The 116,985-nt window shown below is 34.2% G+C and overlaps 6 protein-coding genes across 6 annotated transcripts; 3 read left to right on the top strand and 3 right to left on the bottom strand.

Annotated features, from left to right (window-relative positions):
• The first annotated feature begins 19,873 nt into the window (after positions 1-19,873).
• On the top strand, positions 19,874-39,225 carry LOC123664605 (aquaporin AQPAe.a). Its single transcript, XM_045599125.1, has 7 exons — positions 19,874-19,892; positions 27,225-27,299; positions 29,018-29,142; positions 30,321-30,590; positions 34,189-34,353; positions 37,877-38,002; positions 39,043-39,225. Exons 1-7 carry the CDS (start codon positions 19,874-19,876, stop codon positions 39,079-39,081), a joined length of 819 nt encoding a protein of 272 aa, XP_045455081.1. The 3' UTR covers positions 39,082-39,225.
• Positions 39,226-42,673: 3,448 nt separating this feature from the next.
• Positions 42,674-52,701, bottom strand: LOC123664598 (exostosin-3). The gene is made up of 10 exons (XM_045599117.1): positions 52,582-52,701; positions 51,328-51,453; positions 50,411-50,922; positions 50,022-50,327; positions 48,945-49,956; positions 47,748-47,950; positions 46,748-46,849; positions 45,725-45,899; positions 44,892-44,996; positions 42,674-43,983 (listed from the first exon to the last, which is right to left on the bottom strand). Exons 1-10 carry the CDS (start codon positions 52,699-52,701, stop codon positions 43,879-43,881), a joined length of 2,766 nt encoding a protein of 921 aa, XP_045455073.1. The 3' UTR covers positions 42,674-43,878.
• A 3,676-nt stretch (positions 52,702-56,377) lies between these two features.
• On the bottom strand, positions 56,378-62,764 carry LOC123659435. Its single transcript, XM_045594652.1, has 4 exons — positions 62,690-62,764; positions 61,752-61,873; positions 57,730-59,505; positions 56,378-56,937 (listed from the first exon to the last, which is right to left on the bottom strand). The coding sequence occupies exons 2-4, from the start codon at positions 61,864-61,866 to the stop codon at positions 56,378-56,380; spliced, it is 2,451 nt and encodes an 816-aa protein (XP_045450608.1). The 5' UTR covers positions 61,867-61,873; positions 62,690-62,764.
• A 2,937-nt stretch (positions 62,765-65,701) lies between these two features.
• LOC123664570 lies at positions 65,702-80,958 on the top strand. Its single transcript, XM_045599099.1, has 9 exons — positions 65,702-66,148; positions 67,440-67,586; positions 67,782-67,877; positions 76,305-76,421; positions 76,523-76,598; positions 76,706-76,769; positions 77,199-77,315; positions 77,416-77,477; positions 77,556-80,958. The coding sequence occupies exons 1-9, from the start codon at positions 65,862-65,864 to the stop codon at positions 80,643-80,645; spliced, it is 4,056 nt and encodes a 1,351-aa protein (XP_045455055.1). The 5' UTR covers positions 65,702-65,861; the 3' UTR covers positions 80,646-80,958.
• Positions 80,959-86,300: 5,342 nt separating this feature from the next.
• Positions 86,301-88,844, bottom strand: LOC123664527 (decapping and exoribonuclease protein-like). The gene is made up of 4 exons (XM_045599066.1): positions 88,271-88,844; positions 87,917-88,178; positions 87,277-87,415; positions 86,301-86,642 (listed from the first exon to the last, which is right to left on the bottom strand). Exons 1-4 carry the CDS (start codon positions 88,758-88,760, stop codon positions 86,376-86,378), a joined length of 1,158 nt encoding a protein of 385 aa, XP_045455022.1. The 5' UTR covers positions 88,761-88,844; the 3' UTR covers positions 86,301-86,375.
• A 1,882-nt stretch (positions 88,845-90,726) lies between these two features.
• LOC123664516 lies at positions 90,727-97,249 on the top strand. Its single transcript, XM_045599057.1, has 8 exons — positions 90,727-90,768; positions 91,517-91,637; positions 91,967-92,714; positions 93,004-93,215; positions 94,316-94,425; positions 95,155-95,361; positions 96,597-96,823; positions 96,897-97,249. Exons 1-8 carry the CDS (start codon positions 90,742-90,744, stop codon positions 97,120-97,122), a joined length of 1,878 nt encoding a protein of 625 aa, XP_045455013.1. The 5' UTR covers positions 90,727-90,741; the 3' UTR covers positions 97,123-97,249.
• Positions 97,250-116,985: the final 19,736 nt, after the last annotated feature.

Raw genomic sequence — 116,985 nt, 5'->3', positions numbered from 1 at the left:
ACTTGACTATTTTTTCGTCGACCTACGTTGTATTATACCGCATAACTTTTTACTGGGTGTACCGATTTTGATGATTTTTAATTTAATCGAAAGCTGATGTTTATCGTGTGGTCATATTTAAATTTTATCGAGATCTGATTACAACTTTTTGAGTAATCTTTGATAACGCGTATTTACTTCACTATATTTTCGTCTCCCTACGTTGTATTACTTGTCGATGTAATTGAAGTCGGTTTTTTTTTCGTTTGCCAGTAAACACAATTATTATTATTAATTCTTGTAGCGTCTTAGGGTGTAGATTTATGGTATTTTATAGGCATGTGAAAATGATACAAACTAAAAAATATATAAAATAACATAAAGCGTTCTATAGCATTTGCATAGGTACGCTTTTAGTTTCTAGCCATAAACTGACCGACAGACTGTTGACGTGATATCTTCTAAAAAAAATATAAAACTTGTAAGTACAAAGATAAAGCATTAAAATAAACACAAATAACTCTAAACATTTATTAAAATAATTATGATTAAAGCAACTAAAATAGGTACGTTAACTCAGTCTTGTATAAAACAGTCCATAAATAAATATTCAACTATAACCAATGTTAAGTGACTATTAACTTCACCTTAAGTATAAATTAAACTGCTACCCTGACCTTATATAACAAAAAAAAAAAAAAAAAAAAAAGTCAATGAATAAATTACTTATAATAAATTAAACCATTAGATCTAAGCCAGCAAGGCGCCGCCCAGAAAGCGATATGGAAATGCGGACCGGATATCCGGCGATATATTGTAGCCTGCATTATCAACATTTTTACCTTGAACCTACCTTAATTTGCAAAGAAATAGCAGACGTAAAAAATGCGTTCCATTTCTGAATAAATTATGAGCAATTTTCACATTGTATTTATAAAATACTATTGATAAACAATAGTATAAACTATACTCTCAATTTCGAGAGATTGTAGTTTAATAAAAGTTTTTCCTTAACATAAATAGCTTAAGAACTAAGTATCCTGGGGACTATGATAAACATTAAACGGTTACACTAAACATTACCCTGAAGAATCTTTACAAATAAATAAAATTGAAGTATCTGTTTGTAATATCAAAATAACCGCTTTTTACTTAATGCATAGGGATGTATACACGGTACATGTACTTTCGGTTTGTTCCGGCTAATCTCTGAAACGGCTGGACCAATTTTGACGGGACTTTCACTGGCAGATAGGTAGTTGATGTAATAGGGAGCAACTTAGGCTACTTTTATTTTAGAAATTTATTTTTTTTTTATAACTGTAAACCGAACAATATTTTTTTTTAAATTCCATCCGGACAAAGAAGAAGATGAAACCCGAGTTGAAATTACTATAAGTCAAAAAATCAATAAAATTTTCTTAAGTTAGATATTAATTACTACAATTTTAGCAGAGACTCAAAAAAACTGGACACAGGTTATCCAGATGAGAATGTGAGGCTATATAGACAGTCGCAAAAATATATTTTTTAACTGTTTAAATTATTATTATTAGTCATCTTAATAATATAAGTTGCATTAACTTTTCACAAACAACTTCCTGCTGTGCCCTACCTCAGCTATTCTTCGCATTTTTATAATCGGTTCAATATTTTGTGTAGTTATCCATTATAAACAAAATTAAAAAATTATCTTTGTAACATTAATACAAATTGTATAGACAAGTAAGTTTTTTGTGTAACTGCTTCGTTACAAATTTGTTTAAGATAACTCGTCTAGAAACGGTCAACTAAACACAATCGAGCCTGAAAACAATTTTTGCCATACAATTTCCTAACCAACTTTTTACAATTCATGCATGAGTAACCCACAAATACTTACAAGACAGATCACAGTAAACTGCTACGAGTGCGTGGTTCGTGGAACATGATGTTATATTATAATCATAACCTTTGTAGGTGGTTTATATTTCGTGGAAGGCGATATTGTTTAAATAATACTAGCAACGTCACTGTTACTATTACTATAATGTCGGTACGTTGAATGAGAGTAATTTAAGATTGTTATCGTAAAGGTGCCACATTGGAAGAATTGTACGTCGTGTGATATTGACAAAGTAATAAGTTATCGATTTCATTACTGAATAAGGAGAATGGTAAACGCCGCCGTAACGTCGTTTGTTATTACAATGGCGACACGTGGACAGAGTCCTATCGAATATGATGACGGCTCTACCGCTCTGCCATCGCTGCCACCGTCAGATATATTAGTCTTAAAAATGAATAATCGCTAACTTGTCGTAGTTTTAAAACAATATGAATAACTCGTCCCAATATCAATATTTAAATTACAGAATTAAAATAAGCTTCAAAAGCGCTTTCGAATCGTCATTTCACAGATTAAGCAGTTAATAATGAAAAACATACAAACTCATTACTCAGTTACTCACAATACAAAAAAATATTATCAATTTTTTAGTAATTTTGATTAAATGATTTTGCGTTACTTCACTCATGTATATTCTGGAATTGTGTTCTATTACTTTCCTCAATTAACAAGCTCTATAGGTACGATACGTGGATTAGGTATAAAAGATTTAAGCGCATTAAAAATGATCTTAGCTTTATCTAATAATCTTTACCTTTAAAATACTCGTAATAAGTACTTTATTTGCCAACGAAGTAAAGAACCTTACCCCTGTAAAGTTCAAGTGTTTTTGTAAAAATATTTTCTTCTATAACAACGGCACACGGGAAAATAATGTAAATTAATCATAAAATAGTTTTGGACATAAATAGTTTGGATAATATAATTCTTTGTCAAAACGTATAATGGATATTTGGTATAATTTATGTTACTTATCTTTATTTTTGTAACTTCCATTCGCATGACATCATTTAAAAGTGAATATTTTACTTTTATTTCGGTAATTCCTGATAAGTATTTTGTTTATGGAGACTGAGTATTTGTTGGTGTCCGTATTAGTTAAGCTTGTGCTTTCACTAAGTTTGTATCGCCACTTTTCGTACCTATACCGCTTTGAATTTTACACATTTTAATAAGTATTTAATTTTGAGAAAAATACTTAACTAACTTCATTATGTCTATAAAGAAGCGAAAATCAAGTAATGAACATCGTGTATTTAATGAGAAATGTGAACTTGACTATTTTATTTGCATCAATAGTAATAAAATTCAATGTATGATTTGTATGCAAGATTTGTCTGTGAGTAAAGAATATAATGTTAAACTTCATACTACCTTACACGAAGGAAAATATAAAAGACATGTTGTTGAAGCAAGATAAATTTTCGTGGCTGAGTATAAAGAAAAAGCTAACGAAACAGACAAGTTTTTTTTTTTTAAATATAAATAGAGACTGAACAAAGTTTGGCTGCTTATTATCAAGTATATTTGCAATTAGGCAAAACTAAAAAACCATTCAGCGATGGAATTTTATTAAACAAAGCGCAGCTGCCATGGTTCATCGCTTCATGCAGCCGAAATTGGGGGACAAATTTGAATCCGTAGCATTATCTCACCAAACAGTTGTGCGACGAATAAATGATATGGGCGAATATTTTTCGAAAAAAATATGTGAGAACATTATAAAATATGAATATGATTCATTATGTTTGGATGAAAGTACCGATCAGACAGATATCGGTCAATGAATAATTATTAATAGAATTAACGAAGGACCAATAAACGTATTAATAAATGATTAACCTGTATTTTTTTACTAAAAGCTTTTATAGTAAATTTAAGTAGCCCGCGAAGGTATAAAGTTTAGACGTCCCTGTTCTATAATACACGATCATCAAATTGTGCTACTATGAAAATGTGTGTATATATGTACTATAAAATTTGCACATTTAAACCTAAATTACATAACGAATGGTCTAACAATGATTTCTATTTATTGGTGTTTTAGATTTTATTAAAAATTTACCGTTATTATAGCTTTCATGCAAATTTTAGTATAAATGTCATCACCTTATAAGGAAAACATTAATATCGTTAATATTTACCGATTACAAAATAGTGTGAGACATCTGTTGAATTTAGAAATGACACCATGATGTATGTATTAATCAAACATACCAAAAATTTCAATAAATAATACAAGTAACGGAACTCTACCTGATTAAAATTCCACGATACATCTACGAGTAGTACTAATGTAATATTTCAATAATAATTAGTTCTGATCAGAGAACTACTTACAGTTAATATTAATATTAATAAAAATTTGTTCAAAATATACAAAAAACCTTTGTCTTAAGCAGTCAAGGTGGTTAAGCCAGCTCATAACATGCGTCATGCCAAGCTCAGAAAAGCTCGTTGAAATCTAATACGTAACCACAATTAAGTGATCGATACCGCGATAAACTTGATCTGTTGGATTTTTGTATTAGTTAGCAGCGGAAACGCTCGCAACTTATAACTTAGTTTATTTCAGGAAATAATAAATATTCCAACACGTATGATAATGTAGAGCATAGCACCAAATATCTTGCTCACAGTCCGCCTGGGGAAGTACCTCTACCTAAAAATAATTCACAGTCAAATTTTGCGTACACTAACAACTTAGAAGCACGATTTAAACTAAAATTTTATCACTTATAAATTTATTCAGTATTGTAACTCAAAACTACTAATAAAGATTCTGCGATCGTCTCTTTTGATTCAATTAATTAAAATACGTTATACAACATACAATGACATGATCCGTTTAAATAAAATTATATAAATACATATCATTATAATAGTATTTCAATATTCTTAAGATACCGTAGTCTTTTAGCTCACCTTGGCACAAGAAAGGAACCTGTTTAAATTGTATCGTAGACGTCGTCTGCAAAAACATACATACGTAATTATTTACTCGACACGCCTTTGATATGTATATACTTATATAATATAGGTATGAGTTTGCCTGTTTGAACATGCGAATCTGAGCTTCAAGGGACAAACTGGTAACTAAATCTTTTAAATAATAATAATAAATTTAGAAAAGATTTATGTTACGACAAAAAAATTATATATTACAATGTACGTTTCTAATAAACGTAATACTATTAGTGTCCACAAAACAAAACTATTACGCAACATGCAATTAGATTAAGGGAGAAAGTGCGAAGATTTTTGTCAAAAAAAGTAAAAACATTTTTAAAAAATATATTAATTAAATAGGCTAAAATATTTAATATCGAAAGGTATCATTAGCGTTATAAGTAGATGTAATTAATAATTATAATGATAGATTATAAATTAAACAAAAAAAATTTTTTCACTGTAGTCCACGCAAACAAATTTCAGGTAGAGTAAATTAGAACATTAAAAATCACTTTGTAAATAATTATAATCAAATAAGATTTTAATAAGCCTATACCTGCTAAATAAAAAAAATATTACAGATTGAATCTTTAAGATTCTTGTTTCTAGAAATTTTTATAACAACTTATGATTATTTGTTTTTTTTTTACATTGAAAGCGATGAAGGTTTTATATTCATCTTATCCTGCATTGTTTTTTTCTCTTATTAGTAATGATTATCATTCTCGCATTTGTTCGATTGATAACGTAATTATACATTTTTAATACAACTATATCATGGATTTTCGAAAAAAAAAAACAACTAAACGTACCTGTAAGAAAAAATACATTTTACTTAAAATGTGAGATTAAAAATTACTATTTTAAAAGGTAATTTAGAATGTGTGACTACTGAAATAATGCTAAAAAGCATCTTATCTCTATGTGCACCAGACAAACAGTCAGATATGTCACGATAGCTGGCGCTTTGTGCAATTATTTGCCTTTGTTACACACACATCTTAAGATAAAAATTACAAACACGCGTATCTCGGTTATTACGTCCAGCAGTGGACTGCGATGGCTAAGTGAGCGAGTGCATCTCAGCCAGTAGTTCAATATATTACTTTTTTATACGTACATCATTAAAAGGCCTTAAAAAACTAAACTATCCTTTGGGTTCATTAAAGCCTAAGTCAGTAGTGAAACTGAAGCAAAAGAACCCCTCTCCTATTTACTCCAAATATCGTTCACAATCAAGTTGTATAACAATTCGATTCATTTTTTACCCACGAACAAGATAGTTCCATAATTGGTATAGCCACAAAAGTAACAAAAAACATTTCAAGTACTCTATATAGCCCTACTCTTTCTAACCTGCGTCATTCGAGCGAGATATTATAGATTTTTTTTTTCACAAAATTACCGAGTCATCGGGACCCGCAGAGCGTAACTCCCATTTTACCTTCTCGATTCTCGGTATGCAATTACCTCATACGTCAGACCTCGAGCGCGTGATGTGAGACTAATATATTTTCGTCCTCTATTATTCCTCGGGAGAACCAAAAAACGGAGATAATTACATTGCGCCCGAGTAACTTGGTATTTCCACAATCACTTTTTCTCGTTTTGCTGTCCATTGTTTTGACAGCAACCATAAAATTATATTACAGAGAGATTATATAAAAATTATGCTCACGCGATACCTTAGTTAAATTAGAATTAAGAACCTTTATGAGTTTATAAATCATCCTTAGTTATTATCCCAAAACATGATAGGCAGAAAGCACGACTATGTGTTATGAAGACGAAACAAAAAAATCATACATAATGCATACTATACTAGTGCACATTGACGTCAGTTTGACTTACAAATTATTTTGCAATATTTAAAATTATATTTTAGATACAAAAATAGCATCTAACAACAAAATCATGTCATAGCTACATGTCTTGCAGATATTGTGAGTTTACCTTAGCTTAAAGTAGATGAGCTGTAGCTTACCAAAGTACATTTTAATATAAAAAATGGAAATTTATACGATGAGTAATAAACAATTTTTGTACCTACACTTTTGACTATTGAACAAGAAGCTATCAGAGAATATTAAACACCTCTATCGTGGAACATTCGTCAATGAACAAGGACATAAGTGATGCGTGAACGTTTATGAATGTCTGTCTAGATTTTTGACTCCAATTATGAACACAAAAGTGTTGTTTTACATTTGCTTAACAAAAAAAGTTGTAGCGTGCTATATTTTTTTTTTTTTTTTGTATATATTCGCATACGAAATTTTTATAATGGTCATTAACGTTATAATTTAAGATTAAAATCCTGAATATAAAATTTATAAATTTTTGTATAAGGTCATTCTCTTAAAATTAAAATTTCAAAACTAAGAATGAGTATAATAATAACTAGAAATTTGGAAATTATACTAAATACTAGCTGCCCGGACAGACTGCATTCTGTCAAAAGTAATATTTTTAAATTTGTTTTTTTTTTGTAAGTATTAAAACCTTCCGTGGGCCTTAAGGAACACAAAAAAAAATTAACCGGTTTTTATTTATATAGATATAATCGTTACCATCAGGTAAAAATGCTGTTAGTGGCTAAATTTAATAATTCTAGCATTAATCCTAATCCTAGTATATTCTCGGGTGCGATATACGGATTTTTAGTTTTAGCTATTTAGAATCTTATTATTTTATAACTAGATTTTATTAGAATCAAACCATGATATCACAAAAAAACTCATTTTTTTATATTATTTTAAAGCAAAAAAGGTAATGGATATATACTTATGTATATATTTCGTAAGATGAACATGAAAAAGTTTGAAATTGCAATCAATAAAAAAGTTGATTGGTGTGTTGGGTTAGTTCGTGACATTCGGTACCAGTTCCTTGTCAGAGAACGGAGACAAACGTTTTTAATCAAGACATTGCTCAATCTGTAATCACGAAATAAAATATCAAGTAAAGAAAAAAAACAAAAATTAATTTATTCAATAGGTTTCATAAATATTTTTGCATTGTCACATGTTTACAAATTAAAATTATATTTGTCTTTATCAACTAATCATAGTTAAAAGTAAAGCTACAAATTTGGAATGTAGATTCTACAGAATTTTAAGTTTATTTTTAATTTAACCTTTAAAATTATTTTCTGACAATTTTGAAATCGTTTTTGAGATTTTGAATTTAAGACAAGGTATATAACAATCTATTTGATTTCGAAGGAACGTTCAGTTGGTTGACTTACCTGAAAAACGAAGTATACGTTGTAAGCCCTTTTTTCAAGAAATGTTTTTCCACACGTCTTATTAAGTTTATTTTGTGGCGTTGGTGAGGCTAAATCTTAGTCATCATAATTGCTGCAGTCGACAATGATATACAAGGTAATAAACTGCATATAATTATTTAAAAGTCTAGGTTTCAAGTATATATCCTAACCTTCAACTAAACATTGAAATAATAATAACAGTAGTCAGTATATTATTATTATTACTAGCTTGTAATCTGTGCGCGTTTCTACGCTTTTTTTTTTATTTTTTTGTCGTACCAACTCAGAAACCTTTACAGGCACAACCACAAAAATAGTAATAGTATGATGATCTCTCTCTCTTTCTGAATATCATGACATGATAAAATGCATAGTTTACGATTCTATAAAGGACATACAGACAAACATTCTTCATTAATTACTTAAAGAAAAAAAAATATTAACATTACTCATTACATTCTCAACATAGCTTTGAAAACAAAAACTTCAGCGAACCGTCACCTTGAAAAATACTTTCATAATAACAAAAAGCGCGTGCAGAATTCTCCATTAAGGGCGTTTCCATATATTTATGGCTTTTCCGTTTAGCACATTGAAAAACGCAAACACGTGTAAAATATTACAATATTCCAGTAGCTGTCGGGCGCGCCTCCCCGAGGGAAACGGACTATTATTTCATTGCCATTTGTGTCCATTACTTACTGCCCCGATTGACTAAACTTGAAAATTACAGCGATTTGTTAACAGGCTGCCACGAATACTGCTCTGAAGTATTGATAAGATACTATATTAGACATCACATATATATTTAGATATCTTAAGCTTCTATGTCTTAGGCAAGTAGTAATAACACATATTTAGGTGTTTATATATTTATTTATTTATTTATTTTAGGTGTAGTAGTAAATTTTCGACTCGGCAGCATATTGCACACATTAAACTTTTTGTAAACTTATATTGTTTCATACAATTATCATTACGATAAATCTTTGAATTTCTAACACGTTAACTGATTTCAATTTTCTTTAAATAAAGTATAAAATGTATTACATTTTGTTCAACTCTACTGAATTAATTCAAGTGTTAGATAGATAGTAGAACACATCCGGTAAGCACGTAGGTATGTACAATTTTATGTAATTAGGTGAAGACGTCATAAAAGAAAACTTCATAGTCATTATAATATCTATCAATAGCAAAACGACCTTTGTTCATCTGTCATTGATTTCAATTATCCTTTTCGACCGTGCAGGGTAGGTCTTTTTTATAACAATTCAATCAAAGACAGTGATTTTTCATTTTTGCTTAATACGATAATTATATAAATTTTCATTTTGTTTATTTTCCTATTAACCCATTACCTGAAGTAAAAATGTCTCTGTTGTACCCTATAAAGTACTTCTATGTTACAAAATTACAAAAAAGCTGATTTCTCAGTATTTCGTACTGATATAAGCACAAACATCATTCTGTAATAATATATTTCATAAAAAAGCACTCGAAGTACCAGAAGCTTAGAAAGAAATCTATAAAATATGTAAACCTATTTTAAATACTATAGTTCTAGTACATTGATTTTCAAACTAGAGAAACACGCGGTTCTATGTAAATATGGGCTTAAACAATCAAACCTATATTTGCATGGAACGATGGAACATCTAGACTAATTTTCCATTCATTAATAAATAACGATCGCGTGCCGTTATCGCCTGTCATTGTTTACGTATTATTTTTCCATACAATTATTGAAATACAACATTTTTTATGCATGCATAGACATATTTGTTTATAAAAGGTGTCGATGTATTATAATAATCGTTTTCTCGCAACCCGCTCCAAATATGGCTGTAGCAAGATCGCATTAAGGATAATGAAGGTTACATCAAAGTATTACGTCCCTTAGGGCGAGTGTGATTGTGAAATAGCATTGAAATTCCCAATAGCGTTACACACATTTTCATAAATGGTATTAGTGACCTCATTAAACTGTCAATTGAATGTTATGTTATATGAATGTTGATAATTACCAAGGGACACTTTCATTTAACTTTCGTTCAAAGAGTACATAATTATGAATATAATTCGTTTAAAAATTTCACATTCTCCTAGAGAACAAAGGAACTATAATGGTGAAAATGAAATGAATAATTTTGTATCTATTAATAATAATGACCCACCCTCATCAGACTTTTTGTATGGGATGTATTAATTATTATTATTATTATATGTATAATGTATATATGAGTTATTCGTATAATAAAGTAATTTTTAAAAGTAGTTTTAGATAGATAGTTCAATATAACGATATGTAGTTCGCAAAACAATTTATTTCTGTCACCTTACATAATGTGAAGAAATATATATTGCTGAAAAGGGCACCATTGTTATCACAGATTATTAGAAAAGTGATAATTTTATTTGCTTATTCCTATTTACACAGTGCACTGTTAAACTGTTCATTGTTTTTGCTGCACTGTTTATCACATAAATTGTATCTTTTTTTCTGTAAATAAATAAATAAATAAATTTGATGAGAAAAGATACATAAAGAGAATATTCAAAATTTCAAACAACAATATGTCATAGTTTGTTAATCCAAAAGGACAACCTTCTCACACAAACAGGCATATTACAATAATAGCTTTAACATCTCCCTTATCACTCTTTACATAAACCTCCGATATTTGTGTGTATAAGCATGACGCTACCGCAACATCAAAGCGATTATAACATTAATATTTCTTCAAACAGTTTTCTTTTAGATAGCGGTAATCGTGATCATGAAAAATTATAACAATTGACGTCATCTGTCAACTTTTATATCGTTGGAAAAATATGATGAGATGTAATAACACAGCGTCTTGTATCTCGAAAAATTTATAATTATTTAAGATATTTTATTATCTCTCTTATTTAAGATGTCTATGGACCCCTGGTCGGAACGAAGGTCCTTTCGCTTTTTGTTAGACGTTTGCGGTACAGTCATAATTTATACTGTAAAATATCAAGTTAACAGAGTTTAATTGAAAAATTTCTAATAAAATTTATTTATTTCTATTTAACGATTTAATGCAAAGATTAAGAAATAAATAAGTAAGAGGATTTATTTAAAAAACACAGAGCTGTACATGGAATAAATAAATAAAAATACCTAGGATGGATAGATGGAATGGATGGAGGATAATTAAGTTAATAAACAAATAAAAAATAAGGAACTCTAGAAATTTTATTTTATTAATTATTACTTTTTAATATTAAAAATAAAAATTCATTATTTTATTTATTATATACATAGAAAAAGGTTAAGATATATATATATATATATATACATAATCCTCATTTTCAATCACAGTAATCATTGGTTTGGTAAATAAATAATTGTGTTTGCTCGCAAACGAAAAAAAAAACCGACTTCAATTACATCGACGAGTAATATAACGTAGATCGACGAAAAAAAGTCAAGTACCTAACTGCGCGTTATCAAAGATTACTCAAAAAGTAGTGATCAGATCTCAATAAAATTTATATGTGACCACATGATAAACATCAGCTTCGATTAAATTAAAAATTATTAAAATCGGTACACCCAGTAAAAAGTTATTGCGGATTTTCAAGAAGTTCCCTCGATTTCTCTGGGATCCCATCATCAGATCCTGGTTTCCTTATCACGGTACTAAACTTGGGATATCTCCTTTCCAACAAAAAAAGAATTATCAAAATCAGTACATCCAGTAGAAAGTTATGCGGTATAATACAACGTAGGTCGACGAAAAAAGCGTCAAGTAAAAACGCATTATTAGATATAACTCGAAAAGTAGTTGTTAGATCTCAAATAAATTTAAATGGGACCAATTGGCACACACCACCTTTCGATTAAAAGAAAATTTGTCGAAATCGTATGTCCACCCAGTCAAAAGTTCTGATGTAACATACATAAAAAAAAATACAGTCGAATTGAGAACCTCCTCCTTTTTTGGAAGTCAGTTAAATATGACACATATTGCGAACTATATGTAGCAATAAGTGTAGAGAAAAGACTTGTTACACTTTTTCGTCGGAACGGAACCCTTATGGATTCGTCATGTCTGTCTATCTGTCTAGCCGTCCGTCTGTCACAGCCACTTTTTTCCGAAACTATAAGAACTATACTGATGAAACTTGGTAAATAGATGTATTCTGTGAACCGCATTAAGATTTTCACACAAAAATAGAAAAAAGACACCAAATTTTGAGGGTTCCCCATACTTAAAACTGAAACTCGTTTTTTTTTTCATCAAACCCATACGTGTGAGGTATCAGGTTTCTAATATCACTTTTTTCTAAAGCACATAAATAGCACATTAATAAATATACCTATTTATAATAAAAGCTTATAAATATGACATATTATTTTGTTAGTCCGTAACTAATCGTCGCAATAAAAGCTGTAAAGATATAGACAAATAACATAACAAATATTTTTGCTATGAATCATTTCTCATTAAATAAAATGATGTCAAGTGATACGCATTTGTTTGACTAAAACAACAACTCAAAACATGGTAAAGTAAATTTGAGTATATGCTTTTAAAATAAATGTTTATACATAGCAAAGTAACGCCACACAATTATTATTACACCTTGAGATTTATGCATAAATACTAATAAAGGTTTAACAGTAGAAGTGATTTAACTATTGTACCGTATTGACGTCATTGAGGATGCGTTTTATGATATCATTTACTAACTTCCATCGATTATATATAACTTTACATAATCAATACTCATCACTCTTCTTTCAAAAGAATGCTAGAATATATCATAGTTGATATGAATATTGTAAGATAAATATCAAATCGATTTTTACTTGTAAGACTTTTTTTTGCAATTTTTAAAATTACAATATAATACAAATGACTAATATTATTTATTTATTTATTTATATAGGAAGCCAACGTAGTATACAGTGGTTCTATCATTCGTTCATAAACAGAATATCTTACACTATAGGTACACCACACTTACAGGCCAACTCAGCATGCAATACACTTTAAACAGTTGTTTCGAAACTTATACCAACAACAAATATCTGTCTTATGACAAATTAACAACATCAATAAAAGTATAAAACAAACTATTAAAAACAGTATAACAATTAAAAACTTTGCTAAAACAGTAAAAAATATTTAAAAGAAAAAAGTAACAATATGTAGGTATATGTAAAAAAAGATCGGCCATCCAAACTGTAATTATGACGGAGAATATTGATGGAAATAGTAAATTATATCTATAATTTAATAATATAACTTTACCGGCGGTCGTCATCTTTACAATGCAAGCTTGTTTACACAATAATGGTCAGTTTATGCTTAGAGAATTGGCGCGGTAGCTGAATATTTCCATGTTACGATTACGAGCGATCCAAGGACTAGCTGCAACGGTATACAAATCGTAAAGACGTATTACGAGCGGTAACCTGAACTTATGCTGAAACTGAAGGGACAAATTTCAATGTAGAGCGGAGATTGAATGAGGGCGTCAGTTTCATACTCATTGACATTTATTGCTACTGTTTATAGCTAGTGTATGTATAAAATAGCTCTTTTATCACAACACTGTCTGTTAATTACGTACAATTTGTAATTGTCTTAATATATTAATACTGAATTCTACTCAGAGTATGATTACAGCTTTTGATTTTGTTTAATATTAATTAAATTGTGACTTTATTTGCTTTAGACGCTACTTCTTGATGTTAACTATCTAATCTAAATACTAAAAGTAATTTCTTCTTTAATCATTAACTACTAAAGTCCCTTCAAAATAGGACTAGATATTTCAGATACACCTAGAAGTAGAACAGGTAGACTGACAGACACAGAGCAGAAATTTGCTAACTGCTATTCTTTTATGACAAAAAAATTATTACTTTGATATTAACGATTCAATTTTATTTCTTTGTATAAACGATTAAATAAAAGTCACATGTGTTTTGGATAAATTCTTATACAATCTATGATGTTGTCCAACATTAACAGATGTTTAATCTCGGTCGCTAATCAGGTATGAAAGTTAACTTACTATGTTCTATATAATATAATATGATAATGTCTGCAATAACTATTACCCGCTGAAATTTGTGGGTGCACCAAAGGATTCTTGTTTTATTTTCGATATTGTCTGGACAAGATTTGTACAAAGAAAAAAATTGATATGTTCACAAAAAATATGACACTGCAAAGTTCACTGGGTTAGCTAGTACCAATATACTCTATAAAGTCATTCGATACACACTATTTATAATTAGTTTCATACCCGTAAGTCTCGTAATTCTGCTAGTATTACACGATGAGATGAATTATTTATGTAAGTCAAAAATATATAAATTAGACATACTTTGATAACAGTCACATTAGTGGATATTTATTGTTGTTACTTTCCACTTCTTATTGAGTGAGTCAGTCATTTAATAGGCCAATTTACTTTTGGATTCCTGGTTCTTATAGTGTTGTAATGGTGACACGTTTTTTTTATTAATAAAAAAATATTTTTAAAATTATGTATAGGTATGGATGGATGGGTACGACTGGAATATGTTATATAGAGATCTGAAACAATTAAATTAGCTTTATTGAAACCTATTTGCCTAATGTTGCAGATATTATTTTAGGACATCTTGCGGATATAACTGGACTAAACCACGCATCCGTGAATACATATTCATTTTTGTTCCTTCATTAGTAATCACTATTGAACCTACTCGTCGTCACTACTGCCAAATTTTATAGCGCATTAGTAGCATTATGGTCAGGATATCCATTATGTCCCGCGCATAATAAAATAATTTAACTATTCACTTTATGATAACTTTTTTTTTAATAGATAAATATAGTGAAACAGTTAAGTATATATCCTGGATTTTTTGACATTTATTATAATTGATAAACAAACGAATCTAAAAAAAAATAATGTAGGCAAACTAGCTTATGCCTGCATCAACTTGATACTTACTCGTCATTTCAGAAATATGATGAAATACCTATATCTAACGCTATGTTTAAAAAAATCCTCTGACAACACTTTATTAAAATAAAACATATACTTAATAATATTTCTAGCAGTTTCGTGAATTACATGCATGAATACATTATAACTTTTTATATACCGATTTGGACTTCAGAGTCGGTATTTGTTAAGCATTCACTTTGCTGCTCGGATTCATTTAGAGATAAATCCAACATCACATCGAGACAAAATCGAGAAGGTCAACGATCTTTTTTTTTACCCACCACAATCGTTTTTGCTACACCTCTACAATGGTATTGTTCTATGCACAGACTATTATTACGTAATATCCCCGTACAATATCTACACATCTAATATATAAATATCTCGTGTCGCGGTGTTTGTAGTTAAACTCCTCCGAAACGGCTTGACCGATTCTCGTGAAATTTTGTGTGCATATCGGGTAGGTCTGAGAATCGAACAACATCTATTTTTCATTCCTCTAAGTTATAAGGGGGGGTGGGGATTGAGAAGGTCTATAAAATATATGGCAAAACAACGTTTGCGGGGTCAGCTAGTCTAAGTATAAAAATAAATAAAATTAGAGTGTCTGTTTGTAATATTAAAATAACCGCTTTTTACTAAATACACGATACACGGTACATACCACCAACATAACATTGTACCAAAATAACATTTTTTACAATTTTTGTCTATCTGTCTGTCTGTTTGTTCTGGCTATTCTCTGCAACAGCTGGACCTATTTTGGACGAGATTTTTACTGGCAGATACCTAGCTGATGTAATAAGGAGTTATTTAGGCTAATTTTATTATAGAAATTTATTTATTTATTAACTTTGCGAACTTAAAAATAACGTTTTTGTTAAATTCCACGCAAGCGAAGTCGCGGGCACAGCTGGTTTGTTTAAATATTTTAAATTACTATCAAATAATTTATTTATTTCTGGAAACCAAACCTGAAATGGATTATTTAAATAAAAATTAAAAACGTTATCAAAGAAGACAAATGTTAATGTTAGATGTATAGCAAAAAACCAACTTCAATTATATCGACAAGTAATACAACGTAGGTAGACGAAAAAATAGTCAAGTAAATAAGCGTTATCAAAGATTACTCAAAAAGCAATCATCGTCTCGATCAAATTTATTTATTACTAGCGACCTGCCCCAGCTTCGCACGGGTGCAATACTAAATATACTACAGAATGTCTTTATTTATAGTATGAAGCTAGCTTATAGCGTGGTTATTAACATAATAACAACATTCAAACATGCGTCGTTAGATTACACGTTGTTACAGAATGCGTTGAAGAAATAAAGGTTCACTGGTCGTTCCCCGTAGGTGACAGCGTGATAATTTGTAGCCTATATATGTTGACCCGACTTCTTAATAATATTCGTGCCAAATTTGAAGTAAATCCATGCAGTACTTTTTGAGTTTATCCCGGACATACATACAGACAAACAGACAAAAATTCTAAAAACTATATTTTTGGCTTCGGTTTCGATTATAGATCACACCCTAAGTATTCTTTTAAAAAAATATGCAATCTACAGTTTTGACTTTCCTACCATTTTATTATATGTATAGATTATTTTCAGTCAAACGTTCTGAGGTAATACAAATACATAAAAATATACAATCGAATTGATAGATAAATAGCATCTCTAAATACCTTCTAAGTTATAAAAAAATCTCACACCACATACAGTTCATTGATAAAACTAAGCTTTTGAATTTGAAAAAAGGTTGTACATACAACCTTCCTCGATGATCAGGTTAGTGACATAATGTTACAAACATCATATAGAACTAGCAGATCCTAGTGTAATTATTTATCAAATAAAGAAACGAGCTCATTAAAAATATATATTATTAAATTAAAAAAAAAAAATCGCCTCAGAACAAAATCTAAACAAACCATTACAATCATCGATAGAAATATTATCATCATTACCTTGACACCGTCATACATTAATCACAAAGATTTATTCTTTTGTAGTTACGTATTAATATACTCCCTAATCATAATATTTACATTACCGTTTGTACAATATAAGGTGAAATAAAAATCAAGCCTGTTTAAATTATGTTATCGTGATAACCTAGATTTAAAGAAAAAATATTCATATCTACAACTTACGTTTAAATGTTTTTTTTTAATATACAACTAGGTCGCAAATAAACGTATGGCTCACCTGATGGTAAGGAATTACCGTAGCCTATAAATGCCTGCAACACCAGAAGCATCGCAGGTGTATAGCCGACCTTACCCCCAAACCCCTTCAGGAGCTCTGGTTAACTTACCCACCACATGAGCACAACTCTGATTGAAAGCAGTATTATTTAGCTGTGATAAGTTAAGTCGAGGTACTTCAAAGGGCTCAGAGTCAGGGTTGCTCTAGATTTTCATATATCATTTCATATTCATTTCATATTTCCTGCTGTACGCTACCTCAGTAGTTCAGTACCTCAGTTTTTGTTCCAATTTTATATGATTTTAGAAACTATCTTCTTATATAATTTCAAAACTATTCAAGTTAATTCTTTGAATTAGTTCTTTCCGAATCGCTAGTAGCTTCACGTCAATTATAAATATTAGTTTGCGAAAGAATATTGTGTACTCTGTCAAATAACGTCTGTCAATAAATTCAGAAGTGCTTTCGAAGCCTACCCGTACGAATAAAATAACCTGGAAGAAGCAAGCCGACAACCTGTCTGACGATTCAAGACAAGAATTTTTTTATCAGATTCAGTATTACAATGTTTAAAATTGTATTATATCTGTTATTTATATTTAATTTGCTCCTGCACGCGGCATTGCTCTTGTATAAACTCTTTTATTTCACTGTCATAAAGCTAGAGAACGAATCACATATCATAAACGGTAAAGGTAAATATAAATATAATAGGTAAAGTTTAAAGTATAAGTAAAAATACACCGTATAGTAATGTAATAGATACACATTATAATTATATTTTAGTTGTTTTTATTTGCTCGTTTTGATGTAGATTTTTAACTGACTTCCAAAAAAGGAGGAGGTTCTCAATTCGACTGTATTTTTTTTTTTATGTATGTTACATCAGAACTTTTGACCGGGTAGACCGATTTCGACAAATTTGGTTTTAATCGAAAGGTGGTGTGTGCCAATTGGTCCCATTTAAATTTATTTGAGATCTAACAACTACTTTTCGAGTTATATCCAATAATGCGTTTTTACTTGACGCTTTTTTCGTCGACCTACGTTGTATTATACCGCATAACTTTCTACTGGATGTACCGATTTTGATAATTTTTTTTTTGTTGGAAAGGGAATATCCCTAGTTTGGTACCGTGATAAGGAAACCAGGATCTGATGATGGGATCCCAGAGAAATCGAGGGAAACTCTCGAAAATCCGTAATAACTTTTTACTGGGTGTACCGATTTTGATAATTTTTAATTTAATCGAAAGCTGATGTTAATCATGTGGTCACATATAAATTTTATCGAGATCTGATAACTACTTTTTGAGTAATCTTTGATGACGCGTAGTTGCTTGACTATGTTTTCGTCGATCTACGTTGTATTACTTGTCGATGTAATTGAAGTCGGTTTTTTTTTCGTTTGCGAGCAAACACAATTATTACCATTGTAAAAGCTCTCCATATATAATGAATAAAATGCTAAGGTTTCTTATTACAGATGACTACATCTGTAATAAGAAACCTTAGCAAGCTGCAATACGAATAAAAATAAGCGTACAATTTAATAAACAGTCACATCGTTTCCATGTAGTATATAAGTAAATTAAATTCAATTCACGGAAGGAATACACAACACCTCGGTGGCTATTTACACTCATGCTTACCCAAGTGTATAGCTAGTGGTGGCTTGATTAAAATTTTAAACAGAGCTACTGAACTTTTTACCAGTTTATTATTTTATTTATTTATTGTAAGAATCAAAATAAGATGTACTTATTGACAACAACAGCATACTTACAACAGCTTTAAACAAACACAAAATTATGAAATTACTGTTAACTGTCATAAAATTGCCCAATGCTAAGCATCCGAATTATTATTTAGAAATAAATAACGAGAGGCTTATTGTCAATGGTACTACAGGTTTTTTAGGGATAAATTTGCACTCAAAACTTCAGTAGAATTCCCAATTGTCATCCTTGAATGGTAGACTCAGCTCCGCAGTACTCGCACTTATAAAATTTCGGTAACTAACCGACGACGTTGCTACTGGTCGTTTAATATATTTCAGCTTTTTCATTGTGTTATGTCTTACAGTCTAAACATTTTATAATAATTAAATAATTTATATATATTTCATAAATATTTATATAATGTTCACTATTATTATTATCATTATTATATATGTTATATTTCCTTCCATATAGAGTTAATTGTTTTTAAATTATCCTTCCCAGGGGTATTTATAGGTCTAATATGAAAACAAGTATGTTTTTTTTCTTGTGTTTTTCCTTTTATTTTATTTTTTCACGTTTGTTAATTTAAATTTTAAACGGATGGATGGTCGTAATTGGCCCTTTTGATTATATTTCATTCTAGTTTGTTTTATAATTTTTTCTGTGCTGTGTACCATCATATCATATCAAAAATCGACCGTTCCAGCGGGGATCGAACCTGCATCTCCAACTAACCGTGTCGGTGCTCTAGCCAATTAAGGTATGGAACAATGTACCCGCTAGATCGAAAATTTTTGATATGATGATTTTATATCCGGTCTAAGCGACCACTCTCTCACAGTCTGTTACTGTTGGGTAATGCTTGGATATTCGCTGTGTGGCTGTGTCGTAAGAGGCGACTAAGGGATAACACAGTTCCACTACCACCTTGAAACTTAAAAAGCCAACCGATGGCGGGATAGCCATCCAACTGCTAGCTTTGAAATACACAGGCCGAAGACGGGCAGCAGTGTCTTCGGTGCGACAAAGCCAGCCCTACGATTACCAATTCGCTTGCCCAACGTGGTGACTATGGGCAAAACACGTGAGTTACCGCCATTTGTGGCGTGAACTTGTAGAGACCTATGTCCAGCTGTGGACAGTGGAAGAAATGATGATTGTTGGGTAATGCTAAAAATATTGAGACTAAACATTTTTGAATATCATATCAAAAATTGACCGCTCCAGCGGGATTCGAACCCGCGTCTCCGACTGACCGTGTCGGCGCTCTAGCCAATTAAGCTATGGAACGATGTACCCGCTAGAGCGAAATTTTTCGATATGATGATTTTTTTATTTTCGGTTTAAGCGAACCGTGGCGCCGTCTATAGTGAGTTCTTTACAGAGACCCGTAACTATTCAAAGTTTCATATTACAATGAAAATCTTTGACAGGAGACGACACCATGCTATTTTTAATATGTACGATTTTATTTTTGTGTTACCCACACATTAGGAATTCTAAACATTTTTGAATATCATATCAAAAATTGACCGCTCCAGCGGGATTCGAACCCGCGTCTCGTCTCCTGTCAAAGATTTTCATTGTAATATGAAACTTTGAATAGTTACGGATCTCTGTAAAGAACTCACTATAGACGGCGCTACGGTTCGCTTAAACCGAAAATAAAAAAATCATCATATCGAAAAATTTTGCTCTAGCGGGTACATCGTTCCATAGCTTAATTGGCTAGAGCGCCGACACGGTCAGTCGGAGACGCGGGTTCGAATCCCGCTAGAGCGGTCAATTTTTGATATGATATTCAAAAATGTTTAAAATTCCTAATGTGTGGGTAACACAAAAATAAAATCGTACATATTAATATTGAGACTGTATTTGTTTTGATAAAAAAGAATTAATCGCGGCGTTTGTGATCTTGGAGCTCGAGTCTCCCTGCGAGATATTTTTCATAAGTTATACATATTTACAATACCATTATATATGTGGTAATACCGTTTGTTTCCAAAATAAAAGAACATGTATAATTATGTAGGCAACAGAAATCAATAGTAGTTTTCAAATTAAATTAAGTTAAAAAAAAAACAATACAAATAAGAATTAAAAAAAAAGTAATAGCAATATGTATTGGTGTTGTGTTGATGTCCATAATTTTTCAGAAAAATAAATACTGTCAGAAAAATAATTATACCATTCGACGGCTGATTGTTATCATAACATAAACTTTCCATAGAACCTATATTACTTATTACCTATACCTATAACTTTTTAAATATTAGTGTAGTGCTTCCATTTCGTTCATATGTTCTTTACAAATAATTCTATGCGTGTGTGGGCTTTTTTTGTTCGGATCCTAATTATCTTTCTTAATTAAACAAGATCAGCTTGAGTCACTACATAAGTTATTTTACAACCGATTTGACTAGTAACAAACAGATAGACATTTTTTTTCCAAAATTCATAATATCTACTATTAAAATCAATAGGTAATTAATAAAAAGTTTTATTTTTATATGGCAAATAATATAAATATATTTTTGATATGATATATTGATCATCATCATCATTACAGCCTATACAGTCCACTGTTGGACATAGGCCTCCACAAGTTTACACCAAAAATAACGTGAACTCATGTGTATTGCCCATAGTCACCACGCTGGGCAGGCGGGTTGGTGACCGCAGGGCTGGCTTTGTCGCACCGAAGACGATATATTGATATATTGATATGATATATAAAAGTATTTTTGATATGATTATATTTTTGATATGATATTCATAAATGTTTAGAATTCCTAATGTGTGGGTAACACAAAAATAAAAATCGTACATATTAAAAATAGCATAGTGTCGTCTTCTGTCAAAGATTTTCATTGTAATATGAAACTGAAAAGTTACGGGTTTCTGTAAAGAACTCACTATAGACGTCGCGGCGCCACGGTTCGCTTAAGCCGAATATAAAAATTATCATATCAAAAATTTCGAAAAATGTTTAGAATTCCTAATATCTGGGTAACACAAAAATAAAATCGTACATAATATAAAAATATACGTATAATTAATATAATAATTTAAATAAAATGCTAATAACGAACATTATAATTTAAAAACGCTTACCATTATTGTCCCTATAATTCGGAGAATGCTAAGTATTATTTTATTTTACTAAGAATAAACGACTATTAAATAACATCCTCATTAATAAGATTGTTATCAGAAAGTAGTAAAAAGACTGATCGATAATTACTTCTGATAAAAATTTATTACAAAAATATGTCCTTGTCAGGACAATACATCTAATTTCTTTTATGACAATGGAAAAAAATCTAATCACTTTTTGATATCACGTTTACGGCAACTTATCAATGCTATTTGATATTGTAATTATATATTTTTGATGTTCGACACTACAGCGCTGTAAGCTCTTGATTATATATTTACTGTGGATTTCCATTAAAACTTTCTGGAACAATCGATTTGACCTTTTTAACGTGTACACTAACGACAATATCAATACCTATAGAGAAAAATAAATTACCTTTTTCAATTATTTTGCTGTACACTTAATAACTTGATTATTTTCTGTAAAGTCGTTAATAAGACAGCCTATTGAAATTATATTTCTAAATAATACAATATCATAGAATATTATCTAAAATAATGAAACTAATGAAGTTTATTATCTTATTAAATTCTATCAGATTAAATATTTTTTCACATGTCCATAGTAATATTCCGATTTATAATAATTCACACAAATTGTTTAACGCATACCGCCGTCGTGAAATACCTTCACGTATCTTGCTCTGTTGCCTCAAGTTATTATCATACAGGCGACTAACTAAATCTAAATCAAAAGCAAATACTGAATACATGACTTAATACAATGATGTAATTCTTACAAGCCTCATTTAGTAATGCGACAGTTTTTATACACTATCCAAATACGTAAAGGGTACAATAAAAATACCCACAGTTCTTGGCCTAGTAACATTTTTTATTTTTGAAGGTTAATTTATACTGTCGAGGTATAAATATAATTTCCGCTTTCTGCGAAATCGAATTTAAGAGGAAAATACTCGTTTAAATAGGAGGTCGTTAGTGCATAATTGATACTCGGGAAAGGTAAAATGTATGAGTTCAATCGTGTAGGTCACCTAGGGTCCGGTCACGGCTAACCGCGCGAACCTTTTATGAATCCTGATGCACTAAAATATGGATCGTTGCCAATCTTTGCTGCATAAACATTATATTTCAATGGACATGTGTCGTCGATGTTTTTTCAAGAAGCGCTATCTTTAACATTGTTTTAAGAGCCAAGATCTAAGATATATTTACCATATTTGTGCCTTATACAAGGTTCTTTCTTCCAACCGACAAATACATTAAAATATTTTGATAACATAACTCTAGCATAATTTCAAACGTAGTCTTAACGCTCAAGAAAAGAGAAATTAAAGCGTTAAAGCGAGTTTATTTTGATGAATTCGATATACACGCTAATAAACGTGTACAGCCTGATTATGCCAGAACTTCGAAAATGTCCGGAATCACACAAAATTTACCATGAATAGTTGCATACGAAGTATTCGGATAAGTATACCCGCATACCAACCGAACCGTGCTTTTTCCCAGTACTTTCTAATTAAAATAATTTACTTCCGTTTCCAATGGTAGGCTCATTTCCCTATCGCTCGAATAATACTTCACGAATACATTGTTCCTAGGGCTGGCTATTGTTATCGCTATTGTCACATTGTGTAAGCTTACAGCTATGCGTGAAAAAATGTTAAGTGGCGTAAAACTAAAGTTAAAAAAAAACACTAGCACGCATTTCTTTTGGGAATAATTCTTATTTAATTTGATGGTATTCATGAATGTTAAACATTTTAGACCTAAACTGAGGTAGGGCACAGTAGGATGTTTCCTGCTTGGAGTATGGAGCAGCCCGAGTGGGGTAGCACCTCGACCTTACAGAAAATCACAGCTAAATAATACTCCAAGCAGTGTTGTGTTCCTGTTGGTGATGGGGGGAATTGTGGATAGGGTCGGCACGCGCTAACGATGCTTCTGGTGTTGCAGACGTCTATAGGTTACGGCAATCGCTTACCATCAGGTGAGCCCCAAGCCCCAAGCTTATATTACAAGAAACATAAACATAATAGTTCAAAAGTAACTTTTGAAATAAGAAAAAAAACGAATATGTAGACCGTATTTACGTCTACATTATGTACTTATAAGCCTTTTCCAAACGTAAATCGCTCCGTTATATCGAATGAATTGAGCCGGTTTTATGCAATTACGAAATACTGGAACATGCTGTTTTTTTTTAGAAATAACGGTCTTTATCATAACAGTCATCTTGATAAGCTTTAAACATATTCTTGTACTTTTAAAGAACATTATACAAACGTCGAGGAATGATAAGACAATAAATTCAATTTGGCAGTGACTAGGGTTGTAAAGCACACATTGGTCTAGTTACGAAATGAATGATGGCAATTAGGCGACACTTACTCGTAAATTTACACATTGTTCTAGATAAGATAGAGAATGGAATGATGTTAAAATGTGCAAAATCGTATATTTCTCATCAGTTACTTAGTTAAAAATTCTAATCAAAACTAAAATTTCTAGCCCGTAGTAATATTAAGTGTCCTCATTTATTTTGCGTAATATGGCACAAAATAAAGTCAGATACTACTACTATGTACACCCGAGTATTTATTTAGTGGTTTGTTTGTTTTTACGTTGCAAATATATTATTATAACATGAACAAGTATTAGGTAATATAATTGTATTTGCTGGCAAACGAAAAAAAACCGACTTCAATTACATCCCACTACACACCACACTTAGGATATCTCTTTTCCAACAAAAAAAATGATCAAAATCGGTTCAGAAACGACGAAGTTATCCCCGAACATACATAATATATATATATATGTTGCAGTCAAAACTCTTAACCAGTCAAAAGCACTATTGACTAGCAAAATCAGTCAGAAGTACTTTTGACCGTTTGCTTTAGTCAATAATACTTTTGACTAAAATAACAGTTAAAAGTACTTTTGCCCAATGGAGCTGGTTAAAGGTACTTTTGACTAAATGATTCCGTCAAAAGTGGTTTTGACTGGTTGAATCAGTCAAAACTCTTAAAAAGTTAAGGTGGTCGATAAAAATAACGACAAACGCACATATAAACTTTTATATTACTCATTATTAGTGGAGAACGTGCTGATATTAGAACAAATGAGTGACTACGAAAAGGAAGAAGGCTTTTTGCAAAGAATTTTAGCGAGATAGTCATTTCAATGTGATGACAAAAAAAAATTTTAAAAGTTTGCAATGGATGTGGAAGACGCGAAATTTAATGAAAAGGAAACACCATTACAGTACAGTAGACTACAACGCTTTAACACATTGAAGTTTGTGGTATAAAAAAATTAGTTACAAACACAGAACCTGTCAAATATTTTAGCCGGTTGAGGAAATCTACGACATTATTGATGCTGCGCATATTTCTATAGGGCATGGTGGTCGCGATAGACTTAAGAATGAAACGGCAAAAAAGTACACTAATATTACAAAAGAAATGATTAATATATATTTATTAATGTGCGAAGAATGCCAAAAGAAGAAGAGCAAGAAAAGGATGGGTCAGGTTTAGAAACCGACCCTGCACACTGAAATGAACAGCCGCTGCCAAGTCGATCTGACTGACATGCAGTCGCAAGAAGATCGCGGGCATAAATTTATTATGGTTTATTAGGATCACTTGACTAAATTTATTCACATCTAACGAGTTAATAGTGCTTTTAACTGATGCTTTTTTACAGTTAAAACTACTTTTGACGGAGAGCGTCAGTCAAAAGTATTTTTAACCGCGAATTTGCAGTCAAAAGTACTAATAACCAATAATTTTCAGTCAAAACCACTTTTGACCAACTTGTCCAGTCAAAAGTACTTTTGCCTGATTTCGCTAGTCAATAGTACTTTTGACTGGTTAAGAGTTCTGACTGCAACATATATATACGGTCGAATTGAGTAACCTCCTCCTTTTTTAAAGTCGGTAAAAATCCATAAAATTCCTACGTAGGTCGATTTCTTCCAAATAAAACTGAAAATAATTAATAATCAATTTATTAAATTTTATTAATGAATTAATATATAACAAAACTGTATTATTACTTATGAAGTGTCATCCACTATAAACTAAAAGAAAAAATAATGCAGGAACTGAAAAAAGAAAAAAAAATGTATCGAGACCATGAGTTCCAACTAACTAATGATATACCTATGTATTGCCAAAAAATTAGACTCGTCCGACGATGTCCCACAACTTTCAATACTGATAAATTTCAAGTTTTAAGAAACGGCCTTTGCGAACTACCAAAAATCTGTAAAAAAAAATCTTTTCGACTTATTTCTCTATACACTTTATAAGCTATTAAAATATATTGAGGAACAAATTTTAGTCTATGTTTCTATTTTTAACCGACTTCCAAAAAAGGAGGAGGTTCTCAATTCGACTGTATTTTTTTTTTAATGTATGTTACATCAGAACTTTTGACCGGGTGGACCGATTTGGACAATTTTTTTTAAGGTGTGTGTCAATTGGTCCCATTTAAATTTATTTGAGATCTAACAACTACGTTGTATTATACCACATAACTTTTTACTCGATGCACCGATTTTGATAATTATTTTTTCGTTGGAAAATAGATATCCCTTGTTTAGTACCATAATAAGGAAACCAGGATCTGATGATGGAATCCCAGAAGAATAGAGGGAAACTCTCGAAAATCCGCAATAACTTTTTACTGGGCGTACCGATTTTGATAATTTTTTAACCTTTAAACCTTTTTAAACCTTTAATTCAAGTGCATATTATATAACTTTGTGGTATTGTTTTAATGTAGAAACCTTTTTTATGTACTTAGTTGGTATGCCTTTATTAAATAAATAAATAAATAAATTTTTAATTTAATCGAAAGCTGATGTTTATCATGTGGTCACATATAAATTTTATCGAGATCTGATAACTACTTTTTGAGTAATCTTTGATAACGCATAGTTACTTGACTATTTTTTCGTCGACCTACGTTGTATTACTACGATGTAATTGAAGTCGGTTTTTTTTTCGTTTGCGAGCAAACACAATTATCCTACTAAATATTACTTTGCAATATTTCAGAACCATGGGTGAGATAGGCAAAAAGCTCGGTTTGGACGAACTGTCTGGAGGCGCTGCGGGTATCAGCAAAGCATTGCTCGCTGAATTCATTGGTAAATATATATTATATTTCTTATATATCTCTTATATTTCTCTGCCATATGAGTAATACTTTGATTTCACTGTAGAAGCACCAAAGAAAATACCAAATACACAGAACTTTACTTCTTACACCCCAAACTGATGCATAATGAGTACTGTCAAAATATTTTATCTAAAATTCATCATCAAATAGAAAACACTGTTACATTAACTTTCTTCACGAACATCACCTGTAAAATAACTTAATTCCTTTCTTTAATTTTTAAAATTACACATTATAAATATGTAGGTATGTATATTTTTTTCTGAAATTGATTTAGTATAGTAATTTGTGACAACTCAAAAATCATTCATAATGCGTCTTTATGCATTAATAAAAACTAGTAGCCGCCCAGTTGTCGAAAATTGAACATAATATTAATTTAAATTATAAGTTAAACATTATTAAGGTTCTATTGTCAAAGACTTCTATAGTAAAAAACAAAAGAAAGTATACGCATGTTAGTGTATGTAATGTTTTTTTTTTTATTGATTTAATGTATTTTTTATACATAATTAAAAATTGCATTCTGCACTCCTTCTGACACATGAAAATGGTACCATCTCCGTTGTGTACCGAATGCGGCATCATTGAAGATGCAGTTCACATTATGGTGGAATGTGTCCGAAATAAAGATATCAGAATTGATATGCTGCAAATAATTCAAAATTTTAAAGAGCTTGGAGGTTGTAATTCAATTTTAGCGTATCCTCTCTCAGAACCGGCTAAACTATTTTACAAGATTTTATAATCTTTAATTAGTGATGATTTAACATTGGTATGCGACGACGACCTCATTAAATTCTTGTATGTAAATGTATGATGTTCCTATGGAGTGGCGTAGTCCTTATGGTCTAAAACTCCTCAAATATTAGAGAGAAAAAAAAACTATAAGCCTGCGAAATATCATATTCCTCCGTCCGCGCAATTTTCATAATAAGGGGTACAAAGATTTTGCTTCACGTATAATATATAGATTAGCTAACATGCGCGTAATATGTCTCTTGGAAATTAATTACATTATTGCCAAGACTATAGGTATAATTGAAATATTTGTATAAGTATGAAATAATGGGATCGAATGATCAGATTAGCGTATTTTGCCCTTCAAACGCATCATGGCGCAGATCTTTACCTACAAGTTAATTGCATCTTATTTTAATAGACGTGTGGCGAATAACACGAGTCTACATTATAATGGCAAATGTAATTAAAATAGAATGGGATTGTAATCATTTTCATTTACTAGTCAAGTTAAAAGCCACACAATAATTTATAATAAAACCACCATCAAACACCCAACATGTCATCAAAAGTAAGCAAAACATAGACCCTATCCCCTTCGGTGTGTACGTAATACTTGAAAAATTTGGCTACATATAAAATAAATCAATTAATTAATAATCGCTTCACACTCAACTACCCATAGTAGGATGTGAATCACATGTCGAGGATTCGAAAATGTAATACACAACAAAAGACAAAAACACCCCGATTAAGACCAACATCTGTATAGTCACACATTAGTGAATTCGATCGCCGCACATGACAATACATAATTTGTCCTGTGCAGAAATCGAACCCTGTAGATTCCTAACACATCCGGCAATTACTGTAACTTCCCTACAAACGTGTCTTAAACAATGGTACATTTGATAGGAATAACGTAATAAATAATTTCCTACCCAGGTAATTTGCTGCTGAATTTATTCGGTTGCGGAGCATGCATCAACGTGGCACAAGGAGTGGACGCAGCGCCTAACATCGTCCTCGTAGCGCTCGCTTTCGGTCTAGCGGTCTTCGCCATTGTTTCAGTAAGTCCTTTCTCGCTTGTTACCATTTATATTTTGATATCAAATCATTACCTTTTCTTACATTCGTCTTAAAAGCTGTATAATACTGCTAAAATGATTGTTACGACACTCAATTTTATTAATAGAAATCAGGGGCTTAGCTACCTCTGTACATGCATGTCAATTAACATTAACACGAACTCGTGTAAAATATCATTCAACCCCTTGATATTTCCCCAATGTTAAATGAATAAAATATATTCATTGTATAGATAAGCAACTCACTACAATTAATAAATTTGCTATTCAAGTAATAAATTAGTTAGTTTCTACAATAAAAATGTAATAATGTAACACAATTAGGTATTTGACTTACTTATTATTATATTAGTTATTTGACTTGACTAGCCCGTTGGCGCAGTTTGTAGTGACCCTGCTTTATGCTCCGAGGGTTGTGAGTTCGATTCCCACCCCGAGTCTGGGTATAATATAAATATTTATTATATTAATTTTTTAATATAATTAAAATAATAAATATTTATTATATTAATTTTTTAACATTAATATATATATTTATATATGTATTATTTATAAGTATGTTTATCGAAAAAAAAAATGTAGCTATATACCAGTCGGCTGTAACCTATAACACAAGCATTAAGTTGCTTACTTTAGGAACAGACGACTATACGTAGACTAAATTAACCTTGACCATAAATCGTTTTATCTCTAGACAAGATTAGAGACATTTCACTTACAAAATAGCAAAAATTTACTACATAGGTAATTATCATTAGATGCCATAATTTGAGTTTTTATCTTTAACACAACTTCACATAGTGCGGATCTGCAACTAATTGGATTTTATTTAAGTTTACATTATGAAAACACTTTATCGTTTAGTTCATCATGATTTTAATTTCTTTTGTAAAAAAAATATTTACTGTTTACTCTCGTCCCTATACAACTAAATTTAAAGTGTTCATTTATTTAATACACAAAATAATCAAGATTTTCCTTATAAACCCCACACACCTTTGTCGTTTATCTTTTATTATAACCTTGTATACAGATAATTAAATATGTCTGTAAAGTCTCTGTAAAGTCTTATTAGTATGAACTTTTAATTTGTTAACATTACAATCGCTTGCTGTGAAGGCTATAACTTCAATAAAATAATAAAATCACTTGTTCTCCAGGCTATAGGGCATGTATCGGGAGGTCACGTGAACCCAGCAGTGACCGCCGGCATGGCAGCCACTGGTAAAATAAAACCAGTGCGGGGTGTGTTATACGTGATAGCTCAATGTGCGGGAGCGGCCGCTGGTTCCGGCCTACTGAAGGCCTTCACCCCCGACCCTGTCGCGGGAAATCTCGGCATCACAGGACTGGGGAAGAACGTGACGCAGCTACAGGGCTTCGGAATTGAATTCTTCCTTGGATTCGTGCTCGTGTTCGTTGTTTGTGGGGTAAGTGATCTTAGATTTTATGGAAATATTCCATTAGTTTTATTAAGGTAGAATACTGCAGGCAAAATCTGGAGCTTCCCGATTGGGGAAGTACCTCAACTTAACAGTAGTTTACCACTAAATAATACTGCTTTGATATAGTGGTGTGTTCCTGTTGTAAGTAAAGTTGCCAGAACTATCCAGGGTAGAGGCGCAGGTACGGTCTGTAACGGGCCGGCAAAGCTCGCGGTGTTGCAGACATACATAGACTAAGGTATCCGCTTACCATCAGATGGATCGCGTTTTCTACCTTGGTAGTAAAAATAATTCTATGAAGCTCGTTAAAATAGTATATGTATATTTTTTCATCATCAGATTATTAATTATTTTTGTCATGCAACAATTGCCGTTGAAAAAAAAATTATAAAATAGTATTTTCACAGTAGGGTTAAAATAATACGTAATAAAACATTTTCCAACTTAACATTTGTGTGTAAAAACGTTTAATGATACAATATAATGATACAATATAATGATACAATATAATGATACAGTACCGGTTCATGATATAAAAGTGGCCTAGTGTCGACAGTTTAAACCTTATTAGCTTTAATAGCTATTAACTTCATCGAATTACAAACATTTTACTAAATTATAGAAAAATGTATATCGTGTTAAAACCTCATCAGGTATTCGCTTAATAAAGATTGACGTATTGGAAATATTTTTTACCGATATCAATCTTCTATATATAAAACAAAAATAAACCGCCATAAATTCTTCCAAACTTCCGAACGAATACAAAGCAAGGTCTGTATAAAAAAAATAAACTTTAAAAAAATCAATATATTGCATACAAAAAATAAGTCTGTACGAAGTTCGCCAGGTCAGCTATTTGAATATAAAACACAAAACGAGAAATATCTTTATCCATAAAAAGTTACTGTGAATGCAAGGACGCTTCTCCGAATTGGCTTTTTTATAACTGTAATTTAAGCGAAATCGAGTTACGTCGAAACAGTGTTGGACTCGTTGAAGGGGAATAATAACAGGAAAAATATGGTGGTAAAAAAACATCGAGTAAAAAAATGTAACACGAGATTTTGAAATTTGCTGGCCTGCGGTTTTCGTAGAGTAACTATCTATGTACCTTAACATCTATCCCAGCAAATAACAGATTAAAAATTATGTCAGAAAATTTATTTATAACATACTAGCTGAGTTCGTACTGATATACCTATCGTGTTTTTTGTTAATATGTGTATTTAAGAAAAAGATTCGTTATTACGAACATCTTATATAAGTGAATTATCCAGTTTGGTGCAGTCATTAAAAATTTCGCATTATATCTGCAAAATATTAGTTTTATTAATTTTTAAAATACGCTTAGATAATAATTATTATATTATTAGATTGTAGGGTCTACTTTGTTTTTAATTTTCTGTTTTGCCTTTTGATAACCCTACTCTTTTTATTTTAAAATCTCCTCTACCCCAAGGTTGTCTGGAAGAAATCGCTTACCTAGCGATAAGACCGCCTTCGTGCATAATATTGTTTTGCAAATTTTATTTTTAAGGGTGTATGTTATGTTAGCTTGTAATATGCACAATAAAGTATATTTCTTCTTCTTCTTCTAATTACTTAGAAAATAATTAAATATTAATATTTAGGTCACAAACTCTCATAGCTTTAATTGCCTAAAGAAAAATTTACAAAACTTATTAATTAATAAAAATTAGTATACTTAACAAAAATTAACTAAGGAATACAATAATTATTTTCGATTGTATACGAATCTTATTAATTACTGACTTAAGTATATATATATATATTATATATATATAGATATATATATATAAATATAAATATATATATATATATATATATATACTTAAGTCAGTAATTAGTATTTACAAATAGCTTTCAATATATACATTAAATCCGTTATAAATGTTGTATAAATAGGGACCTTCTTACTATTTACGTTAACATTTACAAACCGCGAACGGAATTCGCAAGCGAATACATCACATTTATTTACGTTTAATGATTTAATGACAGTACTGGAATAGGAATGAAACATTAGCTTCCGTGACCGGCGTCATTAGTGAACCGATATAATCTGCGTTAATCTGCGATCATTGAAATATTTAAAACATTGCTTTACGGGCTCACTTCACGGTACTTGTTATATGCGAACGAATCAATTTTTAAAGTATTGACAACTTCTTTTAATTAACAAGACAAATCACTGTTTATTTTTTATATTTTTATAGCTGTGCCCGCGACTTCATCTGCGTAGAATTTAACAAAATAATTATTGTTTAGAAATCTAAAAGAAAAGTAGCCTAAGTTACTCCTTATTACCTCAGCTATCTGCCAGTGAAAGTCCCGTCAAAATCGGTCCTGACTTTTCAGAGATTAGTCGGAACAAACAGACAGACAGATAGACAGAGACAGACAGACAAAAATTATAAAATATGTTATTTTGGTATATGTAGCGTGTATAGGTACATGTATGTACATATATATGAATTTAGTTAAAAGCGGTTATTTTATATTACAAACAAACACTCCAATTTTATTTATTTGTATAGAAGTGATTTAATAAAATATTTAATTTGCTAAGTTAATAAGTCGTTAACGTATTTTAAAGGACTTCATAAGATAATAGATAATTACAAAAAAATAATAATTATGTCAATGATTTTAAAAATCGAACAGTGACGTCATTTTTCTTTTTTCATTACTAATTGAAATATATACGTCATTAACATAGCGCTAAAGTACGTTATAGCTTTGTTCCGTACAACAAAGTTCATTTTACCAGTGCTTTTAAAGCGAGAGAAACCGGTTGTATGGATTTAGTTTTTGTATTACAGAGTTCGTATTCATTCATTGAGGCCTTTGACCCGATACTAAATGATCAACCTTTGCGAATTCTGTTTAGCTTTAGCGTGACAGTGCTGTGACACGAACTAATTTTAGTGATAATTAGCCTGCCATTTTACGTTAATAAGATTTTGCGTAGAATATATTTTACTGTAAAAAAATGTTTTTATTTTACCAAATCAAAGTTACATGGATCAAAATTTTATCAGAGCAAACAGATTTGTTTTAAAATAAATGATATAAGATAGAGTTTATTTTAAAAATAGCATCATCGTTAGGTTTTTTTATAATGCGTAGCAATAATTTCCAAGGTAGTTATTTTCATCATCATCGTCAACTTTTAGTCGTCCAATGCTGAACATAAGCCTCTTCATACATCACCAACGCTCGCGTTCTCACTTTACCATAAGGTCCACAATTATTTCAAGGTCTCTTGCAATTCAGTTAGTGTAACTAAGAACGCCGTCTCAGACTCAAGCATTGACATATACCTGTGATACATGATAGGTGACACTGATTGTCACTTCTCTGTGTACACTTCCCTACCGCTTTTTCACTACGCTGTGTCCTATATGCCCAAAGGTTGTCTGGAAGAGATCGCTACTCTAGCGATAAGACCGCCTTTGTACACTGTTTTTTTATTTGCAATATGTTATTGTGTTGATCGTTGTTGTGTACAATAAAGAGTATCTATCTATCTATATATAAATGTGACTTTGTCTTCTAGGTGTGCGATGCTAACAAACCAGACAGCAAGTCCACCGCTCCGCTTGCTATTGGCCTAACAGTGACTCTAGGTCACTTGCTCGCTGTGGACTACACTGGGTCAGCTATGAACCCAGCTCGCTCCTTCGGCTCCGCACTCGTAGCCAGCAACTGGTCTGACCACTGGGTAAGTACACTCTATAGCTTTTTCCTTATCGGCTCGGATATTGAGCGATGATTTTCAACTGGACTTCTAAATTGTATTGATAAAGATAAAGGTATTGAATGCTTACTAAATACTTTTAAATTTCATTTATTTTTAAATTTTTCTGAACAAAACTATTTTTTGTTAGCGACCCCTGCACGATGCGCAAAACGATCACCACTCTGCACCCGTGTGCTCAATATCGACCTTTAGAACTTCTAACATAAAACGGGATATTTACCATGTTTGTGGTTTGATTGGTTCAGGAATGTATCCGTATGGCACTTGCAATAGTGTCGTAATATCGAAAACTTGAAATAGGTTATTATATTCAAGAAAATATTAACCACGAATTTGGAAATTATCCTATTTTATATATCTATAAAACATAGTTCTAATGACTACGATGTTAAAGAATTTAGCAAATTTTTGTCTATCTAGAATGGCTTAATTAAAGTAAGTCTCAATCTACAAGTATCCATGGGCCCGGCCTCATGTCCACGGCGCACAGTGGTGCCGATTTAATAAAATATGGACATTGATGCATTGAGTTTTTATTTCTTCAAACTTATCTTATTTCAAGTATTTCAGTTACTGTGTAATACAAAAGTAAGGACATATTTTATATAAAAATTCGATTTTTCAACCCGTAATAACTCAAAAATACGCAGAGATAATTAAAAAGTATCTTCGCATGAAATACTCGGAACCACTGGTTTTCTAATATGTGTGATCGTCATCTTGACAACTCTAAAGAATTTCGAGAAATTAACAGAAATGCAATTTCTTTCATACAAAAAAAAAAGTAATTATTTTTTTACCATGAAATAGTCGTGGTAGGATAAATTTTTTTAACTGACTTCGAGGAGGTTCTCAATTCGACTGTATTTTTTTTTTATGTATGTTAGTTACATCAGAACTTTTGACCGGGTAGACCGATTTCGACAAATTTGTGAGTCGAAAGGTTGTGTGTGCCAATTGGTCCCATTTCAATTTATTTGAGATCTAACAACTACTTTTCGAGTTATATCTAATAATGCGTTTTTACTTGACGCTTTTTTCGTCGACCTACGTTGTATTATACCGCATAACTTTCTACTGGATGTACCGATTTTGATAATTCTTTTTTTGTTGGAAAGGGGATATCCCTAGTTTGGTACCATGATAAGGAAACCAGGATCTGATGATGGGATCCCAGATAAATCGAGGGAAACTCTCGAAAATCCGCAACAACTTTTTACTGGGTGTACCGATTTTGATAATTTTTAATTTAATCGAAAGCTGATGTTTATCATGTGGTCACATATAAATTTTATTGAGATCTGATAACTACTTTTTGAGTAATCTTTGATAATGCGTAGTTGCTTGACTATTTTTTCGTCGATCTACGTTGTATTACTTGTCGATGTAATTGAAGTCGGTTTTTTTTTTCGTTTGCGAGCAAACACAATTATGTCTTATCAGTTACCTTAGTGTTAACCATCAGTGAAATTTTCCTCTAGCATCAATGTCCATATTTTTTTAAATCGGGACCACTGTGCGTCGCCGTGGATGGTGCGCCGCGACTTGACAGTTGATATTTCGCAGTTTGTTTAAAAAACAAAATAACAAGAACCGTGTGCGGTGGATATTTAACAAAATAATTTTCAGCCCTTTACATACCTAAATTCAAATTCCATCAAGCCGATGTCACAGAATTTAAACAATATTCAAAAATCTATACAAAAAAAAAAACAAAATTAGAGTCTCTGTTTGTAATATTAAAATTAACTGTCACTAACTGAAATATCAACTGTGGCGCCGTCGCCGTGCCGGCGCCTTGCCATGGACTTGAGGCCGGGACCTTAGGGTTAATAATGTAAATATATATTGATAGGCAACCATAACCACAAGCAATTAAAATTTATCATTGCGATTTTACCCGCATCCAGCTTGTATACTACACTGTTACATTTATGATAAATAAGCCTATAAAGAATAACGTGATGTATTAAAAATTTTGCAAGTCAAACTAAAAAATTACCGCAAAAAATCCTTACTCTACTGTAGACAAACAAGTTCTACTACTTTACTATGTTGTTATTCATATAAAATTATATAATATACCACACTAATATTGTTTATAGGTTGCCTAAAAAAATCTACACTAAAATATCTATGAAATATATTGATTTCCTTTATTAGAAACGTAATAATTAACAATCAACTTATAGTTTTCCATACATTTCTGACTAAACAAATTGTGTAGTGCATGAGTTCTTCATTAGGTATGTACCAGAGTTATCCTTTTAAAATACCATATTATCCTATTAATGCTAATAACATCAATATAAATCAATTTAACTCAAAGATACTGTCACATCTATTATTAACTAAATATATTATGCGTGATCAGACCCGGATTATACCTACGTAAACAAAGGCAAAGCAAGCAACTGTTTGTGTGTAGAAAAATATGACGAATTAATTTCTGTAACAATCTTACTATTCGGAATTTACAAGTATAATTATGACATCATTTATATTCTCCAACATTCTAGACAATCAACTCATTTTTTATAAACTATACCGATTTGATTTGGCGCTTTTGGTATTTTTACTAATTTCTTTCATGTCTCATCTTTGTTAGAATACCAAAACCATCAAAATTTATCACGCAATTGTTACAGATTTGCTCATTAGGTAAGAAGTACTATTCTGTTAAATTCTATAGTATTACTAACGGTGCAACTCGGGTTCACTCGCGTTAATTTGAGGTATAAATTTTTCAAAATTTTGTATAACCTTCTCGGTAAACGGACTACAACACAAAAATATTTTTTCAATTCGAATCAGCAGTACTTGAGATTAGCAAGTTCAAACAAACAAACAATATTAATTTAAAGGGAAGAAAGAACGGATATAGAAAATAAAGATGCATTTAGAATTAATGGCTTTCACTTATAATGTTAAATGTCACGTAAGATGGAGAAGACACGACAGAGATTGTTCGGTGAATAAAAATAAAGATGCCCAACTATTTTTGTCAAGTTTTTAACTGCTAACCGAAACTATCAAAAACAATTATACAATTGCTAAAGCATTGCTTAACAAACAAAATCATTAAACCAATCAAACCAAATGTATTATTTTGCTAAGTTCTACAGTTTTATAAATGAAAATTTCATAGGTAGTTTATCGATATTTATATTGTTAGAAATAAAATCAGCTGTTTCAATATTACTTTATATATTTTATATAGGTAATGTTGTGTTATACGTATACCTTTATCGGTAGTTAGACCTGTTTTCAGAGTGTGAATTTCATACAAAATCCTTCCTGCCAAAGCCTCTAAATTCAACCTTCATTTTTAATAAATATATTTGTAACGTAATACGATTACATAACTTATGCACATTTCATATGATACACTTAGCTCAAAAAGTGTCGTCACCTAAAATTATAGTCTAAATATCGTCAATAAAATGTTTATAAGGTGTAATCTGCATTAATTTCTTTCATTCAGGTGTACTGGGCCGGTCCGGTAGCGGGTGGCGTGGCAGCAGCGCTGCTGTATGTACACGGGTTCTCCGCACCCCCCACTGAAGCGCCCTCCCCCCGCTATCGACCCGTCGCCGGTGACGAAAAGGAGGTAAAGATAATGACCGTCCTTTAGTCTGTCTAATACTATTCACCCAGGGGCGGATACACCGTTGAAGACACGGTGGGCATGCCCACTAACTTCAGCCGAAACATTTACCCATTATTTTCCCTGAGTCGATTATTTAATGTTATATTTAAACTCTATGGCCTCGATTCAGCTAAGACAGTTGTCTCACAATATAAGATTACTAAAATATGACGACATAGATGACTTAACTGTTTTTTTTTTTTAAAAAGCCACATAAAAGTTCCCAAATAAAATAAAGAAATAAAAAAAGCTACCCTTAACGCACAGGTTGAATCAAGTCAGGAGTTTAGGAGGCCGAAAACAACTATAATGAATATCACTCAGACCACACATATCTGTGTAACCTAAACAAGTATTTGTCAGGAGGTCTTACGACCTATCACTTGCTATTCCTGTGATAAACTTCGTAATTATTTATGTAAATAATAATTGTGACACAATTTAAATGGTTGCTATGTGCTCCAATGATAGTAGAAAAAGTTTTTTTTTTCTATGTAATACTATTGTTAGCATGTTCATAATAATATTACATGAATATACTCGTATTATTTTTAAGTATCTACATACGTTTCTTTTTATTAAGATTACGATTATGTTTTTGTATTATGATAAATTATAAGATTTTATAGTTATGTACTCTTTATTGTACAACATGACAATAATAATTTATTAAATACATAGTTGTAAATGATTTCATAAAAACCAGTTTTATTAAATACTATCTAGATACAAGTTGGACTCTCGATTTGATGTAATATGTTTATTTACAAGCGCTCTGGACGTCTAGCTCCAACTGCGTGGACTGTTGAACAAACCGTAAGCCCTTATGACTGTTGTGATATTATTAAAAAGTCACATTTTATACTATAAAACTAGAAAAAATTATTTAACTTTAAATCATTAAAAATGCGCAACACATCGTATGCAAACCACGTATGATATACAATTATACAATAAGTACTAATACGTTTTTTTGTGTATAATTAGTGAAATAATTTCAGTTGAAGCGCCTCGACGGCAAGAACGATGACATGGCCTGAAGACGATCCCCGCGGCGGCGCCTGCGCGCCCCCTCCCCCCTCTCCGTCCCCCGCGACACCCGCCCCGCCGCGCTCGCCCCGCCACTAGACCCGCACTACCGGCGATACGTCTGACACACTCAAGTAATAAACGACTTAACCTACTGATTATACCTTGTTTTCCCATATATCATTTTACTTCATTTATACAGCAATCGACAGAAATGAGTAAAATATTTCTATAATTACATTTATAATCTTAAGACCAAAATAGATATTATGTGTTCAAAATAATTATAAATTCGAACTATGGTACCATTACACAAAAATACGGCGAGTATCATGTATAATTGAAAAAAGTAATGTAGACGTGTCTTATCTGTCTATACCTGAAAATAATTTTAATTATACTCTATATCCTTTTGTATAATTATAGAAATGTATAATTATTTAACTATTAAAAAGTAATCTCGTTCTAGATTAGTAAATCTTTGGCACGTACCGATTTATAAAAATATATTTTTATATGAATTATTTATACAAAAGTATTTTTATTTACGTGCTTTTCGAATTCAATTTTTCAAAGCTGAGAAACATTACTGCCACCTTTATTTCTTAATTGTCATTTATATCCTGTAAACTTAATTGTTTAAAAATTAAAATTTAAAAATTATATTATAATTATTATTAATTAAATTATAATTATTATTTAAAAATTAAAATTTTATACATATATTTGTAAACTTATGATAAATTCGTACAAAAAATTAAAATTCAATTCCAACATACTATCATATAAGGCTTGATATAAAATTGCACAAGAAATATCAAGGAGTATAGGTTTTTTTTTGAGATTCTAATTTATTTAAAGTTATATAATAATCGACATTTAATTTTTTTTTAAATATTATTACTTGGTAGCCATTGTAAATAATTTATGTTTAATCTACAATATGTCTTATATATTGCCTGTGTATGTCAAAACATTTTGAATAAAATATATCTCGTTTTGCACTCGGATGCACTTGGTACACCACCGATGTCATATGTTAATGACTTAAGTATCTTAAAATACTCTTGCATGTTATCATTCGAACACTGCATTGAGATGAATGTGTCAATAAATATTTTCTAGATTAAGATGTAATAAAATATATTTAATAAAAATATTTTACTTACATGTGTTTGCAATTATTTACATCTGTAAATAAAAAAAATGTCAACAAAAAAAACAAGAATTCAGTGTTTGAATTTTTTTAAAGAAGTTTTTTAAAGACTTCCAGAAAGTAATAAAAATTTTAAAGAGTATTTTAATATAATCATTTCAACTGTTGATTTCAAGACTAATAATTGTGTTTGAACTCAAACGAAAAAAAACTGACCCCAATTACATCGACAAGTAATACAACGTAAGTAGACGAAAAAAATTAACAAACGCACCAGTTGTCATAACGATTTTCGAGGGTTTCCCTCGATTGCTCTGGGATTCCATCATCAGATCCAAGTACCCTTATCATGGTACCACACTTAGGATATCTCCTTTCCAACAAAAAAAGAATTATCAATGTTTACGCGAATTTTACTCATTTAATGAAACAACTTTTGGTGAACTCAACTGAGGGTCCTCCCGTGACCATGGTTGCTGTAAAGTATCCGAAACTTCGGGAATCAAAAGTTAATAAACCGCGATAAAATCCGAAAAAAGTTGTTTCATTAAAAGAATTATCAAAATCGGTTCATAAACGACGAAGTTATCTCCGAACATACATAAAAATATATCGGTTAAAAATCCATTCAATTTCAAGGGGAACAAAAAACCAAATACACATTTCAATTTATATTAATATAAAATAATGCACAATAACACAAAAGCATCACTACTATACAGAATTTCTTTGGACATAAAATATCCTTACAAGGACTAATACAAAATAAGACAATAAATGGTTAGTCAGTCTCACATATTCACTAGGCCAATGGTATGAGAATGTTATTATTGGATTCAATAAAAAGAATAGTTACTTATTAACAAATGCGTCAAAGTAATAAAACAATTTAATTGCGCCATTCAAATTTTTCTTTTGGTTTATTGGTAGAAGATCCGAACCTAAGTCGATCTTCACCGAACTGGTAATAGAATAAAACACACTTTATAATAAATTTAGTATATGAGATAATATATTAAAAATGGGTTGCCTAAAAAAATACTGGTCTATTTTTTATTATTTAAAAAAAATAATTGAAAATTGCAAGATCAAGATAATAAGAAATTTTTATCTGTCTTGATAGTATGACATGTAGTAGATTGTGTACGTTCCACTACGCGACCGCAACACCATTTCCATCGTTCCACCTAAGTAAGGCCCGTGGTCATCGCGAGCGATCACTCGATGTCATAGATGACGTCACTGTTTGCGACCACATCGTGCCCACTTCGTCCACAAAATATAGGTGGGCCAACTCGGTTTTCATCAAATCGTGCGTGAATTTAAAAAAACAACTGCCAATGTCAAATTGTGACTATAATCTCTCATTCGATTCGGCAAAAGCGCAACAATAAATTGAATTCAGTTTTACTCCAGTCCATGCGAAATATTTACTCACTACCCGGCTGCATTTTTTCACTATGCTGAATACTGCGAGCACACAGCTGACACCTGACAGCACTCAAATATGCGTTTCACTTATAAAATTCGCTTACAACGCCAGCGGCGTTTTTTACGCTAGTGGAACGGCAATTTCAACGGTCATGGTCAATGACGTTGTGGACCTTTAGTGGAACGCACTCAATGTGCAGCTGTTGGGTTGCCTAAAGTTATAAACAGGTTATTTATGTCGATGCCAGTTATCTTCTACATACCTGGCAACCCAGTAGTTCGTCCAGGTAAATAATAGGCAATCCAACGTCTGCACATTCTATACGTTTCCTACTATCCACTCAGGAATTGTTTTAGGCAAAACATTTTTAATATATTATCTAATATACTAAATTTATTATAAAGTATGTTTCATTCTATTATCAGCTCGGTGAAAATCGACTTAGATTCGGAGCTTAGACCATATTAAACACAAAATAGAACAATAATAAATCACCAAACAAAAAATTACCATTTATAATAAATTTCAATTGAAATTATAAAAAAGTGGTATTTTGCTAAATTTATAGGAAACATGTTAATAAAATGGTAAATAATATTTTTTAATAATTAAAAGTGTAGCGACATCTATCTCGCAACATACGAACTAAGAACTGACGTATCATCGCGATATTAAAGTTATCCGAGCGACTGAAAATACAGGAACCCCGATAACAAACGTCGGGAGGTGGGGGCAGTAGCCCATCAGAACAAATAGAACTAACGTATCCTACATCGCGATATTTAAGTTATCCGAAGATTGAAAATATACACAAGAACCCGACAACAACCGCCGGGGGGTAGTAGCCCACCAGACACAACACCCGTCTGATCGGAGGATCCTCCGTTTTTCGAGGGTGGATAAGGTAATTTACACCCTGTTCCTCTCAACTCCCAAAAATCTTATTACTTCTAGGTGAATGCATTTTGTTCAAATAATAATAATACAAAATTCTTTTCAAAATAAAACCAATGTCAATAATCCACTTATTCACACTTAAGAGAGGATTTTATTCACAAAATTATTAAATATACATGATAGCGTGTATGAAACCTAACCTAGCCTAACATTTATATTTTATATTATACATTACGTGATTTTATTTATTTACACCATACTGTAATTTACATTTTTTACAAATAATGCCAGCATAAAAATATCGTATCTCGTATATCTATAGTTAAAAGACAGCATGCTTGTCACTTTAAATTCATACCAATTTAAACGCTGTGTTAAATTTTAGCATCATAAAATCTCTATGTTATATTTACTTGAAATCCAACATGAAGTTCTAAAAGTTTGCAATTACAGAATAATTGACCTAAATATATACTTTGTCTACATTTTACCCTACAACTAAGACTAGGCGATAGAATATTTTGACAGCAATTGTTTTCAATATTACAAATATTAAATATCTTACAATATAACGAAGCAAATTATTATTAAAAATTAATTAATAATAAAATAAACACAAAGCAATTTCATCTTATTTTAACAATAAGCTTTGGATCATTTTTTTTTTGTGTGGATTATCATTGAATGTTTACTGATTTTTATAATAAAAATGTTATAATTATAACTTACGTTTAAAAAGGATGTATTTTCAGGCATAATCTTAATCGAAGTACGAAATGGAATCAGCAAATAAAAATATGGAAGCAAAAGACACGTTTGTTACTTTGCTTAATTTCTCTGTTTTTCAAACCAACCGATTTGTTCGTCTAGTGGGCCTTTAGAATCTAACTCACCGATTAATGTTTCATTCGACATAACTCGCAAGCAACATTTCGGATACACTTAATTACAATAAGATTTCTTTCAATATCTACGATATCGAAGATATATGATATATGTATATGTACGGTATATGTTTAAGTAAAGCTGTAGATTATATACATAATTTTAATGATCTTTAAGTTCTATTATACAACTATATAATATTATGTAAAACATGTATGTACAATAAAAATCTTTAAAAAAATTCACTCAATATAAAAAAAATTTACAATACGAATTTAGATCTAATATATTTAGTCTGTTAATTATATTATGACTTTACATAAACTTACAAGCAAAGTAAAAATATGTACCTACTCGAGTACTGAATGAAAAGAGAAAAAAATTATACTATTTATAAAAATAATAATTGAACTATTAAGTTTTTGTTATAAAAATTACTTATATAAATTTGAAACACTTCTGTTTGTCGTGAGGTATTCTAGTTTTGAAGAGCACGGAGTCGGCGCGATACTGCGTCGACAATAGAGGCGTGTAACCCATTACCTGTTAGAAACACTTGCATTATAAATTTGTTCATATAACATTAGCTAGCTACAGTATACGGTAAATGTATTAGCAATTAATGTATAAGGCCGCTGCCTCGAATCTTGAGGGCAGTTAGGCGGCGGCGGAGGCGGCGCGGGAGCGGCAGGATGTAATGCGTAGAACCAAACGAACGGCCCTCGGCAGCGGCGTGCGACGAGCGCGGCACTCGTCAAGTGGTGACCGCGCGTCAGCATTGCAGTGTTGTGCAATTTATTTTTCTTATATTATTATTACTATATTCTTATAATATTATATTGCTTATATTATTTTTTCCAAACTTTAAATCGTCCTTGATAGCTTTAAGAATATAGTCAAAAGTTTCTTCACCCATTCTGGTGTAGTTGTAGAATTTTTCGGGACATTGTCTCTGTTCTTCATAATTTCGATAAAACTCGCCTTTTATTTTCCTTGCCCTATAAGTAGAGATTCACTTTTTTTTCCCACAATAAATCGAGCGTTAGGAATCAATTTGAATCAAAAAGATATTTAAGCAAATATCTCGACGACACAACCACGAACACAGCGCTACGCCGCGATAGTGGCACACGACCACGCCAGTCGCCACGCTCCCGCGCCGAGGCCGCCACCGCCCCGCTGCCCGCAAAATTCGATTCAGCGGCCTTATTGTCGGTTCGGACGCGACGAGCATTACTCAACAAATAACAGCAAGTAGTTGTAAATATCATATCACCTAAACTAATTGTATCAAATAATATTACTCCACATGCTTTTCCTACGTGATTTCTACTGAAAACGATTTATGACGTCACAATCAAGTTTTGTGTACATTCGCAGTTATACTACTTAGTTAAAATGAATTTTAATGTTACAGAAAAACATTTTTAGTATAATATTTTAAGACCCACCTGTGAGAAAAATTGTATACATTTATGCCTCTCGTGGAAGTGTGTTTCGTCGGCGGACAACGTCACAGGACAGCCCGGGCAGCGAAACGTCCAGCGTGACGTCACCTAGATTCAGACAAAATAAAATACGTTAAAATATTGCACTAAATCCTTTTAAACATTTCATTTGCTTAAATGTTCTAAAACATGTTCCATAGATTGATAAATTAATTATTATTAACTTGTGTGGCTACGGCAATAAAGAATGTAGCCACCCATATATATATGTATGTATGTTGTATGTATATGTATGTTGTAAGAGGCGACTACGGGATATAACCTTGGAACTTATAAAGCCGACCGATGGCGGGATAACTATCCAACTGCTGGCTTTGAAATACACAGACCATAGACGGGCAGCAGCTTCTTCGGTGCGACAAAGTCAGCCCTTGCGGTCACCAACCCGCCTGCCTAGCGTGGTGACTATGGGCAACACACATAAGTTCATGCTATTTTTAGCGCGAACTTGTGGAGGCTTCTGTCCAGCAGTGGACTGCAATAGGCTGAAGTGATGATGATGAACCATCTCCATGATAGAAGTGAGTGCTTTACCTAGCAGGACGTTTAAATACTGTTCCTAAACAGTACATAGTAGATAAGAGATTTAGTTTTTAAAAAACCTAAAAACATTAAGTGGATGAGTGTGATACAAATATTATATAGCCTATAAACCTTCCTCAGTAAATGGACTATCAACACAAAAAAAATCAGTTTGAGCCCGCAGACTTTTACAAAAAACAGACACTTAACACACAAACAAACTTTTCAACTTTATAATATTAGTATTGTATTACCTTGACCGGCGGCTTGCGAGTGAGATGCGCGACGAGGAAGTTCATGGCGATGTCCTCGCAGTTCATGTACTCGTCCACGTAGTCGCGCACGGCGGCGGGCAGGGCGCGCCAGTACGCCCACAAGTAGTAGCGGTGTACGAACGCCGCGCCCGTTAGCACCATACTCAGCTCACAGCTACACAACGAACACCGATATATACATATTTCTATTTCAATTCTCTTTTTTTTACTACTAGGAAGTTGCCTCCGTTTTTATACGAATAGGTCGGCAAACGAGCGTGGGGACGCCCACCTTGTGGTAAGCGGTTACCATAGCATATAGACACCTGCAACAACTGAACCATTTGCCCACCCTACCCCTGACCCTTTCCAGGAGCTCTGACCACCTTGCTCATCTCACGACCACAATATTTGCGAGAAATGTAATGAATGTAAAATGATATTTTATATTTTCAATCTTTTTTTTTAAACACTCGTCAAAACGTTAGCAGATGTCAAGGCGGCAGATATGACGTCACATCTATGAGATCCTTACAGCATTCAGCAGCACATTACAGTGTTACTGTTTTAAATTATCCATTTAAAATAAAATGAACTTCAAGGTGTATAATTGGCGTGTAGTCCCTAACTGTACAAATACAACATCAATATATTATATTAATAATATAACATTCTCAAAAGTGTTTGATCAGTTTGACCACCAAATTTTACCATCCAAAATCTATTGTTACAGCATTCACGGAAGTCTGACTTGATGAATAAGTTCATGTTAATCCAATCGCAGCTAATAAGTACTAGTCTATATGAATATGAATCAATTTCATTAGTAGCTACATTAGGTGCCCACAAGATTCCAATTTGGGACATTTTTTGTTTCTAGTGTTTACAAAATATTGATGTCCTCTGATCGCTCACAAGTAATTACGTGGCATATACCGATTTCAATTCAATGATCAACCCAATTCTTATACGGTTACTAAACATTTACATGCTTTGAAAGTATTTTTTATAAAATAATCTTACCTGTAGTTTGAATTGTAAAGAAATCCGTTATTAAAATTAAGATCCCAGGCGTGATATCTTCCAGGGAAACCAACTATACGATCGCGATGTTCCCGCCATACTCTGTAAATTATAAATTTAATTACATAAAAGTATACTTAAGAAAAGGAAAATACGAAAGATGAATAATGCTAATAGAATATTCACAAAACAAGTACTGTGACTGTGTTAACAGTGTAGTAGGATTGTCTGTAAAACTAATTTAACACAGTGTATAATATCGTCCTTAGCTAAAATTTGCGTCGCCTAAGTAAGAGAAATCAACACCAAACACATGTCAATAATAATGTTCAGAATTATAAATTCCTTTACAATTTTTTTTTTTTTTTATCTTTTTAACCGACTTCAAAAAAAGGAGGAGGTTACTCAATTCGACCGTGTATATTATATATACCGATTTTGATAATTCTTTTTTTGTTGGAAAGGAGATATCCCTGGGTGGTACCATGATAAGGAAACCAGGATCTGATGATGGAATCCCAAATAAATCGAGGGAAACTCGAAAATCCGCATAACATTTTACTGGGTGTTTCGATTTTGATGATTTTTAATTGAATCGAAATCCGATGTTATCATGAGATCTGATTACAAGTTTTGGAGTAATCTTTGATAATGCGTATTTACTTGACAATTTTTTCGTCTACCTACGTTGTATTACTTGTCGATATAATTGGTCGTTTTTTTTTTCGTTCTGCAATAAACGATCCTTAACGTTCATAAACGACGAAGTTATACCCAAACATACATAAAAATATATATATACGGTCGAACTAAGTAACCACCTTCTTTTTTGAAGTCGGTTAAAAAGAACTTCATTGAAAACTTGAGCCTGATCAAAAACTTATTGCCACTATTCGCAAAAAAAAGTGTTATTACTGTTTGAATCCCTGAAATTTTTACCCACGCCCAAAAACTTTTCTGAATACTGTTAATCGTATAATTTCCAGTGTTGCCAGCCTACCTGAAGGCGAAGACGATTTCATCGTGGCGAAGGTGGGCATCGTCGTCAACACAGAGAACGGCCTCAGTGTCGATGACTTGGTATGGCAAGAAGCGGTTATTGAGCGAGTTACGGGGAGCTCGAACCACAGCAACGGGAGCCCCCGCCTCCGGCCACGCCTGCGTCGCCGAGGGTGGCGACACGCCGTTCCACACCACCACCACCTACCACCAGAGTCACCATTAGTTTACTCAATACTCGCTTTCTGAGCCTTACTAGTAACCACTCTGGTGTAGTGGTGCGTGTACGTGCTTAAACACCAACGGTTCAAGGGTTCGATTTCCACTCGGAATTGTTATTTGTACTTGTACAAATATTTCTTACATGAGATCAAGTTTTAGCTCAATAGTGACAACAACAGAAATTAGAACGAGAATTCGCATCCGTATAAGAAATAGAGGAACTCATATCCAACAAAACGTATGAAGTATGACCATAAAAATAATAGTTTATGCATTACGTTTACACATTGTACTTTTTGACGTTGAATATACCTACCTGCGTTGAGTTAAACAAGTTCTTTTGTTAAGAATTTAGCATCTTTAAGATTAAGAATAATTTTTAGAAAGCTGATTAAATGGTCAATTTTTAATAATAATTTGTAAGCCTTAGGGGACATTAATTACGTGAGCTCAGAATGGGAGGAGGGGTCCAATGAAATCTCACCAAATCTCAATTAAGCCGACCAGAAGGATAATCGAAAATCTCACCTCAACTTCTTATGTATCTTGTCTTCTTTGTTATGTCTTCTTATGTTCCCGATAAAACGAGTAACGATATCAGGTATTTATGACAACAACCGGGATCTATAGCTTAATGTGCTCTCTGAGACACGGTAGGGAGACCCACAAGGACGGACATCCAAACTGGCAAGAAATATTTGGACAAATACAAATATCCATCCCGAGAGGGGATCGAACCCGCAAACCGTCGGTGTTTTAGGCGACTACTCCCACCACTACACCTGAGCGGTTATTATTATACCAGTTGCTTCAGTTACTTTCTGCAAGCTATATTCTTACAATCAAACCAGAAGCAAATATGCCTGCCTATATAGCGATAACTGAAACTATGTCAGTCAAAAACCATACGACGATATTTTAAAAAAGTAGTTCAGGACTTCTTTGCGAAATATATATTAAAGAAAGTAAATTTTACCTTATTTAAATACGGCAAGCCTCTCAATCTCGCCAAAGCTGCTGCAAGTACAGCCTCCCTTTCGTACGTCAAGATTACTATCGTGAACTGTTCTCTTGGGCGATCGCCACCCAGAGCCTCACTAAATTCCTTTCCAGAACCACCGGCTCCGGCGCCAATCGGCCTAAAACCCGCGGCAGAACCCATAAATCTTGCCTCTGAAGTCACCGGCGGATCCCATGGTAACTGAGGGTACAGAACAAATGGTTCGCCCCATTCATTCCACAATTCGTAACCATGTAGTAGAGCTAAAGAATAGTTTCTCCGATATTCTGGACTCGGGTAAGGAGCTTCTAGAGGCCCAAGAGTTTCTTCCGGCTCAGTATCAACGGCGGGAGGTTCCAACTTTGGGGGATAATATGAGTCGTTAAATGCAGGAGTGCCTGTTATAGGCAACGCGGGGCGAGCTGGTATATTTAATCGCATCCGTATTATCGCTAGTAGCGAATCCATACTTGCTTGGACTGAACTCAAATATCGCTCCCACAATACGCGCCCTTGTCTTCGAAATGCCAGTAAATCTGCATCTGATAAAGCTCGTAAAAGAAAATGCAACTCCGTTATGCGAGCCCTAGGCAATAAAATTGCTGCTCTTCGCCAATCAAGCACTTCGCCATATGGCAGCCGGATTCGATCTCCGCCAAGAATTACCGGAATAGCACCCGAGCGTAGTGCCTCGAACAATCTTGCTTGCAAGAGGGCTGTTGTAACGTAATTACTATCAGCGGGAGCAAGTATCAAACCAAATGTTGAATCTCGTAAAATAGATCGTCGGGATCGATCGGTACCACAAAGCGCCCAATCACCAATCGGAAAAACAGCCCGCCTCTCTATGGGTGGATCGCAATCAAACTGCAGGTAAAATACATCTGACGATGGTGCTGATTTTGCAATCTTCTGAAGAGATTCAATTAGGCTTTTGTCATCGTCTATATTGGTTCCCGAAGGCGTTAGCGTTTGAGAACCCTGAAAACTAAACGATGATGATGAATGCATATAAAACCATATTCTTCAAATTCGTTTTTTATTTAATGTTACCTTAATATGTATTTGCGTCTTGCTGGCGCTAAAGGAGCACAATCTGCCCATACATCTCCTCCTGGAGGCCCGAGTGCCGGTGGCATTATGACATCGAAATCAGGGCGAAACTGTTGTAAGGTAAAAGTAGATTGTGCGATCATTGCTCTTCCCGTAGAGGCACTGTGAAATGCATCACCCGATCCGACGGAGAGTTCTCGACGCGCCAGATTAAGTAAAACATGATTACGACCATCGCCGCCCCAATAAGGTAGACTTTTAATAGCAGTCTCGTTCAATAACAGCTTAAAGCTGTCTGTTGTAGAACTAAAAATAATCCAAAGATTTTAATAACGCAAACAAATTTATAAAAGGAGTAGATAAATGTAATAATCCAAATGAATACTTACGAGGGATTTTTATCGAGAGGAAATCCTTCTCCAACAAGGACCAGATAAATGCACGCCTCATTAGGGTTCTGTGTCAAGTGAGAATTATAGCTAAGAGTTTGACGTAAAGTTGTTTTGAGAAAGCCGTCAACCTCAGCTCCAGCGATCGGATTAAAAACATCGGGATCATAAAAATATATGGGGAAACCAGATGTTAAGGAGCATCTTGAATAATCGAAGCAAGAATGCATGCGACAATGCACTTCTGATGCTGGGCTAATGGGACGCAAGATTTGTGGAGGGGTAGAAGGAAGTATTTGTGCAGGGGGAGCAAGTTCCGGGGAATCCCGTCGAATCGCTTCTAACTGCGCTAACCGAGCTTGGTCAGCTGATACACGTAGTCTTTGCAGTTCGGCTGTTGCTCTTGCATACTCAGCTTTAACACTATCTGCTTTAGCACTCGCAGCTGCTGCTTCCCTTTGTAATTTTCCACGTCGCTCTTCTAATTCCCGTAACTCAGTTGATACTGAAGCCTATAATGATTATAATTTTATTGAAGTAAAACTTCTTTATGCGCAGAGTGCTACGAAAATTGTGATCAGGCGAGGCGAACAGAGCAAGAGAGAGAGGTATGAGCACACATTTTTTTCTCTCTTTCTCTCATAGCGAGTTACGTTTCGTATATCTAAGACACAGTGCAGGCCTATTATATTGTATTGTTGTGGGCTCGGTTTTCCGCATTTAGACACAAAGGTGGTCCGTTATGCGTGAAAAGAGCCCTCTGGCTGCCAGAGGGCTGACTAGTTCAGCCAGCCCAATGCAGGCCTATTGCTAAAAAAGTTTTACTTGAGTCGTGTGGTCTAAAACACACTCGTTTTTCATAGACTTTTCATTTATTAATTAGAATGGAAAGATATGAAAAAATCAAATCACATTACCTTTATTCTCAACATCTCTTCAATCCTTATTTTAAGATCGACCATATTTACAGAAGATAAATCTCCAAGCGCCTCCAAGGTGTGTCGCATGTTGTTCGAACCCAATGACATGGATGTGGATTCATACTATAAAAATATAAAACATTTAAAAATATATTATCATACACACTCACGATACAAAATTATTTATTTTTATTTGTCCCATTTGCTAGATTACTTTGTACATTCTTGCCATAAATTGAATTACCAAAAAGTCAGTAGCAGCTCATTTACATTTTGCTAAATTTTATATCAAAAGTTCTCTTGAAAAGCTGTTTATTTTAATTACATAAAGCAAATAAATATTAAATTAAAATATTTTATATTTTAATTTAATATAAAATATTTTAATTGAAAACTCTATGACTCATTCACTCCACGGGCAAAAGGTGAAAATTGTGTGTTATTAGTAGACTATATTAAGCCGATCCTTCTACAGAGAGAAAGAGGCCTAAGCCCAGCGGGATGTTACAGGATGAATTGTAGTAGACTACACCGACTACATCAACCATATGTGATAAACCAGATAAAGCTGGACAAGGGATCAAGCAGTAACTTTGCTCAGAACAAACATACAAAGACAAACCTTATTATCCTAAATACCCACAATCCATTATAAAAAATAGAAAAATTGGTCATCTTATTATTGTTATTTAATAAATAAGTACCAAATGTAACATAATTATCTTCAATTTCAAACAATTACTTTTAATTATATTGTGATATAAAAAAAGATTTATTCACCCACATTGACGACTAAAAGTACCATTAAATCCCTATTTAAATAATTGGTTTATGTCTTAACAAACTGTATACTAGAGCAAAATGGAGGTATGAAAATTATATAAACAATACAAATAAAATAATTGTCATCTTTGTCATAAGCATTAAAGACTACACATTCCAGTAAAAAATATTGTTTTATACAGTATGCTATAATGAAATAACAAAAATACCAGAATAATAATAGACATGCAATATGTTTTCTCTACTAATACATGAATAAAACGAAAGTTAAGTTGTTTATCAATTTGTAAAGTACAATACAAAAACACAAATATAAACTTATATCTTAGAATATATACAAATTTAGTAAAAATAATTGCTCAGCTATGATTAGTATTTTTTAATATAAAAAAAAAGTAAATAAATTTAACAGAAAATAGTCATAATAAAGAATTGTGTTTACCTAAAAGAAATGTTATTATTTCTTACCTTAGACAAATAGTAGTGAGTGATGAGAGGAACCACAAATAATATCACCGATACCGTTAAAATTACTCGAGATAGTTTTAGCTGACCTAACCATTGACAAACTCTTTCGTGTAAAAACATGGTTAATATTAGTACATTAACTGCACTGTATTAAAATATATACATCTTATTTTAATTCGAAATCACTACTTGCTGTAATAGATTGCCATTAATTCAAAAATTATTTATAAAATAACTTATTTAAAGGCAAAGTAAGACTTGTTTGACTTTGTTGACAGACATGAGACAACAAAGACTATGACAGCTAATATATGGCTATGTTCGACTTAACGCCCGCAACGCGTTGAGAACGGCAGCTGAAATGAAATTATCGGTCCACATACGTAAAAACACTGAGGACTTTGTAGGCAAATTTTCTAGGTTGAAAGCATATTTGAGCGCTGTGTGCTCGAAATATGGTGGCATGATAAAAGCATGCAGCTGTAGTGGTTGTGAGTAAATATTTCGTATGGATTGGAGTACATTTTAATTCAACATGGATCCCTGTGAATTTATCGTTACGTTTTTGACAAAACGAATAAGAGACAATGACTCGGAAAGTTCATCAAATTCTAATGACATTCACGATTTGACATTGACAGTTGTTTTTTCGAATTCCGGTCACGTTTTGGCGCAAGCCGACTATGACCCACCAATATTGTGTGGGCGAAATTAATGCGATGTGGTCGTGAATAGTGACGTTATCTATGACGTTAAGCGATCGCTCACAACGACCACGGGCCTTAATGGGTGGAACGATGTTGCAAGTGTTGCGGGCGTTTAGTGGAACGTAGCCAATATGTTTTAAGGGGGTAATAGACGTGCTAGTAAGTTCACGAACTTATGGCTCGACGACCTTTTTCGCTAGTGTGTCACCCTAAGTACGCGTACTTTAAAACCGCCAAGAAAGTTCGTTGGCGATCCGACAAGTTTGAAATTTTGCTCGTAACCCACCTCCGCTCGTGCGTGTGGCAGCTCCGCGAGCCGCGAGCCGCCAATTTTAACCGACTTCCGAAAAATGAAGGAGGTTCTCAATTTGATCCAGAACCTTACAACTTTTGACTGAATGGACCGATTTCCATGATGGTAGTGTGTGTAGTGTAGTCCCATTTAAATTTGATTGCGATCTAATAAGTAGTTTTTGGGTTATATCTAATAATGCGTATTTATTTGACTATTTTTTCGTCTACCTACGATGTGTTACTGGACGATGTAATTGAAGTCGGTTTTTTCGTTTGCAAGCAAACATAATTATGTTTTACTAGTCTGTGGACGCGCAACGTTTGTATTGTAGGTATTTGTAATTTTTGTTACTTTTGATTGTGAAGTTACTCAAAATGAATTATTTCCGAATTTCGTCAAATAACACAAAGCTCCTTATGTCGACGACATCGCAATACAGAATAAGTAAGTTTCACGTGTGTCACCGACGTCGAACCGCGGTCTTAAAAACCGCGTTCTTTAAGTTCGTACGTCTATCACCCCCTTTAGAGTTTTACCAAAAAATATCACTGGATAGGGGACATCTATTAATTACGTGACCTATTTTTCGATCAGTTTAGACCCCTCCCCTCCCTTAGGTGAGTTTTAGTAATATTTGCTTGGACCGTCCCCTTACGTGAGATCGAAGCTGAATATAATATAGATTGACGGGAAATAATAAACTATTCCGGCATACTATAGCTAATTTATTTAAATTAAATAAAATTGAAAGCAAAACTCAATGATTTTATTAGCCATGAAATAAATTTTAGCGGGAAAAATGAATAATTTTTTTAACCTTTGGTAGACTGTAGGGTTGAATTCAACCCCAGCACTCTTGATGATGACTTGATAAGCACGCGCTTCTTGAGACGTACTTTTTTGCTCATAACTTACAATTTTCTATAATTAGAACAAAAACGTTTACAAGGAACTAAACTTTAATTTACTGTATAAAAAGTGTTAAACGTGGTGCAAAGACATGTCGAAAAAATATAGTATTATGATACATTTGATGTTGATTCTACTTATTCTATTTCCCAATAGTATCTTTCTAGCTCTAACAGCAAAAGAAATATTTTGTGATACAGCAAAGTTTCTTTTTACCACGCTTTTATTAGCTTGGATTATTCGTTGTTTATTTTGTACCTATGTATGTTAAATTGCCGTAAACAAAAAGTATATAAAGGTAGCCGTAGTCATTTTTTTGTTTTTTTTTTGGCATCGCAGGGAAACCCATTTACGGGTGATATCCAGGATGCCCGGGTAGGCATTCCTAGACCGTGTCGGCCTCAGCACTTGGGGGTGCAATACCGACCAAAACCCCTGCGGGAGCCTTCAGCCGCATTAATTGGAAGATCTGCAGGCAACAGGATCCCTCCAACGACAGACTGGCCTCAGCGAAAAGGCCAGACTTCTCTTTCGTAGGGACTATCGGCTCACCTCTGAACAATCCCGACGACGCCATGTCTAGCAGGACCGGGTTCCCATCCCGAATCGACCCGGGCACAGGGGCGTTACTGGAAGCGCCTAGCATCGCGGTGCATGTTATGTACGACGTTGCATAAAGTTTCGAAGGACTACCGTATTAATATATTTTAAATGTACAGCATAAAATGTTTGATATTGTTTCTATTTATTTCGCTGACTTTGTGTGCATATTGAATTTTTATCTTGTTCCAGCTTTTTCAGTTGATTTTCTATTAGTTGTTCTTTACGTAGGCGGGTTTTTTTTTTTTTTTTTTTATTATTATTTTATTCACAAACTTTGTTTTTAGATAAATGACTCGCCGTTAGTGCTAAAGCTAAACGATTTTAGGATGAGCCTATTATTCCTAAAATTCAGTTACTTATTTGTTAGTCTTCAAACCCATAAAAACAAACTTAAATCAACCTACAAAATAACCTTACAAGCCTTAGGTCGAAAACAAGTTAAGGTACTTATAAGTACTATAATAATAATATAAAAATACTACATTTTACCAGCGCCTTCGATCACACTGAATTTTTTTTTAATAAATTCGTTCTTTTCTTTTCGTCTTTTCATTTCTACTTTAGGTATTACAGTAAAATCTATAGACACGATACTAACTACCAAATAAAGCACACCGATATCGTTTGATATGTGAATAATGACGAAATGTTAGTGTTTTAAAGTTTAAGCTCAGGGATAGCAATAAATACAAATGATTAAACTTCTAAATGTTTATTATGCCAAACTACAGTAGAATACCTACACATTATGTAAACTTAACATTAAGAGGTATAAAGGCTAAGTAATCATGCAATAGTTTTGTGCTGAGTCTAGCGAATTCGATGGACTTTTCGAGTGAGTTCTTTAATCTTATTGTTAGTGCCATTAGGCATTATAGGACATCCTATAAACTAAATAGGTATATATTTTGCACTGCAATATGTGATTATGTATTGTAACATACTCATTGAGAATAACAAGGAGTCTACGAAATTTCTAATTTTATTCAAATTATTTCATATACAACGTTTATGACGGACTAGTTCAGTACGCGAATTTTTAACTGCAAATCTGAAAATATGTTATTTTCTATACATACCTATATAGTTATTATAAATACAAAAAAATGGTCATATTCGGACATCTTGAATACATAACAATTGTTAGAAAAATATAACAGAAAATAAAAAAATAAAAAACAGAATCTAATGTTTAACATAAAAATTTAGCTGTATTAACGTAATAAAAAATCTTTTACTCACACTTATTATAGGTATAGTTTTTAGTTGTCTCAATAAAAGCTTAAGCTACACTTTTCTGAATGCTTTCTACAATTTCATATCTAAACACATTTTTTCCTCCGTGATGTTCCAGTAAGTGTTTGAATAAAACATTTGAATTAAAAGTGAGGCCACATTTGAAACAATCTTGTCTAAATTTTTTAGCTCTAACAATACCAGAGCATTTATCCAAATGTTCTTTTATTTGTGTATCGTTTATAAAATGGAGACCACAATCGCACTTATAAATCTTCGCCGTTATTTCTGGAACGCTATTATCATCTTTGTCCTTAACACGATCATCTAAACCAGATTTGGAAACCATTAACTCGTCTTCTTGCACATCATGCTTGTTGTTGGTTATTTCGTTATATCCTCCCCTATTTATTCTTTTAGAGCCAAAATCTTTGACTATTATAGTGTCTTTAGTAATATCCGGATCAGTATCATGTAATTTTAAATGACCTTTTATTTTTCCTTCATCAAAAATCAAATCACACAGAGGACATTTAGTTTTTGCAGCATCAATTAGACAATAATGGTGGAACGTATTTCTAAATTCTCTGATACACACTTGACACACTGCACATTTGTAAAAAGTATAATCACAAACCATTCCGCTAAATGTAGATATTAATTTGTTTGTTATTTCATTTTTATTTGTAGCTTTGTTACCAATCAGAACTACTTTTAAAACGTTTTTATTAAAACTGTCCATAGTTTTATGCTTTAATACATGCATATCATACTGTTTTTCTTGCAAAAGTAATCCGCATATGGAGCAATTTTTACAGTTGACCAAATTACATTTATGGTTATTATAAGTATTCTTATCGACAATCACATGGCAATATCTACATTCGAATAAAACGTAGTATTTCGTCTTTGATAGATTTTTATTAATAACTTTATCCTGATCTCGATTAAATACAACAATCCTATATGACTTTAAATTAACTTTGAGGTTGTTATGAATACTTTCATGTTCAATTCGAAATATGTTATTTATAAATGGTATATTGCACACTTTACAATAGAATTTAGCAGAATTTACTTTACAATTGCCTGAATGTTCATAAACAGATTTGCAATCTATAAAAGACTTACATCTATAACACTTGTACATTGTTAATTCATATGGACCATCCTGCATGATTTGCATTTTTACCTTATTCTCATACTTATATATAGATTTTTTTATAATTTTGTTTATTGCATGCTTAGGTAAAGCACCAAAGACATGATCAAGCCATTCATCATTACAAGAATTAAATAATAATACATCAAAATTAAGATACTGAAATCTTTCTTTACAATATGTATCATGTAATTGATGATGATGATCATAGGTCGAAGATATTAAATTAACATTACATATTGCACATTTAGTTGTATCTATTTCTATTTTATTAAGATGGGTATGAGAATGACAATGTTCTACTGCTTCATCATAGAAATTCATTGATACATCACAATTTTTACAAGTATATAAGTGCAGAACTTTATCATCACATTCTGTTTCAGAACCAAGAGGAGATAATGAAGTTTGATCATTATTTGTAATTTCTGTGAGTCTAGAATCCGTATTGCACAACATTATATTATCAGACTTGTTGTTGAGTTCAGTTTGATTTTGTGTATTGTAACTATGGAATGGTTCATGTAATTGCAAAGCTGATTTAGTTAATTTAATGTTACAAACAGAGCATGTTATGGATCTACCCTCATTGCATACATGCAGTATAATTTCATTTTTACAAATAAAATATTTTTCACACAATGTACACTTAGGAAAGTCGAAAACTGGTGTTATTTTTGTTTTAGTTTTTAAATCCAAAATTATAAAGTCTTTCAATTGTATGTTCCTATTTTCGAGGTGTATTATTCTATGTAAATCAACAGTCTCACTGGAAAAGACTAGCCCACAATACTCACAAACATTTTTGGTACCTCGTCTACAATTTGCCTCCAGATGATGTTCAACATTACAATTTCTAGATATATTACATTTACATACATCACAAAAGTATAATTGTGTATACTTTTCCAATGAAGTATTTAAACATTTTTTTTCCTTTATGTCACCCACATTACTACTGTTTTCAGTATCAATCATCGAAGAATGGAAATCATTGCTTGTTTTTAATTCTTCTTTTTGTTGTGATGCTTCCTGATTGTGTTCTGTTACAAAATCCGAAATTCTGTCATCTATTCCAATTTCATCTATATCACAATTAGTTTGATGAGTTAAAGAATTTTCTTCCCCTAAATGTGTCCCATTACATGACTTATTATTTACTTCAACTACAGTAAAGTACTTTGAATAGTTATGTTGTTTTTCATGTAGATTTTTATGCTTTAGTTTGAAAAAAAATTGACAACTCGTGCAATACCAATGTTGTAAGACTTCTGAGTGTTCCAAATGATATCTAGCAGTCTCAGATGTCACAAAGTGTATATTACATTCACTACATTTATACAGAATTGCTTTTAGGGCCATTACTCGAACCTCATTAATACTTTCATTTTTGTTTTTTAACATTTCATTCCTATGTCTTTTACGTAAGTGTCTATTATATGATAAAACATCGTTATAATTTGAATCACAGAACTTACATTTAGAAGAAAATTTAAGATTTTTTGGGTGTTGAATATTTGATTTCTTATTATAGAGTATTTCATATAAGTGGTCTATTAAAGTTTGAATTGATGGAAATATAATATTGCAATGAAAACATGGTTTTCTCAAATTGTTGTCTATCGCTTTTGAGTCATTAATATTGACCATTACATTAATATTACTGCTTTTATTCTGAGATACCCCTTTATTTGAGTAAAAATTAAAGATATTACTGTTTTCTCCATTTTTGGAGTTGTTTTTAAAATTATTTTTTTGAAGACACATATGTTGATGACACAATCTTTCATGATTACACAGATCCTCCTTTTTAGAAAAAAGTATTAAACATTTTTGGCAAAACTTTTGATTACTTGTTAGTTTAGGACTAATATTTTGTAAGGAAACCTTGACGTCATACAAATAATTTTGTTTTGTTTTTCCTATTTGAGATGCGTTGAATTGTCTCCATAATTGCTTGTTTGTTTCACCGCTGTTAACTGTTTCAAAATTTGATATTTCATCTTGAATTTCTGAAAATTACAAAATGGATGAGCATAATCAGCATTTTATCTAATTACTAATAGTTTGACAATAAATGATTTTAAATGGCAGTAATAAAGAAAATATTATACTAAAATCTTGTTTCAAAAATCAATAAAATTTTATTATAATGAAAACTTTTTGGGATTTTTTACATACCTGACAATTTAGATACTTTATAGCTAAAATATTTAAAATTAAAAAAGCAGATAAAATCCGAAAAAGTTGTTTCATTATAATGAGCGAAATTGGCATAAGCATTAGAAAAAAATTAATAAAAATTTGTTTATTGAATATAACAACTAAGAGAAATTTACTGCTTCCATTGCAATTGCAATTTTAAAATTGTGATTGTCTATTCCAGTAATTTTTGAAGTTCTGTTGGATACTTAATTATGGACTGTTATGCAGGTTGTGGATTTTTTTTTATATATATAGACGCGCTTGACTGCGATCTCACCTGATGGTAAATGAAGATGCAGCCTAAGATGGAGCGCGCTTTCCTAGAAGATGCCTATTCACTCTTGACTTAAAGATACCCAAGTTATAGTTAGTTGGAAAAACGGAAGCTGGGCATTTCAAATTTTTACGGTGCGTATTAGAAACGAGGAAGCAAACCGCTTAGTGCGAGATCGTGGGATTTCAACCACGTGGCGGTGCAGATTCATGCGATGCCTTGCGGTTCGGTGGTAGAAGGGTGGTGGCAAAACTAAATTGCTTTGTTCTAGAGCACACTCTCCGAAATATAACCTGTAAAATACCGACAAACAGGCAACCTTGCGCCGATGTTCGAGACTTTTAAGTCAATCCAGGAAAAATCCAAAGAAGGCAAACCAGCGATTCGTCACCGATAAATCTTCTGGCTCGTCGATCCACAGAATCCAAAGCAGCAAGCTGGTACTTGGCAGAGTTATCCCATAAATGCCTGCAGTACCTACTCAATGCACGATCGAACTTGTGCTTGGTACAGAGTAAGAAGCTGTTCCGGTGTGAAGTACTGCCTGACTTTACATACTACTTTAGGATACCAAGTTTCTTACCAGCAGTTTTTGCCTTGGATTCTATGCATTGTCTGAAGTTCAGATTAGACGAGACATTTATGCCTACCAGATCAATACTATCGGTGATCAGTACAGATACACCCGGGAAAGTCGGAGTTATTAAGAATGGACTCCGTTTAGCGGTAAAAAGACACGCTTGCGTTTTGGAAGCATTAAATTTGACATCAATTTGACAATCGGACACTTCTATCAAAGCCAAATTTATGCGCTCGACCAAAGCCTTTCTATGATCAAGAGTTTTGGCCCTACTAGCACGGGGACAGGACATGTATCACTCCGTAACAGTGCTGTCATCCGCGTACCCAAAGATACCGGGCCTGAGGAGGTCACTAATGCGAATCAAGAGGGTTGCAGAGAGAACTGATCCCTGAGGGACACGGGCATTAACCTCCATCAAGTCAGACGAGGAGCCATCTAAGACCACCCGAAATGATCGCCCATTCAGGAAATCTGATATCCAGTCACACAGGCTAGGGGTCATTCCGTAAGCTGAAAGCTTGCTCAATAGGCTCTCATGCCAGACCCGGTCAAATGCCTTCGATACATCAAGTAAGACAGCTAGCGCCTCTCCGTGCTTATCCAAGGCTTCGCCCCAGATGTGTGAGGCGTATACTAAAAAATCCCCCGTGGACCTGTTACGGCGGAAACCGTATTGCTGGTCCAACAGGAGGTCATTCAACTCGAGGTATGCCAGGATCTTATCATTCAGTACACACTCCAAATTTTTACACAGTATGGATGTGGTCGCATCTCATCCCAATCTGCCGACTTATATCGCCACACATGTCTGGTTCCGGTAGGACCGGTATCTAGAGGGTGAAAGTTAGATACGGAAGTGGATAATGCTATTTAAGGGCTGACTGTGTGTATCTTATAAGATTTTGATATATTCTTTTTTACCATTAAATTCCACCATATTTATTACATATTTCTATTCCCAAATATGAATCTAAAAGTTGTAGTTTATTGATTGAGGAGAAACAGTTACTAATGGGCTATTTCACTCATCACACATCCACAACTGGTTAAACCGGGCCTTCGAGTATTAAGTGTTGATATAATTAAACTAACATCAAAGCATTACAGCTACAGTTTCACTTAATATTGAATCTTGTTAGCAAAAATTTAAAAACCATGAATATATTTGATATTGTTACCTATCATTATATACTTACCATCATTATAATCAATGATTTCCTTTTTAAGTTTTGATAGATCTGGAAAAATCTGTTTAATGATAGGATTTTCCAAGACATCATGTTCTTCTATATCTATCATATCGTCTGCCATTTTGTACCTTGATTAACATTGGATTAATAGTAATTTTTTTTCTAATTTAAACACTTAATTAACCCACTGTCGATGAAAATCATCAAAATTCAGTTGTTTATTGAAAGTCTCATATGAACTTTCACTGGAAATTTACTTTTATCTGATTTCAAAAATTTATTGAATTATTGATAAGGATATTTGGACACTAGCGTGACTCCAGCGGTAATTTAGCATGACTAGTGTGACTGGCACTGAGTACAGTTACAAATCTATTATGGTTCTGTTTCCGTAATTAAATCACACTGAATATCCCTAGTATTCTTTAGAAGCTGGAGAAGCGGAATGAGGGCAGCCCCCGCCTACTGTAACAAAACGCAGACACCCGGGCGAGCCCGAGCAGCTAAGGCTGGTCAAAAAAAGCCGAAGCTGCAGAGATGAGTTTTCCAAAGCCCCGGAGACGTCACGGAACAAAATTATGACGACTTTTTTTTCGACAAGTACCAGTCACGCTAGATTACCGCTGGAGACACACTAGTGTCTGAATATCTTCAGCCTTGAATTATATTTTAACTTTTTTTTATTTAAGCTGAAAATGTAACTAAAAAAAACATGGCTGTGTTTTTCTTACATTTTAAATGATTATTATAAACGAATTATTTAAAAAAAGGTTTTCTCATGTATCATCTCATGTTTCTCACTTAAACATTAGTACAAATACGAAAACTAAATATATATTAGTTTGAATAAGACTTTTTCTTGTCTTGTAAAACATTTACTAAGAGAATATGTGAATTTATTAATTTAAGACTTAATATTGAAAATAAAACAATTTTCTGTTTACCTTTTTGTAATCCAAATTTAACACTGGCTTCAAACAAAAATTAAAAGTACTATACTTTATTTTAAATAATGATAATCTTGATATATGTATATAAATACAATATACATCATTGTGTAAATAGTATTAAATTACTATTTTGAGTTGGTAATTTGGTAGTTGGTACAATATTTAGTATTATTTACTTTGTAAAATTGTAAATATTTCTACGACCCACTTCATCCTAGGTTGATACTTAGTGTAAAGTGTTACTAGCTCTCAAAATTATTTACCCCTAATGACAAATACTTCTAACCTCACTCCAAGACCCATCCAAGACCCAAGTACTTGAAAATCCTAATAAAACCATCGTTGTAAAACTAAAAAATATTACAATATATTTATAAATAATACTCTTATTAAATTTATGAATTTCAATTAATAAACACCTGAAATTAAATAGACTTTAATTTTCCTTTCAAGAATCATATTACTTAAAACAAAGAGCAACACGGAGGGAAGTAGCCATGTACAGACGTTCCCCTCTGTCAAGGTATAAGGCCAAATGGCCATATGCATACAATAAAACTAGTTGCAGCCGCACTGATCACTAGACTAAATCTAGTTGCGCGATTGAATCAACGTCCTTCAAAAATGCCAAATTGTTCTGTTTTTTTGCTGCAAAAAAAGATCTGCCACGTCAAATTTACTAAAACATGGCGTTACGTTACCTTTCATACTAAGTATTTTTTAATCACATTATTACTTGTATACTTCTTTTAAACCTTTTTTAAACTTAAATATTACAAATATTATCGGTCGTGTTAACTCGATTTTTTATCCCTTGGGTTACATTACTGGAGTTTTAGTAAGGATCCCTTATATTTTTGAAAATATAGTATAACCTATGTCGCTCAAGGATAGCTTTTCAATGGTGAAATAATTTTTTGAATCGGTCCAGTAGTTTCGGAGCCTATTCAATGCTAAAAAACAAACAATCAAATCTTTACTCTTTATAATCGTTTATTTTACATGAGAATGTTTGAATTGCAGTATATAATAAATTAAGTCTATTTTATAATAACATCTTACCTTTGTATCACTTTAAAAACCTTATTTCCCTAACCGAGTACTTGAATTTATCCATAATGCATATCGAAAGTTGTTACAACCACGGCTGTAAGCAACTTGTCAGTGTAGTTGCGGCGTGTCATTATACTGTAATGACACAGAATGTATCTATGCGTGTGTGAAAAATGTAAGTGTGATTTTAATTTAGTATGTGCCAGTTTCATAGTGACAGACGACTATTTTTGTGTGGGAATTAGATAAAGTGTGCATGTGTGTAATTTCACCCTGTGTGAACTCATGTTTTTGCCCATATTTACCACGCTGGGCAGGCGGGTTTGTGACCGCAGAGCTGGCTTTGTCACACCGAAGACGCTGCTGCCCCTCTTCGGCCTATGTATTTCAAGGCCAGTAGTTGGATGGATCCCGCCATCGATCGGCCTTTTAAGTTCCAAGATGGTACTGGAATTGTGTTATCCCTTAGTCGCCTCTTACGACACCCACGGAAAGAGACGGGGTGGATATATTCTTTGATGCCGTAACCACACAGCTATATTTCATATTATAATTATTAAAATTATATCTTTTATAAATTTTGTCAATTTTCATACAAAAATGGAAGTAAAAATATATCGATAATATATTATCACTTAAATTAAACATTTACCAATTTTGTTTTGAATCATCTACTATTACGAAAATAAAATTTTTGTATTTATACATCCTCCTGGTTCCACGTGCCGGTCCAACGTATGACTACTATTGCGTATACCTTCACACTCTTCTAGTTTCTATACTAATTTCTATACTGTTCACGCAGCTTTAATTAGCATAAATAACGTTCGTACTTGTACGACGAGTACACTTTTGAAAATAAACAAAAGAGCGTATTATCTTTCCTTATCATAATTTCTACATAGAAAAAATATATTAAATATTTATATATTATTATTTGTGTGTAAGCATTTTTTTGTATGTATATTTATATGATAATATATATATTATCATATAAATATTGGGTAATTATGTACATTCCCGACGAGAAATTTATGGGGTTGGGGGGAAAAGGGGGGTTAAAAGGGTGGGTGGGAAGTTAGTGTTGGTTTTTCACCCCCCCGGACAACTATTTTCGTGTAAACCCTGTTGTTACAGAGATATCGTGGATGAAGTTTTGAGGTTCACTTTTTAAATCGGAAAAAATTAACCTACCACCTTTAAGGTTAGAGTAGCGCTGCGGGAAGTGCAGCCCTTCCGCCCTTGCGTGCGAGGGCTGCACTCTCTCCACGCCTCCGGCTTAAAAAAACACTCTAGGGGTAGGGCAGACCAGACACGTGGACAGTGGGGCGCTCGGATTCGGTTTTGGGTATTTTTCGAATTTCTATACCTATATTCTAGCACGCAATGTTACTAATTTTATTAGAATATTATGTCTGACGCGTTATTTTAAAAATGTCTATTTGTCAGTCGTTAAAGGTCAGTTCGTATCGTATTTTAATCTTGCAGTAAAGATCGTTTTTACGTAAATTCGTTCGAAAATAACGCGTGATAGTCGCAGAGCGGAGCATGAGTACACTTCCCGCAGCACCGGAATGAAGGTAGAGTCAGAAATAATAAAAATTTAACCTCCCACAAAAAATCTACCTGTAATGTACATGATACCGAAATATTGTATATATACACATACAGAGACAATATATATATTGTATATATATTGTCTCTGTATGTATATATATATATATATATATATATACATACATACAGAGACCAACAGACAAAAATTCTAACAATCATTGTTTTGCGTGCTATTTACGTTGATAAAGGTCCCAATAATATTTTTTATCAATTATTACATTTATCTTACATGTACAGACAGGGACATTTTTATTATATGTATTGATAATTATAATTTTGTATGTTGTACGCATAATAAATTGTTAAATAAATAAAATCAGGAACATGTTATTTTATATAGAAACCCCTGACTGTTTCCCCCCTTACTCTACCTCACCGCACAGCTGATCAAATGTCAATTGTCAAGAAAATGGAGTTTTGTTACGCATAATAAAATATGATAAATGTTTCAATATGAAATCAAAATACATAATTCTGAAAATCTGTCGGGGTTAGAATGGAAAATTCAACTCCATTTCAACCTTGGACAACTGAAGATAGTTCGAAAAATATTACAACTGAAAGAGAATTAGTGGATGACGCGAAACTTCATCGGGAAAATGTCAATCATCCAAAACATAGGCAAACTGCGTCTTACGATAAAGAAAGTGTCGTCGCTCCTAGTGCCGTTCCTGGACCATCGACTGCCGCTGGTGCCGGTATTAGTCCAGTCGGTGGTAACGTCTCCAAGATGGACTCCAGCAAAATAGCTTCCATGCAGCAAATTGTCGAGAACACTCTCAGGTAATAAAAATTAAACTAATTCTGTGTGATGCTGAACTTATATCTAATCAAGCTGCTTTTCATAACTACTATAATATAGGTTTATATTAGCTAATAATGGTGTTAGATTACATATAAAAAAGAAAAATATATATATATATATCAAAGGTAAACAATGCTCCAATATGCTATATCTATACAAATAAAAATTTGAGTGTCTGTTTGTAATATTAAAATTAGCGCTTTTTAATAAATGCATATGGATGTATACAGGGTACAAATACAAAAAATAACATTTTTACAATTTTTGTCTGGCTGTCTGTCTGTTTGTTTGTTCTGGCTAATCTCTGAAATGGCTGGACCGATTTCGACGGGACTTTCACTGGCAAATAGGTAGTTGATGTAATAGAAAGCAACTTAGGCTACTTTTATTTTAGAAATTTATTTATTTTATAACTGTGAACCGAACAATATTTTTTTTTAATTCCATCCGGACAAAGAAGAAGATGAACCCCGAGTTGAAATTACTATAAGTCAAAAAATCAATAAAATTTTCTTAAGTTAGATATTAATTACTACAATTTTAGCAGAGACTCAAATAAACTGGACACAGGTTATCCAGATGAGAATGTGAGGCTATATAGACAGTCACAAAAATATATTTATTAACTGTTTAAATAATATGAAATTAAATAGTCATCTTAATAATATAAGTTGCATTAACTTTTCAATGTGTTTTATAAATATTTAATTTATTTACCTAATATTAACTCTGGTGTAGTGGTGCGTGTAGTTGCCTAAAACAATGACTGTTTGAGAAGTTGATTCCCGCCCAGGATGGATATTTGTATTTGTTCAAATATTTCTTGCCAGTTTGGTCTATCCTTGTAGGTCTCCCCATTTTGACTGATAGCAATTGTTACTCATAGTAAGGAACATTTCCACCAAGCCGCAGTAGAGCAGTGTGGTGGATTAAATTCCAATCCTTCTTCTACATGGAGAAAGAGATCTATGTCCAGCAGTAGCCCGTTAAAGGCTGAATCATAATATTAAAGTAAAAATCTTTAATATCAAAATACCTAAACAAGTTTTGGTTCAATTAAGCCTGTAAATAACTGTTGTAGTGGAGAAATATATACTTTAGTATTGTGAATTATGAAAAATAATATTTATATTTATAATTTCTAAAGTGATGACTCACAAGTTAAATGATGATCTTTTACTTCTACAAACTAAGAATTTACATTATCTATAAGACAGAAAAGTTTACATAGATATTTTGCATTAATATTTTTTTTTACTACAATTTTAGCCAAGAAGGTCGACAAAGAGTGTCTCAGCTGTTAGAGGCAGTGGAGGCTCTGAGTGGAGCGGAGAGACTTTTGCTTTATCTCCGTCTACCGACTGGTGTACCTCCACATGACCCTCTCAAGCAGCCTATCAATCCTTTAGGATCCAGGTGATTACATTCAAAATACATTTTATATGCAGGTCATCTAAATATGTAATTGCTACTTCATGTTTATTCAATGTACCATTATTATCAATACATAAAGATGGTATCTTATAAGATTATTATAAGTAATATTGCTGTGTCATGCGTGACTTGAACCACATCATATTTTAAAAATAGATTTTCGTTTATTTTTTATAGAGCTGAATTGCAACAAACCGTTACATGGATACAGACACATTTAGAAGTGGATCCTGATGTTTCATTGCCTAAACAGGATGTTTATGATGAATACATGTGAGTATTTTATATCATATTGAACTCAACACATAAAGACCTTAGAGTCTGTAAATATCTCTTAAGTTATCTATCTCTCTCCCCCATTCTGAGCTCACGTAATAATGGATGTACCATTATGTGACAAAGGCCAGTCTCGTGAAATAGATGATATGTAACTTAATTCACCAGATTGCTTCACTGATAATAATTTAACTACAATTAATATTTAACAGTCATTATCAATTGATTACAATAAAAGCGGGAACGATACATACCGTCAGAGGAAGACCTTATTAGATAAACGAGGAGGAGACAACTAGCCTGTTTCACATACTTTCCTAGCTACAAACAGAACCTCCTACCACGGCGTTATTAGAAGTTTTGTACTACTATACCTGATCCGTATATGAGCTATCTATCTTATTATATCTTTAATTTTTTATAGTAACCACTAATATAGAATTGTTAATTATTGCTCATTCATGTGAGTTCTTTAAATACCTAATAAGAAATGGTATTTGGAAAGCAAATAAATCTTAATCTATTGTAGAATAGATTTCAGTTTTACTGTATTATTGCGGGTTCGGATTGTCTGAGTTTACACTTATATTTATTTATATATGTTTTATTTCTGTCTATTTATCAAATAAAATATTATTTAGCTATAACAGTTGGCTGTTACCTGTAGCACCAAACATTAAGTTTCTTACTGTAGGATCAGACGACTGTGTGTGTATGTTATAATAATATATTAAAAGTCATTACAAAACCATATGAAATACTAATAATCAAGTCAATGAAATATATATATCTTATTACATACAATCAAATTTAGTCAAAATTTGTAAATTTTCGAAAATTGAATATAAAGGTATAAATGGTTTATATCATGCTTTTATCACTGAAGATACTGTGTTCATGCAATCTGACGTAACTCAATGTCATTACTATTTTTATCTGTTTTTTATTATTTCCCTAATAAGGGCTAGGCTACAAAAAAAACTGCCAAAAAGGAATCAAACATCTGTTATCATATTAATTTACTGTGAGTAGATTAGATTAAAATAATGACTTGTGATATGTTGGTGGCCAATAATAGAGAATAAAATGTTGATTTGTGTAGATAACGATTAATAAAAAATAATTTCATAACTTCAGCGAAAATAAAATATTTTTAGTAAATTTATTGCATTTATTATAGGTACACATTTTGTGTTATCAAAAAAAGAACCGTAACAATTTATTGTCTGATTATTATTATTATTAATAATAATAATAATAATATTATTATTATTATTTCACTGAATGTCACTCCGCCCGCCCAATACATAATAGATACATATATTATAATAACTACTTATATAGATAATATAGTAAATTTACTTATACTTTAAGCGGGTGGAGGAATAATATTATTATTATTATTAATATTATTACTACTATTACTACGACAATCGCTCAGGTGTAGTGGTGCAAATAGGCGCCTAAAACACCGACTTGCGGGTTCGATTCCCGCTCGGGATGGATATTTTTATTTGTACAAATATTTCTTTCCGGTTTGGACGTCTGTCCTTGTGGGTCTCCCCACCGTGCCTAGGAAAACACGTAAAGCAATCGGTCCCGGTTGTTATCATAAATCTCTGATAACGATCGTTACTCGTAGTAGGGAACATAATTATGCCCCAACATGCAGTGGATTACGCTCCACTCCTCCTCCTACATGGAAAAAGAGGTCTATGCCCAGCAGTGATATTAAAGGCTGAATCGTGGTCGTGATAGTTTTTAATTTCTTTATTATATATTAATTGTACAAAGAAATTTTCAATAACAGGAACGAATTATACATTAATGTTCAATACTGGGTGACCGAGCTTAGCTCGATATTTTTAGTAAATCGTCTGTTTTGGAAATCATATTTAAATACGAATTACATATTAATAAAAAAGGAATAATGTTTTTCGATCTTACCGACATAATAATAAAAAATATGAACTGGTTATTTAAATAAAATGTCACGAGTGCAATTAGAAAAAAAAGGGAAAAAAATCGACCTGGAGACATGAGATTAGAATTGGGGTCGTCTTGATCGGTCCCTTTTTAACGTAGGGAAAATCCTTCATGGATACCCTAAAGCGCGGGGCACCGTAGGGGAGTCAGACTCTTACTGAATAAAAACCACCACGTGTGTTCCGCCTATGCGCCTATGGCGGGATCACGGGGACGCTGAGCGCTTCCGCAATCTCGCCGGCGCCTACTCGGACTAAGGCTCGTTGACAGCGACCTGAGAGAGGCTCTCTTGAACACATAAAATCGCCTCAGTTCGTTCAGTTGATCAGGTAGGACCTGGGCCGCCGACCGCGTCTCCCGCGACGTGTCGGAAGCGAGTTCGGATCCCGTTCCCGCCTTCGTACACCTTCCCCAACATCACAGCGCTGCAGAGGGAAGAAACGGCGCTCCAGTTCTTCTCACTGCCGACCATGGCCACAATCACAGCCGGCAGCGAGAGATCCGCTCCAATGACCGCGGATAAGGCGGCGCGCTCTTCACACCACGCCGGGCAGGCCACGCGCGTGTGCTCCGCCGCATCCTCGGCGCGGACGTCGCAATGGTGACATCCCGACGTCGGCTCCCGCCCCAGCACTCGGCACAGATAACGACCGAAGCAGCCGTGCCCGGTTAGCATCTGCGCCAAGTGGAACGACACCGCACCGTGTCGCCTTTCGACCCAGCCGCGTAGAACGGGCCGAATCGCCGTCACCAGCTTCCGACTCGCGTTTGGGTCCTCGAGGTTCGCCGTCACGCGCCAGAAGACCGACGCGGGAGCTTCGGCCTCTAGTTCCCACGGGGGGCTGCTGGCGAGGAGACACGATACGGACACGCCATCGAACGCACGACCCCCCCCACGAAGAGGCGTCTGGAGGCGCGAGTGTTCCGTCAGCGGTCAGGAGCTTCGGCATCAGCCGCCGGGTCTTGATCGGTGCCGACCGGCCTATTTCCAACCTGAGCTATTATAATTACAATTTTTTAGACAAATGCGAAATTTACCTTCGTATTCTAATAATATTGTAGCCATTTTTTCATTGCCTAAAAAGAGGGATAAACGACATTTTCTTAAAATAAATCGTAGCTATATCGATTTCACAGGTCGAAGACGGGCAGCAGCGTCTTCGGTGCGACAAAGCCAGTACTGCGGTCACCAACCCGCCTGCCCAGCGTGGTGACTATGGGCAAAACACATGAGTTCACGTTATTTTTGGCGTCAACTTGTGGAGGCCTATGTCCAGCAGTGGACTGTATAGGCTGTAATGATATCGATTTATCGCCTTCAATAACCCCTGCATACTAAATTTCATGAAACTCGTTGGAGCCGTTTCCGAAATTCAGATTACATACATACAAGAATTGCTCCTTTAAAGGTATTAGTTAGATTAATCGAATTCATTGAATAGTTCTAAAAGCGCACAGATCATTTCGCCAATGTGTTATATATTGGAATGGAGACTACACCAAGGAGATTGAATAGTGCATAATAAAATTTAGTTTTTATTGATATAATAGAATAGTGAATAACAAGATACAACTTTTTAGTCAATGAAATACTAAATTATGAAACAATCTAAAAAAAGCTAATATAAACAATTAAATTTTATAAACAAATGAGGCTCAAGAAACATTATCGCAGGGAAAAAAACTTACGTAATATTCAAAGTGATAATGAGTAGGTACACCTAACTTATTGTGTTAACTCAAAAACTGATTTCAGTTACTATAAATAAAAAAAACAAAAAAATAATAATTTGCTTAACTGAGACTAATGAAGATAAAAAATTACTCGTATATTTTGGTAATATTATATCTTACAAACATTTTTTTTTTTAATTATTGTCTTAAAAGTTATATGTAATTTTAAATTCATAATAATTTAACTTTATATAATTTTTAGGTGTTTGTTGCTTCATTTAAATTATAATATTAATATGTAGGTACATATCTTTGATAACATTTCGTTATTTTTATAAATGCCAACGAAAATGTCTCTTGTTACTTCAAAAGTTAGACTATAAACGATTTGGAAATTCTTCATTCATTAATATTAATTTTACACTTTCTACTCGTATATCTATTAAGATATATTTTTTACAAATTGCTGCAAAATTTCATATATATTAATATATTCTCGTGTCACAATGTTAGTTACAATATTCCGCCGAAACGGTTGGACCGATTTTTATGAAATTCTTTGTGCATATCGGTTAGGTCTGAGGATCGGACAACATCTATTCTTCATAGTTATAATGAGTGGCGGATTGAGGGGGAGTTAAAAACATATATGGCAAAATAACGTTTGCGGTGTCAATAACATATATGGCAATACAACCCTGGTCAAACCCCAACCATTTACCCTTCGAATGCAGATTTATTAAAAAAAAAAAATCTGTTAATAAACTGTATGGTATTATTAGAATTAAATTCAAACTGTATTTCTGATATTTTAGTATCAGCGGCTCCAGTGTAAGTTTATTTAATTCAATCTATAGACTTTTTAAATATTAATAATTTTTTACTTTAAAAATGTTTGTTTTTTTTACTATTCAGATAGCAAAGGGTAGGTGTAGTTAACTCCATCTCTATATTCTATTATTCATTTTGTCGCTAATGTGACAAACAATAGTGTATACATATACCAAGATCTAACATTATTGTTAATAAGCCTTTGAGTTATTACCGTATAATCATACAACTCAATCTATTATCAAGTTTTTATTATAACATGTAAAGTATCTACAAATCATCCTGATCAGGATGAGTTTGACACGGTGAATGACAGATTCATGTTTTACCTTAAATAATGACACTAAAACATTTTGATTTTCCTCCTTAGGTTTTCCCGAAGTGCTATAATTTGGGGGTTTGGGGATGTTCAAGTATTACGTAACGCAATTTGGAAGGATCTTGTAAAACGTTACGATGCGTTACAGGGGCGCTGCAATTGGGTTACTGCAAACGCGTTTTTTTTTTGCGTTTTTGCGGTAGTTTGAGCATAGTTGTTTCATTTGGGTAAAAATGGTCAGTAAGGTCCTACGTAACGTTTATTGGGGGTACAAGAAAACGTTACGGCGTGTTACATGTGGGGAAGGGGTGTCAAAAATCTTAAAATTTGCGTTACGTAATACTAGAATGCCCCGTTTCTCCCGTCCGGTAACGCACCCGCAACTCTTCTTATGTTGCAGATGTCCTTGAGCGACGCTAGCCATTTAACATCAGGTGGCTTTGTCTGCTAAAGAAAATATTACTATTCTTTCAGTTTTGATTTAGAGGTTTTTCTTCAACAAAATGCATTAATCCCATTAAAATATATATTAAATAGTAATTTTTAATAATATAAGCCTTTATTCAGACGTAAACAGTTTCCAATAAAGTTTAACTTAATTTAACGACTGCTGAGTCGTCGACATCGACAGCACGGTCTGTGTGCCTTTTGCCAAAGGCCTCCCCCATTTCCTTCCACTCTGTTCTATTAAGTGCTCTTCTAGTCCATGTTATTCCTGCTATATTTTTTATCTCATCTTTCCACCTCCTAAACTGTCTACCTCGATTTCTTTTCCCATTCCTCGGATGCCAAAATATTGTGTTCTTATTCCATTTTTCGATCCCTCTTATTAGGTGACCAGTCCACTCCCACTTTAGCCATCTCACTTGTGTGGTTACACTCTTAATTTTTGTGCGTCTTCTGATATTTTAGTTTTGTATTCTTTCAGACTTTCTTATACTTAGCATACTTCTTTCCATAGTAAATTGACACGTTTCTAGCCTTTTGTATTGCGCTTTAGTTAAAGTCCAGTCTGAGCCCAAGTCGGACAGCCATACGTTATGACGGGGAATATACATGTATTATATAATTTTGTTTTGATGATGGTCTTAGTTTCTGTGTTCTTCATTATTTCTTTAAGCCCCCAGTAACGTTTCCATGCATTTCCGATTCTTGTGTCTATTTCCTTTGACATTATATCTGTGACTGAGATTTGTTGTCCTAGGTAAGTGTACTCTTTTACATACTTCACTGGTTCGCCATATAAAAAGATAGGGTCTTCGATTGCGTTTGTCAAGGCTTTAGTTTTCGAAGTGTTCATGGTTAAGCCTATTTTACGACTTTCTTTGTCCAAGTCTATGAGCATGTGTTGTAGTTACTCTTTGGTGTTGGCAAATAGCACAATGTCATCGGTGAATCGCAAATGTGAAAGTTTCTCACCATTTATATTGATGCCATACTCGTCCCATTTTAGTTGTCGGAAGACCTCTTCTAATACAGATGTGAATAATTTTGGTGATAATGGGTCTCCTTGTCGTACTACTCTGTTTATTTTTATTTCTTTTCCCTCTTTTTCTAGTTTTATTTTGGCTGTACTATTAGTGTATATGTTCTTTAAAATCCTGATGTATTTATGTTCTATTCTAGTTCTATTTGGCGTCTTAATTAGTTTTAGTCTTTTTTCCGTAAGTTCAATAACTTGTTCTGATAAGTGTCCTTTGTACTTTGAATTATTTTTAGTATTGGTGTCTGATCTTGCCGTTAGTATCTCATTAACTATGTTGTATTTCTGTTGATTGTCCAAGTTTTGAAGAGACGATTCTGTCACTAATTTGAGATTTTTCTTAATGCTGTCTATTCTTTGTTTGTTGATTGGCATTGACTTTTTAACTTTGAAAGGACGATTTAATTTCCAATTAGGCTATGGTTATTATTAAAATTTAAATTTGCTACGGTGCTATATTTCTCAAATGACTTTGGTTTATTTCTCAAAAAGTAGTCAATTTCATTTTTATACCGGCCATCTGGCGATATCCATGTCCATCTCCTAGAAGCTCTTTTTTTAAACATGCTGTTCATTATTTTAAAGTTAATTTCAAACGCCATTTCCATCAGTCTTTGCCCGTTTCTTGTTCTTTTCCCACTGCAGTAGGGGTCCAGTATAACTTCTTCTCCCTTTTGTGGCGTTCCAATTCGTGCATTAAAATCACCCATCACAATGCAGTTTCTGTATGTATATTCTTTTAAGGCATTGTTAAGGGATGAGTAAAATGCATCAATTTCTGAATTAGTTGCCTGTTCAGTTGGAGAATATATTTGCACTATAGACCACGTTTCTTTACCCGGAGGGATTTGAATATTCAATATAGCAATTCTGTCTGATATACCTATTATTTCAACGATAAAATTCTTGAGTTCTTTCTTAATCAAAAATCCTACTCCATTTCTCCCAGGAATTACGCCTTTGTAATATAATATGACTTGATTATACTCTTCTATAACTTCGCCATTTCTTCTCACCTCACTCAAGCCAATGATGTCCCATTTGATATGTTCTAGGGAGTACAGAAGTTCCAGCAGGTTGTCATCGTTTTTTAATGAAAGTATGTTATATGTAGCTATATATATTTGTTTTGATTTTTTGTTTTCCTTTTTCTTTAATAATGTTTTCGTTTGCAGGAGTAGGGTAGTATTTGGAGGGTAGTGGTCGTCATTCCCCACGGAGACCAGCCGTCTTGGGGACAGAGTTTGGCTGTTACCTTGGATAGATGTTTCCTGTATTTTCGGTTGGGTTCCATGTTGTTGATGTCTATTGTACGTTTTTTGATGTGGAGGGTGTTGAAAGCGACACGGACCTATTTCGTGCCACGTAGTCCAACATACTTGTTTTATTAATTTTTTTTTTTTTGGTGCCAAAGTAGATGGTTGATTAGGAGATTTATTTGAAGGACTAATGCAGTCATTTTTCCTTTTACCTATTCTATCTCCTTTCGGTTCTTTACTGATTATTTTATCTTTGATCTTTGACAAAATAGCAAATATTTCCTTTTGTCCGTTCTTCTTTTAGTTGGGGTAGAAGATGTTTCCTCAAGTTTCTTTGCTAAAGTCCTTTTATATGTAGATGTCGGAATTCAGTTTCTTTTTATTTCTAAGCACTTCAACTCTTCTCCAGTTTGTTGTGAAAGTTACAAGTATAGGGCGCGGTTTGTCGTCTTTTTTCTCTCTTAGCCGATTAACGTTGTTTATTTCATTGGGTGTAATGTAAACATTCATATATTTCTCTATCACTTTAATGACGGTTTCAATCGGGGACTCGTCGTGTTGTATCTCTTTTACTCTGAAAATGATGACGTTATTTTTTCTTTTCTCTTTTTCCATGGACTTAATTTTGTTATGTGGGATCTCGACTTCTGTTCTTAATTTTTTATTGTCTTCCAAAAGAGTCATAAGTGTATCACTAATACTTTCTGATACATTTTTTGTAACTGCTTCGGTTATCTCCCTTGTTTGAACTGCCATTGCCTCATTCATTTTACGCAAAAAAATTTCCATTCAATAATTATATAATTATGATTATTAATCACTATATTCGATCGTTTAACTGACTGACTGTTAAAGATACAGTTGTTTTTCAGAGCTCATTGTATGAGTAGCAACATGAAGCCCTTATCGACTGCCGACTTCGGCAAAGTAATGAAACAAGTTTATCCTACCGTACGTCCACGTCGGCTTGGAACTCGTGGCAATTCAAGGTACACAAATTTATATAAAACAATCATTGCAAATTTAATTTTTAAAATCAAAAGATTTAATACATACAATTTTATTTATTAATTAATTTATTTTTTGCTAGATATTGTTACGCTGGTCTTCGTAAAAAAGTTAAACTTGAAGTACCACAATTACCCGCCTTGAATGAAACATCTAAGGTACGTTTTAACTTTATGAGAGTTAAAAAGGTTGTTTTCATTTGATAATTTATTTAAATTATTACTATTTTTAGTATATACTTGTACCTATGTTTACAAAATTTCAGGAGCCAAGTGGAACTATGAAGGAAAGTGAAAGAATTGTGTGCGATTGGGCTGAAAGTAAATTCGGTAAGTATTGTTTTTATTTTATTTATAAAGATACGAAGTGTTAGCGCTGTTATCACAACAACTGTAACTGAGAGTGTTCGAGGGCTACCTCTAAATTATTGTATAACTACTTTAAATTCTAATTTGATATTTTTTCATAAATATTAATTTTGGATATGCTATGTGGATTATTAAAGATGTTAGCTATGTAAAGGTGTTTCGAATGTATAGTTCGTCTTTGTACGTCAACAAAACTCTGAGTAAATATTATTAAAGGTTGATGGATGACAAATGCTTTCATGGTAATTAGATGAGGAAACAAAAGTATTTGAAATTCGATATTTTTTTGGACATTTTTGAATTTAAAATTTAATCAAATATGAATTAAATGGTAATAATGAACTGTTATGTAATGAAATATAATTGTAAAAATGTAAATGATTTTTAAAGGCATGAAGTTTTTGAATATATCTGAGCTGTCAAGGCACCTGGTTTCTAAGAGCATTACTCCCCGAGCATCATTAGGACCTGCTAGCACCTCCCCGCCGCCGCTAGCTTCTATTCACGGTAATTATACTCAATATTATAAAGAAGAATCGTTACAATTGTAACAACTGTATCTTACACGTCCTGTTACCAACATTACTTAACATATTTGTATTTCTAGGTCCGCCGGAAGAAGTATCGGGACCTCAAATAATGAAGCAACAATTGAAACGAAAGTTACAAGTGAGTGTTATTTTAGTTTTATTTAATTTAATTAGAAAGTATAATAGAATTGTCTAATTTAACTATATCGAACACTAGACGCAGGGAACCCCCGGGCGACCGAAAAAGAACAAGGCACAGGAGATCGCCGGCGAATCACCGCCGTCCACTTCGTACGTGAGCCAACACCCGCCCGTGAAACATGAAAGCGAAGTAGTGTCCGAGCCTGCGTATGTATATCAACAAGCCTACGTACCCGTGTACGACGTACGGCCGACCTTCCCGTACAGCGAGCCCCCGCGTGCGCATCCCCCACACCCCTCTCATCCGACGCACCCGCCCCCTGCGCCGCACCCACCCATGTCCGTACACGAGTACCGCCCCGACCCCTACGTCTTCGACCCGCCATACGCGCACCGGGACATCTCCGCCCCTTCCGACGTCGCTCACAACCTTCCGATCAATCTTAGCAGCGACGCCTCCCTTGACCTTTCGACCGAGCGAACTGAGTGGCAGAGACGCCGGCCCCCCGACCCGCCAGTAACCCGCCTCCCTCTACCCGGGAAGAAGCTGATACTGGAGACGTATCAGAGCGAAACGCAAGCCAGCTCGCCACGGTCCTCGCAGATTGACACGCGCACGGTGAGCCAACCCTCCGAGGAGTTTCCGCGCAGCGAGTATTTGCCGAAGAAAATGAGAGCGGCGGAAATACTTGGTGGAAAGCTAGCCGCTGCGCGCCAGCCGCTAGCCAGCGCCGACCCAGTATCCTCGACCGCCTCAGTCGCCGTGGAGCCGTCGGTTCGTCCAGAGGTTGCTTTTTTAGAGGATCCAAAAAACTTAACGAGCCGGTCCAAAAGCACCGCCGCGGCGCTGGCCCGGGAGGAACAGGAGGCGGCGAGTCCGACACGGTCGGTGAAGGCTCCGACGCCCAAGTGTGATCGCAATAAAATCCGAAAATTTTGCGGTCGTAGGAAAGGATTATCTCCAGATAGGACAGAGCAACAAAAACGCCCCGCGACGCCCGATTCCTGTTGTGGTCTAGACGGTATAAATATTAAAACAGGAATGATTTGTGAAGAGAAACATTCAGAGATTTTGAATCGAGAACGGGTTATCAGCATCTGTAATATCGATAAACACGATCTGGATGATTATCTTAATGAAGGAAATAGTCAGGAGCACGAGGAAGAGCTATTACAATATTTTCATCAGCGCGACATTGATTACGACGCGACGGCAGATTCGAATACAACTGAAAATCCAGTTACTTTTTTAGAAACAGGCCAGGACCCACACGACGAGCACAGCCAAGGGAAAAATGAAAAAATATCACAACTGCGTGAATTACTAGCTAAAAATTTAAAGAATCATACACAAAGTGGGTCCACGTCTCAGAACGTAATAAATAGTCATCAAGAACCCCAAGCACCCATTGATAACAACCACGAAGTTCATATCACAAAAACTCCGATTTCTGAAGGGGCATTTAAGCCAGTTGGTAATATTACAGAAATCGTAAATGGTACTACTTTATCAAAGGAACACGAAGTCGATATAAGTAAAAACTGTGATACAATATTAAATGAAAATGGGATTTCTCTTAATCGTCCTACAGAAAATAATCATAGCCAGCTAATAAGCTCCTCTGGATCTCATCTTTATAATGGTAATGGCCACAACGAACCGCAAAGTCCGACCACTAGAACCCAACAATACGATTTTGTACCAATTTCAGATGGGTGCCATTCACCTGGAAATTTTAACTCAAAATCTCCTCTCAGCTTTGGGCATAGAGGTCACAGCCCTTCAAAACTGAATAAAACTATAATATTAGGTGGATCCTTACAAACATCACCTATATCACATAGTACGGCCGCTAGCCCATTTGTTAGTCCAAGAAATACACCAGTGCCACGGTCGCGTTATTGTTCTCGACCCATACCGAAACACAACGGCAGAAAAAAACGAAATCTTCTAACGTTAGGCGTAGGTGACCATTGTTCGAAACCGTTTGCCATACCAAATGATCAAAAGTTTATAACTTCTAAAGCTTCCATGTGCGGACCAAGTATCAAGTATTGTCAACCGATGTCGGCACCGCCATCACCAAATATCCTTTCAAATTATAAACAGCAATTAGTACAAAATACAACGATTTCAAATGGTACAAATAATGTATGTTTGAATTTCGTACCAAACGTATTTCGAGATAATATGAACGGTGAATTGTCTCAGCCATTATCAGCAGATCCTTTATCAAGTGAAGTTAGTAGATTTTTTCAAGAACCAGTGTCTAATTATAGATTAAGTCACGATGCTTCGTTCAGATCACAATCTGTTCCACTTAAGCAAGCAACAATGAATATTGGCTTATTGAGCTACAATAACACCCCTGTAGGATCAGTGCCGCCAACACCTGTACCAAATGAGTTTTGTGATTTCGGTTCTCTAGCCGACACGTGTGATATATCAAAGGCTGGTCTTAATCCTGAAACACTAGATAAAATATATGATGCTATTGATAGTAGTAACGATGTACTTAATGCCGAAACATCAGCGAATATTTTGGAAACTAATGATACCCTAACAAATGGTTGTGACTCTTTGCCTAATCAACAAATTTTAACTGAGGAACAATTGAATTCTTTTATTCCGACTAGCGGTGCACTAATCGATAGAAATTCTCAATTTAGCGAATCTTTTCCCAATGATACATGTGATGACGTCGAAGAGTTTTTAAAACGAACGAACAGAATAGAATTCGATGTAACCGAATTAGTTACTGAAAAGAATAAATACTATACGTCCCGGTCAGTACCTAGTACTCCGCTACCATATAAGCGTACAGCCCCGAATTTACAAATCGACTCTCGTCGTTCTAGAGAGTTGTTTCCAACTGAAAACTATTCGGATGTATCCAACGGTATATCTTCAAAATCTGTACCATCGACTCCACAATTACCTGAAGATAGAAGTGTTTTTAGCTATAGTAATAGAGATTTCCTTATAAATGGAAATTCCGTCGATATATGTAATTCTAATCAAATGCAATCTGTTGTTGAAAATGATCAAGGGCTTACTTCTCCGCTTGATATTTTGCGTGAAGACATTCTAGATCCGTTAGCTCCAGCTGCCGATTTGTTAGCTGACCTCGACAAGATAGATGGAACACCCTATGTTGACCTCTAGTCGACCAATTGATTATCAACAGTTAGAAATAAGACTAGATTCAATATTTTGTACAGTTAGATATCGGATATTGGATATCGTTATAGAGTACAATATTTTATATGCCTTCAGTGAAGGTGAAGTTATTTCAGCATGTAGTTTGAAATGTGAATCGCACACTCCCAACAACATGAGTCAATATAATGCACCACAATAATGTGATAGGATATGTTATATCTCCATAGTAGAATAAGGAATAACAACAATGAATGAGATTCAGTTCATATATTTATAATTTACATTAATCTGGTTTCCCTCAAGTTCTTTCAGAAGGCCTATTATATTATTATTTATAAATGTGCAAAACTAATCATCATCATTACAGCCTATACAGTCCACTGCTGGACATAGGCCTCCACAAGTTTACGCCAAAAATAACGTGAACTCATGTGTTTTGCCCATAGTCACCACGCTGGGCAGGCGGGTTGGTGACCGCAGTACTGGCTTTGTCGCACCGAAGACGCTGCTGCCCGTCTTCGGCCTGTGTATTTCAAAGCCAGCAGTTGGATGGTTATCCCGCCATCGGTCGGCTTCTTAAGTTCCAATGTGGTTGTGGAACCTTGTTATCCCTTAGTCGCCTCTTACGACACCCACGGGAAGAGAGGGGGTGGCTAAATTCTTTAGTGCCGTAGCCACACAGCACGCAAAAACTAATATTAAGGGAATTATAAATATTGTCAAGCCATTAAAACTTTTCTATATTAGATAGTTGGGTCGGCAATATCGTGATTTTTATTTTCTTTAACGGGGCCAAATTAAGTATCTGATTTTGAAAAATAAAACATGTGCTTTATGACAATATGTAAGCTCATTGTAAAATAAAAGTAAACATCGAAATTTTGATATTTATATGTGACTAGCAAGAAACAACATCAACATAAAATTAAGTAACGATGTGCTAGGTGATTAATTCCTTATAAATAATGAATGTAGATAAGTAGTTTTAAACAGACCAAACAGCCCGCCAAGCGTGCGAATATAATTGGATTTCTTAAGAAGGACGTGTATGAATAGTATATAGTTTATAAATATGAATTTATTGTAAGTCAGCACAAAGATTTTTAATATATTTTATTACTACATAGGAGTTTTTCTCTTATATACTAAATTTAAAGGATCGCATGAAATGCGACCACGAATGAATTTTAAAAACGCCTTTATGGCTGCAGTGAGCTTATATAAGAAACCTAACAAAAAGTAATTATTATTGTTATAATGTCAGAGGTCAGCCAAAATCGTCTCAACTTTTGAGGGTAAATTGGATTTAATGTATTACTATGTTAATTAACAACTGTCTTTACCTAAAATTCCACGAGTGTTGGCTGACCTCAGTTGTTTCTGGTCGAGATAGACCTTAAAGTATCTGATTTTTTTTTTCACTACAGCTGTTAATTATTTTGTTAAAGCTTATTAATTATGCATTTTCATGCTGTACAGTTTGATGATATTGCATCAGTAAAGTGCACAGCATCCGAATGTCGTAGAAATTTATATTTATTTCCTTGTAATGTGCCTAAATACCTAATAAATATTATACGAAAAATAATATACAACAGGCTTAGTAGTTGAATTGTTAAACGCTAGTACAAATGACACAATGATTTGACAGGGATATACAATTATGTAAGTGAAACCGAAGACTGTTAAAGTTTATAAATATTTTGAAAGTGAAGCTATTAATTATCACTGAAAATTGTCTCGAATAATAGACATTGAATTACGAACAACGGCATATTCCAATTTGGTATAACATACCAGACGTCTTGTACCTTATTACTCTAAGTGTACGCTGTCAAGTTTCACGTGTTATTAGCGAGTAAGCCTCATTGAGATTTCATTGAAGACATCGAATTATAAACAATTCGATTGACGTGAGTGAGGGTGTCACCGTGACTCACGAAAATATTCATGTCTTTAATAAGATCTTTGAAGAGATTTTTGTATATAGATTAATATTACTTTATATAACATTTAGTTATTTAAGATTGTCTTTAATGTAACATCCATCATACGTCTAATTCTGGCTCCTTGTTATATATATATAATAAGAGTACTTAGGTATCATAATTTTTTGTCTAGCACTTACGATGTAATGTGTTAGGTATTAGAAATATTTGTGTAAAATTAATGTTTCACGTGTGATGTTATTAATATACAAATTGCACTTTTTGGACCCCCTTGGTGAGGCTGTAACCCCCCCCCCCCCGGGCCCCTTCAAACCAAGAAATCACGTGTATTTTTTTGTGCAAAGTAAATTTTAATTCTTAGAATATTGTATTTAAATACATTATTCTAAGAATTATAAGTATCTGATTAAATTAAAATAAAAATTAATCGTTGTGATACAAATTTCTAGACAGTCGTCAAGGTTGTTTGGTTGTTTTTTTGCTTTAGAAATCACGCGCTTAACGAAAAAAATTACACGTGATATCTCAATATAACCTCCTCCCTTCTTGTGATATTTCGTGATGTTTTTCCGAACCTCCCCCCCCCCTCGTCCTTCGAGCCTCACGTGATTAATGCACAACCTCTATGTAAAATTTCGACGCAAAATATTTTTAAGATAAAAGAAATTTACTTGGCATTTATCAATTTTTTGAATGACTAAATTATAATGCATAAAGTAATCTATTATGTTAAAAAAATCTATTTCATTTATTTATAAAAACAATACCCGTTTAAACGAGTGTACCCGATCAGTAAATCAGGTACATTGGGGTCGATAGGGTCGGCAACGCTCTTGCGATGCTTCTGGTGTTGCAGGCGTCTATAAGCTACGGTAATCGTTTACCATCAGGTGAGCCGTACGCTTGTTGGCAGACCTAGTTTTATATATATAAAAAGCATTGATCAAATTAAATTGATCCTTTTTAACAAACATTGTTTGTGATACTTAATAAAACGTATTTTAATGTAAAAGTAATATAAATACGTACGTTATAATTTGGTTTCAACACTCCTTCAATTAAAAATGCTAGACAACTGCAAAGAAAAATATTTTAATTGTAAAAATCATATCACACTTTATTGTATTACGAAACTGTAATCAGTCATATGATGGACATTTGTTACTTATAATTATTGTTGTGTACATATAACGTTAATTTTTGTAGACGTATAAAACATGACATTGTTTATTATTATTATTATTACAATTATGTTGTTCCGTTAATATTATTGTTTTTATTTCTTAATATTTTTATAAATGTACGATATTGAATAAGGTTTTTAAATATAAATTTTAAGTAAAAATATCCATGTTGTTGATTAGTGTTATGGATGTTAACACCACTTGCTGAACAGTGATAATAAATGGTACGATAGAAGTTAAACATTTATTTTATATTATTGCGTATCTCCTTGCACAAATTAAATTAAAGAATTTTAATTTGTTAAAAATTTAGTTTAAAGTATTACACTGAGACACCATCTCGAAGTCGTATTTTCATTTTTCAAGAGCCAAAATAAATCTTCTTATCTAAAAATATTTTAGTTTTCCATTATAACATTTTTAGTAGGTATACTTTACACTTTATACCTTACTAGCTGTTGCAAGCGACTTCGTCCGCGTAAATTTCTGTTATTATGATCGCAATTAAGAGGTTTTTTAAAGAATATATTTTAAAGCACTTCTACGTAAATGATATTTATAGTTTTATTTTCTTGTGGCAGAAGAACATACTGATTTTCTCCGCAACCCAATCTTGACAACGCGACATATAATTATGTGGCCGGGTAAGAAGCAGTCTTGACGTAAATCGATTTCTACATATATAAATGTTTACCCCTATGATTTATTAATTGTTACGGCAAAAGATAACTTAACGGGAAATTGGATTCTTTTAAAATTAAAAGGTAAATCATTTGGAATCATTGGGATGCAAGGTTTAAGCACTATTTGACCAACTGCTCTACCTTTCAAAACTATTGCTACGATCACGTGGTTTCGCAGAAATTTGACTTACCGTCGGGTCCTTGGTTTAAGATTTCTAAGTAAAATTATTGGGGCACCTAGTTTTAATTTGAGGGAATATGGAGGAAGGGTTTAAAGAATTAAGAAACTCCTGTGGGTAATGGACCACATCTTCTTGATCCATTACATTATCAATAGATGTGTAGGTAACTATATCTCCTGCCTCCCTCTCGCCCGCCGGCCAGCGCAGCGTCTTGTCTTGCGCATCATGTGCGCGTGTTAATTTTGTTGCGAAGTGATTTTAAAATTGTATTACCTTCAAAGATGTTAATTGAAATTAAGTGATGTCAAGGACAATTTTGTTTACAATTAAATACTCTTAATCAACAATACATTTATTTGGATAAGGGTTAATAATATGTTGATAAAATTGTTTGGCAAATAATTGGCATTAATGCATTTATTTCGACCAAATTTGATTATCATAAAAAGGTTATAGTGAGTCAATCTTAAAAGATAGATATACTTTCGCGGACAAATTTTTAGATCATTTAAAGAGGAATAATTCTTTCATACATATTTTTGGGTAACTTGAACCGTTCACGCAGCGCATGCCACGGAAGCCTTCAAATATGAATAATTTTTCCTGTTTTTGCAACATTTTCCACTGATTCTTCGCTCCTATTGGTCGAAACGTGATGTTATAACATCACCCTATTATCATCTCTTTAACGCGTTCAAACAACCAACCAACAAACAAAAAACTCTTCAGCATTATAATATTAGTTTAAATTAAATACTTGTGATGAATAACGTATTTATTTAGAAAAGGGTTAATATCATGTTTATAAAAACACCTTTGCAAATAATGCAATATTTTAGAACAAATTTTGTTAGTATAAAAAAGGTTATAGTGAGCCAACCTTTGAAGATAGATATATGCTATCGCGGACTTTTTTTAGAACTTTTAAAGGGGAACAGTTCCGTCATACATGATTTTTGCGAAACTTTAACTGTTTCGCAGCGCACGCAGCGGAAGCTCTCAAAGGGAAAAAAGAACCCCCGATTTTGAAACATTCTTCATTGGTGCTCCGCTCCTATTGGGTTTAGCGTGATGATATATAGCCGCCTTTCTCCTCAATAAATGAGCTATTTATATTAGTATAGATTAACGTGTGCGCACAAAGGCACGTTTTTTTATAGTCATGTGTTTAAGTCGATATATAATGTAGATCTATACTAATATTATAAAGAGGTAAAGTTTATAACTTTGTTTTTATGTAGGGGGTAATCTTCGCAAATACTGATCCGATCATAAAAAGTCTTTCACTAACAGAAAGCTACACTATTCAGGAGTGACATAGGCTATATTTTATTGTAGTTGAAAAAAAAATCAGTAAATAAGAAAAAGATTAAAATATAATATCAAAATGGTAAATAAACTAGCGCCATCCATCGCTATTAGAAAACAATTTATTAGTCTTTCGACGTTATTAATTTAGTCTTATTTTAGTCTATTGACGACTTTTTCTCGATTTTTGATAGATGGCATTGGAGCAACATATTATTTATTTAAGAAAGGAATGATTTTATGATCCTTAGGTTTATATTTATGTCTTTCTCGGAGGAGATGGTACGCGGTAAAACGTCATACTCAGGTCACATTTTTTATACAATAGGCTTTAAGTTTCTAAACTCCAATAAACGTATATAAGCATATAATAAAATACCAGATCATTTATTAAACAATATGAACAGATTAATCAACATTATTAATATCACCTATTTTGTACATCACTTATTTTTCCAAAACTAGTCAAAAACCAATCATGTAATATGGGATCATCTTCGTGAGAATAATCATCTGACACATGGACTGTCGATTTCGGATACCACTCGAAAAGTAAGCTTATTAGCGGTATTTCTTGCAGTTTGTTTATAAACTCCTCTCCATATTTTTGTTTAATTTTTCGAGCAAAACATCTTTTAACATAAGTCAAAAATGTATCTAAAAAGTTGAAACAAACATTTGGATCCCACAGCCTCTGAAAGCAAAAATATAGTATTTTTTATGAAACTTGGAAATAATAACTAAATTGATTAAAGCTTGTTGCTTAAATGATGACTGTTAATAAGACATAAATCAAATTACATCTCTCATCATCATCACTTCAGCCTAATACAGTCCACTGCTGAACATAGGCCTCCACAAGTTCGCGCCAAAATGGAGTGAACTCATGTGTTTTGCCCATAGTCACCACGCTGGGCAGGCGGGTTGGTGACCGCAGGGCTGGCTTTGTCCTAACGAAGACGCTGCTGCCTGTCTTCGGGCTGTGTATTTCAAAGCCAGCAGTTAGATGGTTATTCCGCCATCTGTCGGCTTTTCGGCAAGTTCCAAGGTGGTAATTAACTTCGGTAATCGGACGAGAACCGGTGTATTCAACGTGGTATGGACGTTGGCTTCTAAGGTGGTAGTGGAAATGTGTTATCCCTTAGTCGCCTCTTACGACACCTACGGGAAAAGAGGGGGTGGCTATATTCTTAATGGGCTAACCACACAGCAGTTATATTTATTTTAATTACATCTCTACAAGATTAATATAAACCTAAAACTATTATAAAGTAAGTACATTGGTCTGCAAAATCAATTAAATAACAGTCTTGAATAGTTTTAATTACCTTTGATATTCTGGGCAAATCACTGATTTTGTATAATTTCAATTCCTCAACAATACCATTATCATTTCTACATCCACAAAGTATTTTATCAACTCCAACAAGAAATGACTGACACCACCACTTTTTGGTCTTAAATCGCCTAAAACATAAATATTTGTAAGAAAATATTGCAATTTAAAAAAACTATCATTATATACCTACTGTAATTAATCAACTTTTTATTTATGGTATTTTTTATGGCACAACAGGAAATATCCAGCTCAAAATCTAGAGCACCCCGACTGGAGAAGTACCTTGATCTTACAGAACATCTTAGCTAAATAATACTGCTTTCAAGAAGTGTGGTGTCCCTGTGGTGAGTGAGGTGACCAGAGCTCCTGGGGAGGAATGAGAGTAGGGTTGGCAATGCACTTGCATTGCTTCTGGTGTTGCAGGCATCTGAAAGCTACGGTCATCAGGTACATCAGATTATCATCAACAGCCATATGCTATTTTGCTGACCTAGTTTAAAATAAATACCTACTAAAATTGTATATAAAATAATAAAAACAATATATTAAAAAAAAACAATACTCATATTATAACTATATATTACAATCTCTTTAAAATATTATATACTTTTTAGACAAAAAACACAAACTTAAAATTTTTCTCCTGTCTTGAAAATTCGATGTGCCTGTTTGTTTTGAGTTCAATAAATTCCTTAGAAGACAAATATTGTATAATAGCTTCAGGATTATTTGATTGTGGAACAGGTGAGACGGGCATTTTGTCACATCTTATTCCATCCATCTCAGCACCATAGATAATTTTATGTCTGTTTAAATTTGTTGCAAATACTAAAGAAAATTCCTCAGTCTCGTCGACTGGCAAATTCGGATTTGGTTGACCATCCGGTTTATCTATATATTCAACAAAAGTGTATATGAGAATAGTTGATTATTTTATTATTATGTGATATTATGAGAAGTATAGCAAAACATTTTTTTCATACCAGACAGCATATATTGTTCAAACTTGTAACCCCAAGAGGTGAATTGTTTATCTCTTTCTGACATACACATTTTCTGGGATATTTTTTCTGCAGTGTCCCTAGCGCACAGGTATATATTGCCTTGAAATAATATAGCAACAATTTTCCAAGGGTCTTTATTCTCATATGGAGTACAGGCAATACATGTCAATAGGCCTCGATAGCAAAAGAACCGAGCGTCATCTAATTTACTATGTAAAGAAAAATTTAGTCTAACTCTGTGTTCTACTAAAAATTTTAATAATTCTGTTAGTTTTACATCAAGGTCTGGAGGCTTTCTTTTAGCTTTGTCTAGGTTTAAATTTAAATCAAAATTTACTTTTCCCTCATAAATTCTTTGTGCATATTTAACATTTTCGATTCCAATATATCCTATAATTTTCGGTTTACCATATTTTGGAAATGGCTTCAAGTAAATTGATTCTTGAACATGAAGCTCAGGTTGCGACATTGTTATCACTTATTTAAGTAAGAAAACGATTAATGAGTAATTGTTATAAGATACTGATGAAACAGACAGTTTATTTTTAACTATCAGACGATATTCATAACTTTTAATTAAATTAAGTTTTTTTTTCAAATATAGTTGCCAGCAAATTATGTATCTAAAAAAGATTAATTTATTTGCTATTTGTTATTCTTATGTGTAAGGTAATAAAACTATCTTTAAATAGTTAATTTATTTATCTTATAGTTACACAACAAAACTAATTGATTACACCGACACGACATAATCAATATAATGACACATTGACATCATGACGACATGACAATAGTTTTTTTAGTGAAGTCGTCAATGTCAATTTAAGCAAATTTTACGGCCTCGGATGCAAGTCTTAATATCAGTAAAAGTCTTAAACAATATAGAATAGAGAATAAACATACAACAACACAGAACCTAAAAACTCAGATAATATATTCTTTACTGCACTAAGTAAATTTTACAATAGTCATAACAATATAGGAAGTTGGTAAGGGCGAACTTATCTCTAAAAGAGATCTCTTCCAGATAAAGTAATGCAGGAATAGAATTATAATATTAAAAAAACATATAAAATACATACACCACACATACATAAACTTATACACAGATACATCTACATACATACATACATACATCTACATACATATATACATAAAACATAAATATAATACATATATACATCTCATACATCTGTACTGATTTTGGAAAACAGATAGTTCTTAAGATTGTTTTTAAAACTGGACAGCGATGAGCTTTCTTGGATGAATTTTGGGAGATTATTCCAAAGGTTAGCGGCGTATACAGAAAATGAATTATATAAAAATTACAGTGTTTATAGTTTTCTTAAATGTTTGGTCATTATTTCTTAATGTTGTACAGGTTCAAATTTTTGTCACGGTTTTATATATTATAGGTCTGGCTGGCTGATCAAGGCTGTGTGGTTACGGCAGTACAGAACATAGGCACCTCCTCTCTTCTCGTGGGTGTCGTAAGAGGCGGCTAATGAATAACACAGTTTCATTATCACCTTGGAACTTAAAAAGCCGACCGATGGCGAAATAACCATCCAACTGCTGGCTTTAAAATACACAGGCCGAAGACGGGCAGCAGCAGCGTCTTCGGTGCGACAAAGCTAGCCCTGCGGTCACCAACCCACCTGCCCAGCGTGGTGACTATGGGCAACACACATGAGTTCACGCCATTTTTGGCCCGAACTTGTGGAGGCCTATATGTCCAGCAGTGGACTGCAATAGATAGAAATGATGATATGACATCTTTTAGTAAATATGACGTGGCAGATCTCTTTTTGAACCAAAAAAACAAAATAATTCGGCATTTTTGAAGGATGTTGATTCAATCGCGCAACCAGATTTAATCTAGTGATCAGTGCGGCTGCAACTAATTTTAAACGCGGGAACGCCTGTACATGGCTTCTCCCCTCCGTATTGCTCTATGCTGTTACCGGTACCTCGAAATCTACCAAAAACGTAGAAATCTACTAAATCTGGTCACGCTCACCATTGAAATTGGGCTTAGTGTTACCTGTGTAATAAGACCGTGATTGAGACTGATAATGACAACCCAAAAAGTTTTTAGTTGCTCCTATTTGATTTTTGATTTGTATTTGTACAGTGTAGAGCGAAAGACTTGTATATCCAGCTCTCATAAATTAAAAAAAAAATTGTTGCCCCTATGCCAAACGTCAATTCGTTCGTTACACTACAAAATTCAAAATCTAGAAAAACAAGTTTTACACTAGAGTTTTGCATCTTGTAACAACTTCAAAGGTACTGCTTGATTTATAAATAAGCGTAATGAGTGATGCTTGTAGTGACGGTAAAAAGTGAAAATGGAAATAACCAATCGATTCCATAAATGCAGGCTATGTTTAAAAATCGGAGATTTTTGTTCCATATTCGAAAAAGATGATACGATACGATTATCGGAAATGGTTATGTCGTTTGCTAATGTTCAGGTAACGTATACATTACTTTTATACAGTATTTTTAATTCATATATCAATGTTTACAGCATTAAGGCCGTTCGAATATTTTGATGGTTGTTTATGTTTGTACTCAGTATCTCGTCATAGAACAACGTTCATAGATTCATATAGTAAATGTTTTTCTTTTATATTAATGACTTATTACAAATCATCATCTTAAATATTAACTAAAGTATCCCGCTATATGAAATGGTTACGACAGTAAAGAATTTAACCACCCTCACCTTCCTGTAGGTGTCGTAAGAGGCGACTACTGGATAACACAGTTTCACTACCACCTTGGAATATAAAAAGCTGACTGATGGCGGGATAACCATCAAACTGCTGGCTTTGAAATACATAGGCCGAAGACGGTCGGCAGCATCTTGGGTGCGACAAAGTCAGCCCTGCGGTCACCAACTCGCCTGCCCAGTGTGGTGACTATGGGCAAAACACACTAGTTCACGCCATTTTTTGATGCGAACTTGTGGAGGCCTATGTCCAGCAGTGGACTGCAAAAGGCTGAAGTGATGATGATGATGTGATCCAGCTATTTAAATTAAAAAAATTTAACACTCATTATTCATACTTTTACATGGAAATTACCACGAGTGTCATATAGACGTTAAGGGACGATTGATTGTTATCCAGATGATTATCGCTATTAGTCTCGTTTTAAATAAAAGTATTAGTAATGATTGTGAAAGCCTAAAAGCTAATATTATCATTGTTCTTTTAGATTCATGAAGGTGATGGATTGTCTGACCGTGTGTGTACATCATGCATTGAAAATTTAAGCACAGCATACTTATTCAAACTTCAGTGTGAAAGAATTGACATTCTGATGCGAAAATTTCCTGGTAATAATAATACTATGTATATTAATCACACAAAAGTAAACATATACATATATATAGAATATGGTTGACTACATCTCACATTACAATATTTACCTTTTAATTTATGGTCCATGTAATTTAATATCACCACCATAAAATAATATCATGACTCTGGCATTGAGTCAATATGAAACCATCAAGTGCTATGACTATACAAGTGTCATAATAATTTGAGATTATCTATATACCTGATTATATTTTACTTAAATGTTTGTATTCATTCATAATAGTTGTTATTATTATTTATATAGTTAAAATTTTTTTGTATTATTTGAAATTTAAATTGACAGATATACAAATTGATAAGCCAGCTACTTCTGATTATAACGACTTATGTGATCAGGAATTTCATATGCACACTGAATACATTAAAGAAGAAAATAATGATAATTTAGTAAAAGCAGAGCAAGCAGATAAGCAGCTAAGTCCTTGCTACGAAACTAGTGATGAAACTGATAGTGACATAGACTCCATTAAGTGTGTATACTGCAGTCAGTCCTACAGCAACTATGGAGCACACACTTGCCACGTCACCTGCACAATCGAGCACAACCAGCTACAAAAATCAAGTAGCAATGAAACATTAGTAGCAGCAGACATCACCCAAACAAAAACTCCAAAATCTATGTCACCTGTCACAAGCATTCCAGAATGTATTAATGTTTCATGCGTTCTCTGCGACAAAAAGTATGATAGATATGGGGATTATGTAAATCATTTAAATATTTGCACAAATAATGTTAAACTACATCATTTTGTTTGTCCTGTCTGTCACGAAATGTTCTCTGATAAGTTTGACTATTTGGAGCATCTGAAGGTGTTCCATTTTAAAGCTGACGACATGATGAGTGATGAGGGAACAGACTGTGTGGACTTTGCTCCAATGATTGTGAAAACGAGTAAACCTAAAGCTGTCAGGCGGCAAATAGGTTGGTCCATTGAAGATATCTACCAGGAGATAGAGTGTCAAAAAGTTGAACAAAAACCAACATCTACGTCTAGTCCTATAAAAAATTTCTTTTCCAAATTGGGAAATGAGTGAGTGGTACAGAATTTTGGCATGCCTGGGACCTACATCAGCGCTTTATGGGAATGCACTAACTTTCTGCTTAAGTAAATATTTATACTGTTATTTATTATATTTCGTGGGATTTCATTTCTTTTATAAATTAACCCTTCTTGTTATTCATTTTAAAGACTTGTTTTGTCTACTATCTTATAATGGAATTTTTTATAAATAAATATAGTAATGTTAGCAGAACATACCAAAATATATAGGAAAAAACTAATTTATTTTATTATATACATAAAATTTCCCATTTTAAAGGTCATTTAGTAGTAAACAAAGTACTCCAAAAAAAGTGAGCTTCCGGAAATTGATTGAAAATGGTAAAGCTAAGACAGCAGTGTATTTACCATTTCGTAAATACATACAAAATTACAAGCTTAAAAAAAAGGTATCCAACTACAGCCCCATAAATTCCAAAACTCAAACAATAACCAGTCAAATTCAAGCTTGTATTCCAGAAGAAGTATCAGGTAATAAAATATTCTATTAATATAGTAATAATATACATATAATTATTCTATATACATATATATAAAGTGTGTGTGTGTGTCAGCTCAGTCACATTATTGGAGTTGACTCCTTAAGAAAGATTACTGTGATTTTTATAAATTGAAATGTTCCAATCAATTAATAAATTTATTATTAATTCAAACAATAAAACTCTAACACATAAATAGATGCTTGCTATTTCACATCTATATTTTGCTACATCTAAAAGCGCTGTAGTGCATCCTTCAGGATTCCTTTTGTTTTATTTTTTATACCGTATGCCTTATATCATTTCTTAAAGAATAAAATTTGAAATGTATGTACGCGCATAACTTCCGTTGCCGTTTGCACTGAATTGGAATTCTTTCTTTTGTATCATTATTAGGAGTCATTCTTGAATTACGTCGATCTAATTTCACGATATTTTGACCCCTTTTTTTATCATTGTCACAGATGGTCACATGTTTTTCAATTTTACATGTAAATTTATTAATTAAATGAAAACATAAAAACAAAAAACAGTTTCGACACTATTATTTCCAATTAAATTATTTTTTAAATATAATTATTTTATTACTAACAATATTATATGCTAAATTTTAAAATGCACAACATCTTGGAACCCTCCCACGCCTTGTCACACAATGACATACTTCGTGAAACTCTTACCCCCCCCCCCCCTCTTAAAGTATGACGTATTTTATGGAAGGCCCCATTTTGTCAGGAAATGGTTTGCTTAAAATAAAATTTAAAAATCGACATTATCACCAATAAAAAAAACGAGTGTGCTTTAGAACACATGACTGAAGTAAAACTTCTGCACAATAGGCCTGCATTGTGTCCTAGATATACGAAACGTTACTGGCTATGAGAGAAAAAGAGAAAGAAAATGTGTGCTCGCATCTCTTGCTTGCTCCGTTCGCCTCGCCCGTTCACACTTTTCGTGACGCTGTCGTCACGCATTCACCATCTCACTCCCCAAGTCAAGCGTGTGTAAAGAAGTTTTACTTCAGAAAATGGTACAAAGTTAACTGGGTCAGCTAGGACTATAATGTTTTAAGTGCAATTCTGTTTTTCATAGATAGTGACTATGCTTCACCAAGTGGAACTTCTGAAGATTCATGGAAGATGAAACAAAATTTAATATGTGCATGTGATAAAAAGATCTTCATGCTCTCTGAACAAATTCACGTAAGGCTTAAATCATTTAGTATTCTAAAGAATTAAAAGGGAATATTAAATGAAATTAATTATTCTAAAGAATTAATAGAAATAATGGGGTTAAAACCCCCTGACGAAAAAAGAGGGGTATTATAAGTTTAACGCGAAAGTCTCTCTGTATGTCTGTCTGTGGCATTGTAGCTCTCAAATGCATGGACGATTTTAATGTTGTTTTTTTTACTAGAAAGTGAGTCTCCTTAGCAGTAGCTCTTACCTGCTTTTTGTAAAAATTTAGTATTAGCTCTTTTTCAAAATGATAGTAAGGCATTTCGGCTTAAAACGGAATCGTTACGCATAGCTTGTTAAATTTTTAATATTTTATCTTTGTCTTGTTGTTACAAGCTTACTTAACAAAAACTTTTTTAAACAAAATTTAAGGAGGTAATTTTATATACTATCTCATTGTATAAAGGCACTTTATAATGGCACTCTATAAAGGCACTTTATATAATTTAAAAAAAAAACGAGGAACTTTAAATTTTATCAAATCTATACTAATATTATAAAGCTGAGGAGTTTGTTTGTTTGTCTGTTTGAACGCGCTAATCTCAGGAACTACTGGTCCGATTAGAAAAATTATTTCACTGTTAGATAGCCCATTTGTCGAGGTAGGCTATAAGCAATTTCTTTTTCAAATTTACGCATGTCAAACCACAGCTAGTAACAGATAAGTGTATACCAATTTATTCCTTTTTGCAGGATCGAGACAGAATTGTGGCTATGGTAAATGAATTAGGAGGAGTTGTAGCTGAAAATACAAAAATGGAAATGCTAGCAACCCATTTCATATCAGTGTTACCAAATGATACATTCACGGGTATGATTGTTTGTGCGCTTGCTACAGGAAAATGGTTACTCCATATAAGTTTCATCTATGATAGCTTTCGATGCAAGAAATTTTTACAGGTAACTAATAATATATATTATATATAATATAATATATATATAATATAATATATATATAATATAATATTATATATATATATATATATATATATATATATATATATATATATATATATATATATGTACTGTGTGGCTACGGTACTAAAAAATATGGTCACCCCCTCTCTTCCCGTGGGTGTCGTAAGAGGCGACTGAGGGATAACACGGTTCCGCTACCACCTTGGAACTTAAAAAGCCGACCGGTGGCGGGATAACCATCCAACTGCTGGCTTTGAAATACACAGGCCGAAGACGGGCGGCAGCGTCATCGGTGCGACAAAGCCAGCCCTGCAGTCACCAACCCGCCTGCCCAGCGTGGTGACTATGGGCAAAACACATGAGTTCACGTTATTTTTCGCGTAAACTTGTGGAGACCTATGTCCAGCAGTGGACTGTACAGGCTGTAATGATGAACTAATAATATATAACGTTATCAGTCACATATATATTTTAAAATAGTCAATTAGACACGCCCACGACACGCCTACGCAGGCACGCACGCGCGCGCATCTTCTCTATATAAATAAAAATGACTATTGCTAAGCGCATAAATCGAGATTGGCTCGAGCAATTCGGCTAATGTATTTTTTTATGTTCCTTAAGGCTCACGGAAGGTTTTAATTCAAAAAAAATTAAAAAAAAAAATTACTATTAACTTTTGATAGAACGAAATCTGTCCGGGCAGCTAATATTTTAATAGAACTTATACTGTAGATACTTTATACTTCAATTAGGATACAAGATAAGTCATATCTAATGAGTAAGATGGTAGGTTGGTGCTCAAGATATTATTCTAGTAGAGTCAATATAAGCTCTCACACATTTTTTTATTTAAAAAAAAGGCAAACAATACCTACCTTAACTTTTTATTAGCAGCAATACCTATATGTATATACTTACTAGTGTCATTTAAATAACTTTTATCTTGTTTAGAAAGTTTATTTAAAGTATGTTATTATTTTAATGGTAAAAGTTAACAAGTCATAACTAAGCTATGACACACAAAAATGGAGCAAATAAACAAAAGCGCTTTTAAAATTAACTGGTTTGCGTAGTTGCTTTAAAAAAGAAAAAACTGTGTGTACTACTGTATACACATATATTTGTCCAAAAATTTACAACAATATAATGCTATAAACTATTGTTTTAAAATAAGAAAATTAAATATTAACGTTATAATTTTTTTTTCTTTGTAGGAAGAAATGTATGAATGGATGCGGCACCCCAAAATAGTTGAAATAGATAACACGAGTGTTGAGGTGGCAAAGGCAGCTGTATATTGGCACAGTGAGCTACAAACGAAACACGCGTCATTTCCTTTTGAAGGAAAACAAATTGTGCTTATAATGAAGAAAAAATACAGACAATACTATCAAATGATATTTAAAACTCTAAAAGCGAAACCCGTGACTTATGACCCTAGGTAGTAAATCACTAATATTTTGTTATTAATGAAGGTTTAAAAATACTTATATCATTGTGGTTTTATATTCTAGAACTCCCGGTAGTTGCTGCTCAGCTGATTACTGCTTCGTCGACATGAAAATAATAGAAAGGGTGAAACTACGGTTTTTCTTTCACCACAATGTTCCTGTCTTCCCTTATCAATATATATTAGTTTATTTACTTAAGAGGGGTCGAGTTGACGACCAACATAAATATCTATTACAGGATTGTAATAAAATAAAAGATAAAGATTTCTTTTTTAATAATACATATTAATTTTAAGACTTGACATGTTTTGAGACTAGATATAACTCCCTTAAATTGCTAACCTTGTCGCATTACAAGTCTTACGTCATCCATAACAAAAAGTATGTTAAATAAAATATAAATTGTAATTTCTAAATTCTTATTGTATTGAAATGATTACGTGGAAAAGTCATAGTATTAGTACAAATTAGATAGTTAATTTTGTTCTATATTACATCTTACTACTGTACTAAAGTAGTAAGCGGTCGACTGCGATCCGTGACAAGATTTAGTATGTTATAAAATAACTAGCTTCGTCTGCGTGGAATTTAACAAAAAAGGTAATTCAGTTCACTGAGTTATAAAATAAATAAATTTCTAAAATAAAAGTAGCATAAGTTTCTCCTTATTACATAAGCTATCTGCCAGTGAAAGTCTCTTCAAAATCGGTCCAGCCTTTTCAGAGATAATTGGAACAAACAGACAGACAAAATTGTAAAAAATGTAATATTGGTATATGTTCCGTGCATACATCCATTTGCATTTAGTAAATACGGTTATTTTAATATTACAAACAGACACTCCAATTATATTTATTTGTATAGATAGAAAGATTGATAAACTAAGAAATAAACGAAATAATGTAATAAGATTCAAAGCTACCCGCACACATACAATTGTAAGTTGGCCGACTACCGAACAACTAAATTGCGTATTTTTACAATTTTATTGATCAACTTTATTTTGTTGGTTGGTTAGCCGCAGACTATTCGCTTTAATCAGTGACAGTGTTGCTAGCGCGGTGCGTGTGCGTGAAAATACGGAAAAAAACGCTCTAATAATAAAAAGAAGACGAAAACAAAAGAGAAAATTTTGGGTGCACATATATTAAGTAATAGATTAAAATATGGGAAGCATCATACATTGCATTCTAAACTCAGATGTTATCCAGATAAATTGACTATTTCGTCTTTTGATGAGCTCATATATCTAATTGAGCCAGCAATAATCAAACAGGACACACCTTTCCGACTAGAAGTTAGTTCCGACTAGCTGTTGAAGAAAGGATTTTTTTTAATATAATTATTATATATCCACGGGCTTTTGAAAGCCATGTCCTTTTTTATTTTTAAAACATACTATTTTTTTTAAATTAAGGTTCTTCTACTTCGTTTGCAACAACTGATCGGGACGCAGACGTCGTACCCGTCGACGAAGATCCGGGCGTAGGGAAATCACGCGCATGCATGTAGTCGTCTTCCATCTTGCCGTGCGACTGACCAACTAAGTTGGATAGTCAGCGAGCTTGTATAAGGTAACCGTGCTAACGAACAGTTGGACAACTTTTTAATTGTACGTCGATCGGAAGTGAATTTCGATTCTGATGTGATTGGTATCCAATTAATTAGTTGGAGAAGATGTGCGGGCTAGCACATGTCACTATACCTATTAGTATACTCTGCGATTTAGTCGGCCAACTTACAATTGTATGTGTGCGGGAGCACTTAGTGATGCTACCGATACAGGTTATACATATAGGTACATATGTAGCGTTTGTTTTACCTACCAAAATGGCGGCTGGGTATATTACATTATATTATATTATATTACGTGCATGGTATATTCGCAATTTGCGGGAGTTATTTAAAAAATATATAGGTATTCTATTTTAGATCTTAAATAAAATATATTAGTGATTTTTTTCTGGTTGGGTTATGAAAATATTATTATTGAATTTATAATATAAGTTAATAAAATATACCTTTAATTAGAAATATCCTTTTATTTTTTACTTTTTCAGTATTCTCTACTCGTTTGCTTTTATTTTCGTTTAAAGATGGTAATGGATATCATAGAATGATCGTTTTCTTCTTTTAATCTAAAATTTAACAATACAATTTTATAATAAATAAAATGGTAAAATAAATTCTTGATAATTGTGTTTGCTTGCAAACAAAAAACCTACTTCAATTACATGAACAAGTAATAAAACATAAGTAGACAATAATTGTGTTTGCTCGCAAACGAAAAAAAAACCGACTTCAATTACATCGACAAGTAATACAACGTAGATCGACGAAAAAATAGTCAAGCAACTACGCGTTATCAAAGATTACTCAAAAAGTAGTTATCAGATCTCGATAAAATTTATAGGTGACCACATGATAAACATCAGCTTTCGATTAAATTAAAAATTATCAAAATCGGTACACCCAGTAAAAAGTTATTACGGATTTTCGAGAGTTTCCCTCGATTTCTCTGGGATCCCATCATCAGATCCTGGTTTCCTTATCACGGTACTAAACTAGGGATGTCCCCTTTCTAACGAAAAAAGAATTATCAAAATCGGTACATCCAGTAGAAAGTTATGCGGTATAATACAACGTAGGTCGACGAAAAAAGCGTCAAGTAAAAACGCATTATTAGATATAACTCGAAAAGTAGTTGTTAGATCTCAAATAAATTTAAATGGGACCAATTGGCACACACCACCTTTCGATTAAAACAAAATTTGTCGAAATCGGTCTACCCGGTCAAAAGTTCTGATGTAACATACATAAAAAAAAAAAAAAAAAAAAAAAAAAAAAAAAAAAAAAAAAAATACAGTCGAATTGAGAACCTCCTCCTTTTTTGGAAGTCGGTTAAAAAGATTGTCAAATAAATACGCGCTATTAAAGATTACTCAAAAATAAATCATGAGATCTCCATCAAATTTGAATGGGACCACAAGAAAAACATCCGCTTTCGATTAAAATAAGAATCATCAAAATTATTTATAAAGAATAAACTGGTATAACTAGCTAATACAGCCACTACGTTATAGTAGATGTGGTCACGTAACATCCTTTGATGGATATTCACTAAAGTAGTTTTACCTAATTCAGATAGATCGCTTTGTGACAAAATACGCGCCGTTTCATAAATACACGTCAACAAAAAGTACTCATTATATCTCGATAATATTTAAATGGGACAACAAGACAAGCATCCGCTTTCGATTAAAACAAGAAGAATCAAAATAACTTATAAAGAATAAACTGGTACCCTAGCTAATACAGCTCACTAAGTTAGGTATAGTTGTTGTGTGGCCACGTAACATCATTTGGTCGATATCACTGAAGTAGTTTATAATACAAACTTTTTAATTTTTTAATACAAACAATTAAGTATACGCGTTATCAAAAATTACTCAAAAAAATAGTTATCAGCTATCGATCAAATTTGAATGAGACTACATGACAAGCACTAGCTTTCGATTATAGTAAGAATCATCAAAATCGGTAAACCCAGTAAAAAGTTAAATAGTCAAGTAAAATAAGCATTGTTAGAGACATCATCAACTTGAAAAGTACATGTTAGATCTCAATTAAATTTAAATGGGACCACATGAAACGCAACACCTTTTAATTAAAAACAATTGTATTTGCTCGCAAACGAAAAAAAACGACTTCAATTACATCGACAAGTAATACAACGTATGTAGACGAAAAAATAGTCAAGTAAATACGCGTTATCAAAGATTACTCAAAAAGTTGTAATCAGATCTTGATGAAATTTAAATGTGACAACATTATAAACATCAGCTTTTGATTAAATAAAAAATCATCAAAATCGGTACAAAAGTTATGCGGTAAAATACAACGTAGGTCGACGAAAAAAATAGTCAAATAAAACGCATTTTTAGATATAACTCAAAAAGTGGTTGTTAGATCTCAACTAAATTTAAATGGGACCAAATGACACCTTTCGATAAAAAAATTTTTTTGTCGAAATCGGTCAACCCAGTCAAAAGATCTAAAGTAACATACATTAAAAAAAATACAATCGAATTGAGAATCTCGTCCTTTTTTTTGGAAGTCGGTTAAAAATAATCGAAATCGGTCCAGCTAGTCAAGTTCTGAAGTAACATACATCTATAGGTACAAATAAATAATATTGGAGTGTCTGTTTGTCATATTAAAAGAACCGCTTTTTACTAATTACATATGTACCTATATATAAACGGTACGTATACCAAAATAACACTTTTTACTATTTTTGTGTCTGTCTGTTTGTTCCGGCTAATCTAGACCAAATTTGACGAGACTTTCACTAGCAGATAGCTAATGTAGTAAGAAGTAGAGTCGTGAGACGACTTCCGCTTGAGGCTGAGTGCTAGTTGCAAGGATTTGATAGTAACCTTGTAATAACTAAGTATTTTCGTTATTGTTGTTGTTTTGTATAGTTACCTGTCAGTTGTTTGTGTTCTATTAAATATTGTGCACGTCATATTGTAACTGTAAATAGTCTTTGTTTTTAAAATGGATACTGATCAATCGGACCCCGGCGGAGGTTATGTTACTCCAACACACATTTAACCTTAAGTGTAAATGAGAACTCAAATAATCGTCTTAAACGCCCAAATACGGTATCTCTTGATTCATTTACGCTTCAGCCTGTAATATCCCACTACTGGGCAAAGGCCTCTTCCCCCATGTAGGAGAAGGATCAGAGCTTAATCCACCACGCTGCTCCAATGCGGGTTGGCGGATATATCCCTACTACGAGTAACGACCGCTATCAGGTGTACATGATAACAACCGGGACCGACGGCTTAACGTGCTCTCCGAGGCACGGTGGGGAGACCCACAAGGACTCACAAACACCCAGACCACCAGATTCATTTACTACTGCTAAAAAAACAAATAGCTTACATAACCCGGCTTCTTCCGTACAACTAAATTACTTAAGACCAAAATTTGAAAAGAAAAACTTAAATACAACACTGATGATCGAGCCCCTTTTATTGTACACGTAACACGTCTCAAAACCTGAACCGGAACCTCGGTCTGGCACCACTCTCCTATGGAGTTTGGTCGCTTTCTTTTTAAAAATAATTTCAAAATAAGTCAATGGATGGCGTAAAAAAGATTTGCCGTAACCGAGTGTCAGTAGAGTTTAAGACAGCAGCTGATGCTAATTCTTTCATTGACTCTTCTGTCCTCTTAGAGGCCGGATTCTCCGCAGCTATTCCGTCTTACAGCGTATCTCGCATGGATTTAGTTAGAAATGTTCCAGTTGAATGGTCAATGGAGGAATTAGTTCAGAATTTAAAGTTCCAATGGGTTTTGGTGAGGTTGTTCGCGCTCGTAGATTGAGCCGTAAATCAGTCTCTGAATCCCACACTATTGTGTGCATCCCTACACAAATCATAGTCATAACTTTTTCTGGTCAAAAACTCCCTCCTCATGTATACGCTTTCTACACATCTCTTACAGTTGAAACGTACATCCTCCCCACAATTCAGTGTAACAGATGTTGTAGGTTTCGCCACATCAAGACTGTTTGTAGGTCATCTCCAAGATGCTTCAAATGTTCTCAATCACATGAAGGTGATTCTTGTGTTGCCCATCCCCTCCTGTCTCCATTGTTCCGGGTCCCATTCAGCGAATGATCCTAAGTGCCCTGAAGCTGCTAGACAGAAAGAAATAAAAATTGTTATGTCTCAGGAGAATATCTCCTACCTAGAAGCTTCAGCCAGATTTCCTAAGGTCCGTAGATCATTTATGGATGCTACAATATCTACTCACCCCTCTTCTAATTCCCCTCAAAAAGTGCCTCCATCTTCCACTGTATCCTACAAAAAAAAAAGGTTTATAAAATTCGCAATCCTATTTCTTCCCCCTCCCCTGGTTATGATAAACTGGCTCACCAGTCTATTGTCCAAACCCCCTCTACTGATTATCCCAATATGGCTTTGCCATCATGAATAATGAACATCCACCAAACGACAACTTAAGTGAACAACAGTTCAACAGTTCATTGATGCCGGTTTACCGTACAATCTCCGTAATAGCTTGACTCAGCTTTTTATTCTAATAAAAAACTGTAATAATGGCCCGGAGGCCGATCATACAGTGGAACTGTCGTAGCTTAAGAAATAAAAAACAAGATATTTTATTATTTATAAAATATAATATTATTATCTTTGCAATCCAGGAGTCTTGGTTGAGGCCAGGGTCCCATTTTAGGGTCTGTGGCTACTCCTGTCTTCGGGATGACAGAAATAATGGTAGAGCTGGAGCAGCTATTTTTGTATCCAGCTCTGTTATTTTTTCTTCAATCCCTATCCCTCCTCATAGTAATAACTTTAATATTGTTGCTGTTTCTATTTCAAACAATTAATTTTTCTCAATATACTTGCCTGATCCTAACTCAACTGTTCTTTCTGAACTTTATTCCATCATTTCTACAATTCCTTCTCCTATGGTGGTTCTAGGAGATTTTAAAATCCATTACACCTCATGGGGGTCCAACTACTGTGATTCTTTATCAACCTCAGTTTTACATTTAGTTGATGACTTTAACTTAGTTATATTAAATGATGGCTCTCCCACTCGTCGCGCTACCCTATCACAGGTCTCGCCATCAGCCATTGACTTATCACTCTGTTCTTCCTCATTACCCTCTGAATTCACTTGGAATATCCTTCCTTCCTCTTTTGGTAGCGATCATTATCCCATTACCCTTGAATGGCCTCAATGCTCTATTCCATATACTATTAAAAATGCTCCTCATTTAAAATACAAATTGACAGATGCAGACTGGCCCCAATGTGCGAGCATGGTGGAGGTATCAATTGATCACATCCCTCCTGTTAATGTGAATAATGTTCACTCCCTTTACCCAATACTGAAGCAGGCTATTCTGGATAGTGCAGATGCACACATCCCCGTTAAGGGTAGATTTACCTTCCGAATTGTCTCCGCTCCTTGGTTGGACTTGGAATGTACCATGTCTTGCAAGCGGCATAAAGAGGCTGAGCGTTTATTTTCCACTTCAATGACTAGGGAAAATTATATAAATTATCAAAGAATAGCAGCAGAAACTAAAAGACTTCTTTCACAGAAAAGAGACAAGGATGGAGCAGTTTCCGTGAAAGCTTATCACCTCTCTCTCACCCCTTTCTAGTTTGGAAAAACTTTAAAAAATTCCGCGGATCGTTTTCTGCTTCCACTAAACCCATCTCTTAATGACCCTAACCTATGGCTTGAGCGTTTCTCTCAGACATTAGCCCCACCTTAGGTTTCCTCTTTTGATGAATGTCCAGTGCTCTCATCAGTCTCTGTTGCTGTGAGCGACTTTGGGGTTCCATTCTCCATGGCGGAGCTTCAGCTTGTGTTGGGGTCTCTCTATGACTCATCTCCAGGAGTTGATGGTGTCCCGTATTCTTTTATTATTAAGTGTAATATTGGTTCTCAAAAAGTCATCTTGAATTTACTCAACTCTATTTGTCAGTCAGAAATACCCCCTGATGAGTGGAAGACTCACATCATCATCCCAATTCTTAAACCGAAAAAGCCTGAAGAAAATCCTGCAAGCTATCGTCCTATCGCTCTTTCCACCCCAGTATCTAAAATTATGGAACACTTAATAAAAAATAGACTTGAGTGGCTGCTAGAAAGCAGAGGCATCCTCTCGAGGAGCCAATTTGGATTCCGTAAGAGCTTCACTACCATGGACAGTCTTGGTACTTTGGCCACAGATATATCCGTATTGCCCTTTCAAAGAAAGAATCGCTGGTGGGGATGTTCCTTGATGTTTCGTCTGCTTATGATAACGTGCGTTTTCCAATACTCAGGCAGACTATGCTACATCTGAGTATCCCAGTGAATATTGTCAACTACATCTGCAACTCCCTTTGCTCCCGTTCCCTTCGTATCTCTCATCAAAATTCACCCGTTTTTTTCAAGGATGCTCTGGAAAGGACTTCTCCAAAGATCAGTCTTAAGCCCCCTGCTTTATAGTTTATACACCTACAACTTAGATTTATCCGTTAACTTATTTTGCAATGTACTTCAATATGCAGACGATCTAGCTTTGTATGTATCCGCCAGTGATCTCTCTGTTGCCGCTACTCGTCTTAACTCTGCCATCCATTAATTTGATGAGGGGCTTACAGAACATGGCTTAAATATTTCTGTGGAAAAAAGTGGTATTGTCGTTTTTTCCCGCTCAAGAACCATCCCTAATTTAACTATAACTATCAATAATTAGGTTTTTCCGGTTTCAGATAAAGTTAAGTTCTTAGGTGGATAAATCATGCCCTAAGAAAGCGTGAAAAAAACATAAAAATTATGAGATGTCTTTTTGGAGTCTGGTGGGGCTCCCATCCCTATAGACAAAAAATTATATTATGCTCTGATACGTAGCTATCTTGACTACGGATCTTTTATCCTAGAGCCATGTCATAAAACTATTATACGCGAACTAGACAAAATTCAATCAAAAGCGCTTCGCATAATAATAGATGCCGTGAAGTCTACTCCTATTATCACTCTACAGGTGGAATGTGTCGAACCTCATCTACACTTGCGACGCCAATACCTTTCAGACCGATTTCTCTTTAAAACCCTCCAACTCTCTTCCCATCCTCTTTCAGCTAGACTACACCTACTCTCTCAATTAGTTCTTTCTTCATCCCACTGGTCTCACAAATCTCCCCCATGTCTAATTAAAAGCTATAATAAATTTATTGGCCTTCCTTCCCCTGTCCATCAGTGCAGAATCTTACCTATTTACGAGGTTCTATTCGATGCTTAATTTATTTATTTATTTATTACTTCTTGCATACGACTACGTGATCAATCTGTTCTGCATATCAATGATCTGTTACAAACTAGTGGCATTCATTGTTATGCGGACGACAGCACCGGGGACGCCTTATACACAGGCCGTCCTAATATTTCTCGGGAACAAGTCGATGAGTGTCGGAACAAACTTGTGTCTGAAATCGAGTCTCTTTTAGCCAAAGTCTCGCAATGGGGACGACATAATCTGGTCCAGTTCAACCCTAATAAGACACAAGTTTGCGCGTTTACCGCAAAAAAATCACCTTTCGTCGTTCCTCTCAAATTTGAAGGCACTCCCCTAACAGCCTCGGCCAGTATTGGGATACTAGGCGTCGACATATCGAGCAATGTGCAATTTCGTGGTCATCTGGAAGGAAAGGCTAAACTAGCCTCGAAGAAACTTGGTGTGCTCAGTAGGGCGAAGCAGTATTTCATGCCCTGCCACCGCCTACAATTATATAAGGCACAGATCCGGCCCCACATGGAATACTGCTCTCACCTATGGGCTGGGGCGCCCCAGTACCAGTTCCTTCCATTTGACCGTGTTCAACGCCGAACGGCTCGAATCGTTGGCGACAAGATTCTCTCCGATCGGCTCGATTCTTTGGCGTTGCGTAGAGATGTCGGATCCTCTGCATCTTCTACCGTATTTACCACGGGGAGTGTTCTGAGGAATTGTTCGGACTAATATCTACAGCAGAATTCCACCACCGGACATCGCGTCAAAATTCAAAATTTCACCCACATCACCTCGATGTCTGGAAGTCTACGACAGCTCGATTTTTGCGCCATTTTCTGCCACGCACGACCCCTCTTTGGAACCAGCTGCCACCTACGGTATTTTCGAACAAATACGACCTAGGGACCTTCAAAAGAAGAGCATATTCCTTTTTGAAAGGCCGGCAACGCGCCTGCTAATCCTTTGATGTAGCGGGTGTTTGTGGATGTTGTTTTACACTTACCATCAGGTGAGCCAACTGTCCGTTTGCCCCCTCTTCTATAAAAAAAAAAAAATCAAAGGTTTAGGTGAAGGTCAGAATTTGAGCCAAGAAATACAAAAAGTTCTTTTTAATAAGAAGGAGATAAGGGATTATAAAGAATGGAGTAAAGAAAGGAGAGCATGTGGAGATTACGGCGCAGTGTCTACTACACCGACTACAGAGATGACGCGATCTGTCGTTTCGTCGGGAGGGCGGCGGAGGCTACAGAAAAGACATCCTCGAGCATAGTCTCAAGATGGCGATTCATAATAGAGACACCGCCGTCCTTGAGAGTATTTTCGAGATGTCAAAATAAAATTCGAATAGGGTGCTTTGCTTGGGAGGAGTAAGTGGGTGGTAATATAGATAATATTAAAAAATATATTTTTAAGAAAACGATTACGCATGTAAATAATGTAAGATTAAGCTAGATATAAGTATAGTATTATAAGGAAATAATAATAATAATAAAAAACAGAAATTGTACCATACATTAGAATAAGAACCGGTCGGTGGACTCACGTCTCTTTTGGAGACATTAATAAGATAGTCTAACTTGAACAGCGATGTTGCTGAGTAACGCCTACCTTGAAATAAAAAAAATAAAAATAAAAATTGCATGTTTTTAGAATAAAAAAGGACATGGGTTCATAAGCCCGTGGATATATATCACTTGTAAAAAAAAAAGATTACGGCGCAGTCTGATTGGTAGCCACTTGAGTCTAGCTCGGTATTCGGATATGTGATCAAACTTACGCAATCCATATATGAAACGTATTCAAAGAATTTGAAGTCGTTCAAGTTTGTTCAGCAATTCCTCTGAAAGATCAGGGATAAGAGGAGTCTGCATAATCTAAAAGCGGTAGAAGAAGTGAATATGCTAATGATAATTTGGTCTTGACAGGAAGTAAACGCTTCCACCATCGCAAACAGCCAATAGTTGCAAAAAACTTTCTGCTCATCTCATTCACCCGTGGAGCCCATGACATAGTACTGTCAATAATAATACCAAGATTCTTTATTGAGGTTCCCACCACTAAGCTAGTATTATTTATTTTTATTAAAGGCAAGCTATTAATATTAACTTTCGCAATCTGTTTTGCGCCACCTAACAAAGCCACCTGGGATTTATTGTGGTTTAACGCTATTCCAAAAGGCTCACTCCACGAACTATTTTTATTCAAGTCAGAATTCAAGTCTTCGATTGCCTTGTTGATATTGTTAGCAGGGGCCGAAGTATAAACTTGCAAATCGTCGGCATATAGATGATAAGACAAGGAAAGAGATTTGGTGACAGTGTTAATAAAGACGGAAAAAGGAGAGGAAAAGGACACCACCTTGTGGTACACCAGCAGTAAGTGAACAATAAGATGAAAGGCGGTCATTACTGCGAACACACTGTTCATGACCACGCAAATAACTGTCGAACTATTGGATGCCATCAGATGAAATATTAATGGACTTTAGGACGGCTAGAAGGATGTCAAAATCAACCGCATTACAAGCGTTGCTGAAGTCTAGCAACGTCTTACGTCATCAGTTACCTTAACTAGAGCTGTTACTGTACTATGGCCAGACCGGAAGCCAGACTGAAAAGGACTAAGTATATCATTTTTAATTAGAAATAGATGAAGTTGATGATACGCTATACGTTCAAGGATTTTAGAGAGAAAAGGGAGAATAGAAATCGGCCTGAAGTGAAAAAGAGAAGTTGGATTTTTAATCTTAGGGATAGGGATTATTTGAACTTTACGCCAAGAACTAGGAAACTTATGACAGGTTAAAGAGCAACTAAAGATGTGAGATAGGATAGGACCTATATGGTAAAGTAGTAAAATAATCATTTTTCGATTTATTCCATCGTAGCCAGCTGCATCCGATTTGACAGACAAAATGTGTTTTTTGACGTCATCTGGAGTAACTGGTTCTAACTGAAAAGAGGAAGGGATGGTAACAGGAATAGATTTGAGGTAATTAATAGCATTCTCTTTGATATCAAGATCCATGTGCGTAACGGAAGCGAAGAGCTTATTAAGCGCATCTATATCGACGCTAGAGGGGACTCTCTCTCGTTGACGACCGATACCTAGTGTGTTGAGAAATCGCCAAACTTTAGTAGAATTACTGTTACGTATTGTTTCATTAATGTACGTACATTGAGCATCTTTACAAGCAGTACTGCAATGGTTGCGTAATAATTTATATTTACAGAGATTTTCTTCAGTCGGTCTTATTTTGTATTTATACTTGGCAGCATTCCGCCTCACTATCAATGACCTGATATCGTTCGTCAACCATGGTGCTGGAAGATGCTTTAGTTTTGTTGGACGAAGAGGGGCGTGCTTGTCGAACAGTTCGTATATTATTGAGTTAAAAATTTCTATTTTGTCGTCAATATTTGACTCGTAGTTAATGGTATCTCATGCGATGTTATTTAAGTCGCTCGTAAAATGATCACTATCAATATTTTTAAAACACCGACGCATAGTTATCGTTGTTTGGACTTTTAGGTAGTCGTACTTTATATGACAGAAAAAGAAGGTCGTGGTAGGAGAACGCATCGGCAGAAAATTGACCGTGTGTATCGACATGTTCCACAGAGGAAGTTATCATTAGGTCTAGTTGCGATGGGGTGCAGTTAGGAAAAAAATGAATTGCGTTAGTGGGAAGTATGTTAAGATTGGAACTGTTAACTAGACTAATAAGACGTTTACCACGTTGATCATTTTTTAATAAGTATGTATTAAAATCTCCCATAATTATACTGTGATCCATAACCGGAACATACTCCTCAAGAAGACTCTCGACGCCTGGAAGTAATCTATATGGAGAGAGGGACTATAGAAAACGCCTAGAAGTACCCTCAAGCACCCGAAAATAACCTCCACAAGAATATGCTCCAAAGATTCTGAGTATTGTGACGGGGATTTACTTAAAATAGTGAAAGGTCTCGCAAATAAATCGCCACACCACCACCACCCACGTACCAGTACGGTCATTACGAATTAAGTGAAAGTTAGGTAAACAGAAAGACGTTGAAGGTAAGCAAGGTTTTAAGAAAGTTTCAGAGACTAGGACAGCGTGAATGTTATTATTGTTAAAAGAGGAGAGGAGGTCAGGAAAATGAGAAGGAACACTTTGTGCATTGATGTGAACAACATTGAAATTTTTAGGATAGCCTTTAGTTCTGCTTCACAATATTTCTTTCAATCTTGGTATAGATAAAAAATCTCATTCAACAAATCTGCAATTTAACTACGCCATAAACATACATTACAAAGATTGGCATCATTTATTCACAGACTCTTCTAAACTTTCTGAACAGGGATGTATAGGATGAGCTGTCTGGATTCCGAGAGTAAATGTAGTTCTGAACTGCAAAATGCCCCCTGCCTCCTCAGTTTTTACTGGGGAAGCTGTGGCTATCTTGGAGGCTCTTTTGTTTTTATTGAGTCACACCAATTAAACAACTCCGTTATATTCTCGGACTCCAGAAGCTGCCTGCAGAGTATTTTATATAATCCATTTAAGTCTAAATTTAAGTTCCCTTTTATCCTAAAAACGAGACATCTCCTCCTTAAGTGTCTGGCTTGGTAGGGAAGTGACGACCCCACCGCCCGCTGGTAGGTCACACTACCAGTGCAGTCAGTCTATGGCTGATCCGCCATGCCTTTACACAAGACCACTTCGGTGTAGGAGGCGAGCACTGTCCGTAGACAAACGCACCCGGTTTCTACAGCGATGTGGCAAGGCACAGGGGAAGTGCCTCAAAGGGCGCACGCCAGGATCCGTACAGTGGCGTATGGCCAATCTCCTGCAACCTCTGCTTTCTGCCGGTCGTATCGGCCATCCGGTCCACCGGCACTGGGAGGCCGAGGTCGAGAGAGTGGATCCGCACCTGCGCAACTGCCTATCCACTTAAATATATTCACGCGCAGATGACTCTTGCATGTTACCTGGTCTTCGAGCGCAAGCCCTGCGGCGATGGAGAGCCGATGGTGGGGGGAGGATCGGTGTGTCCAAACCTTAATTGGCATCTGCACGTAGGCGGTTGTCTGGTGATGGTCGTTCTGGGTCCCGATCGAGGCGGGGGACAGGTTCGGCAGCTCAGACGATGACAAAGCAGCCCTATTCAGGGAGCGCTCTGCTTTCCCCAATCCGGGGAGGGGCCTAGAAAAGGTGGCCTAAAAATAGCCCGTCTCATCCTCAAAGCAGATGGCAAACCGCGGTCATCTGTTCACCATCTTAATGCGGTCGAAAAATGAAACCTAAACAAAAAATAAAAGATCTTATAATAGGAACGTGGAACGTTCGTACTTTATTAGACAATGACATAAACTTATGTCCGGAGAGAAAGACGGCTCTAATCGCGAGAGAATTGGCCAAATATAACATAGATATAGCCGCAATAAGCGAAACCCATCTTAGTGACTCGGGAGAGCTTTGCGAACAACTGGGAGGCTACACCTATTACTGGAGCGGGAAGCCAAGTACTGAGAGAGCAGCTAGTGGAGTCGGGTTTGCCGTAAAGAATCAGCTGGCAAAAACACTCAAAGAACTACCGAAAGGCATAAATGACAGAATTATAACACTTAGACTTCAGTTGTCGTCAAAGAAGATAACATCTCATAAGTATATATGCCCCCACGCTGCCCTCTCCAGAAGAAGAAAAAATCAAATTCTACAGCGAGCTGAATCAAGTCCTGACTAAGATACCATCCACAGATAAGATAATTTTGTTCGGAGACTTTAACGCACGAGTTGGTAACGATTTCGGTGCTTGGGGTGGGGTTCTTGGTCGTCACGGTGTTGGTAAATGCAACGCCAATGGCCTCGATCTTCTCACTCTCTGTGCCGAATTTGATCTTACAATTACTAACACCTGTTACCGGTTGCCAGAAAAGCTCAAGACCACGTGGATGCATCCAAGATCTAAGCACTGGCACCTCTTAGACTATGTCATAGTACGCAAGAGAGACCTCAGTGAAGTACTTATCACTCGAGTAATGAGGGGTGCTCAGGGCTGGACCGATCATCGGCTAGTCCGATCAAAACTACGTTTCCACTTAAGAGCACCACGTCGAGCACCTCACAAGATCCCGGCAAAAATAGACTGTGAAAAGCTTGTTCGCGACCCACATTTAAGTCAAGAGCTAGATGATACATTCTGCACCAGTATGCCGGAGATAAAAGAGGGCATGTCTATTGATGAGGAGTGGCGTTTATACGCTGAGAACCTTCACACCTGTGCCTCACGAGTTATTGGGAAACCAGAAAAGAAAAATCAAGATTGGTTTGATGATTCCGAAGTGGAAATCAAGAAGCTCGTTGAGGACCACAGACGTACCCTTCTTTCGTCAGATGTCTCTGAGCGGAGAACTGCTAATCGTAGCCTAAAAGTAAAAGTGCGTGCTCTCAAAGATAAATGGTGGGTAGACAAAGCCAATGAGATCCAGCGTTATGCTGATACAAATCAGACTGGTAGATTTTTTGAGGGTCTCAAAGCTATTTTCGGCCCAAGATCTAAGAGAGTAGCTCCAATTTTCAACAAGGACAAGACTCAACGGCTTACTGAACAGAAAGATGTTCTTGCCCGATGGGCAGAGCATTTTAATGACGTTCTTAACCCTAGTGCACAGACAGCTGACTTGTTGTTTATAGATTCCCTCGAAAGTTTACCGGTACTTGACGACCTGGCAGAACCACCATCCTTTGATGACTTTATGAAGGCACTGGATAGGCTGAGAAATCACAAGGCACCTGGGGTAGATGGTTTGCCGTCTGAATTATACAAATACAGCGGCCCTCATGTCAAAAACAGGTTATTCCAACTTACCCTGAAAATATGGGAGAGTGAAGTAGTTCCGCAAGATTGGAGAAATGCCTCCATCTGTAAATTGTACAAAGGCAAAGGCGACATCGCTGATTGCAGCTCGTACAGAGGTATCTCTCTTCTCTCAGTAGCTGGGAAAATCTTATCCCATATTATAAACACCCGTCTATCCCAACACGCCGAAACCATACTTTCCGAGACCCAGTATGGTTTCCGGCCAGGCCGAGGTACGGTGGATGCTATCTTTGTCGTAAGGCAAATCCAAGAAAAGAGCCTGGAACAATACCGTCCTCTTTATATGTGCTTTGTGGATCTGGAGAAAGCCTTTGACAGAGTCCCGCGTGAAGCCCTGTGGATAGTGCTAAAGAAAATTGGCTGTCCTGGAAAGTTGTTAAACTTGATACGTCAGTTTCATGACAATATGGCGGTTAAAGTTCGACATGAAAATGACTTTTCAGACCAAATACCAGTAACCAGTGGCGTGAAACAGGGCTGTGTCTTGGCTCCCACTCTGTTTTCTCTATACTTTGCCTTTGTCATGCGGGATGTGGTCAGAACTTGCAATAGTCAAATTGAAATTAGCTCCAGAACAGACAAGAGCATATTCGATCTATCCCGTTTCAGAGCTAAGAGGCAAGTTTCCAGGCTCTCTGTTCTAGACGTTTTATATGCCGATGATGTTTGCCTTATGGCCGACTCAATAGAGTCTCTTCAAGCCTATGTGGACTCCTTACACACGTCGTGCCGCAGGTTTGGTCTGGTTATAAGCACCAGCAAAACTCAGGTTTTAAAGCAACCTGCTCGTGGTTGTCTTGCTGACCAATCCGCTATCAACTTGGATGGCTCTGCATTGGAGGAAGTCCCATACTTCAAATACTTAGGCAGCAGACTAAAGCACGACAACACACTAGAATCAGAAATACCAGCCCGAATAGCAGGTGCTGCAGCGGCCTTTGGCAAACTTAAATCCCGTGTCTGGAATTCACACGACCTCAAATTGCAAACTAAAATATTAGTGTACAAAGCGATTGTCCTGCCCACATTATTGTACGCTTCAGAGACCTGGTGCTGCTATAAAGCAGATATCAAGAAGTTAGACACATTTCACCTCAAATGTCTAAGATCCATATTGCGCATTAAGTGGCAGGACCGAATTTCAAACACCGAAGTATTGCGTCGTACAGGTATGTCTGGAATTGAAGCTCTCATAATGAAAAGTCAACTGAGATGGAGCGGTCACGTCCTACGCATGCCCGATAGCAGACTACCGAAGGCAGTCTTCTATTCTGAGCTTTCAAACGGAAAGCGAAAACAAGGCGGGCAATACCTTCGCTATAAAGACGTGCTCAAACGCAATCTTGTGGCTTGTCATATACCAACTGAGAGTTGGGAGAGTCTGGCACGTCAAAGACCGGAATGCCGTCGAACCATTCACAAAAGTGTCGACCGTTTTGAATCTGCGCGTCTAGAAGACCTTGATGCGAAACGCCAAGTACGGAAGACTAGGCCAAAACCCTCCTACATTTACACATACGATTCGGCTGGCCAACTATACTGTGCATCTTGCAACCGAGTCTTCAAATCTAAATTCGGTTTCGCTAGCCATATTAGAGCCCACCAGCGTAATTTATAGGAGTCGCCGTCACCGGATACGGTGTGGACGACATCATCAAGTGTCTGGCACAAAACATCCGTGTCGAGATGGCTTGGATTCCGGCTCACTGTGGTATTATAGGGAATGAGAAAGTAGATTTTTTTGCAAAAGAAGCGACAACATCAGGTGGCCTCAACCACTACAAAGTCTATAGCCATGACTTGATCTCATTAGCAAAGACATAAATGATGCGTGATTGGTCTGAATTCTGGTCTCACTCAAGTGTAACAAAAGGAAAGTTCTATGCTAGTGTACAGGGATCCGTTCTTGTCAAACCATGGTTTTTCAAGTATAGGAAGGCTAGTAAGTCGGTAACCGCAACTGTCTGCCGCCTTAGGTTTGGTAATTCTTGCACCCCTGTCTTCCTTCACAAAGTAAGAGTTAAGGACTCTTCACTTTGCGAATGTGGTCTTGACGAAGGCACTCTTGAACACATATTTTTTAACCGTCCAAAACTCCAGTTTTCCCTCTACGATGTTCTTCCCCCTGAGATACCTCGCCCAACTAACCTGAGGTCTCTTTTATCATTAGTTCACTCTCAGTTTATTGATATTTTATGTATTACATATATTAATTAAAATAACATTCGATTGTAGCACTGTTTGTCTTGATTGACCCTACTAACCAATGTTTATACATGTTTGTTTGTCTTTTGTTTCAGATACTAACTCGGCACTTAAAATTGTGAAAAACTGGTAACAACTCCGACGTTTTTTGTGATTCATTTCTTAGTCTTTATTTTCGCTTTTACGACTTGCACTCCCACAAAGCCTTACACAAAGCAAAGTTTTCTGTCCTAACTTAAGAATTCTTATAACGTAAACTAAGTTTCACTCAGATATTGCCAAATCCTTCAGGGAGCCAAAGTAAAAGAAGAAGAAGAAGAAGTAGTAAGAAATAACTTGGGCTTCTTTTATTTTGGAAGTTTATTTTATAAATCTGCGAACTAAACAATAATTTTTTTGTTAAATTCCACGTGGACGAAGTCGCAGGCACAGCTAGTAATGAAAAAAAACCATCGAATTGAGAACCCACTTCCTTTTTGCATGTCGGTTAAAAACAACCTATCAACGAAGCATTATTATACGATTTTAATACTATATATTGGACATTCTTATTGCACATATCTACAAAAGAACTTAATTAATGATTAATGAACATACCTGCGTAAATACAACCCAACATATAACAGTTACTGCAATTGTACCAACCATCCCCCAAATTTCTTCCTTTTTTGGGAAAACATCATCATGGAAATAAATATTCAGAGTAGAATCATCACATCCACATAAAGTAAATATGACCATAATTTTAATATAGATATTGAATGTGGACTCTTATTGTCAAATAATACATTAATAAAATACAAATTAAATACGTATTTGATAACTTCGAAAGAGTTTTTATTGACATTCGCATCACCTGTACCTACAAAACCTGTTCCTGAAAATTAATAATTGTGTTTGCAGGCAAATGAAGAAAACCAACTTCAATTATATTGACAAGTAATACAACGTAAGTAGAAGAAAAAATAGTCAAGTAAATACGCATTATCAAAGATTACTCCAAAAGTTGTAATCGATGAAATTTAAATGTGGCGACATAATAAACATCGGCTTTCGATTGAATTAAAAATCATCAAAATCGGTACACCCAGTAAAAACTTATGCCGATTTTCGAGAGCTTCCCTCGATTTCTCTGGGATCCCATCATCAGATCCTGCAGGGCTATTCTGTAAATAACAATTTCGATATCGAGCTTCACCTGAGTGACAGCGCTCACTTCGAAAGCGAACCCACTTCACCTTGGTTTGGAATTCTGTAAACATTCCGTACGCACAAGCGATGTGAAGTGAGTGTCGAATCGAAGAGCGGCAATTTAGAGCTGTGTTTATTTTATCGATATTCTTTTCTTATGACTTTGTTTTAGAATATGTGCATGAAGTCAAGTGTCGAATCAAGTCTCGAATTGTGATGTGTGAAGCGGTAAATCCTCTTACAGAATACCGAATTCATACTATTAAATGTCAACGTTCTCGCGCAACAGGGTTCGACTCGTCGCCGCACTCACAAGTGTGGCGCTACGGGACTGTCGAGTTTTAATGAATACGAATTTGATATCTCACCGCGGATTCCGCTGTCGAGACACGAAAATGTTCTTACAGAATAGCACTACTGGTCTCCTTATCATGGTACCAAACTATATCTCCTTTCCAAAAAAAAAGAATTATCAAAATCGGTTCATAAATGACGGAGTTATCCTCGAACATATATATATATATATATATATATATATATATATATATATATATATATATATATATATATATTCAGGTTGTCTGGAAGAAATGGCTAACTAGCCATAAGACCGCCTCTTGTACTACACATTCTTAAGTTGTCTGTATTTTGCTCGCGTGTCACGTAAAATGGTAAAAGTAGAAAACTAATTGAGTTAAAAAAAAAACAATAACGACTAGTGATGAGATATGATTGTAATAGATCACGGGGATCAGGGGTGGCAACACTGAGTGTACATGTCATAATAACTTCTCCCAATTATTTTATTTATTTTTGATAAATTTTGTATATTTAAAATAACTAGCTTAGTTTAAATAAGTAGTAATTTACTCGAAGTGCCAAATTTGTAATAAGTATTCATAAAAGGAATACCCAAAAGATAAATTGTGTTCGTCGGCTGTCATCGTACAGGTAACGAACTCGAGATTTAAATTGTATCTTTGTCATTGTAATTTCTTTCCTTGATCTTTTCATAGATTGTTGAGTATAATACATTGTCCACACAACCTGTACATAC

The sequence above is a fragment of the Melitaea cinxia genome, chromosome 2 (genome assembly GCF_905220565.1).
Source record: "Melitaea cinxia chromosome 2, ilMelCinx1.1, whole genome shotgun sequence".
In the NCBI taxonomy this organism is placed as follows: Eukaryota; Metazoa; Arthropoda; class Insecta; order Lepidoptera; family Nymphalidae; genus Melitaea; species Melitaea cinxia.
Note: the sequence above shows the minus strand (reverse complement) of the source record. Positions and strands in the feature narration are given on the sequence as shown.

Bases quoted from the DNA above. Each gene is read 5' to 3' on its own strand.
- LOC123664527 (XM_045599066.1), bottom strand. From the start codon at position 88,760: ATGTCGCAACCTGAGCTTCATGTTCAAGAATCAATTTACTTGAAGCCA. The intron at 88,179-88,270 runs GTATGAAAAAAA...TTGAATATATAG, and splicing joins TGAACAATATATGCTGTCTG to ATAAACCGGATGGTCAACCA. The intron at 87,416-87,916 runs GTTTGTGTTTTT...TTTATGTTTTAG, and splicing joins AGACAGGAGAAAAATTTTAA to GCGATTTAAGACCAAAAAGT.
- LOC123659435 (XM_045594652.1), bottom strand. From the start codon at position 61,866: ATGGCAGACGATATGATAGATATAGAAGAACATGATGTCTTGGAAAAT. The intron at 59,506-61,751 runs GTAAGTATATAA...TGTAATTTTCAG, and splicing joins AATCATTGATTATAATGATG to AAATTCAAGATGAAATATCA. The intron at 56,938-57,729 runs GTAATGTTAATT...ACAAATGTGCAG, and splicing joins TACAACTAAATGTGCAATAT to TGTGTCAAGTGTGTATCAGA.
- LOC123664570 (XM_045599099.1), top strand. From the start codon at position 65,862: ATGGAAAATTCAACTCCATTTCAACCTTGGACAACTGAAGATAGTTCG. The intron at 66,149-67,439 runs GTAATAAAAATT...CTACAATTTTAG, and splicing joins ATTGTCGAGAACACTCTCAG to CCAAGAAGGTCGACAAAGAG. The intron at 76,770-77,198 runs GTAAGTATTGTT...TGATTTTTAAAG, and splicing joins TTGGGCTGAAAGTAAATTCG to GCATGAAGTTTTTGAATATA.
- LOC123664598 (XM_045599117.1), bottom strand. From the start codon at position 52,701: ATGTTTTTACACGAAAGAGTTTGTCAATGGTTAGGTCAGCTAAAACTA. The intron at 45,900-46,747 runs GTAAGATTATTT...TTCGTTGTGTAG, and splicing joins CTTTACAATTCAAACTACAG to CTGTGAGCTGAGTATGGTGC. The intron at 43,984-44,891 runs GTGGGTCTTAAA...TGTTTCTAACAG, and splicing joins GTATACAATTTTTCTCACAG to GTAATGGGTTACACGCCTCT.
- LOC123664605 (XM_045599125.1), top strand. The intron at 27,300-29,017 runs GTAAATATATAT...TTTCCTACCCAG, and splicing joins ATTGCTCGCTGAATTCATTG to GTAATTTGCTGCTGAATTTA. The intron at 38,003-39,042 runs GTAAAGATAATG...AAATAATTTCAG, and splicing joins TCGCCGGTGACGAAAAGGAG to TTGAAGCGCCTCGACGGCAA.
- LOC123664516 (XM_045599057.1), top strand. From the start codon at position 90,742: ATGGTTATGTCGTTTGCTAATGTTCAG. The intron at 92,715-93,003 runs GTGAGTGGTACA...CCCATTTTAAAG, and splicing joins TTTTCCAAATTGGGAAATGA to GTCATTTAGTAGTAAACAAA. The intron at 96,824-96,896 runs GTAGTAAATCAC...TTTATATTCTAG, and splicing joins CCCGTGACTTATGACCCTAG to AACTCCCGGTAGTTGCTGCT.